Source organism: Cetorhinus maximus, chromosome 7 (assembly GCF_964194155.1).
Source record: "Cetorhinus maximus chromosome 7, sCetMax3.hap1.1, whole genome shotgun sequence".
NCBI lineage: Eukaryota > Metazoa > Chordata > Chondrichthyes > Lamniformes > Cetorhinidae > Cetorhinus > Cetorhinus maximus.
Genome location: NC_135885.1, coordinates 106,266,577 through 106,410,755, shown reverse-complemented (window position 1 = coordinate 106,410,755; position 144,179 = coordinate 106,266,577). Strand labels below are relative to the sequence as shown.

Here is a 144,179-nt window from a genome sequence, read left to right as displayed (position 1 = left end):
GTTGGTGTTTGTCGCATTTGAGTAGTCTGGGGGCAACCTGCAGGGGAGGCAGCTAGACACATACTCAGAACTCCAACACATGTCTTATTGATGGTGATGAGATGGTGGAAGGGGAGCCTCAAGGTGTCGTGGCCAAGAGCCATCTGCTGGCCTTGGCGCTGCACCTAGTTGCGCCTCCTTGCCATGGGCGCTAAGTGATGGACGCCGAATGTGTCCAAGGTGGCCATTGGGGGAGGGGGTTGGGACCAGCCGTACTATCTTCTGGGGACTGATCACCAGTAGTGTGGACAGGAGCCACTGGAGGCCTCAGATGGGCCACTGTGGTTGGGGTGCGGCGTGCGCGTGCAGAGTACGTGAACGATCAGCCCCAATAAATCCTCTTCTCTGTTCTGCAGGCAAAAACAGAACACAATCTAAGAGAGTGCCAGAGGACTGGTGGTGGGCACGCCCTGCTCCAGCGCCTCACCACCTTCGAGGAGCAGGCCATGGAGCTGGGGAGGAGGCAGGCGGCCAGGTTGTCAGGTGTCGGCGAGGCGGGGGTGGAGCGGCCAGGTATTTGAGGTCCACAGTCCCATCCACTCTGTCTGCCCACCATCCAAACCACTGATGGTTGCTGCAATCGTTAATACTGTAACACTGCTCATTCACAGACTGATACAGTCAGATGTGTGGGTCATACACAAAGGTCCCTCGGCCCCTTGAGGATGTGAGTCTCTAGCACCTTCCAAACCCGCCTTATCCCATTTGTGACCACTATCTCCATGGCCTAACATGCCATGGCATCGCTGCTGCACAGCCAAAGACGTTTTGCATCTTAGGAAGGTTTGTACCTCCACCACCCTTTCAGCTAATGCTCTGTCATTATTCTGTCCAAAAGGTCCTCAGCACCTCACCTGTCAACCTCATGGCACTCAACTTAAATAAATGCCATCACGTCAGTCATCTCTGCACCAAGGGGAAATGTTGCCTTCTGCCCACCCGTTCTATGCCCCTCATAACAGTATGAAGGTCAATAATGTGGCCTGTCAATCTCCTGTGCTCCATGGCAAATGTCGCAAGTGTTTGCAATGTTTCCCCATCACTTCAACTCTCCAGGTCAGCATGCATCCAGGTCAGGAACCTCTGCACTCTCCCCAATCCAATGCCATCCCTCCATGAAGCACAGGTCACAACTGAACGCAGAAGTGTAGATGTGGCCTCGACAGCGTTTTCTGCACTTGCAACATGACCTCCCTTTTCCTACATTCTATTCCTCGTCTAATGAAGGCAAGTCTGGCTTCCACCTTGTTAACCATCTTTTGTTCCTGTTCTGCTACCTTAATGGGTCTGCCCAGCAAGGTCCCTGTAATCGTTGTGACTTCCCACGGTCCTACCATTACTCATGTATTCCCGTACCTTGCTTGTCTTGCCCAAGTGCTTAACCAAACATTTATTCACATAACCTTCCATGTGGCATTTCTTAGGCCATCTGACCAGCCTGTCTGTATGCACGTGTATTGTTTGGGGCTCCCCTTGACGATTTACCACCCCACCAATGTTCGTCTCCTTAGGTTCTTGAAGGTTGAGCACATTACGAGGCTGGGGGGGAAAGGGATGAAAGGTGTTACTGACTGAACGCTAACTGATGCACTGTCCTTGTTGTTAATTTCAGCATCACCACTGCATAGCCGCGCCCAACAAGTCCAGAGCCCCCCCTCCACACCTGAGGGCCAAGACGTGCAACTTGCAGCACATCATTTCAGCCAGCCAGGCACCAGCGCAGCAACAAACACTTCGGTGGGGAATGTAATGTTGGATAGTGTCCCGGGGCACAGTGAAGAGGGCACTTCACAATTGCTGGAGGAGATGGCATGGACAGAGAGTGCCGAATGCGCCAGCAGCCGGATGGCTGCAGGGGCCAGGCACATGCTGAGTCCGGCAGTGATGATGTGCCTCTGGAGATGTCAGCCATGCAGCAGATGCAAGACAAGCGGCCAGGTGCATGGGAGCAAATGGCAGGGTTGCATGAGGGTGTGCTTCAGTTGGTCTCTGTGGTGGAGCATTCCAGGCAGAGTGTCAGTGAAGGCATGAACCTCAGGACAGAGCTTCAGGCTTCCTCCATTGAGAGATTGGCAACTCTCATCGAGAGGGGCTTCAATCGGATTGAGACTCTTCTGATTGGGTTACGCTCTGATCTGCAAGCCCTCACAGCGCGAATGGCCACAGGTGGTCATTCCCAATGTGGGAGATGTTCTGGGCACCAAGTGTCGCCGCTCGGTGCCCATCCATCTGCGGTGAGCAGGGTGGTCCAATGTGACCTCAGGTTGGCGCAGCAGCTGCCTGCCGTCGCTGCGAGCTCCTCTCAGTGCGCTCCGGATAAGGGCAGCAGCTCCTCCACCCCTCTGCCAGTAACCATTGTATCCGTTGAGGCTGCGACAACTGGGGAGGTGACAGTTCTGGAACTGGCCACTCCCTCCCAGGTGGGGCCAGCACAGGGTCCACGGGCCAGAGGACGACCGCCAAGGTCATTGAGGCCAACAGGACAGCAGAGTCAGCAGGCTGTCTCACAAGCCACTTCGAGCGATGGGGCAGCACCTAGACGTAGCACCCACAAATGAAAGCATAAGGCACGTTAGGCACTCCATGGGTTTGTCACTGGTGGTTTTGCGTTGGCCCTAGATTAGGGGAAAAATAGTTATGTACGTCAGAGCGATGTTTGTGTTTTATGTTGGACTGAATAAAGTCCACTTTTCTGACCATGGCTGAGGGTGTTTCCTTTGTGCTACATTTGTATGTTTCACAGACACCTCATGAATGTTTGAGTGGACATTGATGTTTCTGTACTAAGCCCTTAGTTGCAGCTGATGAGGTGGAAGATGTCGCGTCTAAGTGCCACATGTGGAAGCGCCAGGCAATGCTGGTTCTGTTGATCCATGTGTGTGCAGCTAGCTGAAGGTTCTTTGGATTAAATTGTCCTATTCTCCTGGGTGTCCCTGCCTCCTTGGTGTAGTAGCAGGTCGGCGTTCAGCCCCTCATCATCGCCCTGTGCTTCCTCATCCTCTGAGCCACTGTTGGATTCATCATGTGCAGCCTCATCCAGTGCGTCAAGGTCTTCATCATCAACTGCATCCCCCCTTTCCAGCGCAAGATTGTGCAGAGAGCAGAATGCTACAACTATTAGGGAGATGCAATCTGGGGGGTACTGGAGTGCGCCCCCTGAGCACTCCAGGCAAGGGAAGCACATCTTAAGAAGACTGATGGCTCTCTCCACCACAGCCCTTGTGGTGCCGTGGCTCCTATTGTACCGCTGCTCAGCTTTTGTTCTTGGATGGCGGAGAGGCGTTATGAGCCACCTTCTGAGGGGATAGCCCTTGTCACCCAGCAGCCAACTATCCAGCCGAGCCAGAGCACTGAAGAGCCCCAGCACCTGGGAGTGTCTGAGGATGTAGGCGTCGTGGGAGCTGCCTGGGTACCTCGCACAGACTTGCAGAATCAGCATCCTGTGATCACACACTATCTGCACGTTCATGGAGTGGAAGCCCTTCCTGTTGATGAAGGCACCGGGCTCACCTGCTGGCACCTTGATGGCCACGTGTGTGCAGTCGATTGCACCCTGGATGCAGGGGAAGCCAGCAATGGCTGCAAAGCCTCTGGCTTGCTGTGTCTGGCTTGCCTGGTCGCAGCAGAAGTGTATGAAGGTCAATGCCCGTCTGAACAGAGCGTCTGTAACCTGCTTGACACAGTGTGGACAGCTGATTGGGAGACACCACAAAGATCACCCACCGAGCCCTGGAAGGAGCCAGAGGCATAGAAGTGGAGGGCAACTGTGAGCTTCAGAGCCGCTGGCATGGGGTGTGCACCCTCACAGTTAGGAGAGATCTCAGGGCCAATCATCTGACAGATATAGTTGACTGTTTCCCTTGACAGATGGAGCCTCCTTCAGCACTGCACCTCAGTCATATTGAGGTAGCTGCTTCACCGCCTGTATACCCTGGCAGCAGGATAGTGGCGTCTTCTGCAGCCCCTTCCACCTTGGACAACCTCTTGGCCCTGCACCCCTTGTGCCTGCGCCTGGCCTCCCAAAGGTGGCTCTCCTGGAGGCTGATTGTCCACTCCTGGCCTCCTCCTTATTCTATCCCTCCCTTCCTCCTCAGAGGAGCTGGCTCCAGTGGAGATGTCAGAACCCATGCCCAGGCTAAATGGAGGCCTCCGGAAAGCTGCAGGCCTGATAAAGATTATTGTCTGCAGACTGCTGAGCTGAAGCTTCAAAGTACAGAGAAAGCTATTGGAAATCGATCTGAACTGGTAACAATCATACAGGCAAGTTTCAAACACTTTCTGCATTAAATACTTCAGAAAAAACATGAACAACCCCTCTGAGCCCACATATCCCGCCAGTACATGAGTTTTGTTAAAAAATCACTTACCCGCCTGCCCGTTGGGCCCGTGCACCGAGCCAAAGTTCGCACGGGCTCCTCAAAATCATTGTCAATTGCCGACTTAAGGGCCTTATCAAGGCCTTTAATTAATGGCGGGCACGCGTCGCGCATAGCGTGCCCACCAACCTAAATATTGCGATGCCGCGCGCTGACGTCGGGATGCTCGCGCGACATTTTAAGCGCTGATGTGTGGGCTCCGCCACCCACACGTCAGCCAGAAAATTCTGCCCAATGAAATTTTTCCAGCCCAGCAGCAAACGCCCTTCTAGGTTCTCTCTCTCTCTCTCTCTCTCTCTCCTCTTGAGGTTGAGGCTCAGGCAGCGCTGACGGGAAAACATGTTCATGAACGCAGTCACGTACATGAGCACAGTATGTGTGCGGCCGTCGGTTTACATTATATGTCACCACACTGCACCAGTGTGGCTGCTGTGGATGCAATCATCATGGTTCATGAATGTACTATGGCCAGGGACTGTCCGCCGAGAGCTCCTGTATGAATTACAGGATCACAGAGTTATCATTTTAAAATCTCCCAGATTGCTTTCAGTAACTTCCAGGAAATTGATGATGAATTCAGTCGTCTTCCAGCCATTCCAGTAGGAATGACACCACTGCCTGCTTAGTTTGCATACTTCCAGTGCATGTTCCTAACACCTACGTTAATGTCCTCACCAAAATGGCATCTGGTGCAATCCGTATTACAAGTGTGCATGCATGGAGTGAATGACATTTTGGACTCAAAACATCACCTGTGATGTTGAAAATACAAGCATGGCAGAGCCAAATTTTGCTGCTTATGTCTTTTGGGAAAAGGAAGAATGTTATTATTGTTGACGAAAAGGTTTCTGAATCAATTATTTTGCATTGTGTATGCTCCATGCATTCTTCCTTAGCAGTTAATGCATTATTTCCAGAGATATAATTCAGAGTTAGTTCAAGGCAGCAAAGGGATTTTAGGATTAAAAAGTGGTGTATATTTAATAGTTTTCATTTGCCGGACCATATGCAATGCTTGGGATTTAAGAGTGGTTAGATTCATCCTACATTGCATTTAATTTAAACAAATATTGTTAATGTGCATCCCAAGATGAACTTCCATTGAAATTTTGTAATCTAGACTCACAGCAATGCACATCTCCTCCATATAAGGTAAAGAATGACTCTTTAAATTTTAGTTAAAGCAAATTATAAGAATCTCCAAAAGAATTGATGCAATTTGATCACTTTGTTTTGGTATCATGTTCAATTTTAATGGTGTCTATACTCACAAATAGTGCCAGTGACAAATCCCCTCACCTGTTCAGATAATCAATCAACTTTCTTAAGAGTGCCTGAAACTTAAGTCCACTGTTTGATCTGGGTTTCCCATTTTGAAAACATAATACCAAGCAAGGCCATTTCTGATGTTTCACCGTACCTTCAGAAATAGAACCAGGAACACAAAATAGAAATCATTTTACAAAGGCTGCAAATATTCAGGTTTTATTGACATATGATGTGATTTTTAACGATTCATTTGTTTTTTTTTAAGTTCACTAATAGATACAGTCACTTCCTGGTGATTTAAACAATTGCAGACTTAAATAAAAATCATACTATAGTATTGCTGACTTCTTTGTCTTTTTGGAAATATTTAGATCTATGGACAGGAGAAAGTGATTACAAAGCAGTATATCTAACAGAGGGGGTTAAATAGCATAAATGATGGAGACAAAGGATGAGTGTATTCTAAATGTCATCAGATACATAACAGCATTGGAACTGTTGTCTATTCCATGCTATTAGTTATAATTTATGCAGACCTTTGTCTTGATACCATTGTTTGGCTGTGGTCATGCATCTGGGAGCTGTGTGAAGTAAAAGGCTGGGAGGTGCTTCATGACTGCAGTACTGCTGGGTAATAAATCTGGATTTATTGCTGGGTAATAAGCACCAGGAATAAAATGAAGACAGAAAAAAACGTCAGATCCCAGTTTTGAAAGTTAGGGCGGTCTTTGTAATTATTTTTGAGCTAATATATTTTTTTCAGTCTTCTGTATGTCCTGTCGCAAACTGATGGAGGTGGAGTGCAGCACTACAGAAGGATATTGAAAGTGACACAAGTTTTGATTCAGAGTGAAATGATCTGACATTAATAGATTATCCAGCACATAATAAAATAACATAATATAGTTGGAGCCAATTAATAAAGAGAAAAAAAATTGGAAAAGAAGAGCAGACCATTGTTTATTCATTTGTGGGGTGTGGGCATCACTGGCTGAGTCAGCATTTATTGCTCATCCCTAATTGCCCTTGAGAAGGTGGTGGTGAGCTGCCTTCTTGAACTGCTGCAGTGAGGTGTCAGCTGTGGCTCAGTTCATAGCACCCTCGCCTTTGAATCAGAGGGTTGTGGGTTCATGTCCCACTCCCGGAAAACCAAGAACTGTGATTGTACTCGAAAGAGTTGCAATCTGTGACTGTTGATAACTCAAAAGAGTTTGAACTGCTGCAGTCTATGTGGTGTAGGTACACCCACAGTGCTGTTAGGGAGGGAGTTCCAGAACCTGAACCTCACTTGTTGGTGGGTTTGTAAAATGTATATCCAAGCTCAGATACTCAACACCATTATTGTTCTTTGCAGCAAAATAATTGAGTCTCTGTTCTGCACCGATCCAAGTTGGTGTGGCACCTGTGTTGCAGTTAATGATAACTAAATTCAACAGAACCTGAAAACTTGCATGGTGATTATGACACTTGATTAACCTGCATCCATTGATTACAATGCAGGCAGCACACCAACTTCATTCTGTCAGCTCGTTTCAATGATTTCAGCATCCAGCCAGTGCTGGTCACACAGTTGGTTGGCTGGATACCTGAGCAGGGGGTCGATATTGTGACTGGCTAACACAATTAAAACTAGCCTGAACTGCTTAAAGTGGAATGAGGGCAAAATAATCCGGATGCTGGAAATTTGAAATAAAAACAGAAAATGCTGAAATACTCAGCAAATTGAGTCATGATCCTGATGTCAGCCTCGATCAATTCCATAGCACCTGCCTCCAGGAGCCCCATTTAATTAGCGCTGGCAACCGGGTTCCAACTTTGGGAGGCCCTGGCTCAGTGTGGTCCGTGGATAGGGCCTGCTGATCAGCTTTGTTGTGTGGCTGCTGAGGGGCCAGCAGCAGGAGCGTCAGCAGCACCATGGAGATAGCTTCAGTGGGAGTGGAGTGCAACAAGAACTTCATTAGCAGAGACATCAGTCTCCATGAGGTGGCTGCAATGACATGCCTTCTGCTGGGGAAACCTGAGCACTGCAAATTGATGTTGGCAACTTAATAAAAGGCCTCACATGATTTGTGGCTCAGACCTCCCAGTGTGACGCCACCTCTGCTCAATTTACAGGCACCTTACACAGTGGAGTGCGCTTTTGGAAAAATTGCAATCTACTTTCACAATTGGCTAATTGCCCCATTAATTAGCTATCTGCTACTGTCACGTGCATAGCAGCGCTGCTGGGATACCACTTCACGGAAATGTGCATGGAGCTGGGAGCATGTGGAGATGGTCCATGTGTGTCATTCGCATTTTCCTTGTCATATCTCATCACCCACTTCCGAATCGCCCTGTGGGGCTGGGAAACTTCAGCCCATTAATTCTGGTTCTCTCTCCATGGATGCTGTCTGCCCTGCATGTTTTTTATTCTTTCACAGGATGTGGGTGTCACTGTCTAGGCCAGCGTTTAGTACCCATCCCTAATTGCCCTTGAGAAGGTGGTGGTGAGCTACCTTCTTGAACCACTTTAGTTTATCTGGTGTAGGTACATCCACAATGTTGTTAGGAAGGAGTTCCAGGATTTTGACACAGCAACAATGATGGGTCAAAAATTCCAACATTTTCTGATCTATCTTTATAAAGAGGGGGTACATTGTGGCTAAAGCAGGTGCTGGCAGTCTTGCAGGAAGTGAGCCTGACCAGTGAAACATTGAATAATGGCATGACATGTCAGAGAGTCAGTCCCAAGATTTTCAGAGGCTGCAATGGAGGCTTGGTGGAGGGGGTAGAAAGGGGAAGAGATGTTCTGTGCCACAGAAGGCCAAGAGGACCTCCAGGCACATGGGGCTGGATTTTGCCTTCATTGGGTGGGCACGGCAGGTGGGCCCAGGAACAGCTGCAAAACTGACTTCCACCCACGTTCGGGGCCCAACCGTGATTTCAAGCTGGCGGGCTATTTAAGGCCTGCCCAGCGTGAAACGCGGCTCGTCACTGACCGGGAAAGGCCGAGCAGGGGCGGGGGCCTGTTTGCCGCCGGGTCCAATGGTGAGCCGGTGGCCCATATAAAGAAGGCCCAGGCAGCACCAGAAAGGCTGCCAGGGAAGGACGCCTGATTGCCGTTCTGATGATGCACTCGAGTGCGGCAGCAAATGCCAGGCAGGAGGGTAAGTCAGGTGGGCACTGGGCACCCCGCTTTTCGGATGAGTGCCTCGCAGTCCTGTTGGAAGCGGCTTCCAGGAGGGACATCCTTATCCACAGAGATGGAAGGAGAAGGCCACCGCACCTCACCATGAGGTCATGGGAGGAGGTAGCAGTCCGGGTGAGCAGCCACGACCTGGTGCAGCACAACTGGGTGCTGTGCCAGAAGCGCTTCAATGACCTGCTGTGCTCAGGACGGGTGAGTACCGAGTTGGCATGGGTCAGTGTGCAGAAGTGTTAAGGTCTGGACATCGCCCTGTGGACCTCAGGGGTGCTAAAGCCTGAGTGCCAACAGTCAGGGACACCGGATCTGGCTAAGGGGGTGAGCCCTGGCTGCTTCAACTGAGTGCCTTGCGGCTTGAGGGCCATGACTCGGATGTGCTCTGTGAGGTGTTCCTCAGGTGGGGTTGGTCAGGCTGCAATGACGCTGCAGGTAGAGAGTGGACTAATCAATGCTCCTCTGTCCTTTCAGGAGAAGACAAGCCATAACCAAGCCAAGAGGGCACGTATAGGTGGAAGCCCACCCTACCTACTGATGCTCTCCCAGTTGGAGCAAGATACCCTGGAGCTGGAGAACTGACACGTTCACCATGCAACTGGGCATGGAAAGGCGGCAGTGCCACATTAGGTAAGAGTGCAGTGCATAGTGGTGAGACTTTCAGATTGTGCAACATTTCTAGTGCAGTCTCCTCATTGAGGTGAGCCATGAACCTGGCATCTCCATTGATGATTGGAAGGCAATGGCACCATGATGCAGACCTCCATTGTCTCACCAGAGTGCCTGGCATGCGCAGTGACTGTCTGATGACTTAAACTAATGACATGTCCTTCTTCTCCCTTTTAGGTTTGCCAGCAGGTGTCTTATCTGCAGACCCCAAAGGTCCACGCCTGATGCCAGAGGACCACTGGGTGTCACTGTCATCTGCACCACACCCGGTCTCTGAAGCAGGCATCAGCGCAGATACCAGCACCTCGGTGGGCATTAGATCGGTGGCTAGTATCTCGATTCACATTGGTGAGGGCACTTCACACTCACTTGAGGTGCAAGCTGAGGCAGAGAGTGCCCAGGGTGCCGGCAGTCAGGGGACTGCTGGAGGCCAGGACGATGCTCAGTCGAAGGCTGATGATGAGCCTCTGGAGTCATCCATTAGGCAGCAGATACTGGATGTCCAGCGAGATGTGCAGGAGGATCTGGCGGAGATTCATAAGGGTCTGGTGCCACGGTCTCCATGATAGCAGAGTCCATGCGGAGCGTGAGCACTGCGTTGACCATCATAGGCGAGTACACTGCCTCCTCCATTGAAAGAGTGGCGACTCTCATGGAGAGGCAGCTCTAGGGAAAGAATAAGGGGTTCCTGGGATTGAGCTCAGAGCTGCAAGCCTCCACATAGGCAGATACCTCAGGTGGTCAGTGTCAGTGTGGGAGATGGATGAGGCACCTAGTATCCCAGCTAGGTGCCCACCCATCAATGCTGTGCAGGAAGGTCTACAGCAACCTAACATTTGCATACCAGCTGCATGTCCTCTCTGCGGGCTCCTCTCAGGGCACTCTGGATGATGGCAGCTTCTCCTCCACCCTTCTCCTACTGAGCGTGGCATCTGATGAGGCTGTGGCGACTGGGTGGATGCCAGCCATGGCACTGGCCGCTCCCTCCCAGGCAGAGACAGCACAGGCTCCACTGGCCAGAAGTCAACCGCCAAGGTCATCAAGGCCAACAAGACAGCAGAGTGAGCAGGCTGTCTCCAATGCTGGTGCCAGCGAGGGGGGAGCACCTAGACGCAGCACTTGCAAGCATAAGTTAAAGGCACATTAGCACAAGAGGGACAGATCACGGGTGATCTTATGTTCATTTATGTTTAATTAATGTATACTGCTCTGGGAGTTAATACCAGAGATGTTGATGTAAATAGTCTGTAATTGTCAAAATGAAATAAATTTTGTATTTGTCGTCATGGCCTGAGTGTGCTTCACCTTTTTATTTTATTGGTGCAGGGTACGCCAGTATGTAATGCTGGACGTATGTGGCTCTGATCTTTATTGCACAGGAACTGAGTGCTCTTTGTGTTCTGGCAAATGGAGGTCATGGTCTCCCTTGAGAGGCAGAGTCTCCTTTGACAGTGCACCTCAGACATATTGAGGTAGCTGCATCACTGCCTGTAAACCCTGGCAGCAGAATAGTGATGTCTTCTATGGAACCTTCCACCTTGGACTACCTTTTGGCCCTGCACTCCTTGTGCCTGCACCTCTCCTCCCACAGGTCTCTCCCTTAGAAGCTGCATAGGGACACGTGGCCTCCTCTCCCTTCTGCCCCTCTCTTCCTCCTCAGAGGAGGTGCCCCCAGCAGAGCCCACAATCCCCATTACCAGCGTAAAGGAAGGCTGTCTGATACCTAGAAGGGTCCACATGGTCTGAATCCTCTGGGTCTGGCAGACAGCAATGAATCCTAAAATGAGGCCTGGAAATGCTAAGAAATAAGCCCCAAACAGAGATGAAGCTGCCAAGTACCAATAAGCAACCAGCTGCAAACTATCTCCAAAGCTGCTCACTGCTCACACTGGCGATGCTACTGACCCTTTTTATCCTGCCCTTGGATGAGGTTTGAGCTGCCTGCCGACAAGCAGAAAATCCTATGAACAACTGAAGATCACAGACAGTTGGATTGCCAAGAGCCTTAAGTGGGCTGTTAACTAATGGCGGGGGCCGCTCGGGCACCTGCATGCGCTCGCCGAGCAAAATATTGCGCGAGTGCGCAAAGATGTCAGGATACTCACCTGACGTCTTTGTGCTCTATTTTACTCCCGTTTGGGTCAGGCACACGTCCGCCCATGGGACGAAAATTTCAGCCCATGGTAAGAGACCAGTGGGAGTTGATAACCATAGAGTGCAAGGACAGGGGTCAAACCCTCAGGACCTGGATGCAGTGCTGCAAGAAGTTCAATAACCTCACATGGACTGCCAAGGTCAGTGAATGCATTTTCAAGTGCCGTATCCTACCAACTCAACAGTAGCCTTAGGCAGAGCTCAATTTCCACACCTCCTTCACTCACCGACAAACAATTTCTATCAATCAGGCCTAGTTCCTAACATTCATATGTTTCACCTCACCCTCACATACCCTCATCTCACAGGTTGCACACACTGCCAACTATTGAACCATGGCAGCCACATCAGCCAATACGATTGCACGACACTCATTCTCTCTCCTTTGCAGGACTAGATTACATATAATCAGGTGCAGCAGAAGGTAAAAGAAGGGAAACTGATGTGCCTGCATGTCCTAATCCCTGTGGAGGAGAAAGTGCTGGCCATCATTGGAATGACCCTGACTGAGGCCATGGCCAGCAGTGAGGCTGAAATCATTGAGATGATGGCATTCTCATACCTCAATCAGGAGTCATACATGACATTCTGAAGCTTCAGAGCACGCTTAAACACACTGTGGGTTCATACCTTCATCTCACAGTATGTGCACTCAGTCATGACAACCACGTCAGCCAAACAGATGGTATAACACTCATTGATGCACTTTCTTTTCTCTTGCAGAACAAGGTCATGCACAATTGGAGGCAACAGGTTCTAATTGGAGGAGGACAGGCATACCTGCATGACCCATATGGAGGAGTCAAGGCTGTCCATTAGTAGGATGGCCATTGCTGAGGCCAGCAGCGCAGCTTAAACCACCAAAGAATCCTTCTCCTCTCATCACCTCCCTTCACACCCCACAGTGTCTACAAATTTACACATTGCACATGGTGTGAACATACACCTCTTACTTTGCCTCCTACCCCGCATCACTTAATCTCGTGCCTTTCTCAGACACCCAAGAAGTGCAGTTTGGCCAGGTGGTGGAGGAACAGTAAAATGACAGTGATAATGACGACACACTCTCCATTGGTTTCACATTCAGTCACCAGCTCAGGTATTGACCCCTTGGCCCAGATTTTTGTCATGACAGAGAGCCTCTCTGTCATGGTAAAAATCCCAGAAATGGCTGTAAATTCTAAGTCCGGCCCCTGAACACAGTATTTATTTTTGCAGGGGCAGGACTGGAGTCAGTCTGGGATTTGCACATGCATTGTTTATGGAGGCAGCTAGCCATTTAAATCATCAGCTCCCTCCACTGAAGTGGGATTTTGATAGGTGAGGAGTTGGAAACCCAAAGTGTGCATTTTGAACCAGGTAAGAGGAGGCCTGAACTTGGTGGATTTGTTTGGTGCTCCTTTGGAGAGGTAAGGTTCTAGGATGCCTTTGTGAGAGGTAAGGCACACTGTGTGAGAGGTAATGCACCTTTGGAATTGTTAAGAGTAAACATCATTGTGCGTAAAAAGCACATAAACTCATTGAAACTGTCAAGCTTTCAAAGAGCTGTCAATCTGTCAAGGAACTGTCAAAGCTTTCAAAGCTGTCCCAGCTGTCAGGGAGCTGTCAAAGCTGTCAAAGAACTGGCAAAGGAAACTAGGTGAGTTGGCATGGAGGGAGTAAGGGCAAAGGATGTTGGGTAGGGGGCATGGGCTGTCAGAAGTTGGCACTAAGTTGGCATAGGGGCTAAAAGGGGCCATGGGGGTGTGAGAGGTATACCAGGTATGAAGGGCCATGTGGTGTTTAGAGGATCATGGATTGGCATAGGGGTATGAGGGGCTATGGGGGGTGGGTAGAGGGGCATGCTTTGGCATAAGAGGTAGTGGGGCTGTAACAGGTGGGTCGTGGAGCATGGGTTGGGATTGGGGGGGTTTGAGAGGCCATGTGGTGTGGGTGAGATGAAACGGCATAGCTTGGTATGGATAGGGCATGGGGAGCTTGTTGGGGTGGTGAGAGGTGGTGAAGGGTGAGGGCTGATAGGCTGTTTTTGTTTTAACCTTTTTTTAAATGACGTAAACAAAGTGCCAAAGCACAGAAACAGGCCTTCTGCCCAGCTCACCTCCACTTCTGGCGGCCTCTGGACTCGTTCTGGGGGCAGCGGGCCTAACTTTCAATCCAGCCCGGTTCCCAGGACAAAAATCCCGACTGTGGGCGGCCATTTTTAAAGGTGGTGTTTACAGAGCTGGGAATTCACCTGTCTCCGTGCACCAATCTGGGGAATGAAAACCTGAGCCTCTGTGTGCAATTTAGAAGATAAAGGCTGGAATCTGCACCTAGTGAGATACTGGGCTTGAGTGGCCTGCATCAGGACAAGAGGCAAAATTGAAGAGCAAAATTTAACATGAGTTCAACAGCAGAGGAGTCAGGTTACCGCTTTTATTGTGCAGCCAACAGAAGGCAGCTGATGATATGCACCCAGAAATGGGAAGTTTGGCAGAAAGCCTGAGTGCCAACTCAGAGTAAACCTATTCTGAGAGATTTTTTCCCCCAGAACATGATGACATCGTCAGTTGACCTTTGACCTGTCATTTCCAAAAACATGCACAATAAAGACATCATTTTTTGTTTTAGTATAAGACTCTGACTAAGTCTCTCGACAGAAAGCTTTCTAAGTTTGGCTTTTAGGCCTTTTTAACCAATGACATTTTTGTAGCCCAGGTCCCTGCAGCAAAGCAAGAAACTGGAAGCAGAAACATTTCCTCTTACCTCAAGTGAGTCTTGGCCTCTCTTGAGGCTTTCTTTTCAGCCGGGGTCCAGGAACCCACTTCTCGGCTCGACTGCACTGGTGGAATCTGTGCACTGTGGTATGAATTTTCTAGAAAATTCCAGGGCATGGACCGGTGGTTCCCAGCAAGGAGTTGTTGAAAGTTCAGGCAGTTCAATTGCCCAACCCTATCGCTTGCCCCTTTACCTTCTGGCTGGGCTGGCTCCTTCATTTATTCTTTTCTCTGAGCCTCGAGTGAGTCACTCGAGGACTCAATTTAAAGCTTGGCTGCTCCGCTCACTCTCAGACAGGCTCAGCACCAGTCGCTGTGGGAAAAAATAGGCATGGCAGCAAACTGTGACATCTACGAGCGCAGTACACATGCACATCATCATGCTGGCTGTACCTGTGCATGAGTGCTGCCATTCAGTTAAATGGATTCTGGGCTGCCGGGAATTCATTGATTAATGGACAATCCGAATCCTACCATTTTAAAATCTGCTTTTAATAGCTGTCGGGAGATTGAGGGTGATTCCACTTGTTTCCCTGCCATTCCAAGAGGATTGGCAACTCTATCCATAACAAGTAGTATGGAGGAGTCTAGCACTACATTGGCACAGGACTTTGGCAGATGTTGGAGCCCATCGTTTCCAATATGGAAATGATGGCCAACTTCATTCACACACTTGTGGACCCAACCATGGTGAGAGTCTGATAACTGATGTCACATCTTCCATTGTAGCAGATACCACACAGCATCAGAGTGCTGCAATGGAAGTGAAGACTGTTGCTGTCATATCTATGGATTGCAGTGTGTAAAGAAATTTGCAGGTTGTCACAGCAGTTCAGCATTCTGCAATCCAACAGATAATTCGGATGCTGAGACACTGCCTAAGGAGAGTGGCAGTGTCTGCATGGGGCATGAACTTACTGTCCTCTCCCAAGATGACAGCTTTCATCTTCCCATCCCTGACACTCCACAGTGCCCTTAATTCATAATGCTTCTTTTGTAGTGGGTTTTATTTCAGCATTGTGATGCTGTGATGTTTACAGAGAGAAAGCAAGGTGTGGGAACTGGGTCACTGGAATCACAGTCGATTGAGATTATCATGGACAGATTGGACTGCAAGCTATTGTCTAGGCTGCATCATTGTTTTCTATACTTAATTTGTGATGGACAGTGCAGCCAGTGTAATTCACAATGGACGGTGCATACAGTGCAATTCACAATGGACAGTATAGCCAATGTAATTCAGGATGGATAGTGCAGCCAGTGAAATTCATGATAGCCAGTGCAGCCAATGTAATTCGCAATGGATAGTGCAGCCAGTGTAATTCATGATGGGTAGTGCAGCCAGTGAAATTCATGATGGATAGTGCAGCCAGTGTAGTTCATGATGGATAGTGCAGCCAGTGTAGTTCATGATGGATAGTGCAGCCAGTGTAATTCATGATGGATAGTGCAGCCAGTGTAATTCATGATGGATAGTGCAGCCAGTGTAATTCATGATGGATAGTGCAGCCAGTGTAGTTCATGATGGAAAGTGCAGCCAGTGTAATTCATGATGGATAGTGCAGCCAGTGTAGTTCATGATAAACAGTCAGTCAGCATAATTCAGTAATATTACTTTAGTTCACACTAGATCCTGTGCTCAGTGTAGTTTGTGTTTACAATCACACTAAAATGTTTCCTCAAATTTCAAAATGAATTTAATTCATACTCATTCAGTTCAATGGTAAAACACAACTGAGTAGGATGAATTGCGAGCTCTTCAAGTAGCTAAAAGGGGTAGTTAACAGACTACCTAATAGTGAAAGAGAGGCTAGGGAAGAAATGTGCAAACAAATTAGGAAAATGAGTAAAAAACATGAAATTATAATGGAGGATTTCAAGTACCTAAAAATTAATTCCCCTGAAGTGGCAGATAAGGGGGATAATGGAATGGAATTCTTCCAATGTCTATAGGATTCATTTCTAACCCAGTATGTAAGAAGCCCAGCAAAGGAGGATTCACTACTGGTTCAAAATTATGAGGGGAATAGATAGAGTGGACAGGATAAAATTGTTTCCCTTGATGGAGAATTCTAGAACCAGCAGACATAGATTCAAGATAAGTGGCAGAAGGTGTAGGGTGGACATGAGGAAGAACTTTTTTACGCAGAGGGTAGTGGGTGTCTGGAATTCGCTGCCCAAGTTGGTGGTAGAGGCAGAAACTTTAAACTCTTTTAAAAAGCACCTGGATCTGCACCTAAAGTGCTGTAAGCTGCAGAGCTATGGGCCGGGTGCAGGATGGTGGGATTAGAAAGGGCACCTGGGTGTCCTCAGGCTGGCATGGACAAAATGGGCTGAATGGCCTCCTTCTGTGCTGTAATTTTTCTATGGTTCTATGGTTCTAAGTCCAGAGTAGATAAGAAAACTAAATGTTGGGGAATATCTAGGCAATAGTGACCACAATGGAATATGCTTTAAATTAATAAATGAGAAGGATATAAGCATAGCAAGGAACAATAGGGTTGTGAAAAGACAACTTTGAGGGGTTGTGAATTGAACTTGGAAAAATTGAATGGACAACTATTTTGGCAAATGCTGATGTGGAACAATATTTAAAATGATGTTCAACTGAATCCAGGAAAAATATATCCCACTAAAAACAAGAACTAAATACTATTGAGATACCATGAGTGACTAGAGAAATAGGGGAAAATTGTGGGGAAGGAAAGAAGGAATGCGTGGAGAGCATGACACTTGGACAGCACTCATAGTTCTGGGGAAGGAGTGGCATAGTGATACTGTCACTGACCAGAGACCCAGGATAGTGCTCTGGGAACCTGGGTTTGAATCCCACCACTGCAGATGGTGCAATTTTAATTCAATAAAAATCTGAAATTAAAAGTCTGATGATGACCGTGATGACCTATTGTTGTAAAAACCCATCTGGTTCACTAATGTTCTTTAGGGAAGGGAATCTGCCGTCCTTACCTGGTCTGACCTACATGTGACCTCCAGACCCAGAACAATGTGGTTGACTTTTAAATGCCCTCTGAACAAGGGAATTAGGGATGGGCAATAAATGCTGGCCTAGCCAGTGACACCCACATCCATGAATGAATAAAAAAAACAGGACATAGAGATGCTGGAGAGGTTGCCAGAAAGATTAACATGGATGATACCAGAAATTCAAGATTATACCTATTAGGAAAGGATGAATAGGTTGTGCCTCCTTTCCCTTTAAAAGCAGAGGCTAATGTGTGAACTAATAGTGGACTTTAAAATTAAAATTTAAATCTAAACATTAACATAATGGAGTAAAGTCAGAGGGAGAAAAATCTGTGTGCCAGGCAGACTACACCATATTACTTTGCAGACAGTTCCATGGGCTGCTACCTGTGTAGTCAGGTGGTGTTCTTCAATGATGTCAAGGAGGAAACTTTTGTAGTTCCCCCCATCCACCAAGGAAACTGATGTGAGTGCACAGAGAATATTTTACTACTTGTAGGGAAGAGTAAAACTAGAGGCCATCAATATGAGATAGTCACGTACAAATCGAATAGCGCATTTGGAAGACACCTCTTTACCCAGAGAGGTGTAAGAAAGTGGAATTTGAACCACGGGGAATGGCTGAGTCAAATTAGATACATGCATTTAATAGGAGGCTAGATAGCAGTTCTTATGTTAACGTATGAGGAAGAGGGAAATAGAGGATTATGCTGATAGATTTAAATGAGGAAGGATGGGATGAAATTTAAGGTGAGCATAAATGACTGATAGGGCTGAATGACCTGCGCTATGTATTCTACATGTTCAAGGCTAGTTGAGGGCACGATGAAAATGGTATATTATCATAGAGGAATAGAGAAGCATTGTAATACCTGTGAGATTAGGTAATTATCCTTCAAGTTGAACATTATAAGCAGCATTAAGGCTTTTGGTGCAGAATTTTTAGGTTGGCGTGCGGCTGCGCGCCCAACCCAATCCATCGTAAAATCACGCAACATTTCAGTCGGCAGGCCCGCACAAAAGTCAGAAGCATGCCCGCCGACAATTAAGAGGCCTATAAAGGTCATTAAAGTTGTAATTGTCTCTGATTTTTTGTGGTCCGTCCACCTTGTGGTTGGTGGACGAGCGAAGTTGCCAGGCGGACTTTCATTTTTCATGAAACCTCATGCAAGGCCGGGATGAGGTTTCCGTTATTAAATTTTTAAAAATTAAAATCTATGGACAGCATTTTTATCATATATATGTTCAGCTGACTGATTGTGATGCTTGGACATTTTTTTCCTGATTTTACGAACTTTATTTAACTGTTTTCAAGTCTTCAGCTTCCTGAGGCAGCTCTCTGCCTTCAGGGGGCTTTCATTCAGCATTTTGCCGGCTTATGTCAGCGCCTGCCCACCCCCTACCCACCCCCCCACCCCACCCCCACCCAAGCAGTGCTGAGCATTTCAGCCATTAATTGGCCAGCCAGCATGAAATCGCGGTTGGGGGCCGATTGGGGGCAGCGGTCCGTTCCCCAGCCAATCCTGGGCCTGCCGATTGTGCCCGCCGCAGACTGAAAGATCCTGCCCTTGGATTTGTGCCACAATACCACAACTTCACAACAGATGACTCAGAATGCTTGGTGCAAATGAAAAAATAAGCCACTAGTTTAAATGTATAGTTTTTGTTGTGCATGAATTTTATTTTTGTCTTATCTTTCTTACATGCAAATCCTCATTTTCAGAGGTCAGGATAGCAGTTCTTATGTTAACGTAAGCTCTCTTCACTAACTTAAGCTCTGGCTTTTTTAGATTCAGTTCTCATATCTATCACTGTTAAAACAATCATGGCACTGATTGACAATTTTGCACAGGCATTTCAGTTGGAAGCAAATATATAAGGGAATATTCAAAAGCAAAGTGCAAAAAGTTACAAAGAAATGTGCATTTTTCTCATGGGTAACCCTGGTGCATATGTGGTGATTTTAATTGTCAACAGCAAACAGTTGAGTGGTGGACAGTCATTTTACAGTTGAAAGGAAATGGAAGACATGACTGCAGGTGGTTAAACAGCTGCTGTCAAGTCTCAGTGGATACATTTTACAATAGAATTTTAACCCCAAGTTAAGGAGCACAGTCACTATATGGAAAAATCAAACTGCATAGGTTAGTGGCATTTGCCATTTGTGATGCATCGCAATATAAGGATCTCGTTTAGTATGATCGGCTAATGAGTAAGAATGTTAATAGTTTTTAATCTAGATAAAATATTGCACCTATTATTTACCTGAAATGTGTAACGTTGTGGCCCTATTTAATACTTAGCTTAGTTTTTAAACCAAAAGCCTTAAGCTTACATACTAGCAGATATTTTCAGTATTATAAAAACACAAGGGAGTAGATGTCCTCCTTCAGTGTCAGTGTCAGTTTGTAAAAGCTTCATTCAGTGGAACCCTTATCACACAATCAGCCACAAGCTGCTGACAATTTTCCACCTGTTCATTTTATTAAATGAAGGATTGTGCCACCTGATTTTTCAAAAAAAGATATTTATCAGTTATGACCAATAGTTTAATTTAAACCAATTTAGGTGACAAATTTGTGCTGTGGTTACCGGGCAGCCATTTCTGGTCCTCATTCAGATGCTCGAATGACAAAGATGGAACTTTGCAGTTATCATCTTAGATTGCTTGGTCTAAACTTATGCTGGGCATCGAAATGTCTATTTACTAAAGACAAGCTACAACTTTGGTTGCTATATAAACTTTGGGTGTCTTTAACCCATTGTGCAACGCATTTAATGTTGCTGAGTTCGAACTAATATGGAGGGTGAGGAATGGCAAATGGCGGGAGGAAGAAGTGACCTTCCTGGAGGGAATGCCACCGGCTAGCTTCCCTAGTCACCAGGAGCAAAAGAAAACCAAAAGCAGAGCTGTGGGAAGTCTTGAACAGTAGAGTAAAAAGAAAAAATAGTAAATTGAGAATTTAAAGAAGTCATGTATGCATGCTGATGACAGATCATAAAAATGTTGGAATAAGAAATATCAGTTAAAAAATTAAAATGGAAATAATATTGTTTCATGACTGATCTATTTTTCAGTCTGATTTCAATGAACATTTAGATTTTTTTCTTTTGATGTATTACCAACCCTTTGTCAAGTCCATCAAGTTAGGGGACCGTGTCACTGTTGGATAAGGGTGAACGTGAATAGGCACGTAGAAGAGGAAAATAATTCACAGGAATGTTTTCAGTGAGAGATACTCATTCAACCTTTGAATCCAGAATTATTTTGGGCTGCATGTCACAGCGATTGACACATTCCATCCAGACACGTTGACAAGATCCGCTACTAGATTTGCATTATAGTACCCTGTCTGCACAGCTGATAATTTGCATGGTAGGTTTAAAAGGGCTGTCTGTCCTTCAGACTGCCTGGCCAAGGTTGTCAGCTTAATACTAAAAGGTTGAGAGCTGAAAAGCTCATCACACATATGAATGCACTCCAACGCTAGTCTCCACTGAGACTGGAGCCTACGGCTATAGACTGAGAAAGAGACATTCACAAATAAGACATATGCTCACTTCAAACCTTTGGTATCTACCATTAGGTGCCTCTGTTTGTAGTCCACAAATATATATGTGTACCTTCAACAAATTAAATGTTATTGTGCGGTAATATTTTTATAAAGGGTGAAGGCTTTGAACTAGATTGTTGGATTCCGTGCGATTGCAGTTCTTCCTTTCTCTAGTCACAAACTTTCAGCTTTTGAATTTTTCTATTTTTTGCTTGTCCACCCTTTACTCTAACTCATGTTCTTTGTTGTCTTCTTGTACTTTTTATTATTTGTTTATTTCCTATTCTTGTTTTGATTTACTCCCTTTTAATAACTTACGTCTGATCAATCTTGGGAGGGGTATCGATGAACTGCAGACTCGTGTTTGACATGGGGGTCCCCTCACTCTCTCCCACCTTCTTGCATAGGGTTGGGACCTGGTTTCAGTTCTAGCGAAGGAGTTACCGATACCCGTTGAACAAATCCAGCCTGCAGTGCTTGCTTGTCCCTACAACCACCCCCATCCCCCCCAACTTCTCCCCCCCCCACCTTAAACCAGCTTATATTTCACCCCTCTCCTAATTTTACTCAGTTCTGTTGAAGGGTCATGAGGACTCGAAACGTCAACTTTATTCTTCTCCGCCGATGCTGCCAGACCTGCTGAGTTCTTCCAGGTAATTCTGTTTTTGTTCTGCAGTATCAAGGTTGTATTGTTTCAACCCAGAACCCTGTGCTTCAGCTCCTGTATTCATGTGGTTGAATGCCCCACCTAGTGGCCTAGTGAATATTGATATAACACAATCCGTTAATGAATTAGAGTAAATCCTGACTAGAAACTTACTTTGCAAGTCAATTAAAACTCGTATTAATGTCATTTTTTTTCTTACAAGGCATCAAGCATGTACTTTTCTGGGGATGCTCCTCCTTGAAAGCACAATAATAATTACTGTAAAATGTAAACATTTTTGTACTTCTGTAAATGTGAATGACAAAATGTAAACACAATTGCCTGTCATTCAAGATAGGTGCATATTGTGCCGCTATTGGTTTGCTATGTGCATATTTTGCCACTACCAATCTGCTAATGATGCATTTCCTGTTTGAGCACAGTGTAGGGATTAATTAGATATCCACTAAAAAAAAGTCCACAAATCGTTATGTGTGGTTAACCTGCACCCATTGATTGTAATGCAGGCAGCACACTAACTTTATGCTGCCTGCTCATTTGTATGATTTCTGTGTCCAGCCAATGCTGATCGCAATATTTATCTGCTGCATGTATGAGCAGGGGACCAACATTGTGAGTGCCTAGCACCAATTAAAGTTAGTCTGCAATGTTTAAAGCTAGCCTGCATCTCTTAAAGGGGACATACATTGTGTCTGGAATAGGTGCTGGAAATCTGACCTGGGAAAAAGTGAGGAATGGAAAAGCAGAAGAGTAGGATCAAAGATTTTGGAACACTGCACTGGAGGGCTTGGTGAAAGAGATGGAAAGAAGGGGATATGTCCTGTATTCACAGAGAGGAAAGAGGCCTTCCAGAAACATGGTTAAAAGGCAGTGCAACCAAATAGCCGTAGAAGTCAATGCCGGGAGTCAAGTCCTGGATCCAGAGTTGCAAAAAATTCAGTGACGTCACGAGTGACCACGGTCAGTGAAATGTGTCTTCAAATGTCAAATCCCACCAATTGCGCTAGTAGCCTATTCACCACAAATCATCACACCCTTATTAATCACCTACCAACAACCTCATCCTCATATACCCTCATCTCACAGGTTGCACATACTGCAGACTTTGCAACCACATCACAGACACATCAGCCAAAAAGACTGCATGACGGTCATTCCCTGTCCTTTGCAGGAGAAGATGACATACAACCAGATGCAGCAGGAGCTGAAGGAAGGCAAACTGACGTGCCTCCAGGTCCTAATCCCCATGGAGGAGAAAGCATTATGGGGATGACCATGACCAAGGCCATAGCCAGCAGTGAGGCTGAAAACATCAGAGATTATGGTATACTTGTACCTAATCTTCCTTACCTCATGGGACCACCATGAAACTTGCTACCGTGACTGCTCTGACTGTTACCATCACTTATGCGGATTACAGTTCATGAAGGAGCTTGCAGGGTGTCGCAATGGTCCACCTGTCCCCTGAGAAATTACCAGGATTGTTAAAACGCCAATCCCTGGGAGTGGAGGTGACTCCATGGAGCACAAACCTGCTGTCCTGTCTCAGGATGACAACATTCACCCTCCCACTCCTGCCATTCCACAGCAGTTGTCTTTCTGCCAGCCAGCCCAGACTACTGCTGTCCATGCCAAGATGGTGCAGTCTGTAGCTCAGAGCTGCTCGGGCCGTCCTCCGAGGCCATCTGCAGTCTCCCCCACTGAAAATCAGCAGCCTTCCACCAGCCATGCTGCGGCCACTGGGGTAGTACAGTGAGGGCAAACTGGAACAGCAAAATGCACATGGAAGACAGGCACTAAGGAAATGCACAAGAATGTTTGGTCGACTTTTGAATTGAACATGGCATGATTTCATTTAAATTTGGTTTTGAATGTTTATATTGTGGTGTTTTTTTATTTTTGCATTGTGACCAAGTGAATACTGTGATGGTCAGTGACTGGGAAGGTAAAATGTAATACTGTTGCCTTGGATGGCTCATAAGGGGGGCTTTCCCCACACTTGCCCCCCCGAGCTCACTGTGAGGCTGCCAGGTTTCACTCAATGGTCTACCCACATGGCGGCGGGCTCTCATGACATGAACAAGATGTCCACAGAGGTGGGAAGTGGCCTTTAATTGGTTCAGTTGGCCTCTCGGTGGGCATCTGAGCTTCCACCTTTCCGTGGTAGCAAATGGCACAGTGGCAGACAGACATCGGGCTCTCTCACCCCAGACACCTTCCCCCACCATTTGGCCAGCCCTCCCGCCTCCCAGCCTGTTAGAAAAGGGCCTGGAAAATTCCAGCCTGAATGTCCTCTGAAGTACCCTAGGAAACAATGTGTTGTAAATACAATTCTTAGAAAGGAGTTCCTGCTCCCACCTTCTCATTGTTATTCAGGATGTGCATTAAATGTGGCACTCACATCCTGAGAATAAGTTCTAAAAATAGTTTTACCAAAGCACATGCTCACTTATGTCATTGATAATTCTGTGCCCATTCCTCCTTAGGACCCTTGCATACATACTAGTTTGGTTAGTTTTACTGTAATTTCAAAGCACTGCCAGATTTTGACTGACTGTGAGGCAACTGGAAAAATATTGGTCTAGACGTCGCTGGAGTGATCATCTTGTGGTGTGTCCTGTTCAACAGATATCTTCCTTTACCCTTCAGCCCAAAATTTGCATGGCAGGTAGGTTGCTGGAAGTGTGAGCTAAAAACCATGTGCTGAGGGCAGTTGGGACAATTGGGACCATGGTGAACAAGAGAACGTCTTCTCCTTAACCAATATGATTTTAAGTGTTGAGAAAGAAACAGGATCACTGGAGAAGGAAATAGGGTGAATTAGAGCCAAAACAGATACGGAAAGAAGTAAAGAGTTTGGACTAAGAAAGTTCAAATAAAGACGGAGAGAAGAAAGAGAGAATGGAAAAGTAAGAGAAAAATTTAAAAGCTAAAAAACTTTCATTTGTTGTCACCACAGCCTTAGTGGGGCCAGTAGCATTGTCTTGCTTTTTTCTGGCTTTCTTCAAGCTTCCCTCAGTGCACGCCTCAATGTTATCCACTCAATTTTCCTTTTTCCTTTTCTGTTTTTACCCTCAATTTCTCCTTGAATTGTTATCGGGAAAAGGCAATGGGATTACTGTTTCCAATGTGCGTATTTGGCCATCTTTCTCTCTCTAACTGTACTTAGCAAACCTTTTGATTCCTGAACTTCAACTTCAACAATTTACTACCTGTAGGATTAAGTTACCAAAGTTGCAATTGTTCCCTTTCTGAGCCTGACAAGTTGAGTGACATTGCAGGAACATAAATCCTCTCAATAAAATGGTACTTAATTGTCTCAATTTAAGAGTGCAAGAAAGTAAGCAATGATAATAAAGGTTTATAGTCTAGCAGACCTATTCTTTCCCAGAATGTGTAAAATTCATTCCTGTCATAAGACCATAAGACCATAAGACATAGGAGCAGAAATTAGGCCATTCGGCCCATTAAGTCTGCTCCGCCATTCAATCATGGCTGATAAGTTTCTCAACCCCATTCTCCCGCCTTCTGCCTGTAACCTTTGATCCTCTTACCAATCAAGAACCTATCTATCTCGGTCTTAAATACACTCAATGACCTGGCATCCACAGCCTTCTGTGGCAATGAATTCCATTGATTCACCACTCTCTGGCTGAAGAAGTTTCTCTGGACTGTAGAACATATATTCAGTCTCTGAGGGAGACATTAGGCCTACCGTACATATTTCTTAGTTTCTGGTTTCAAAGTAACAAAGGGCAAAGACCTTTTGCACGTCATCCTCACCAATGATAATGGTTAAGTTGGAAAGATCTAACTGAAAGAAAGGGAGCTGGAGAATAGACTTTACCCTCAGCAACAAAAAAACACATGGTGCAGCATTTTTCGCTCGGTGTGCGAGCGCGTGCCTGACACGCTCGAGCGTAAAATAGCACATAATGACATAGGGCGAGCGTCCTGACATCATCACACACTCACGTGATATTTCAGTTGATGGGCGCACACGGGTACTAGCACCGCACCCGCCATTAATTAAGAGACCAGTTAAGGCCATTAAAAAATCAATTGACAGTGATTTTTCGTTGCCCGTGCAATTCCGTGCTTGTCGCATGTGCAGAATGGGCAGGCAGCCAGCCGACAATTTCAAAAACCTCATTCACGGCCGGGATAAAAAGGGTCAGCAGCATTGCCAGTGTGAGTAGTGAGGAGTTTGGTAGACAGTTTACTGCTGGTGGCTTATTGGTACTTGGCAGCTTCACCTCTGTTCAGGGCTTAATTGTTAGCATTTCCAAGCTTCAGTTCAGGACTCCTTGGAGTCTCCAAGGACCCCGGAGAATTCAGACCCTGTGGACCCTTCCAGGTATCAGACAGCCTTCCATTACCCTGGTAATGGGGATTGTGGCCTCCGCTGGGGGCACCTCCTCTGAGGAGGAAGAGAAGGGCAGAAGGGAGAGGAGGCCAGGTGTCCCAACACAGCTTCCAGGGGAGCAACCTGTGGGAGGAGAGGTGCAGGCACAAGGGGCGCAGGGCCAGCTGGCAATCCAAGGCGGAAGGGGCCGCAGAAGACGCCACTATCCTGCTGCCAGGGTTTACAGGCGGCGATGCAGCTACCTCAATATGTCTGAGGTGCAATGCCGAAGAAGGCTCCGCCTCTCAAGGGAGGCAGTGACCCCTATCTGTCAGATGATTGGGCCTGAGACCAGCTCCAACTGTGTGGGTGGACACACCATGCCAGTGACTCTGAAGGTCACAATGGCCCTCAACTTCTATGCATCCAGCTCTTTCCAGAAGTTAGTGGGAGATCTGTGTGGCATCTCCCAACCAGCTGTCCACAGTTGCATCAAGCTGGTGACAGAAGCTCTGTTCAGGTGGGTATTGACTTTCATTAATTTCTGTATGAACGAGGCCAGCCAGGCTGAGCGAGCCGGAGGCTTTGCAACAATTGCTGAGTTCCCCTGCATCCAGGGTACAATTGACTGCACACATGTGATCATCAAGGCACCAGCGGGTCAGCCGGGTGCCTTTGTCAACAGGAAGGGATTCCATTCCATGATGTGCAGATAGTGTGCGACCATAGGATGCATATTTAGCGAGTCTGTGCAAGGTACCTGGCAGTTCCCATGATGCTTACATCCTCCGACACTCCCAGGTGCCAAGTCTCTTCAGTGCTCCAGCCCAACTGGATAGATGGCTGCTGGGTGACAAGGGCTATCCCTTGAAAAAAAAGCTTATGACACCTCTCCACTACCCAAGGACAGAGGCAGTGCAGCGGTATAACAGGAGCCATGCCTCCACAAGGCCGGAGATAGAGAGAACCATAGGTTTTCTGAAGATTTGCTCCCGATGCCTGGACCATTCAGGGTGACCACTACAATACCCTCCAGAGCGGGTATCACTGACAGTGGTTGCATGCTGCGCTCTCCACAATCTGGCACTGGCAAGGGGGAGATCCAATGGGAGGAAGGGCATATTGACGCAGCTGCACAGGCCACAGTTGATGAATCCAGTAGTGAGTCAGGAGAGGAGCACGATGAGGAGAATGCTGAGGGTGTAGAGACAGACCTCTATAACCTCCAGCGGGGCAAGGACATTAAGGACGCCTTGATCCAACGCTCCTTCAGCTAGGCTGCCAAATAAGCACCACCACCTCATACCAGGACTGCCGCCTCCATCCCAGATGTCTGAAATGACCTTTTCCTTTACCCCAAAGTCCACTCAGTGCCTGTGCAATAAGGTTTCAAGCCACCCGCATCCAGCATTACATACTGGCGTAACCTGCACCACATTAAATAAAAAAGGTGAAGCGTACTCATTAAAGAAAGACAAAAGAAAGTTTATCTCATGTTGACAGTGAAAACAAATTAACAGGAAGTACTTTGGTCTTCAACCCCAGACAGGTTAAAATAAACAAAATATTGCACAACAGAAGATCACCCGTGACCAATCCCCCTCGTGCCTTAAGCTTATGTTTGCGAGTGCTACATTTTGGTGCTCACCCCTCGCTGGCACCGGCATCCTGCTAACTTTAAGAGAAATGTTTTCTCTCAGAGGGTTGTGCGACTTTGGAACTCTCTGCCTCAGAAGGTGGTGGAAGTGGGTCATTGAATATTTTTAAGGAAGAGGTAGATAGATTCTTGTTAGGCAAGGGGATCAAAGGCTATTGGGGTTAGATGGCAATGTGGAAATCGAAACACAAGAAGATCAGCCATGATCTTATTGAATGGCGGAGCAGGTTCGAGGGGCAGAATGGTCCACTTCTGTTCCTATTTCTTAAGTTCTTATGACTCTGCTGTCTTGTTCGCCTTGATCACCTTGGCGGTCGTCCTCTGGCCAGTGGAGCCTGTGCTGGCCCCGCCTGGGAGGGAGTGCCCAGTCTACTACACAAGAATGTTTCCACCATCCAAAACTCTCACCTCTGTGCACTGCACTCTCACCTTCGTCTGACACCCCAGCCTCTCCGCGGCCAGTTGACTGAGGTGTGTGGCGCCTCTCCAGCTCCAAGCCGTCCTGCTCGTATCTGGTTAGGATTAGGAGGTTAGCGGGGCCTCCGTCGGTCTGTGACCTTTCAATGTGTTTATGGGCCATCTTCTCCTGATAGCACATAGGAGCATTGATGAGTCCACTTTCTACCTGCAGTGCCATTGCAGACTGGCCAATCCCGCCTGAAGATTGCAGGGCACACCCAAGTCATGGCCCTTGAGCCGCAAGGCACTCAGTCCAAGTAGTCAGGGCTCACCCACCTGGCCATCTATCCAGTCGCAGCAGCCTTATCAGATGCCATGGTCACTGGCAGAGGGGCAGAGGAACTGCTGCCATCATCCAGAGCACCTTGAGAGGAGCCCAAAGAGACAACAGGCAGCTTGTGCACCAACATGAGGTTGCTCTTGACCTCCCTGCTCACCATTGATGGACGGGCACCTAGCTGGGATACTGGGTGCTTCATCCATCTCTCACACGGACATGAACCGCCTGAGGTCAGTGCCTGCTTGAGGGCTTGCAGGTTGGAGCGCAATCCCAGGAACCCCTGATTCACTTCCTGGAGCTGCCTCTCCTTGAGAGTCACCACTCTCTCAATGGAGGAGACATTGCGCTCGACCATAAGGCTCACGCTCCGCACGGACTCCTCCATAACGCATACCCTCATGGATCTCCGCCAGATCCCCCCGCACATCTCACTGGACATCCAGCATCTGTTGCCTAATGGACGACTCCAGAGGCTCATCGTCTGCCTTTGACTGAGCATCGTCCTGGTCCCCAGCAGCCCTACAACTGCCGGCGCCCAGGGCACTCTCTTCCTCTGCCTGTACTTCAAGCGAGTGTGAATTGCCCTCACCACTATGTACCGACATTCTAGCCAAAGATCTAACGCCCACCGAGGTGCTGGTATCTTCTCTGGTGCCTGGTTCAGAGAGTGGGTGTGACGCAGATGTATGTGGAGCCTAGCGGTCCTCTGGCACCAGGGGTGGCTCTTCAAGTTTCTGCAATTGGTTGGCAAACCTAAAGAAGAACAATGACATAATTAGTTTAAGTCATCACACTGTCACTGTGCATGCCAGGAGACCATGGAGATCTGCTTCATGGTGCCATCGTCTTTCAATGATCAATGGGGAATCCAGTTTTGAGGTTCCCATCAATGATGAGACTACACAAGAATGTTTGCACCATCCAAAACTCTCACCTCTGTGCACTGCACTCTCACCTTCATCTGACACCCCGGCCTCTCCGCGGCCAGTTGACTGAGGTGCGTGGCGCCTCTCCAGCTCCAAGCCGTCCTGCTCGTATCTGGTTAGGATTAGGAGGTTAGCGGGGCCTCCGCTGGTCTGTGACCTTTCAATGTGTTTATGGGCCATCTTCTCCTGATAGCACATAGGAGCATTGATGAGTCCACTTTCTACCTGCAGTGCCATTGCAGACTGGCCAATCCCGCCTGAGGATTGCAGGGCACACCCAAGTCATGGCCCTTGAGCCGCAAGGCACTCAGTCCAAGTAGTCAGGGCTCACCCACCTGGCCAGCTCCAGCGTCATTGAGTTGGCACTCAGACTCTAACACCCCGAGCTCCACAGGGTGATGGCCAGCCCTTAATACTTCAACACACTGACCCATGCCAACACAGTACTCACCCTTACTGAGCGCAGCAGGTCATTTAACCTCTTGCGGCACTGGACCCAGGTGTGCTGCACCACATCATGGCTGCTGACCAGCACTGCCACCGCCTCCCAAGCTCTTTTTGTAAGGTGCTGTGGCTTCCCCCTTCCAGCCCTGGGGACAAGGGTGTCCCTCCTGGCAGCCACCTCCTTCAAGAGGACTGTGAGGCACACAGAAAATTAGCTGGGGGGGAGGTGGGGGGGGGGCAGTGGGGATGGAGGTGAGTGCCCACCTGACCTGCCCTCCCACTTGACATCTGCAGTTGCATTTAAATCTATAATTTTTAATCTCCTGATGACAACACCGAAGATGTCTCCATTGCCAGCAGCCTTCCAGGGCCTGCCTGTGACAGTTTTAAACTGGCCACCGGGTCGCCATTGGACACAGCAGCTGACAGTCCCCCGCCCCCGCCCGCCCCTTCATGACCACTGGGGAGTCGCCGTTCACGCTCAGTGGGCCTTAATTGGCCCACAAGTGCAAAATCGCTGTCGGGGGCCGATCACGGGTGGCAGCCTGTTTCACAGCCGTTCCCGGGCCCACCGACCATGCCCACACACCGAACTCAAAATCCCGCCACTGACAGGACTGGGAAATTCCGCCCATTGTTTCCAAAGGCTGATCCACTACTGATGATAAGCTGCCTGGCCTCTAATTACTGGGAACATCCTTAGTCACTTCCTTGTGAAGGAGTGCTACATTTGCCACCCTCAATTAATTCCCTGGCAACTGCCTACATCTAGAAAATATTGGAAGATTATGGGAAGCCGTCCTGCCATCTCCAACCCCATGTCCCTTCGCAACTTGGGATGCAAGCTATCTGGACCATGTGATTTAATAAGCATAGCCAGGCTTACCATTACCTCCTCCCTCTCAATTTTTCACCCCATCTACTACCTCTACTAACTCACTTCTACTGATATTCTGCCAACATTTACTTCCTTAGTAAACACCAATACAACATACTCAATAAATATTCTAGTCTTGCCCTGTGCATCTAAGCATCCCTAATATGTCCCTAATAGAACCCACTCTACCTCATACCACCTGCTTACTATTTACATGCTGATAGAGGATTTTTGGGCTACCTTTTATGTTAACCACTATTCTATTGTCATATTCTCTCTTTGCCAGTCTTATTTTCCTCTTTATTTCCTCTCTCAAATTAATGTACTTGGCTTGGTTCTCACTTGAAGAATTCACCTGACATTCAGCATACAACTTCTTATTTCATTCCATCATCATCCAAGGAGCACTGGCTTTGGCTTCCTTGCCTTTCCCTCTTGTTGGGATGTACCTAGCCTGTAGCTGAGTCATCTCTTCTTTAAAGATTGTTCCATTGTTTCCTTTACAGTTTTCCTGTCAGCCTTTGGTTCCATTTTATCCTGGCCAGACCCCCTCTCATCCCATTGAAGTTAGCCCTCTTTCAATTTAAAAGTTCCACTTTAGGTTGCTCCTTGCTCTTCTTCATTACTAATTTAAATCCTATGATACAATGATCCCCAACCTTATCCTTGGCTAGGACGTTGTGGCCCCGCAGCAGCGTGTCTCTCCCTGGCAGATGTGGCGAGCCATTTAAATCTCCATTCAGTTCGGTGGGACCATAATATCCAGTCAGGCGCGAGGAGCCATAAAATCCTGGCCCTTGTATTATCCCAAAGAAACTTGGTTTACTTGGCCCAACTCATTCCCAGTACCAGATCCAACAATGCCTCCTTCCTTGTTGTACTATGAATATACTGGTTAAGGAAGTTCTCCTGAACAGGTTGCAGAAATTCCCCCCATCCAGCAACCCCCCACCCCCTGCCCCAACCCAACATCTCCTTTTCACTTACTCTAAAATTACCCTAACTAATATTTGGGTAACTAAAGTCTCAATATCACCACTTTATAGTTCTTGCACAAATCTGTCTTTCACTATTTGGAGGCCTTTAGAATACCCCAAGTAATATGACCCTATCCTTTTTACAAAGATACAAAGAAAAGTACAGCACAGGAACAGGCCCTTCGGCCCTCCAAGCCTGTGCCGATCCTATTGCCTATCAAACTAAAACATTTTGCACTTCCGGGGTCCGTATCCCTCTATTCCCAACCTATTCATGTATTTGTCAAGCTGCCTCTTAAACACCACTATCGTACCTGCTTCCACCACCTCCCCTGGCAGCAAATTCCAGACACTCACTACCCTCTGCATAAAAAACTTGCCCCACACATCTCCTCTAAAGTTTTCTCCTCTCACCTTAAATCTATGTCCCCTAGTAATTGACTCTACCACCCTGGGAAAAAGCTTCTGACTATCTACTCTGTCCATGCCACTCATAATTTTGTAAACTTCTATCAAGTCGGCCCTCAATCTCCGTCGCTCTAGTGAGAACAATCCGAGCTGCTCCAACCTCTCCTCATAGCTAATAACCTCCAGACCAGGCAGCATCCTGGTAAACCTCCTCTTAACCCTCTCCAATGCCTCCATATCCTTCTGGTAATGTGGCAACCAGAATTGCACGCAATATTCCAAGTGTGGCCTAACCAAGGTTCTATACAGCTGCAGCATGACTTCCCAGCTTTTGTACTCAATACCCCTGCCAATGAAGGCAAGCATGCCATATGCCTTCCTGACTACCTTATCCACCTGTGTTGCCACTTTCACTGACCTGTGGACCTGTACACCCAGATCCCTCTGCCCGTCGATGCATTTAAGGGTTCTGCCATTTACTGTATAATTCCTACCTGTATTAGACCTTCCAAAATGCATTACCTAGCATTTGTCCGGATTAAACTCCATCTGCCATTTCTCCACCTAAATCTCCAACCGATCTATATCCTGTTGTATCCTTTGACAATCCTCTTGACAATTTTGCTTCTCAGTTCTAACCAAATGGGTTCTGCCCTTTCTGCTCAAGGGTATCCTTTATTTCCAATACTACAATGTCTTCTCTTATCAGTACTTCAGCACTGCATTCCCTTTGTCCTCACTATCTTTCCTGAAGGGGGCTGGTTAGCTCAGTTGGCTAGATGGCTAGCATACGGTTCAGAATTGTACTGATAGAGTGGGTTTGATTCCAGTTTTGGCTGAAATAGACCTGCTTCTTGCCTCTGTGCCCTGCCCCTGGCAGTGGAAGGTGATAGTACACCACCACTGACAAAAAATACCAAGGAAAGCAGCTCAGGGTGAAGCATCAGCAGACAATAAGCCAAGGACCTGCCTTCGGCAGAGCACTCATGGAATTGAACCTTTTTCTGAACACTGATCAATTCTAGGAAAAAAATGTCCCAATTTTAGGTATTTGTATGGATTACGCTGGCACTTTGGTAATCTGAATTATAATACAAAATAAATAGAACAGATGCTAATGTATCACTTTTCTGCAATTTGGAAAGTAAAATTCCCAATTTATTCACGAAGTGTGACAAATGCTTTATTCATGTTGAATTTTTAATTTAGATTTTTCATTGCTGGAAACAGTATATGGGCAGTTAAAACCCAAAGTCAAACAGAGTATTTCTGAAAACAACGGTGATGAGCTCAACATCCATAACGTTGGCTGCAGTGAGCTTCATAAAATCTGAATTGGTTGGAATGCAATTGCTCATTGGGTCAAATGACTGCAGGTCAAGGGGCCATTGTCATACATTTGGTACACATTTAGTACTGATAAGAGAAATGTAGCAGTTTCCATGTGACTTCAGAGGGACTTGGATAGTATTTTTATGAGAAGCCTGTTTACCAGAATGTTTTCAGCTTTCCAGCCAGCAGCAAGGTCCTGTGTTTTAATTTTATATTGACAAGCACAGAAGCTGAGATAATGTTGAGGCTGTGGTACATTTCAGTGCCAGAAGTGAGCATCTTTAGCAAGATCAATATATAAGGTGAGTGGTGCCTTTCCTATGTTAATATCAAGGACAATAGTGAAGTGCATGATTCACTGTTTTATAGTATGTAATATTCATGCCTCTGTTCTATTTTTTAAAAAATCTATTGGTTTAAAGCCTGAGCCTTGGTCTATATATTTAAACTGCCTATTGAAGAGAGGAGAATTGCAAGGTAGAACCTGATGCATTCTATAGTCGATGTGCAGATTAAGGCCTGAATTTTATCCTCGGGGTGCTCCCGAAGTTGGTGCGGCTGGAAGCAGATGTAAAACCCGCTCCCGGCCAAGCTCGTGCTGTGGAACGCGACTGCCAGTTTGTTTTTCCATGCGCAGGGGTGGGTATGTGTTGGGCGCCGGGTTGGGACTCGGCAGGATGTTCATAAATGGAAGAGGCAGCTCCCTGAAGGCTGCCAGAAGTTGTGGGGGAGACCGAGGAAGCTGTTTTGAAGCTATCCAAGAGTCCTGGTGTGCAGTCGTGGTCTCAGCACCTGGTGGTCATGGAAGATGGGAGGCCAAGTCGGGTGGGCACTCTGCACCCCTATTCTCAGATGAGTGCCTGGGAGTGCTGGTCAAGGAGATCAGTGCCTGGTGACATATCTTAATGCCCAGGGACGGCAAGAGACGGCCACGGCCGCCCCACCTGACCAAGAAGGCCTGGATAGAGGTCACCGCCCAGGTCAGTGGGCATGACATGGTGCGCTGCATGTGGCTTCAGTGCCGCAAAAGGTGCAATGATCTGCTGCAGTCAGCAAGGATAAGTGCAGGGGTGGCATGGACCTGTGTGGAGAACTTTAGTCAGGTACCTATTTCTCAGAACGTTCAGGAATCCAAGAGTGTGTATGCCAACTGGCACTGAAGCATGTCCTGCCAAGGCTGGGATGTCAGGATGACTGGCCTCAGTGCATTGCAGGGTGAGATGTGGCACCGTGACCCGGGTGGGGGGTAGAGTCAGGAAAGGGCCTTCAGGGAGACGGAGCAATAATGAGCCTTTCTATTTTTCCCTGTCAGGAGAAGAGCAATCATAATGCTGTGGAGCACCAGGGAATGGGTGGAGGAGTGGCAAATCTGTGCACCCTCATGAAGCACAAGAGTGATACACTGGAGCTGGAATGCCACCGGCCAGCTCGCTCCTCTGGTCGTGATGAGGTGGGGGTCTCAGATGAAGGTAAGAGTGCACGCGACAGATGCGTGTGCAGTGGGTACTGGAAACATAACAGGCCCCTCTCATCAGAAACTGAACTGTCGTAGCCGGAGAGCCCATTGAAGCTCCAGTGCAGATCCAGGCAGTCTCCACAGCCTGGCTAGCATGCATAGTGATAATGATGATTGAATGTACTGATCTTTTGCCTTCCTCCCACAGATGCGCCATCTGCAGGAGCCACCGGCAACCCCAAGGGCCCCCCCCATTGAGCTCTGACGAAGACATCTCATCTGCACCAGCGTCACACCATCTCTCTGAACCATGCACCAGCGCAGATACTCACACGTCAGTGGGCATTAGTTCTTCGGCTCCGTGGGTAAAGCACAGAGGTGAGGGCACATCACACTCGCATGAGGAGCTGGCAGAGGCAGAGTGGTCCCAGGGAGCTGGCAGTGGGAGCACAGCTGGAGAACAGGACCATGCTGCATCTGAGGCAGATGGCTAGCCTCTGGAGTCATCCATCAAACGCCAGATGCTGGGCATTCAGAGTGATGCGCAGGGAGATCTGGCGGAGATCCATCAGGGTCTGCATGCAGTGGTCTCTGTCATGGAGGAGTTCATGCGGAGCATGTGTTCTGTGTTGACCCTTAACACCGAACGCCCAGCCTCCCCCATTGAGAGAGTGGTGACTCTCACAAAGAGGCTACTTTAGGAGCAGACTCAGGAGTTCCTGGGGTTGCACTCGGGCCTGCAAGCCCTCACACAGGCAGTGAGCTCAGAAGATCAGTACCAGTATGAGATGAATGAGGCACCTAGTCCCTCTGCTGGGTGCCTGTCTATCAATGGTGAGCAGGGAGGTGCAAACGCGCCTCACACTGGCAAATGAGCTGCCCGTCGTCTCTGTGGACTTCTCTGGGGCACCAGCCCCTCCACCCCTCTGCCTGTATCCGCTGCCTCTGATGATGCCGCAATGACTGAGGAGTGCCCAGCCATGAGACTGGATGCACCCTCCCAGGCAGAGACTGCTCAGGCTCCGGCGGCCAGAGGACGACTGCCAAGGTCATCAGGGCCACCAGGACAGCAGAGTGAGCAGACTGCCGCCAACGCCACTGTCAGTGAGAGGGAGGGGGGGAGGGAGCGGGGGCACACCAAGGTGCAGCACTCGCAGACATAAGTTGAAGGCCCCTTGAGCACAACTGGGGCTTGTCACGGGTGACATTATTTGCATTATTTATTTTGATGTTTGTGTTAGGGAAGGACACTTCATTTGTGCTTTGTATGTTCATGTGAAGTAACATAAGTGTTTATTTGATTTAAGTGGGCTGTGTTGGCTGGATGCTTTGAACAGGTGCCAGATGCAGCACAGGCTTGTAAACGTATGGCATTGTGTGGTGCTGGTGTACTGGGGTGGGTTCTCATTTACTGATTGTCAGCAAAGGAGACAGGATTGGCTTGACGAGGCATCGATGCCTTGGATGCCTAGCTGATGGTTTGCTGGATCAAAGCATCCCTGGTGTCCCTGCCTCTATGAAGGGGGAGGTGATGGTGTAGTGGTATTGTCACTGGGCTAGTAATCCAGAGATGTACAGTAATGGTCTGGGGACCAGGGTTTGAATCCTGCCATGTCAGATGTTGGAATTTGAATTCAATAAAAATCTGGAATTAAAAGTCTAATGATGACCATGAAACCATTGTTGATTGTTGTAAAAACCCACCTGGTTCCCCAATGCCCTTAGGGAAGGAAAATCTGTCATCCTTACCTGGTCAAGCCTACATGTGACTCGAAACCCACAGCAATGTGGTTGATTCTTAGGGATGGATAGGGAGCAGCTGTTCCCCTTAGTTGAAGGGTCAGTCACAAGGGGGCATAAGTTCAAGGTGAGGGGCAGGAGGTTTAGGGGGGATGTGAGGAAAAACTTTTTTACCCAAAGGGTGGTGACGGTCTGGAATGTGCTGCCTGGGAGGGTGGTGGAGGCGGGTTACCTCACATCCTTTAAAAAGTACCTGGATGAGCACTTGGCACGTCATAACATTCAAGGCTATGGGCCAAGTGCTGGTAAATGGGATTAGGTAGGTAGGTCAGGTGTTTCTCACGTGTCGGTGCAGACTTGATTGGCTGAAGGGCCTCTTCTGCACTGTGTGATTCTGTGATGGGAAATAAATGCTCGCCTAGCCAGCGAGGCCCACAACCCATGAATAAAAAAAATGAAGGTTCCTGTCCTCTGCCTCAAGGTCCTCACCCTGTCCCTTCCCAGGCTCTTCCTCCGAGCCATCACTTGAGTCATCCTCCCTGGCTTGTGGAGCTGCCTCGCTTTCCTTAGCCTCCAAAGCCAGGTTGTATGTGACAACTATGAGGGAGACACGCTCTGGAGGAAACTGCAATGATCCCCTTGCATCTGAAGGGATGCAGGCATCCAGGCATCTGAAGCACACCTTCAGCACTACCGCCCTTGTGGAGGTGTGACTCCTGTTGCATCTCTACTCAGCCTCAGTTCTTAGGTGACGGAGTGGGGTCATCAGCCACCTCCCTTGTCACCCAGGAACCATTCATCCACTTGTGCAGGAGCCACAAACAGCCTTTGCACCTGTGAGTGCCGCAAGATATAAAAATCGTGTGAGCTCCCAGGTAACAGGCACATATTGTCCTGTGATCACAGATGACCTGAACATTCATTGGAACCCCTTTCTGTTTACAAAAGCTTCCTGATGGCAACGTAAGTGCAGTCTATTACACCCTGGATGTGGGGGAACCCAGCCATCGCAGCGAAGCCTCGTGCTCTTTCTGCCTGGCTCACCTCGTCAATCCAGAAGTGGATGAACGTGCGGACAAATCTAAAGGTAGCATCAGTCATGAGCTTAATGCAGCTGTGTGCAGCTGATTGAGAAACGCCACACAGATCCCCCACTGAACCCTGAAAAGAACCGGAGGAATAAACGTCAAGGGCCACTGTGACCTTCAAAGCCACCGGCATAGGATGTCCACCCACGCAGTTGGAGGCAATTTCTGGACCTATCATGTGAAATATTGCCGTCACTGTGACCCCGGAGAGGCAGAGCCTCCTGCGGCACTGGACCTTGGACATCAGGAGGTAGTTGGAGTGTTGCCTGAACAGTCCGGACTTGGGAATGGCGTCTTTGGCATGCCCTCCCACCTTGGCCTCCCTGCTGACCCTGCACCAACTGAGCCCGTGCCTCTCCTCTTAAAGGCCTGTCCCTGGGAAGCTGCCCCTGCCCACCTGGCCTCCTCTCCCTCCTGCCCCTCTCTTCCTCTTCAGAGGAGGTTCCACCAGCGGAATACACTATCCCCAATAGGTGGGATGCAGAGGAGCAGTGCCTTGAAAATGAAGGAGCACTGTGCTGCGATACTCAGGGGAGCCTTGCAGGGAAGATGAGGACCTGAGATGCTGAAAGGCAGGCTTGAAAATCAAACGAGATGCAAAGAAACTCTGTACTCACTCAGCAAAGGACTGGCAATAACCTAGAAAGTGCCGCTGCTCCAGGGATCTTTTATCCTGCCCGTGGATGAAGAAATGATTAAAACATGATTTCCGCCCACTTGTTTTGCCCGTACAACGAGCTAAAAATCGCACAGGTAGCATAAAATTGCTGTCTCTTGGCTTGTTAATGGCCTTAATTGGACTTTTAAATACTGGTGGGCAGGGATCCAATTCATGCACGCGCCCACCAACTGCGAAATTGAGCACGTGCGTGATGACGCTGGGAAGCGCGCCCAACATTATTTGACGGTATTTTACGTTCGGCTGAGTCGAGCGCACGCCTGACCCCTGAACATAAAACTCTAGCCTAAGAGTTCTCTGGTGTTATTCTTGGGTCTTGTTATCATTTACCTTGGTATTTGACAGATCTGGATCATAGAGAATAAATGGTCCACTTATAGAAATTGCTGGTAATGTAGACCAGAGAAAATACTTAACACAAGAACCCAAAAATGTGACAAATACAATGATAATCCTGACCCAGTCAAGTCCACCTATGACACCTCTTCGTTTTCCTTGTCCTTTATATCAGAATTGATTGAGTGAGGTAAAATAATCCCTTCATCTAAAACATCCAAAGGATTTTATGCAGGCTTGGATCTGACAGATTAAATGAACAGATGTTTAGGGATTTTGTAATTCAAATATTTTGAGTTTTATCTCACAAAGTGAAGTATCAGTCATCCATAATTAGTGAAACACATTTAATACCTAAATCACAAACACCAAGCAATGAAGTATATCCATTGTTTAATAAAATATTTACATTATATAGCGCAAATGCAAATTACTAACCATAGAACCATAGAAAAGTTACAGCACAGAAGGAGGCCACTCGGCCCATCTTGTCCATGCCAGCCCGAGGACACCCAGGTGCCCTTTCAAATCCCACCATCCTGCACCCGGCCCATAGCCCTGCAGCTTACAGCACTTAAGGTGCAGATCCAGGTATTTTTTAAAAGAGTTTAGAGCTTCTGCCTCTACCACCAACTTGGGCAACGAATTCCAGACACCCACTACCCTCTGCGTAAAAAAGTTCTTCCTCATGTCCCCCCTACACCTTCTGCCACTTATCTTGAATCTATGTCCCCTGGTTCTAGAATTCTCCACCAAGGGAAACAATTTTATCCTGTCCACTCTATCTATTCCCCTCATAATTTTGTACACCTCAATCAAGTCACCTCTCAGCCTTCTTTGTTCCAGGGAAAAAAACCCCAACCTATCCAATCTCTCCTTGTAGCTACACTTTTCTAACTCTGGCAACATTCTTGTAAACCTCCTCTGCACTCTCTCCAGAGCTATTACGTCCTTCATGTAATGTGGTGACCAGAACTGCACACAATACTCCAGTTGTGGCCTCACCAGTGTTTTATACAATTCCAACATTATATCCTTACTTTTATATTCTATACCTCTGCCAGTGAAGGAGAGCATTCCATATGCCTTCTTTACAACCTTGTCTACTTGAACTGCTGCCTTCAGGGACCTGTGTACTTGTACACCAAGATCTCTCACTTCATCTACCCCTCTTAGTATATTCCCATTTATTGTGTAATCCCTGTAACTATTTGACCTCCCTAAATGTATGACCTCACACTTCTCTATGTTAAAATCCATCTGCCACTTTACCGCCTACTCCACCAACCCATCTATATCATTTTGGAGATTATGACTATCCTTCACACTATCCACTACTCGGCCAATCTTTGTGTCATCTACAAATTTCCCAATTGTGCCCCCCACGTTCACGTCCAAATCTTTAATATATAACACAAACAGCAAGGGTCCCAACACAGAGCCCTGTGGAACACCACTTGAGACAACTTTCCATTTGCAAGGGCATCCATCGAACATTACCCTCTGTTTCCTGTTGCAAAGCAAACCTTTTATCCAGTTTGACACATTACCCTGAATCCCATGGGCTTTTACTTTCCTGACCAATCTGCCACGTGGGACCTTGTCAAATGCCTTGCTAAAATCCATGTACACAACATCCACTGCACTTCATCAACCCTTCTTGTCACTTCCTCGAAGAATTCAGTCAAATTTGTGAGACAAGACCTTCCTTTAACAAATCCATGCTGACCATTCCTGACAATTCCATGCCTTTCCCCATGACAGTTAATCCTATCTCTCAGGTTTGATTCTACTAATTTGCTCACCACCGATGTAAGACTAACTGGCCTATAATTGTTTGGCATTTCCTTTGATCTCTTTTTAAACAGTGGAACTACGTTTGCATTTCTCCAGTCCTCCAGTACCTCCCCTGTATCTAGTGAAGATTGTAAAATCATCCTTAGAGCATCTGCTATCTCCTCCCTGACTTCCTTCAGCAGCCTCGGAAACAATCCATCTGGCCCTGGTGACTTATCGACTTTCAAGGATTTCAACTCTTCGAGTACTTCCTCTCTCTTTATGACTATCCCATCCAATATCTGAAGGCAGAGCTGCACTGGGGGAGAATCAGATTGCATGAGAGGGGAATTGAGGCACAGTGCAGGTGGGTTAGAAGAATGCTGAAAGCTTGAAATGTGGTTCTAAATGAAATGGGGGTGTACAGTGGCTTGAGCGATGTTTGTGGTGTTGTGGCTCAGGTATTAGTGAGAAAATTGGTTGCAATTTAGGGATTCGAAAGGCAAGAAAAAGTTACTGCTTGTCCATTTTAGCATGGCAAGTCTTAGAACAGGATTTTCTGGCCCTGCCTGCAGAGGGCATCATAGTGAGCAGGAGCGGAAAATATCACGAGATCGAAAAAATCAGTTTACCACTGTTGTAAAAGCAGTCTGGAATTGTGTGCTCCAGCCATCAATGGCGGACCGCGCTTCCCGCCACAGCCATAGGGAACGTAATTTTAATCCATTTGCCTCTCATTATAAGGGCTACTCGTTGGAATCATGCCCCCACACCGGATCAAGAGGGCACGTTGACGTCCAATTAGACCAATGTGTTTCAGGATATATAAGCAATTGTGTACCTGGCGACCTGCACTTTGCTTGTGACTTCGAGATTCGTTTGCCTACCTTGCATTGCGCAGCACTCGTGACAACTCAGACTCAGCGCCAGGCTTTGCAGGCAGCACCACAGTGCTTTCAGAGGGGTGTCAGAGACAAGTCTCTAACTACCAGACCAGTGCTAAGGTGGGGGTGGCTTTTAATGCACTGCAGGGTAAGGACTCCACTGGGGATTAGGGGAAACTGGCCTGAGGTGAGGGAAGGGACTGCAGAGTAAGAGGCCCACTGGGAGTGAGAGTGGGGAAGATTGCACTCAGTCACATGACTTGGGGGTGGAGGATGGTGGAGAAGCATCCTTAGCACCAGGATGGCGAGAGAGTCGGTAACAGAATGATATAAGTGACTTTGGGCCAGAAGGGGAGAATGGCTGAGTGAAGAAGCGCTTCAATGCTGAGCTTGCAAAGACTGTCCTTGTCCCAGTCCAGGCAGGGGGAGAGCATATCAGTCCAGTCTTAGTTGTGCCCAGCATGTTGTGCGCAGGGCATTGTCGTAACATCAGGCGTGTTGGTCCGGGGGGTTTCTGGCATCATAATGGGCTGCAGATGTCACACTCAGTCAGGGCAGGCATTGCAGCCTTTAGATGGGGGAAAGGTATCACGGAGCATTCAAGGGTGTTGGAAGACGGGGTATATGTCAGACTGTGCAAATGGCATCAAGATGGGAAGGGGGTGAGGTCCACATAGGCACATCTATTTCACTATGTTCCGAGGGTAACAAAGGGACATCCATCACAATCACAATGGGATCAAGGAGTATAAGGTGGGGATTGAGAGGTTCTTGGATGCAACGAAACATGAACATTATGCTCCTCCGGGACGATGGGAAGGATTTCCATACTCACACAGGGAGGGTCCACGCTGGTCTCGTAGTGAGAACTCAGCACCACCATCTTCCAATCTGCAGCAATAGCGAAGTGCAAAATTAAAATGAGGAGATACTCTGCTGGTGATGGCTCTGAGGGCCGATTGGAGGGCAGGTGCATGCACTGTGGTGGCAGGGAGGGGTGGCAATTAAAGGGGCACCCAACTGAACTGTGCATTCCTAAATGAGGAGAGATGTACAGCTGAGACATGTTAGGAGTCATTTAAAGACAATGCAGGGAATCACGAAAGTGAAGCTATGATGTGCTTTCATGTGAGACTAATCTAGCAAAGTGGCGCCAATTGATCTCCTTGTTCACAGTATGCAGATTCCCCAGAGCAATAATGAAATCTAGAGCAATTGGGTTACTGGACAAGCTTCAGGTGCACATTATAAATGTGGTGCTGGCAACTTCACAGAAGAGAAGCCTCAGACCACCCTCAAATAATCTCAGTTCCTGACTAAACATTTTCCCTCATGTTTATTCCAAAGAGTGTGGTGTTAGAGTGCAGTAAATAAGGATCCAAATGCCTGGGCTGAAAGCAGCACATCCAAGCGCCTGGCCAAAGCAATCTCATAGCAGACGGCCATGTAAACGGTTGAGGGGTGCACCTTGAAACGAACCCTGCGCTGGCCTGGATTTTTGGGGGTCTAGTTTATGACACTGGAACAAAGCCCTTGAACCCACATTTGCTGATGAGTCTTTGACAGAAATGGGACCTTCAGGCTGATGCTAACTCTTGCCTGTTTCTCACTGATGCTGCAGAGAGGAGACCATCAGGAAGATGAAGCCTGGATTTATTGCTGCCTGCATAATCGCAAACAGGCAGGAGAAAATTGCAATGGAGGCACCAGACTCGCCAATTGGAGGAGCTAAACCCTCAAGACCAAGGGGAAGCAGGGTCCCCTTTGGACGCAGAGGCTGAGGCTCATGGAGACGTCATGCATTGGTGCTTCGCAAGACCGAGGGTCTACAGAACTTGCATGTCTTATCTGCAGATGAGTGAGAGACGGTGTCGCAAATGGCTCCGCATGTCCAGGGAACTGGTGACTCACATTTGCTACATTCTCCAAGAATTGATGCCACGGGGACTGGGAGGGCATCCATTGCCACTGGCTGTGTAAGTAACCGCCATACTGAACTTCTACACAAGTGTCTCCTTCCAGGGCTCCACTGTGGATCTCTGCGGGATCTCTCAAATGTCCACACACAAATGCATCCAGGAGGTGACAGATGCCCTTTTTGCCAAGGCCCACAATTACTTCAGCTTTGACAGAGATCAAGCAAACAAGGACACCAGAGCACTGGGCTTTGCAGCAATTGCTGAATTCCCACAGGTGCAGGGTGCCATCGACTGCACTCAGGTGGCTATAAAAGCTGCTTGGCAACAGGCACTCTGATACATAAACAGGAAACGTTTCCATTTGTTTCCACTCGGTCTGCGACCACAAGAAACGGATCATGTACTTTTGTGCCAGGTACCCAGGAAGCGACCACAACTCACACTTCTCGAGTAGATCACAGATCCTGGACATCTTGCAGGGACCACATAGGATCCGGAGCTGGCTCCTTGATGAGTAGGGGCACCCGCAAAAAACCTGGCTGATGATGCCTGTGCGGAGGTAACAGAATCCTGCAGAGAGATGGTACAATGGTGCTCATGCCATTACCTGAACAGTGATGGAGCACACCATTGGCATCTTAAAGATACAATTCCGATACAAAAACAGAATTACCTGGAAAAACTCAGCAGGTCTGGCAGCATCGGCGGAGAAGAAATCAGTTAACGTTTCGAGCCTTCATGGCCCTTCGGCAGAACTGAAGCATAGTTAGAAGAAGGGAGAAATATAAACTGGTTTAAGGTGGAGGGGGGTGGGGGGGGGGGGGAGAGACGTTGAGGGTGTGGTGATTGTGGAGATGAGCAGATAATCAAAAGATGTCACAGACAAAAGGGTCAAAGAGGTGTTGAAGGTGGTGATATTTGTCTAAGAAAAGTGCTAATTAAGAATGGAAGACAGGATATTCAAAGTACAGCTCTAGTGGGGGTGGGATGGAAAGACTAACAGGGTTTTAGTTTTAGATTTAAAAATAATGGAAATAGGTGGGGAAAGAAGAATCTATATAAATTATTGAAAAAAAAGCGGGGGGTGGTGGGGGGGTGCGGAGAAACGTGGTGGGGATGGGGGGAGGGGGAGTTTAACATCTAAAGTTGTTGAATTCAAAATTCAGCCCGGAAGGCTGTAAAGTGCCTAGTCGGAAGATGAGGTGCTGTTCCTCCAGTTTGCGTTGGGCTTCACTGGAACAATGCAGCAAGCCAAGGACAGACATGTGGGCAAGAGAACAGGGTGGAGTGTTAAAATGGCAAGCGACAGGGAGGTTTGGGTCTTTCTTGCGGACAGACCGCAGGTGTTCCGCAAAACGGTCGCCCAGTTTGCGTTTGGTCTCTCCAATGTAGAGGAGACTGCATTGGGAGCAATGAATGCAGTAGACTAAGTTAGGGGAAATGCAAGTGAAATGCTGCTTCACTTGAAAGGAGTGTTTGGGCCCTTGGACGGTGAGGAGAGAGGAAGTGAAGGGGCAGGTGTTGCATCTTCTGCGTGGGCATGGGGAGGTGCCATAAGTGGGGGTTGAGGAGTAGGGGGTGATGGAGGAGTGGACCAGGGTGTCCCGGAGGGAACGATCCCTACGGAATGCCATCAGGGGGGGTGAAGGGAAGATGTGTTTGGTGGTGGCATCATGCTGGAGTTGGCGGAAATGGCGGAGGATGATCCTTTGAATGCGGAGGCTGGTGGGGTGATAAGTGAGGACAAGGGGGACCCTATCATGTTTCTGGGAAGGAGGAGAAGGCGTGAGGGAGGATGCGCGGGATATGGGCCGGACACGGTTGAGGGCACTGTCAACGACCGTGGATGGAAAACCTCGGTTAAGGAAGAAGGAGGACATGTCAGAGGAGCTGTTTTTGAAGGTAGCGTCATCAGAACAGATGCGACGGAGGTGAAGGAACGGAGAGAATGGGATGGAGTCTTTACAAGAAGTGAGGTGTGAGGAGCTGTAGTCGAGGTAGCTGTGGGAGTTGGTAGGCTTGTAATGGATATTGGTGGACAGTCTATCATCAGAAATTGAGACAGAGAGGTCAAGGAAGGGAAGAGAAGTGCCTACCGACTCCCACAGCTACCTCGACTACAGCTCCTCACACCCCGCTTCTTGTAAAGACTCCATCCCATTCTCTCAGTTCCTTCGCCTCCGTCGCATCTGTTCTGATGACGCTACCTTCAAAATCAGCTCCTCTGACATGTCCTCCTTCTTCCTTAACCGAGGTTTTCCATCCACGGTCGTTGACAGGGCCCTCAACCGTGTCCGGCCCATATCCCGCGCATCCTCCCTCACGCCTTCTCCTCCTTCCCAGAAACATGATAGGGTCCCCCTTGTCCTCACTTATCACCCCACCAGCCTCCGCATTCAAAGGATCATCCTCCGCCATTTCCGCCAACTCCAGCATGATGCCACCACCAAACACATCTTCCCTTCACCCCCCCTGACGGCATTCCGTAGGGATCGTTCCCTCCGGGACACCCTGGTCCACTCCTCCATCACCCCCTACTCCTCAACCCCCACTTATGGCACCTCCCCATGCCCACGCAGAAGATGCAACACCTGCCCCTTCACTTCCTCTCTCCTCACCGTCCAAGGGCCCAAACACTCCTTTCAAGTGAAGCAGCATTTCACTTGCATTTCCCCTAACTTAGTCTACTGCATTCGTTGCTCCCAATGCGGTCTCCTCTACATTGGAGAGACCAAACGCAAACTGGGCGACCATTTTGCGGAACACCTGCGGTCTGTCCGCAAGAAAGACCCAAACCTCCCTGTCGCTTGCCATTTTAACACTCCACCCTGTTCTCTTGCCCACATGTCTGTCCTTGGCTTGCTGCATTGTTCCAGTGAAGCCCAACGCAAACTGGAGGAACAGCACCTCATCTTCCGACTAGGCACTTTACAGCCTTCCGGGCTGAATTTTGAATTCAACAACTTTAGATCTTAAACTCCCCCTCCCCCCATCCCCACCACGTTTCTCCCCCCCACCCCGCTTTTTTTTCAATAATTTATATAGATTCTTCTTTCCCCACCTATTTCCATTATTTTTAAATCTAAAACTAAAACCCTGTTAGTCTTTCCATCCCACCCCCACTAGAGCTGTACTTTGAATATCCTGTCTTCCATTCTTAATTAGCACTTTTCTTAGACAAATATCACCACCTTCAACACCTCTTTGACCCTTTTGTCTGTGACATCTTTTGATTATCTGCTCATCTCCACAATCACCACACCCTCAACGTCTCTCTCTCTCCCACCACCCCCCCCCTCCACCTTAAACCAGTTTATATTTCTCCCTTCTTCTAACTATGCTTCAGTTCTGCCGAAGGGCCATGAAGGCTCGAAACGTTAACTGATTTCTTCTCCACCGATGCTGCCAGACCTGCTGAGTTTTTCCAGGTAATTCTGTTTTTGTTTTGGATTTCCAGCATCCGCAGTAGCTTTTAGCTTTTTGTTTTTACAATTCCGATGCCTGGACAGATCTGGCGGAGCGCTCCAGTACAGTCTCCAGACAGTCTCACAGGTCACTGTGGCTTGCTGCACGCTGCACAACCTGGTCTTGCAAAGCTGGGAGGATTTGCCAGATGCCGACATGGAGGAGCTGCACATCTCCTCAGATGAGGGGGAATTGAAGGGGATGAGGGCGTTGAGTTTGAGGAAGCCAAGGCTACAGGGGAAGAGGCCATAGCACGGGTCAGACAAGGCAGGCATGTACGTGAGGCTCTCATAGCTACCAGATTCCACTAGGAGGATGACAAATTGCAGTGAATACCCTCTTGGACAAGTATCCCGACCTTGGGCCAAAATTAACACCAGCATTGCTATTCCTCTCATTTCAACCGTGCACTTCAATATGAGAGCGAATAGTTACACATCAGGCTCACATTGCTCTGATCCTTTGAAGGATGATGAAGCCCCGGGAGCATGTGTCCTTGCTGAGATGAAGTGATACCTCGAGGAGGGAGTCCCGGCATCAGACATCAGAAAATGCTGCCTCTTCAAGCATATCTCCAGCATCCCAGTCACAACAGCAGTCTACAAGTGCCAACAGCTGTTCCACTATCCTCAGTGGGCTCAGAGCTGTATGCCTTCAGTCTGACAAAGCTCCTCTAGGAGATCCATTTCCAGCAATAGGACAACTCATTCTGTGTAACCTCTATGGTGAAACTGAGAGTTGACACTTGGACCAAGACAGCCGAGGATGTTCCGCAGGTGTGCATCAAATCAGAGGTGACTCAATCCTCGGTGTCACCTTCTCTATTACATTAACATCCGGCACTCTCAGTTAAGGATGTTGGCCTGCTTTTATCCTCACCTCACTATGCATGTGGATCACCTGAAAATGATGACATTAAATCACTTGTGTGCCAGACATTAAAATGCCTCCTCTTTAAGGCACAAATTGTGCCAAGGGCCAGCCCTGTTCCTTGAGAACTCCAAAATTCTCAGACATCATGAGACCTTCAAGGTGACGAATCATTTCTAATAACGAGCAGACTTCAGCTTCAGTACACCCTCACTGCTATCCCATTGCTCCCCTCCACATTGTCTAAAGCTATGATGTGTGCTTCCAGAGCATGCTCAAAGGCTGTGTTCTTTATTTAAATTTATTCACGGATGTAGGCATTGCTGGCTGGGCCAGCATTTATTGTGCATCCCTAAGCTGACTTCTTGAATCGCTGCAGTCCATTTGGGGTAGGTACACTCACAGTTAGGAGTTAGGACAGGAGTTCGAGGATTTTGACCCAGCGACAGTGAAGGAACAGAGATATATTTCCAATTCAAGATGGTGGGTGACTTGGAGGGGAACTTCCAGGTGGTGGCGTTACCATCTATCTGCTGCCCTTGTCCTTCTAGATGGTAGTGGTCATGGGTTTGGAAGGTGCTGCCTAAGGATCCTTGATGTATTCCTGCAGTGCATCTTGCAGATGGTACACACTGCTGAAATTGTGCATCGGTGGTGCAGGGAGCGAATGTTTGTTGATGTGGTGCCAATCAAGTGGGCTGCTTTGGCCTGCATGGTGTCAAGCTTCTTGAGTGTTGTTGGAGATGCACTCATCCAGGCAAGTGGGGATTATTCCGTCAAACTCTTGATTTGTGCCTTGTAAACGGTGACCAGGCTTTGGGGAGCCAGGAGCGAGTTACTCATCACGGAATTCCATGCCTCTGACCTGCTATTATAGCCACAGTATTTATATGGCTAGTCCAGTTCAGTTTCTGGTCAATGGTAACCCCCAGGATGTTGATAGTGGGGGATTCAGTGATGGTAATGCCATTGAACATCAAGGGGCAATGGTTGGATTCTCTCTTGTTGGAGATGGTCATTGCCTGGCACTTGTGTGGTGTGAATGTTACTTGCCACTTGTCAGCACAAGCCTGAATATTGTCCAGGTCTTGCTGCATTTGGACATGTAATGCTTCAGTATCTGAGCAGTCGTGAATGGTGCTGAATATTGTGCAATCATCAGCGAGCATCCTCACTTCTGACGTTATGATGGAAGGAGGTCATTGATGAAGCAGCTGAAGATGGTTGGGCTGAGGACACTACCCTAAGGAATTCCTGCAGTGATGTTCTGGAGCTGATGTGATTGACCTCCAACAACCACAACCATCTTCGTTTGTCTATGTTTGACTCCAACCAGTGGAGAGTTTTCCCCCAGATTCCTGTTGATTCCAGTTTTGCTAGGGCTCCTTGATGCCACACTTGGTCAAATGTGGCCTTGGTGTCAAGGGCAGGCATTCTCACCTCACCTTGGGAGTTCAGCTCTTTTGTCCATGTTTGAATCAAAGCTGTAATGAGGTCAGAGGCTGAGTGGCCCTGGCGGAGCCCAAACTGGGCGTAAATGAGCAGCTTATCGCTAACCAAGAACCGCTTGATAGCACTGTTGATGACCCCTTCCATTACATTGCTGAATGATCAAGAGTAGACTGATGGGGCAGTAATTGGCTGGGTTGGATTCATCCTACTTTTTCTGTACAGGACATACCTGAACAATTTTTTTCACATGGCCAGGTAGATGCCAGTGTTGTAGCTGTACTGGAACTGCTTGGCTCAGGGCGCAGCAAGTTCAGGAGCATAAGTCTTCAGTACTACACCCTGCTCTCATGCCCACATGTCCATCCTTGGCCTGCTGCAATGTTCCAGTGAAGCTCAACGCAAACTGGAGGAACAGCACCTCATCTTCCGACTAGGCACTTTACAGCCTTCCGGGCTGAACATTGGGTTCAACAACTTTAGATCATGAACTCCTTCCCCCATCCCCACCCCCTTTCCGATCCCCCCTTTTCCAATAATTTATATATATTTTTCTTTTCCCACCTATTTCCATTATTATTCAATGTATTTCCATCCATTGTTTTATCTCTACCTTTTAGCCTATTTCGATCCCTTCCCCCCACCCCACCCCTACTAGGGTTATCTGTACCTTGCTCGTCCTGCTTTCTACCCTTAATGTCACCATTAGCACATCTCTTAGCTAATATCACCACCGTCAACACCTCTTTGTCTTTTTGTCTATGACATCCTTTGGCAATCTCCACCTATCACTGGCCCTCTATCCAGCTCTACCTGTCCCACTCCCCCTTAAACCAGCTTATATTTCACCTATTTTCCATTTTTCCTTAGTTCTGATGATGAGTCATTCGGACTTGAAACGTTAACTGTATTCCTCTCCGCAGGTGGATAGAGCATCTCCCTCATCCTGCTAACCTTCTCCATCAAAACCTCCAAAGCAGTATGCAAAACCCAAGGGTCCTTGCAGCTTCTGAAGTGCTGCCATTCGGCAGAATCGTCGCTGACAGTTGCCTGCAGCCAAAGTGTTCCTCACTATTAAGTGTTACAGGCTACCCTTTAAAATCATTGGCAATGTGCAATATTGATGTCCCTAATTAGAAAAGCTGCCAATGAAGAGCATAACTAGTGCTAGTAGCCTGCTTATTTTATTTCAAATAAGGATGAACAAGAATTTTAGGTGATTTATTACCATAGGGTAGGTGTCTAGAGTTCGCTGACCGGATTGGTGGTTGAGGCAGAAACCATTGGCTCATTTAAAAGGTACCTGGACCTGCACCTAAAGTGCTGTAACCTGCAATGCTACAGACTGGATGCTGGAAGGTGGGATTAGAATGGGTATCTAGTTTTTTTCAGCACAGACACGATGGGTTGAATGGCTTCTTTCTGTGCCGTAAATATGGTTCTATGTGAAGGAGCGCACTCTCCGAAGCATGGACCCAATTCTGGAAAGGAAACACACTTAGAACAATTTCTATTTCACTGTCTTTGAAGAGGAGGGAAAGTAAGAGAGAAAAAGAGGCGAGAATGGAGGAAAGAAAAGAGGACAAAAATGGAGATGAGAGAGGGAGGAGAGGAGGAAATAGAAAAGAAATAAAGAGGACATTCTGAAAGGAAACAACAGCTTATTTCTGCTTATTTCTTTTCATGCAGTTGGTTCTGGGCTGAGGCAAAGAAAACACACATCAATCTCCCTTACTTTCTGCCCAAAATCACAAGCAGCCTGTATGACATGGGTAAGATGATCCAGGTAGTTTCTCTAGTTTTAAGTTCTGAAGGGAAACAATTGTCAAAAGGTTCTACATCTCACAGTGATCATCATTACAGTTTTGGGGATAGGTGGAGACTTAGAGAGCCAACTTTGACTCAGTCACAGCAAGCTTGCAAACTACTAGACAGCAACTAATTCATGATATTGGTTTTAAGCCCAACAAAACCAATAGTCCTTTTGGGGACATGCCTACACACTGGAGTAGACCTTGACTTTTGGCAGTGATGGAAAACGAATGATATTAAGTCAACAACCAGTTTTATATCTCCCCTGATTTTTCTTTCCATTCTCAGGGGCATCCATGAGACAATTGCCAGTACAGGGTGACCAAATGCCAATGCCCCTCTTGATCAGCATCCAAGACTAGGCATGGACCTCATTTCACTGCACCTCAACCATGGTGTTTGAGTGGTCATGACACACCAGAAGCCACCGTCACATTGTATGTATTTCCCAGCCTGCAGCCACCAAACCCCATGAGAAAACACTAAACATTGGGTCAGTGCAAGTTTAGGAATCATGGCCATTCCCATGTACATGTGGTTTACAATCAGAAATTGGTGATAACATACCACCCTCACTTTTAACTTATATACAATAGGTATAACAACAATGGTACAACACTATTCTTTGAAAAGTTCGGAAATCAGTGAGTTGATGAAAGCTCAGCTGCACTTGGAATTGCCAACTTTGTTGTACTGCAAAGTACAAATAAACAACAGACGGAAAAGTCAATGGATTTTTGAACGGCTTGCCGCATTTTACGGCCCCACCCCCACCACTACAGGGCTGTAAAATTCCACCCAACATATCGGCCACTTATCTTAGGGCTCTGTGAACAGAACAGCAACACAGCCTCTGATATCTTTGTAGGGACCGAGAAGCAACATATTGAGAACCATCGTTAATTTGACTGTCAAAAGAGGGTGATGCTAACTGAGGGCGAACTTTATAGCTCATCGTTTTGAAGAAGGCACTGGTCAGTAACTGCATCCCAAAACAGCCTTCCCTCTTACCCAAGGATTGTTAGCTGTCTCTTGATTTGTGCATAATGCCCTAGGATAATTGATTCAGATGATCATAAGAATTCTGTGCATCCTTAACTCCTGCTCCACCCGCCCTTCTGTGGCAAGACACCCTCCTTGGTTGAGTGGTAGCACTCTGTTGCATTGGTGGGGGTGTCTCTTTTGATGGAGAATTTAATCTGTGGTCCCATCTGCTCCCTGAGGTGAATGTAAAAGATCCCTTGTCACTTTTCAGAGAAGATCAGGGGAGTACTCTTGGTGAGCTGGCTAAAATTTGTGCATCAATTAACAACCAAAAAGAGATTAGCTGACCATTTATCTCATTGCTGTTTGTGGGAGCTTGTTGTGCACAAATTGGCCATGTTTCCCAACAATGTCCTCGCTTCAAAGGTATGTAATTGACTGTGAAGCATTTTGGACCAGCTTGAGGCCATAAAAGGCAAAGTGAGTTCTTCCTTTAAATGAAGCACAGCACATTACCCATCACTATTATACTTAACAGAAACATGACTCCAAATCATGTGGAACAAACAGGCAGTTAGGGGGAATTAACTGCAGCAAACTATAAAAACGTGCCAATTGAAATTAAAAGGGAAAGGAAATGTTCCATGCAGCACATATGAGTCCCCAGTCACAGAGATTGCAATGTCTGAGTATTGGAGCATAAACACTTCAATTCTGTCCATGTATACAGTAAGTGCAAGATAACCATATAAGAGTCATTATTTTATTTATTTGTTCCCAGGATGTAGGTGCCGCTGGCTAGGCCAGCACTACATCTATATATCATATGTATATTGCCCATCCTTAATTGCCTTTGAGACAGTGATGGTGAGTCACCTTCTTGAACCTCTGTAGTCCGTGCATTGTAGGAGCACCCACAGTGCTGTTGGGATGAGCGTTCCAGGATTTTGACCCAACAACAGTGAAGGAAAGGCAATATAGTTCCAAGTCAGATTGGTGTGTGGCTTGGAGGGGAACTTTCAGGTGGTGGCTTTCCCCTGCATCTGCTGCCTTCATTCTTTAATGTGGTAGAAGTCATGATGCTGTCAAGGGAGTCTTGGTGAGTTGCTGCAGTGCATCTTGTAGATGATATGCACTGCTGCTACTGTGTGTCAGTAGTGGAGGAAGTAAATGTTTAAGGTGGTGGATGGGGTGCCAATCAAGTGGGCTGCTTTGTCCTGGATGGACCGTTGTTGGAGCTGCACTCATCCAGGCAAGTGGCGAGTATTCCGTCACACTCCTGACTTGTGATTTGTAGATGGTGGATAGGCTTTGAGGAGTCAGGAGGTGAGTTACTTACCACAGAATTCCAGCCAGAGAATGACCTGCTCTTGTAGCCACAGTATTTATATGGCTAGTCCAGCTCAGTTTCTGGTCAATGGTAACCCCTAATGGGTGTTAAAATAATGGCAGACTGAACCTTAGTGGTAATAAATTCTTTGCGCACAGGTCAGAAAACATGAAATACAGCTTATAGAGCAGATGGTCACGCATTCCTGTTTAAGATTCTTTTAAACCCAAATTCCTTAAATATTTCCAGCTAAAAACATTTGTCATTCCCTATCTGGAGACAAAGCAGCTGATGTATTGTAAGCAAACAGTGACAGCTGCTGCAGTGAACTAATCGGATGAATTAGATCACCTGGCAGGATTTTTTGTTTTGTGCTGGGACCTGGGCATTGGGGTCAAATGTTGGGAGCAGTCACATGACATAGATTTTGCTTGGATTGGCCAATTAGTTGCTGAATGGCATGCTAGTTGTCATGTTAAGGATGGTGGGTGGTCTCTCGAAGCTGGAGGGCCAAAAGGACACCACCCCCCCCCCCCCCCCCCCCCCCCCCCCCCCCCCCATCCCCATCATGAAAGGGGCTGCAGCCTGCTGTTGCAGGTAATAAGGATAGAGAGACAGCACCTTCACCTTGAGTTACCCACTTAGCATTTTCAAAAGCTTTGAACTAAAAATGGCCAGAGCTCCCGGACCACCATTGTGAGGGAAAACGCCTCCACAGGGTGATCTGTTGACCCAGCTGTAGCAAGATAGCTGAGGGTGCGGGGGGGGCGATTGGTGTTGGGGGGATTGGTGTTGGGGTGATGTGCGGGGGGGGGGGGATTGGTGTTGGGGTGATGTGCGGCGGCGGGGGGGATTGGTGTTGGGGTGATGTGCGGCGGAGGGGGGGGGATTGGTGTTGGGGTGATGTGCGGCGGAGGGGGTGGGGGGATGTGCGACGAGGGGGGGGGGATTGGTGTTGGGGGGATGTGCGGCGGGGAGGGAGATTGGTGTTGGGGGGATGTGCGGCGGGTGGGGTTGGGGAAGGGGTAGGGGTAGGGGGAGGGGGAGGGGAAGTGGGAGGGGAAGGGAGAGGGGGAGGGGAAGTGGGAGGGGGAGGGGAGCCTCAGAGCCATCCTGGAGCAGTGGACCCTGATCTGCCATCAGAGGCTGGCTCCTGGCAGCTGCTGTGATCTTGTCGCTGCAGAGGGCCTGCAGCCAACTTGAAAAGTCCAGTCAACGACTTTAGTTTTCCTTTTGCCTTAAGAAGCTAATGGTGTTTGCAGGTGGGTAGCCATTCTGCCTCTGGTCTGACTTCTGCAAATATGGCTCAAGGTTATCATGGTGCTGACAAACCGACTGGCAGCACAAAATTACAAATCCACCCACCTCAGATTCCACCCCCATATCTATAACATTCTTGGTCTCTTGGCCACAAATATTTTCTTTAGTGGTGTAATTACTGGTTCAGAAGTGTGAGGCTGCAGTTGCTTGATTTGCATCCATTTTTAATAGCAGTCAACTATAATGAAGAACATCTTAATTCAATGTTCAAAGAGGTTCATCCCAAGATGTTCCCATGATCTTGATGGAAAGGAAGATGACATCAACTGTCCCCTTGTCCTGATGATGAATAGCACAAGAAATTCTGTTTGATAGCATCTCTTCCAATGGTTTTGAGACTTGGCCACCAAACAGAATATCTTGCTTTTGCTCGACATTTTGTTATGTCCAAATGTCCTTGGCGCAATCGTTGTAGTTTATCAAGTCTCAAACTATTGCAATGACCAATCTCTCATCACGGGTGAGTAAATCATCAACTACACTGAGACATCCTCTTTGTTCATAGCACTGTCTGAGAATGGGATTGTGTGACATGTTTCCTGGCCATCCTTTAACACAGTACTCTCTGACCTGAGCACATACTACATCAGATTTCTGAGCATCTCTGATTTCATTCAGTCACTGAGCTGTTGCTGGTAGAGTTGTGATTGTTGTCAATGCAAAGGTTTTTACCTCTTCAACAAGGGCTCCATCACCTTGTTCAGGTCTTGCCACTGGGATATGGGACACAGCATCTGCTGTGTTCTGCTATTTTCCTGAAACATACTCTGTCTTTGCATAAAACCTCATCATCCTCAGCCTGAATCATTGTATTCGTGGAGGCATTTTTGTTAAATCTTTAGAATTTAAGAGTGTCACTAAGGGTTTGTGGTCTGTTTCTATCTTGAAGTAGAGACCAAGAACATAATCTGCAAACTTTCCACAAACCCATGTAACAGCTAGTGTTTTTTTGGATATCTCTGTTCAGTCTCTGCCAGTAAACGGGATGTGTAGCAAACTGGTCCATGCTTTCCATCAATATCTGAAAGGGTACAGCTCTCAGTCCTGTAGAACATGCATCTGCAGCAACGATAATGATATCAGCATCTCTTTGATTTTCTCAAAAGACCTCCTGTCGTAACAGCTGACATAGTGGCTCATTGATGAACAGCTAAATTGGGCAGGAATTTTTCAACTTGGTTTATCATACCCATGAATCTCTGGAGCTCAGTCACATTGTGAGGAGCTGGAAACTCCTTGATTGCTCTTGTCTTCTGTCGATCAACTCTGACACCAGAAACATCCACAATATGCCCAAGGAACTTGACAGTCGGCTGTGAGAATTTGAGTTTGTTGTTTAGTGTAAGTCTTGCTTCCTGTAGACATTGTAGTACAGATCGCATTCTACTGTCATGTTCTGTCTGAGTGGATCCATGGATCAGGACTTCATACATATGACACACAGCTCCATACAGTCTTGCTACGATACTTATCATTGTCCGCTGGAAGATTTCTGATGCTGATGTGATGCCAAAGGGTAGTATGCTGTAGCAAAACCTCCCAAATGGAGTATGAAGGTTGTGAGCAACTTAGACTCTTTATCAAGTGTTATTTGCCAAAAATCATTATTTGCATCTAGCTTCAGGAAGATTTAACTCTTTTGCAATTTAGCCGAGCCCTTGTCCAGATGACACGGGGTGAATTTCATGTTCAACTGCTTTGTTCAGCTGGGTAAGATTCGTTAGGTTTTGGCACTGGGACCATCCCTGAGTACCAGCTTGTTGGTTTTGTCACAGGTGAAATAACTCCTTGCTTCAACATAGTCAATTTCTTTCTTTACCTTTGTTAAGAGTGGATGAGGAACTTTTTCTGGGTGTAAACAGGCACACTGGCTTCGTTTCAGGACAAGGAGCCATGTGGTATGCTATCTTTAGCTTTCCTAGGCCTATAAACAGCTGTGGAAATTCAGCTCTGAAGTTTTTGAGCTGATCTTCTCGGCTTCCCAGTTCCTCTACTCTGCAAATCAGATGTAAGTCAGTAGAGGCTTTACTGCTTAAGAGTGAACAATCCTGGTTTAGGATCATTTCTAAGGTTTCAGTGAATTTTCTCTCCATAAAAAAGGGTTGCATTTGGTTATCTTATAGCCTTGAGTTTTGTATTTCCTGCTCCATTGCATTTTTTGCATGCTGGCTGGTGAGAACTTTTCTCCAACCACGGTTCAGCATCAGAAAGAACCAAAACTGCTGCACCTGTGTCTAACTTAAAGTGCATCTTCTTTCCCTCTACTAGGATATCAGCAGTCCAGTAGCTTCCACTTGGTTCCTGGATTTCTGCAAGGAAAGGTATCTCAATATCATTGTTATCTTCCATTTAATGGATCTTGCCACCTTTCATAGGCTTTTTGTTTTGCCTATTATGTACAAGCTTCTTGGCGCAACACAGCCTGAAAGTGACATTACTTTCTCCAAAAATAGCATTCGGCCTCTTTGGAGGGAACAATCTCCGCGCCTGTGTTTCTTCCACCATCCCAACTACAGTTAGCATCGATGGTTCATGGATGTTCTTCCTGCCTCTGCTGCTTTTGTACGGCTACCTTTCTGCTTTTAAATTTACCATACTCCACTGAGCCAGTCATTTTTGGCACATGGTTCTCTCTGCAATACTGAATCACCAATTGATTTTGGTCCCTGACCTCAGCTTGTCTGCTCGGTTGAATTGCATTTGTTAAGGTAAAATCACCTCTCAACTGCAATTAGTCAGACTTCATCCAATTCTGTCCCTTATTAGTTCATCTTTTATGCCACCATATTCACAGTTCCCTGTTAAGTCTGTACAGATCATTGATAAATGTACAATACTTTTCCCTTGTTTTTGGATATGCTTTTTAAACTTAGCCTACTTGATAATGGTATTCTTTTGCAAATTGAAGTAGGCCTTTATTACTTCATCAATCCTGTGCCTGACTAGGATATCAATTGCACAGCCACCCATTGCATACAATAGCAAACTGACCTGCTTACTGAGATATCTGGGAAATCTTCAGTGCCAGTTCAGCCATGCTGCTGAGTGGTTGAGACCTGCAACCTGCTTGAAGCTTTCCAATAATGGCAGAAACTTTTCCATACTTGTTCTTTTACGTGCTGATCTTCGTTCTTAGTCTCGTAGTGCTAATACAGGATATTTACAGAGTCTGTTGAGGTAAGGAAAATGTTAACTTTATTGGAACATCTCTTACTGTGGCTTCCTTGCCATGATGTCTACAAAAGTGAGCAAGATCATGAGACATTGCATCACTTCCTGTGATCTTGTATACTGTGTCTCATTAGAATATCACGCAGTTAGAATTAACTCTTAGACGTACCAGACAGGTTTCAACAAGAAACAGATAAAACTTTCTTAGAGAGTTTTTCAGGTGCTACATGCTTGAACAGGATCCTCAACAGGAAGCCCCAACCCCACAGATTACCCGCACTTAGGGCTCATTGGTTGTAGCCTCCAAGAATATCATGTGACCCCCGATAGACAATACAAAAGGCTATACCTTCAGTTACTACATTTCCTCCCCCTCTCGTTTTTTACAGTTTATATTTACAGAAAACATTTGACTATCCAACAACATATACATATGTACAACTCAGGTGATTAAAGATTAAGTCTCTGAGGTGCTTTCCTTATTTGGTTGGAGCGGTGTAGCTCTACCACTTGAGGTTCTTCCACAGGATCAGGAACTGCACCAGATACATCATTAGAAAATGGCAGTTCAGGGTTAGGCAACTCTACAGAGATATTGGGCATGTCTATTCTAGGTCAATCTGTTACCTCAAGGATTGATGGTTCGACGTTGATCACAGGTGGAATAGTAGGTTGTTGGAATGTCTCTCAATTCCAAAGATGGTCCACATGTTTTCAAACAATTCTGTCTTCCACTTCCACCTGGAAGGATAAGGGACAGTTTTGGAGACAATGGTTCCAGGAATCCAACAAGGTCCACTTCCAAAATTTCGCACAAATACTGTGTCTCCTACAGTGAATCTGCAAGCTTTTCTAAGAACACCGTGATTCAATTTTTTGATTACTCTGATTCCTCTCTGTCTTCCCCTCCAAGTTTGGAAACACCAGACTTAACCTTGTACATAGGCGGCGTTTCATCAATAATTCAGGTGGTGTTGAACCCGTAGTGGAATGAGGCACTGTATGATAACTGAGAAGAAAGTGGGAAAGTTGAGTTTCTAGAGAATCTTCTGATAACCTCTTCGTTCCAGATTTGAAAGTTTGCACAGCTCTCTCAGCTAAACCATTTGATGAGGGATGGTATGGGGCTGTTTTAATATGTCTGATTCTATTTAAATTCATGAATCTCTGAAACTCTGTACTGGTAAAGACATCAGAAACAATGATTTCTGGTAGACCATGTATGCTAAAACTATGACATAGCTTCTCGATAGTTGCACTCTATGTTGGTGATCTGACTTCATACACATCCATCCATTTAGAATGCACATCTATGATTAATAAAAACATGGTACCTAAGAATGGTCCTATGTAATCAATATGTAGTCTAACCCAGGGTCAACCAGGCCACTCCCACGGATGCAGTGAAGCTGAAACAGACAGCTTCTGTTGTTACTGACAATGGAGACAGTGCTTGACCACGCTTTCAATGTCATTGTCTATGCCTGGCTACCAGATATAGCTTCCTGCAAACATTTTTATCTTTGATACACCTGAATGCACACTGTGAAGCTCTGTCAAGAGTTGTTCTCTTCCTTGCGAATGGATGACAACTCTTGATCCCCACAGCAAACTTCCATCTTGACAACTTAACTCTGTTTTTCGGGCATGGAATGGTCCCATCTCTTCAGAAACTTGTAAATTTGACCACCCTTGCAATACAAGGCTTTTGACAAAATTGAATCTCTGTTCGTCCAATTTCTAATTTGATTCGCACACACAGGCAAAGAATCCAAGAAATTCAGTACAAGCACAACTTTTTGTGGCACTGGAGCATGTACAATGCTGTCTGATAACGGGAGACAACTGAGTGTATCTGCATTTGCAATGCGTAAGTCAAATGCAGATAATATCAAAGCCCAACGTTCTATTCTTGTTGATGCTATTGGTGGAATTGGTCTGACACAATGGTGAAATGTTGTCCATGCAGATACTGGTGGAATTTCTTCACTCCGAATATCACTGATAAACCCTCCTTTTATAGCCGGGAATAACCCTTCTCGGCTGTAGAGAGGGTTCTCGAAATTTAGCCAATGGGCCTTTCTAATCCATCTCCCATTCTATGTGATAACACAGCAACTGCACCATAAGGAGAGTCCCTGGCGATTGTAATTTTCCTGAGTTCCTCCCTTCCTTCCATTTCCTGATTTGCAGCTATTTCCGGGATGTTATTTGTGTCCTCTATAGTGGTGGAGGTGTAACCTGGGCAGGACCGGGACCGATGTCCCAGGGGAATATTTGCTAGAGTGGTTGGGGAGGGTTTAAACTAAAATGGCAGGGGGATGGGAACCTATGCAAGGAGTCAGAGGAGAGGGAATCAAGGACAAGAACAAAAGACAGAAAGGGGAATAAGAAAAGTGATAGGCAGAGAAATCAAAGGCAAGAATCAAACAGGGCCTCGGTGAAAAATAGTGGGAACGGGCCAAGTAATGTTAAAAAGACAAGCCTTAAGGCTTTGTGTCTTAACGCGAGGAGCATTCGCAATAAATTGGATGAATTAACTGCGCAAATAGATGTAAACAGGTATGATATAGTCGGGATTACGGAGACATGGCTGCAGGGTGACCTGGGCTGGGAACTGAACATCTAGGGGTATTCAATATTTAGGAAGGACAGACAAAAAGGAAAAGGTGGTGGAGTTGCATTGCTGGTTAAAGAGGAAATTAACGTAATAGTGAAGAAAGATATTAGCTCCGACGATGTGGAATCTGTATGTAGTGATAGGTTCGTTTTTTACAGCGGTGACAATACACAGGGAATAGATGTCAATATTGGCAGCTTCAGGTTCTGCTGTACTTTTGAATTCAATCATGTTGGTTTGCTGCTTTATGGGCTGTTTCCACTTTGCCCTGCACTGCCTTACTACATGACCTTTCATATGGCAGTAATGGCATTCTGTGTCCGGTATGTGGTCACCCCCACATCTATAACAAAGTAACCTTGGAATTGCTGCCAAAGTATTTCTGTTAGGCCTTTTCGTGTTTCTAACAGTGGACATTGCGTCTTGCTTCACTACTGTGTCTCTGGTTTTCACGCCACACCCGGCGGTAGATTCCTGCCCCACATGAAGAACAGCGTCATGTTTTATGTGTTGTAAAGCCTGCAACTAGCCATTTTCCATGGCTAGTGCTATTTCTGTAGTGCGCTTCAAATTGATGTCAACCTCTGCAAGTAAATGGCACTGAATCATGTCAGCGTGAACTCCACAAACTAATCGGTCCTTCAGCATATCATTTAGTGTGTCTCTGAAATCGTAGTGTTCTGTCAGCTGCTTCAACTTCACTATGTAGGTTGTGATGGACTCTCCCGGTGCCCTAACTCTGGAATTAAATTTGAACCGCTGCATTATTACAGATGGCTTCGGCTGGAAATGCATTTTCTTGAGGCCCACTAATTCACTAAAGAATTTAGAATTGGGCACATTCAGGGCCGTCAGATTGAGGATGAGATTGTATGTCTTACTACCATATACATTCAAAATTATTGTTTTCTGCTTTTCTTCTGTAGTAATTTCATGCACTACGAAATAAAAACCAAGGCACTTTACATACTGGCTCCAGTCTTCCATAGTCACATTGTAAGGATCAATTCTGCTGAAGAATGGCATGCCTGGTGAGTCGTCTTTTCTTTTTTCTTAAGGACTGATGTACTCACATTAACAAGACAAGGTGCAGCGTCAGAGCTATTTTACCCTTGTCGCCAAATGTAAATGACTTGATATACAAAACAGGTTTCAACAAGAAATACATAAACTTTATTACAGAGAGCTTTTCAGGTGCTACAAGCTTGAACAGGATCCTCAACAGGAAACCCTGCCCCCTGGATTACCCGCATTTAGGACTCTTTGGTTGGGGCCTCCAAGAACATCACGTGGCCCCTGATAGACAGTAGGCGAGGCTATACCTTCAGTTACTACCTTATACTACAATATCAGGGCCAAAATTCTGCCCATAGTGAAAAGACAAATAATCCTTTTAGTCAAATGTTAACAATTGCTGGAATACAGTTCAATGGTGATTGGGTACACCTCCAAATCTCACCCAGTAACATTCTTCATACAGTGGATTTTGGCAGGTTAATCAGCAGAGAGCACATATAGCTCAATACCCACTTACCTGATTTCCACCCAAGGACATTTCTTAATATGGACCACAACAGAAACCCAAATCGCTGCACTTCCTGGATCTGCAAACTGCTTTGGCTGGAAATCATACTTACAGCCTTATGAGTGACTCTGTACCTCAGCAAGCTTTCTCATGGATAATACCTTGGAGCCTTAGGGGACATATATCAATCTTTAAGTCCATGGTCCCAGTAATCTGCAGATATCTCAATACTTCCACCCTCCCCCTTTCACTCATTCAAAACCTATTATATTTATAACTTCTATAACTTCCAACGAAAGGTCACGGGTCTAAAACATGAAATCTGTTTCTCCCTCCACAGATGCTGCCAGACCCATTGAGTATTTCCAGCACTTTGATTTTATTTCATATTTCCAGCATCCAAAATATTTTGCTTTTGAATTCCTGTCTCCGTTGCAGTTACTACTGTTGTGTAGAGAGTCAGATTACATATTCAAGATTAATAGTCTTTTGGTAGTAAAGAACTTGAGTATGGTGAAAAAGAGACATGTCTAAGCTTTCCATCATACACTCATCAGCACACTTGCAAGAATGCCAATATAAGGGAGAAAAAATAACAGTTTATACTGTTGCTCAAATTTTTGAGATGCCATGCCCTTGCAGGGTAATCAGAGGTAGACTGGGCACTTTTCAGGGCCGAAAGTGATGGTTTTAGGCCCATTCATGAGTTTGCTTGATCTGCAGCGTGGAATGATTTGATCAGGGTAGCCATTAACCTGCAGGATGCCTTTGATGCGCCCTATTTCAGAATCAAGCTTACATGATGAGCAAATGGCTCAGTCTCTATGCACAAGGTTGCCAATAAGACAAATCTTATAGCGTGTGGAACTGTAAAAATCCCAATGTGTATACTGACCAGTGAAGGTAGGCTTACATAGACCATGGGTAGAGAACCCCCAGCAGATTTCTCAACTAGTCTGTCAAGGAAGGGGAGTTCATTTGACTGCTCCATTTCATAGGTGAATTTGAGCACTGGATGGAGCCCATTAAGACATGTAAGGAAATTATTACATGCAGCTACGGATTTAAATATAGCAAATGTATTATCCACATATCAGAAATATGTTCAGTTTCTCATGGAACGGAACAAAGATGTATGTGAGAGCTGGGCCAAGAGGGGATCCCTTGTCAACATCTATTTGGGTGTACATGGTTTTGTTAAAATTGAATTCAACTATGCTTAGTTGCTGAGTTCATAAGTTCAATGGATACTGATTCACACAATGGTGGCCGGTCTAGATCGCTATGATATAGTGCTGCAACGCATATATCTATGGCTTCCTTATGTGGAACATTGGTGAATAGGCTAGCAATGTCAAATGAGCACATAGACACAGCATTGCTATCAATATGCAAGTCCTGTATGGCCTTGCAAATGTGAAGGAGTCCTTCACCATGTATGTGGAAAACTTGGTCAAAACTGGTTGTAACAATTTGCTCAACCATTTGGCCAATTCATGTTGTGCAGAACCAGTCACAGATAAGATAGCGCGTAGAGGGTCATAACTTTTGTGTGTCTTGGGCTGCCATACATATGCAGATGTAGCAAACCATGAGGACAAACCCTGCCATATATATCACACAGTAGCTTATTGCTCTTGCACAAGTCCAGCAAGCATTTTTTTTTAACTTACTTTCAAGTAAGGCTGTCCGGTCATGTTGAGCAGCATGTCCAATGGATATGACCTTGGACATGTCATTAAAAATGGCGTGCATTTTGTTGATATAGTCACACTTGTTAAGGATAACTAGTCCCGTCCCTTTGTCAAGTTTACTGGGTTGGTCTTAAGGCCTCGCAACACTGTAACACAACACGCGTTGCATGTGAAAGTCTGACAGGTTATTTGGAATCTAGGTTAAATTCTATATTTGTGCTAAATATGACAGGGTAAAATGTGCAAATCAAGACTGAGTATGACAATGGCAAAGCATTCTATTCCTCAGTACTGGCATCCCTCACTACAAACAGCATACAAATTCAGCCTTTAACCTGAATATCTTTATATACCAAGCACTAACATTTAAAGATGCTGCAAGGTTGTAAGGCTGATTTTTCAAGTTTGACTGTGATGGAAAAGCCTTTAATGTAAGTGTATGTCTTTAACACAATAGGCTGTCTGCCCATGATCTCTGGTGATGCTTCCAGTTCAGGAACACATTGGGGAATTAATGTGATGTACTGGCATCTGACATGGATGCTGGAGTGCTTCTATCCTTTTCTCACTGGGGAAAACAGCCAGTTTTAGTTCTAAAATGTCAGCAAACATTACAAATCACTCTGAATAAAATCAGGGATGTGCAGATAAATAATATCACAACACACAGTGAAATTTTTACCATCAATATTTATTGATTAACATTTTTCAGGCAATGCTTAATGTATGGCCCCTACTCTGGATAAATCTTGGCACAGTTAGAACTCATTGAGCTGTGGTTACATTGTGCTTTGTTGCAAGCAGAGAGGCATTCCCATGCTGTCAGGGCAGATTGATTGGCAATGATATGACTTCTGGGCCTTTACTATCTGCTCCGAATTAATCACAAGATTAGAGTTATTTGAAGTCATTTTTATCCATCAATTCTTTGGAATCATTTGTACGTGGGTTGCTGTTGAAGGTAAACGCTTGTCTGTCGCAGGTAATCCATGTAGCTCCTGATATGCTCCCTACAAAGGACCACAGTAGAAATGCAGGCTTAGACAGACAACAATCACAGGGTTATGTTAGCACAGTCCTTCTGAAGATGAACATTTTTTTCCAAAAGAGCTGCAACATTACAATGGCAATTTCCAGAAATACAGAAACTAACGTCACAATATTTGTGAAATTGCGTACTTTCTTAGGGTGTAGGAAACCAATGCGCAGGGCACAGCTACTAACCCCACATGTCCCAACAAACCTGAAATGTATTACAATGAAACAAATCTCTTACAACAGGCGGTAATTTTTCTAAAACAAACATGTTACTTACAGGGCAAATTTTTCACTACTGGAGTGCATTTCAGAAATTCAAGGGCATGATTTCCTGACCATGCAGTGTGCACCTAGTATTCCAATGGGTAAGGCTGCTGCTGGAAGCCTGAAAGTCATACAATTATTCTTAATAATCCCTGAGCAAAGATTTTATTCCTTGGGAGAAATAGAACTTTCAGACTGAATCCATGTTCAAGTAATTGCATGTGGGAGGAGGACAGAGGATATTTACTTACAAAATTAATGTCAATTGTTAAAAGAATGCACCAAAGAATTTCAAGATTATGCAAGCTGCAGAAATGATGCTCTAGGGACATTTTGGCAAGCCAGATACTTTGGAGAAAATGCTAATCTTCACAATCCTTCAACCTAACTTTTAATGGAGGAATTCTACTTTCGAAAGAAAATACCACACACTCACAATCCTACACCCACTCCTAGACACTGTACACTGACATTGCAGAAAAACTTGCATACTCCAATGATCCTGTGAGCCAAGCTGCCAAGATGATAACTTCTGTTAGGGGCATTTAAGTCTGACAGATTTAAAGGTAGGAGCAGACTAGATGAAGTCCACCAATTCTGCTGATAGGGGTTGTCAGTCAGGCTTTGTCCATGTCAAGATGCCCTTTGTAATGAAAACAACCCAGAGATAAGATGATTCTGTGCAAACTTGCAAATATAAACATCACTTGTGGAAAAACACAATCTACTAGATTGAGGCAAGATGATACTCTGATTGGAAACAAATAGAATCATAGAAAATTTACAGCAGATGGGGCAGCCATTTGGCTCATCATGTCTCTGCTGGCCAAAAGGGTTATATGGCCTAATCCCATTTTTCAGCTCTAGGTCTGTCACCTTGCAGATTATGGCACATCAATTGTGCAACAAAATGAAATGAGGGTTTCTGCCTCTACCATCCTTTCAGGCAGAGAGTTCTAGACCCCCACCTCTCTGGGTGAAAAGATTTTTCCCTCAACTTCCCTCTAATCCTTCGGTCAATTATTTTAAATCTATGCCTCCCATCCCACCCCAGTACTGACCTCTCTGCTAAGGAAAACAGATCCCTTCTATCCACTCTATCTGGGCCATTCATAAATCTCAATTATTTCTCAACCTGAAAATTCCCACACATGCTGTGCACAAATTGCTACCTTTAAGTTACTGTGAATGTGACTGCACAAAATAATTTAACAGTTGTGCATTGCAAGAAATAATTGAAGAGCATGTCGGTTGTGTCATATGCCACTAGGAACAAGAGATTTCAACTACCTAATTAACATTTTGTACCAGGGCCAGGCTGTAAATGCTTAGAAGATGTCAAGGATAATTCCCCGATTTCACATTCAGTGAGTGAGGAGCTGTGCTTCACAAGAGTTTATGGAATTCACTGTGGGACCCATTACATAATTTAGTTAAATAATCTGCATGGGATTTATAAGGTTAGTGCTTGCTCATAGCTCAGCCTCCTGAAATTCCCATTTGGAATTGGAAATTGAAATGTCAAGCTTGCTCAGGCCGACCAGCCTCATTCCATGGACCATACGAATCGCTGGCACGAGGCTGTTCTCCAAGCACAACATTGGGGTATCTGCCTTTCTGGATGCAAATTGTAACCAGCATCAAACATTTCTTTGTGTTTGTTCTGCATTTCCATTGACTGCAGCTTAACAGGCTATTCTTTTTTTGTAAAATACAACATTTGGATAAAATAACCAATTCAGTACTCACTGTACAACAGATGGATCCGATGCAAAGCCAATTGAACTCAAACCAATATAGTATTGTGCTGTGTCTCTCAAGGAGGTCCAATATTCACTTGCCTAAATTGTAGTAAACATGTTCAGTCAAAAAATGGACAATCAAGAAAAAATGGACAAAGTGAATGTATAATGCTTTCTGGTTTTAAAGGGGGAAAAAAGTCATACAGTGTATAATTTTTTAATAACTATTTTACATTTTTTTTCACATTTACAGGAACACACATCAGCTTAATTGTGAATATTAGAAAGAGGAGAGAGCCATGAAAAAACCAGGGCAGAGAATAAACTGGTGGGAGGGAGTGAGAGAGAGAGAGAGCAGTGACCTAGGACAAAACCCGCCTGAGGGTGAACGGGCAGGAGAACATTAGCAGTGAACCAGGATCAAACCAGACTGAGTGTGAACCTGCAGGAGAACGAGAGCAGTGAACCAGGATCAAACCAGCCCGAATGTGAACCTTCAGGAGAGAGTGAACAGTGAACCAGGATCAAACCAGACTGAGAATGAACCTGCAGGAGAATGAAAGCAGTGACCCAGGATAAAACTAGCCCAAGTGTGAACCATCAGGAGGGAGAGAACAGTGACCCAGGAAACCAGGCTGAGTGTGAACCTGCAGAAAAACGAGAGCAACAGAGTTGCGAGCTGGAGCTGCAAAATCAACAAAAAAAAATCAAAGCGTGATATCAAAGACAGCAGTTATGTGATTGATCGGGGAGTATTGCAGTTTTATTTTTGCTCTTTTAAACTAGAGATGTGTGTCCTTCTCAGAGCTAATAATCCAAAACTTACTATTACTTTATTAAATGAATAAGCTAGATAAACAAATTAATCTATACAACTAAAATAACTTATTGAACAATAGTTTTAACTAAATAAATAACCAGTTATTCAATAATAAGTTTAGTTAGACATGGCAGTACATGTGATGTGCTGCAGTAGCAGCATGTAGGAGATTCTGGGTAGCATTGCGATCCAGGATAACTATATATGTGGTGTCTGCAGCTCGGGAACATCAGCTCTGAGTGCTTGGGCTAGAGACCAAACTGCAGACATTGTGGGGCATCAGGGAGGGGGAGAGTTATCTGGACACTTTATCCCAGGAGGCAGTTCACAGTCCTTACATTCAGCAGTACTTTAGAGTAGGACAATGGTCAAGGGCAGAGTTTGTGACTGTGTGTCAGGCAGGTATGGTGATCTAGGATGTAGTGATGGAGAAGCCTCAGCCTTTGCCTTTATCCTTCGGGTACGAAAGTACTTGCTGTGTTTGGAAGAGAACAAGGGCCACAGGATAGATGGGAAAATTGACCATAACACCAAGGTACAGGGTGCCATTCAAGGTGAGGTGAGAGTGACTGCCCTTGACATCAAGGCAGCATGTGACTGAGTATGGCATCAAGGAGCCTTAGCAAAACTGAAATCAATGGGAATCGGGGAAAACGCTCCACTGGTTGGAGTCATACCTTACACAAAGGAAGACGGTTGTGGTTATTGAAGGTCAATCATCTCAGTCGCAGGACACATTGCAGGCCTTCCTCAGGGTAATGACCTAGGCCCAACCATCTTCAGCTGCTTCATCAGTGACCTTCCCACCATCATGAAGACAGAAGTGGGGATGTTCACTGATGATTGCACAATGGTCAGCACCATTCGTGACTCCTCAGATACAGAAGCAGTCCGTGCCTATGTGCTGCAAGACCTGGACAACATTCAAGCTTGGGCTGATAAGCGGCAAGTAAAATACATACCAAACAAGTGCCAGGCAATCACTATCTCCAACAAGAGAATCTAAACATCTCACCTTGAAATTCAATGGCATTATCACCACTGATTCCCCATTATCAACATCCTGGGGGGTTACCATTGATCAGAAACGGAACAGGACCAGCCATAAAAAAACTGTAGTAGGTCAGAGGCTGCAAATTCTGCAGAGAGTAACTCACCTCCTGACTCCCCAGCATCTACATGGCACAAGTCAGCAGTGTGATGGCATACTCTCCACTTGCCTGGATGAGTGCAGCTCCAACAGCACTCTGGAAGTTTGACATCAACCAGGACGAAGCAGCCCGCTTAATTGGCACCCCACCTATCACTTTAAACATTCACTCCCTCAACCACTGGCAGCGCATACCACCCACAAGATGCACTGCAGCAACTTACCAGGGCTCCTTCAAAAGCATCTTCCAAAACCACGACCTCCACCACCAAGAAGGTCAAAGGCAGCAGACATGTGGGAACACCACCAAATGCAAGTTGCCCTCCAAGCCACACACCATCCTCACCATTCTTTCACTGTCGCTGGGTCACAAGCCTTGAACTCCCTCCTTAAAAGCACTGTGGGTGTACCTTCACCACATGACTGCAGCAGTTCAAGGAGGCGGATCACCACCACCTTCTCAAGGATAATTAGGGGTGGGCAATAAATGCTGGCCCAGCCAGTGATGCCCACATCCCATGAAAGAAGTTTTAAAAATTGGCATATATCACACAGATTGAACAAATTAAATACTTAGCTTGAAGGTGGTTCAAGAGAGGGAACTGGAGACAGTTGGACCTGAGGGCTGAAGCCCAGAGGCATTAATTAGGTGTTCAGGTGAGTTTTTAGTTTTTTCCCATCTAAACTGAGGCAGTAGTTTAACAGGTACTGGGGAGATTTAAGTATTGTGCTAAATTTATAGTATAACTAGTTAAACTCCATAATATAACTATGGATAATCATTGAGTGATATTCTAAACTTGAAACCTAATTAGTTAAATACAGACAAAATAAAGATGGCAGGGCAGGTGATGTGTGGACGCTGGTGGACACCATGGCATCCGCAACTGCACAGTTTCGACGAACTGTGGCTCAGAGTTGATGAGCTGGAGTCCGAGCATTGGGCACTGCAATGCATCAGGGAGGGGGAATGTTACCTGGACAATTTGTACCAGGAGGCAGTCACACAGCTTAGATTAGGTACTCAGATTTGGTCTATGGTCAGGGACAGGAGGGTGTGACTGTTAAAGAGGCAGGTATGGAGATCCAGAAGGTAGCAATTAAGGAACCTCTGCCCTTGCAAACGTCCAAAAGATTTGATGTTCTTGACACTCGTGGACAAGAGCAGGAACTGTAGGGAGGATGAGAAAACTGACCATAGCACCATGCTGCAGTGGGCCATTCAAGTGGGGGGAACAAAAAGGAATACATTTGTAGTAGAGACCAATATAGTTGAGATTAGACACAGTTCTCTTTAGCCTAGAGCATGAGTCCAGAAGGCTGTGTTGCTGTCCTGGTAGGGTTAAGGATATCTCCTCAGGGCTCGAAAGGAACTTGGGGCTAGGAGGGGAAGAATCCCATTGTCATGGTCGACGTGGATACCAATGAACAATACGAACATAAGGCTCCTTAGACAGCACCTTCCAAATCCACAACCACTACCATCTAGAAGGACAAGGGCAGCAGATACATGAGAACACCACCACCTGAAAGTTCCTCTCCAAGCAACTCACCATCCCGACTTGGAAGTATATTGCCGTTTCTTCACTGTTGCTGGGTCAAAATCCTGGAACTCCCTCCCTAACAGCACTGTAGGTGAACCTACACCTCAGGGACTGCAGAGGTTCAGAAAGGCAGCTCACCACCACCTTCTCAAGGGCAATTATGGATGGGCAATAAATGCTGGCCTAGCCAGCAACACCCACATCCCATAAATGAATTAAAAAAGTAGGCCATTTGGCCCTTCGAGCCTCCTCCACCATTCAATAAGATCATGGGTGATCTGATTGTGGCCTCAACTCCACATTCCTCCTACTCCCGTAACCTTTGACTCTCTTGTTAGTCAAGAATATATCGACCTCTGTTTTTTAAATATTCATTGACCCTGCCTCCACCACTATCGGGGGATGAGAGTTCCAAAGACTCACAACCCCCTGAGAGAAAACATTTTCTCTCATCTCTGTCTTATATGGGAGACCCCTTATTTTGAAACTCTATCCCCTAGTTCAAGACTCTCCCACAAGGGGAAACATCCTTTCAGCATCCACCCTGTCAAGTTTCAATAAGATCACCTCTCAATCTTCTAAACTCCAATGGATACAAGCCCAGCCTGTCCAATTTTTCCTCCTAAGATAACCCCCTCATTCCAGGTATCAGTCGAGTGAAGCTTCTCTGAATTGCTTCTAATGCATTTATATCCTTTCTTAAATAAAGCGACCAAAGCTATACACAGTACTCTAGATGTGGTCTCACCAATGCCTGTACAACTGTAGCAAAGTATCCCTACTTTTATATTCCATTCCCCTTGCAATAAACAACAACATTCCATTTGCCTTCTTAATGACTTGCTGTACCTGTGTACTAACTTTTCCTGATTCATGCACCAGGACACCCAGAGTTCTGCAATCTCTCTATTTAAATAACATGCTGCTTTTCTATTCTTCCTGCTCAAGTGGGCATGTTCACATTCTCACACATTATACTCCACCCACCAAAATTTTCCACAATCACTCAACTGATCTATATTCCTTTGTAGATCCTTGTGTCCTCACAGCTTATTTTCCTACCCTATCTTTGTGTTATCGGCAAATTGATCAACTATACATTCAGTCCCTTCGCCCAACTCATTGATAGAAATTGTAACTAGTTGAAGCCCCAGCACTGATCCCTGTGGCGCTCTATTCTTGCCAACCCAAAAGCAACCCATTTATGCCTACCCTCTATTTCCTGTTAACTAACCAATCCTCTATCCATGCTAATATGTTACCTCATGCAATGAGCTCTTTATTTGCATAATAACTTTTGATGCAGCACTTGTCAAATGCCTTCTGGAAATCTAAGTACAGCACATCCACAGGTTACCATTTATCCATGTTGCTTGTTACTTCCTCAAACAACTCCAATAAATTAGTGAAGCATGGGGAAGAATTTTCTCCACGTCGGTGGGGTGCTGTGTGGGAGCGGGAGCGGGCGGGTGCGCAGCTGATCGCCGCCCACGATCGGCTGTGCGCTGCTATTTTATGTGGGCGGGCCAATTAAGGCCCACCCAGCATGACATGCACCCGGAAGCGCTGAGCACTCCCTGTGCGGGCAGGGAGAAGGGGCAGGTTTAGGGCCTGTGCTCTTTCATGCATGCACGCAAAAGGGCGCAGAAATCTCCCTGAGGCACGGATTTCCCCCGGGGAGTTTAATTTCATTCTTAAAAATTTAAGTAAAGAAAAAATTTTTTTCAGATATGTCCCCTCATGTGACATGTCCCAGCTCATGTGACACTGTCAATGAATTTTAATGAAAAAATGTATTTGATTTATAAATCCTTCATAAAACCTCATCCTGCCCATGGATGAGGTTTCATAATAAATGCGAAGGCCGCTTGGGATCTTCGCCTGCCCGCCAACCTTAAGGTTGGATGGGCAGCCCTGTTAATCCTTTTAATTAGTTTTTAAATGGCCTTATTCGGCCTTTGACAATTCGGTGGGCGCGCAGCCGACTCTGGTGCACGCCCGCCGAACTGAAGATCAGAATGACGCGCGGTGACGTCGGGACGCATGCCCGATGTCACCATGCGTCATTTTACGAGTCGGCAAGCAGGGCCCACCCCCGCACGCCGACTCAAAGATTCTGGCCATGATTTCACTTTCACAAAACCATGTTGATTCTGCCTGATTGCATTGAGATTTTCTGTGCTCTGCTATAACCTCCCTAATAATAGATTCCAGCAATTTCCCAACAACAGATGCTAAGCTAACTGGCCTGTAGCTTCCTGCTTTCCGTCTCCTTCCTTTGTTGAATAGAAGAGTCAAATTCACTATCTTTCAATCTGACGGGACCTTTCCTGAATCTAGGGAAATTTGGAAAATTAAAACCAATGCATCTACTATCTCAGCAGCCACTTCTTTTAAGACCCTAGGATGAAGTCCATCTGAACCTGGGGACTTGTCCGCTTTTAGTCCTAATAATTTCCTAAATACCCTTCCCCTGATGATTGTAATTCTAAGTACCCCCTCCAATAACATAGGTAGGATTAAGAAAGAGGTTCTGCTGAGAGAGTATGAACAGATCAGGGCTAAATTAAAAAGAATCACAAAGGTCATAATATCTGGATTATTACCTGACTTATGAGCAAATTTGCATTGTACAAATAAGATTAGTGGGCTGTATGAGTAGCTCAAAGATTAGTATGGGAGAAATGGGTTTCACTAAATGGGACATTGGCACCAGTACTGGAGAAAGGGGGAGCTTGTACTATTGAGATGGCCTTCACAAGAACCATACTGGGACCTGTGTATCACCAGGGCTGTGTTGATGGCTATAAACTAAATAGCTGGGGTGGGGGGGCGCGGGTGCGAGAGGGGGTGTGGGGAGGGAGGGTTCGCATGAAGGGAAATTTGGAAAGTTAAAGAGAAAACACAAGGCAATCGTGTAGGGTAGTGATAACCAGAGTATAACAGAAAAGGACAGAGCATAAAAATATAAGAGTGCACCAGCAAATAAGGTCAGAGTAGGGAAAAATGGTTAAAAATACAGAATTAAAGGCGCTTTATCTGAATGCACAGAGCATCTGTAACAAGATGGATGAACTGATTGCATGAACAAAAATAAATGAGTATGATGTGGTTGCCGTTAGAGAGACATGGGCCAGGATTTCCTGGGCCTGCGGGCATCGGGTATGTTTGGCGGCTTGAGCGGACAATATGGCGTGATCAGTTTCACAATGGCGTGAAACCAGTTTGTGATCGTCCGCTCAGCCAGCCGATGGAGGACTGCGTTTCCTGCCATCGAACTTTGGGAGCCTCATTGTAATACACGAGCATGTCATTATTAGGCCAGCCAGCCAGAATTGTCCTCCCACCCACTGGATTGTCCACCCACGTCAGTGGGAAAACACGCCAATGTATTTCACAACAGCACGTAAACAATGTGCACCTGGCGGGCTGCGCTTCACTCGAGTCTTCAAGCTTTGCTTGCTTACCTTGCTTTAGTCAGCACTCACAGTCATCAGCGCCAGGCTTCACAGACGCACCAGATCATTTTTAGGGGGCTCACGGCAGGTCTCTACCTGCCAGACTAGCCATATGTGGGTGGCTTTTCAATGGCTGCAGGGCTAGGGCTTGTTTGGTGAAGGGGGAGAAGTGGCCCCAGGCAAGGGAAGAGGCTGCAGGGTGAGAGCTGTACTGGGGAAGGAGGGTAACCCAGGGTGTGTGTGGGGGCACCTGTTGATTTGTGCAAGTGGCCTCAAGATGGTGAGGGCTGAGGAGACAGTCTCCAGAGGAGGTAAGACCAGATGGACATGAGAGAATGGGTGGTGATATCCTTTGAGCTGGCAGTGAGTGAGATGCCAGTGAATTTGTGATGGGCTTGAGTGTGTGAATTTAGAGTGATGAGATGGTTGCCATATCCTGGCTGCACAGATGAGATCACTCATCCTCTTTCTGCATTGGATGGCCAACCTCTTCTGAGCAGCATTGGCACTGACCCGCTGCCACCACCTCCCAAGCCTGGCTGGTCACGCTGCTGCCCGTCCTGCAGCCAAAGCAGGCATAGGAGACATCGCAGCAAGCCTCCATGGCATCCAAAAGGTGTTCCAGTGACGTGTCACTAACCCTAGGGGCTGCAATATTTTTGCATTTTGTGGATATCTTCCCTGCAGTAGTCATGGGCTAGAAGCAGAGTGATGTGTGAGCGCAACTGGACCTTAATTATGGTGTCTGGTGTGGTGATGCAGCGAGGTGTTGGCATGGTGGGCGAATGAGAGCCCACCCACCATGGAAACGGCGTGTTTCCTGGGACAATACAGCGTGAAAACCCACCATTGCGGTTGGCAGGTGAAACAACGTTTTACCCGCCTGCTACCGCACTTAGTGCAAATCTGGGACGGTTCTGCCATGGTTACAAAGTGCCAACAGCTTGCACCCAAACATTCAAGCATACTTGACATCTTGGAAGGACAGGAGAAAAGGAAAAGGAGGTGAGGTAGCTCTATTAATAAAGAATAAGATCAGCACAGTAGTGAGACAACTTGGTTGGAGAATTAAAATACCAAATTGGTTTGGGTGGAGATCATAAATAGCAAATGAAAGAAGTCATTGGTGGGTATGGTTTATAGGCTTCAGTAGCTACACTGTGGGACAGAGTATAAATCAAGAAATAATGGGGGCTTGTAATAAAGGTGCTGAATTAATCTTGGAAGATTTTAATCTTCATATAGATTGGACTAATCAAGTTGCCAAAAATAACCTTGAGGATGAATTCATAGTGTGTATTTGGGATAATTTCTTAGAACAATGTATCATGGAACCAAACAGGGAACAGGCTATTTTAGACATGGTAATGTGTGATTAGATAGGATTAATTAATGACCTGATATTAAAGGATCCTCTAGGTAATAGTGATCATAATATCATGAAATTTCACATTCAGTTTGAGGGTGAAAAATTCTGGTGTGAAACTAGTGTCCTTAAACTTAAATAGAGACAACTGCACAGGCATGAATACAAAGTTGGCTAAAGTGGAAAGCGAAAATAAGTTAAAAGGTAAGACGATAGAGAAGCAATGATGGATATATAAGGAGATATTTCATAACTTTCAGTAAAGATATATTCCATTGAGAAAGAAGGACTTTTAAGAGAAGGGTGCACCAACCATGGCGAACTAAGGAAGTTATTTCAAATTGAAAGAAAAGATGTACAAAGTTTAGTAGTAGGCCAGAAGGTTGGGAAACTTTAGAAGCTAGTGAAGGATGATTAAAAAACTAAAGAGGGAGAAATTGGAGTATGAGAAAAAAACTAACAAGATATGTAAAAAAAAAAATAATAAAACCATCTACAAGTATCTAAAAAGGAGAAGAGTAATGACAGTGAATGTTGGTCCCTTAGAAGGTGAGACTGGGGAATTAATAATGGGAAACAAGGAGATGGCAGAGACTTTGAACAAATATTTTGTATCTGTCTTCACAGTAGAAAACATAAAACGCATCCCAAGAATTGTAGGAAAGCAGGGGACAAAGTGGAGGAAGGAACTTAAAACAATCATGATCACTAGAGGAAACTAATGGCATTAAAGGCTGACAAGTCCCCTGGACTTGATCACATGCATCCTAAGGTGTTAAAGAAAGTGATTGCAGAGAAAGTGGATTTATTGTTTGTAATGTTCCAAAATTACCTAGTTTCGGAAAGGTCCGAGGAAATTGGAAAACTGCAAATGTAACACCACTCTTCAAGGGAGGAGGGAGAAGGAAGCAGGAAATTATAGACCAGTTAATCTAACATTTGTCATTGGGGAAATGCTAGGATCCATTATTAAGGAGGTAGTAGCAAGACATTTAGAAAATCACAATACAATCAGGCAGAGTCAATGTAGTTTTCTGAAAGGGCAATTGTGGTTGACAAATCTTAGATGACTTAACTTGCAGGTGGATAACGGGGAACTGGTAGATGTCATCTATTTGGATTTACAAAAGGCATTTGATAAGGTGCCACAGAAAAGGTTACTGAACAAGATAAAGGCTCATGGTGTTGGGGGTGATATATTAGCATGGACTGAGGATTGACTAGAAAGAGAGAGTAGGGATACATGGGTCAATTTAAAGAAGATAGAGCACAGAATGGAGTTCTTTGAGGAAGTAACAATGGTACAGAGGGGTCAGGGTGTCCTTGTACACAAATCAGAAAATGTTAGCATGCAGTCACTGCAAGTAATTAGGATAGTAAATGGAATGTAGGCCTTTATTGCAAGGGGGATGGGGTATAAAATTATAAATTTTTAAAAATATAAAATTATAAAAGTATAAAAGTCTTGCTACAACTGTACAGAGCATTGGTGAAACTGCAGCTGGAGTACTGTGTACAGTTTTGGTCTCCTTACTTAAGAAGGGATATAACTGCATTGGAAGCAATTCAGAGAAAGTTCACAGGCTGAAGTCTAGGATGGAGGGGTTGTCTTATGAGGAAATGTTGAGCAGGCAACGGAGCAGAGGTAGTGGGGTTGGTGGGGGATGGGAAGCAGGCAGAAAACTGGAGTTGTGGCCACAATCACATCAGCCATGAGTTTGTTGAATAGTAGTGAGAGTTCGAGGGGCCGAATTGCCTACTCCTGCTCCTATTTCTTCTGATCTTATGATTAAATAGTTGGTGAAGAATAAGCCTGGCATGATAATGCGATTGGACACAGAGAACTTAAAGGCAGTTGACACTGTGTGAATTGCTCAGTATGGATCCCACCAACATTTACCTGCAGAGGAAACCAAGTCTTGGGACGTCAGCAACTTGAAGTTGATTTGGGACCACAAGGTCTTGCTGCCCCTATATGTTGCTCATTGGGATGGAGTTCTAGAGAAGGAGCAAGCACTGCTGAAAATCACCAGTTCCAGCTGGTGAAACCAAAATTTAAGAATGTAGTCAAAGTGATGGTGAAATTGTCTGGTTCAGTACCTGAGGGGCAATCATCAGTGAACATTCCCACTTCTGCACTTATGATGGAGGGAAGGTGATTAATGAAGCAACTGAAGATGGTTGGGCCTAGACACCAGCCTTATGAGCTCTGGCAACTAACTCCTGAGGCTGAGTTGATTGGCCTGCAACAACCACAACTGCCTTCCTTTATGTTAGGTATCACTCCAACCGGTGGAGAGTTTTCCCACTGTTTCATATTGACTTCAATGTCACTTGGGCTCCTTGATGCCGCAATCAGTCAAATGCAGTCTTGATATCAAGGGCAGTCACTCTCACCTCACCTCTGGAATTCAGCTCTTTTGTCCGTATTTGGTTCAAGGTTATAACGAGGTCTGGAGCTTAAAGTCCCTGGCGGAACCCAAACTGAGTAGGTCATTGCTGTGAAAGTGTCACTTTATAGCACTGTTGTCAACACTGCATCATTTTGCTGATGATCAGGAGTAGGCTGATGGGGTGGTAATTGGATTTGTCTTGCTTTTTGTGGACAGGACATCTCTGGGCAATTTTTCATGTTGTAGGGTAGATGCCAGTCAGTGAGGGAACTGTACTGGAATAGCTTAGCTAGGTATGGAGCTAGTTTTGGAGCACAAGTCTTCAGTCCTACATGGAGGTGTTTAAAGCAGGCAATGCGGGGTTTTGCCCTCTGGCTGCTGAAATGGTGAGAGCTCTTTTAGGGAAGGCCTGCAGAAATAAGTGATAAGTGGCACTCAGACACTTAAATGGACGGCAGCAGACCTTCCCCGCGGTCAAGTGAGGAAGTCCTGCCTACCAAGAGCTGCCAACCAATCAAAAGCCGGCAGCTCTAATGGCCAGCAGTGCCACCAAGGCAGTGGCTGCTGCCAGTACAACACCCAACCAAGGTTTAGTATCGTTGCTGGATCCCAGACCACAGGTGAGAGGGTGTTGCAGGGGAGAGATGTCATCAGCAAGGGCTGGGGGTGGCTCTCAGTGCGGCCCCCTTTGCTGATGCTCCGTCTCTCGATCAGGCATCGAGTGCCTTTGAATGAGGTATTCTCCCCATGGATGGCCTTCCCACCACTGACTTAATCGTGGTGGAGACGGGAAGGCAGTGGGGTCCGCATTCGGCATCCTCCTGCCATATTAAATGCCCCCGCCTCCAAACTTACTACGGGAAAGGACATTAAATTCTGCCCACAGCCAGGACATTGTCAGGGCCCATAGCCTTTGCTGTATCTAATGTAGTCAGCTGTTACTTGATATCACATGGAGTGAATCAAATTGTCTGAGGACTGGCACCTGTGATGCTGGGGTCCTCAGGAGGAAGCTGAGGTGGATGATACACCAGTTATTGTTCAGAAATTCTTGATTACGCTATATACTGTACATTATTATTAACACATTAAAACATTAAGCAAACTTAAATAGGTACATAAGCTTTTTTAAAAGATAAGTTGAACAGTGAATAGATTTGTAATTAAGATAGTCAATCCATGATTTAATTGTGGGCTTCATGCTTGTATTGTGATGACTTTCCAACCACTGTAGATGTCGGCATATAAGTCAACCAATGAAGCCTTGAAAAGTCCCTCCAAAACTGTGAAGGAGTCAACTTATGCACTGAATGTAAAAGTGAACTACCAGCGTGGGTGTGGGTGGTTATATTCGGTACGGGGGCTTTGCTCTATGTGGGCGTGTCTTAAATATCCACACATCTTCGCAATACAGTCTGCATCACCTGCCTGATCCCTTGCACCCAGTTATAAGGTACCAGTAAGAAAAGCATCCATTTGTGGGGTGAAAAATTGAGGTTGACCACTACGAGTATCGCACGTCCTGTCTGAAAAAGGGGAAACAACATAAACTCCAAGTACGTGTAAAAACATGATTTTTAGAGCTGAAAAGATGGGGTTGGCTTATACGCGGGTCGACTTATATGCCATGATCTACAGTATGTCACCAGCCAGTATCAGAAAATTGCCCCTTATTTTCATGCTTTAATTCACATAGTTGTAAAATTTAGGAGATATAACAACTTTTTGCATTTTCCAAGGTGCAGTGTCATGTTGCTTAGAGGTATTTCTTGAAGTCGCAAGTTAAGTTACAACAGAGAAGTCTGTGTCAGACTTGATTCGGAGACCATCTGTTTGTGAAGTAGAACTCCTTGCAATTTCATGGCGTTGGGCCAATTTGGACTAATTTGTCATAAACTACCATACCACATTTCAGCCATACCACATTGAGGAATATCACACACTGATTGTCACCTTACCGTAAGAATGCCCAGCTAACCTACTAATTACTTGTGAAGGTATGATTCCTGCTATTTGTTATTATAAAATAGCTTTTCCTTCATAGTTGCTTATTTAGGAGTTATGAGCATTAGAAATAGGAAATCAAAAAAGAACTCGTGTTTGTAAAAATTAGTAATACATTAACTACTACACAAGGATTGCTCAAGTGACATACAGAAAATTAATAGAGTAGAATATAAAAAGAGTTTTTCCAGCATTTTCTGTTTTTGTTTCTGAAAATTAATAGTATCTGCTTAATTACAGTGACCTCAATTAAAAAGCTGAGTAGCCATTCCAGCGACTGAAAACAACTCAACAGTGCTGTACCACCACTTGTCTTTCACAGTTACTCATGAATAGTAAAAGTCTTTTCACAAATTAATGATCAGTTTTCACCATGGTCCATCTGATTCATACCAAATATTCATACAGCTAGGTATAGTGCCAACTGAGGTCAGTGGTAGCCACCTGTTTCATCCGGGGCTCTGATGCTGTGGAAACTTAGAAAATTCCAGCCCCTGCCGGAATAGCTTTTCACATTAAAGCTCTTGAGAAGTAAAATCATTTTGCACAGTAGCACAAAATTGTCATGGAGAATCAACAGCCCATTTTACACCCCACCAAATTTTCTTTATCACTGACATTATTACAGCCGATTAGCTATCGTTTATAATGCACTGTCACTCAGGGCCTATTTCACCCCAAGGGCTCCATGCTGTGCGCAGCCAAAAACCTCTTTGGAGAAAATAAACACTAATTTAAGCCAACTGAAATAAAACTCTAACAGAGCAGCGACTGTTGAAGAAAATGATATGCTCTTTACGTCTGTCGGGCGAGATACTTCAATGTAATTGAGTTTCTTTTTACAAATCCCAAGATATGATAGAGGAATTCAAAATTCTGGGCAGAATGCTATGTCCCGTGGGCGGGTGTACGCCTGGCCTAATCAGGCATAAAATCACGCGAGAAAACATTGGGCGAGCATCCCGACATCATCACGCACTCGCGCGATATTTTGCTCAGTGGGCGGGTGCGCACAAAAGTCTGAAGCGCGCCCACCGACAATTAAGAAGGCAATTAACCCATTAACGGTGCAAATCAACACTGATTTTTTGTTGCCCATCCAACCTTACGGTTGGCGGACGGGCGAATCAGCCTTTGCATTTTTCATCAAACCTCATTCAAGGACGGGATGAAATTTCTGTGATTAAATAAAATAAAAATAAATTTCTGTGGACAGCACTTTTATCAGCTATACTTTCAGGTAATTGATTATGATGCATGGACACTTTTTTTCAGCTTTTAAAGCCTTTATTTCAGCTTTTTCAGATCTCCAGCTCCCTGAGGCAGCTGTCTGCCTTCACAGAAGCTTTCTCGCATTGCTCATCCATGCCCGCAGAAAAGTCATCGCCTGCCCTCTTCCCGCCTCGGCAGTGCTGAGCATTTCAGTGCATGTTTCATGCTGGCTAATTGGCCAGCCAGCGTGAAATCGCGTTCAGGGCCAATCGCGGTCGGCAGTCTGTTTCCCGACCGCTCCCGGGCCCGCCAATCAGGCTCGCCCACCAAAGGTAAAATTCAGGCCTATGTATACTTTTGATAGAGTAAATAGAAAGAAATTGCTTTCAGTGGCAGAATGGTTGTTAACCAAAGTACACAGAAAATTTAACGAGAAAGAACAGAGGACTGGGATTAATTGGATTGCTCTACCAAAGATCTAGGAAAGGCATGATGAGCTAAATGGCCTGCTTCTGTGCTATAACATTCCACAATCTATCAATTTTTTGAAATAACTGTCCTCATCCTCGGCAGTTGTTTTAATTTGGTTGTGTTTCCCAAGCCTTGCAGTATTTCAACAACAATCTATAATAATATGTACAATTATTTAACACCTTTAAAAATCTCATTTAAAAAAGCATTTCACATGAATGTTGTCAAGCAAGATTTGTCACTGAGCTATTAGGACTGATAACCAAAAACTTGGTCAAAGTGGTAGGTTTTAAGGAGTGTCTTAAAAGAGAGTTCAAACATGGCGTGATGGGGAGTGAGAGGGAGACCCAGTGAAAGTTCAAAAGTGTCGCTAGCAGGAACAACTGGGAGACCCAGCGAGAGTTCAAACGTGGAGTGAGGAGGATCGAGAGGGAGACCCCCAGCGAGAGTCCAAAAGCGGACAAGGGGGATCGAGAGGGAGAGACCCAGCGAGTGTTCAAAAACTGGTGAAGGGGATCGAGAGGGTGCGACATGGTGAGAGTCCAAAAGTGTAGTGACAGCGAGAGACCTAGTGAGAGTTCAAAAGCGGCGCAAGGGGTAGAGACCTGGTGTGAGGGAGAGACAGGGTGAAGGGGAGAGACCAGTGAAGGGGAGAGACCCAGCAAAAGGGAGAGAAATAATAAATTAATTAGCTCATAATAAAGTTGGCAGGGTAGGTGATGTGTGGCAACTGCAGAACTGGAGCTTGTGGACGACAGTATGATCCAGGACAAAGATGTCTGCAGTAAGTGGATGCAGCTCGAAGAGCTTCAGCTCTAAGTCGTTGAACTAGAGATTGATTTGCAGATATTGCGATGCAGCAGGGAGTGGGAAAGTTACCTGGACACTTTGTACCAGGAGGCAGGACCCTTTAGGTTAGGGTCTTCTAATTTGGTCTGTGGTCAGGGACAGGAGGGTGTGCGAGCGAGTGAGGCAGTTATGAGGGTCGAGAAGGTAGAAATGGAGGAGCCTCAGCAGTTGCAATTGTCCAGCAGGTTTGAGGTGCTTTTAGCCTGTATGGATGAAAGCAGGGACTGCAGGGTGGATGAGTGCAATAACCATGATAACTGTGGTACAGGAAGCCATTCAAGTTAATATGAATGTAGTGGTAGTAGGGGAATGGACACAGTTCTCTGCGGTCAAGAGCAAGAGTCCAGAAGACTGTGTTGCCTGCCCAGTGCTAGGGTTCAGGACTACTGCTCAAGGCTGGAGTGCAACTTCTCATGGAAGAGGAGGATTCAGTGGTCATTGTCCATGTGGTTATCAGTGACATAGGTAAGACAAGGAAAGAGGTTCTACTTAGGGATTATGAGTAGCTCAGGGCTAAATTAAAAAGCAGAACCTCAAAGTCACTATTCTATAGATCATTAACCGAGCTACAAACAAATAGGCAAAGGATAAGTAAGATTAGAGTTAAATGTGTGGCACAAAGATTGGTGTGGGAGAAATAGGTTTTGATTCATGGGCACTGGCACCAGTACTGCGGAAAGTGGGTGCTGTATCGTTGGGATGGTCTTCACCTGAACCCTGCTGGGATCAGTGCTTTGGCAAGTTGTATAACTAGGGCAGCAGAGAGGGCTTTAAACTAAATAGTAGGATTGAGGGATCAAGTGTGGGAAGTCATGATAAATTAAAGAGTGAAGTCAAGGCAACAGACCAAGGTACCAATAAGGGAAATGATAATCAGAGGGCAGTAAGAAGGGACCGAGCGTACACACTTAAGTAAGGGTGCACGGTCTGTGACTTTGGCCTTAGTGAAACAGAGACCAAGTGAGTATAATTGGGTATTTGGTTAAAAATGGGAATTTAACTGATAAATCTTTTTCAAGTTCAATTTTAGAGTAAGAGTCAGATTCTGACCTAGAACTAACAACCAGAACTAACAGCCTTTAAGCAAGTTAAATAGCTTCGTTAAACAGACAGCTGACTGATAGTGGCAGTTGCCTGTCAATCACCTGAAAGCCTTTGCCTGAATAGGTGTTGATTACTGTAGCAGGAAGCTAATCTAGGGAGTGACTCATCACAGCTCTATATAAGAAAGGGGCTTTTTAAAGTGCATGATCAGTAAGGATGTATGGTCATTGAGGGAGACTTTGGCCTGAGTGAGACAGAGAGCAAGTGAGTATAATTGGGAATTTGGTTCAAAGTGGGAATTTGGTGCATAGGGGGAAAGAGGTGCTTTGGGTAAGGTTTACTGCAAGAAGTAGTATGCGCTGAGTGGGGAGTTTGGTGAAGAGCAGGGAGGAGGTGCTTTTATTTTCAGCTCTTTTTCAGCCTCCACCATTTAATTTCCACTTTGGTGCAGCAGAAGGAGCAGGTAAATCAGTAACTGGTATTATTAGAAACTAAGTTTTATCAGTATTGTAAGTACTGTACTGTTTTATTAATATTGTAAAGTTTTGGCAGTGCCAAAACCTATTGGGAGGTATAGGCTTTATTAATAAATTAATAATTTATAAATTAATTAGCAATTATTATTTAATTAAGACATATCGAAGATGGCAGGGCAGGAGATGTGCTACGATTGCAGGATGTGGGAGGTTCTGGAAGCCGGTGTGATCCAGGGCAAACACATCTGCAGTAATGTTTGCGATGCAGGAACTTCAACTCAGAGTTATTGAGCTAGGGGCCGAGCTGCAGGCATTGTGGCACATCAGGGAGGGGGAAAGTTACCTGAACGCTTTATTCCAGGAGGCGGTCACACCCCTTAGGATAGGGTCTTCTGATTTGGTCAGTGGTCAGGGACAGGACAGTGTGACTGCAATTGAGGCAGTTAAGGGGACCCAGAGGGTAGGAGTGCATGAGCCTTGGGTTTTTCAATTGTCCAACACGTTTGAGGTTTTTTCAGCTTGTTTGGTTGAGAGCAGGGGCTGCAGGGCAGATGAGCTAACTGACTAAGGCACCAAGGTACAGGTAGTCATTCAGTGGAGGGAGTAACAGGGAATGCAATGGCAGTTGGGGACAGTATAGTCTGAGGGATTGACACCACTCTCTGCGGCAAAGAGTGATTCCACATGGCTGTGTTGCCTGCCTGATGCCAGGGTTTGGGACATCTACTTGGGGCTGGAGAGGAACTTGCAGTGGGAGGGGGAGGGCCCATGTAGGGTACCAATGAAAGAAGGAGGTTCTGCATAGTCAGTATGAGGACCTTGGCACCAAATTAAGAAGCAGAACCTCAAAGGTCATAATCTCTGGATTATTACCTGAGCCACTTGCAAATTGACAAAAGACAAATCAGATTAAAGAGATGAATGCATGGCTCAAAGACTGGTGTGGGAGAAGTGGGTTCTGGTTTGTGGGCCACTGGTACCAGTACTGGGAAAGTGGGGTCTGTACCATTGGGACGGCCTGCACCAGAACTGTACTAGGACTGGTGTTCTTGCGAGATGCATAACAAGGGAAAGAGAAGGTTTCAAACTGAGTAGTGGGGACAGGGGATCAAATTTGGGAAGATGTGGTAAATCAAAGAGTAGAGATAAGGCAAAGGAGAAAGGTGTTATTACAGGTAATGAAAAACAGACCATGACAGGGCGGGATGGAGAGTACAAATCTAACAGTAAATTAACAGATGAGGCTAAAGGTTATAAAAAGAATAAAAGGATAAAACTAATGTCTCTGTATCTGAATGCATGAAGCATTTGAAACAAAACAGATAAACTGAGAGCAAACATAGAAATAAATAAGCACCAACAAAAATAAAAGTTGCTGGAAAAACTCAGCAGGTCTGACAGTATCTGTGGGGAGAAAGACAGAGTTAACGTTTTGAGTCCGTATGACTCTTCTGCTCTGAAGAAGTCATATGCACTGAAAACATTAACTCTGTCTTTCTCCCCACAGATGCTGAGAGGCCTGCTGAGTTTTTCCAGCATTTTTTGTTTTTGTTCCAGATTTCCAGCATCTGCAGTATTTTGCTTTTGTAATAAATTAGCACGATTTGATAGCCATTACAGAGACATGGCTGCAGGAAGACATGGATTGAGACATGAATATTAAAGAGTTTTAGACATTTAGGAAGGACAGTAAGTGAGGAAAAGGTGGAGGGGTGGCTTGGTTAGTTAATGATGGTATAAGCACAGTAGAGAGAGATGGCCTAAGTTCAGGAAACCAGGATGTGGAAACAGTTTGGGTAGAGATGAGAAATGCTAAAGGCAAGAAGTCACTTGTGGGAGTAGTGTACAGACCTCCTAATAGTAACCACATGGTAGGGTGAAGCATAAAGGAAGAAATAATGGGAGCTTGTCAGAAAGGCACAGAAATAATCATGGGAGATTTTAATGGGCAAAGGTAGCCTAGATGAGGAGATTATAGAATGTTTTTGCAATAGTTTCTCAGAACGGTATGTTCTGGAGCCAACCAGAGGGCAGGTTATACTAGACCTGCTACCGTGCATCAAAATGGGATTGATTAATGATCTAATAGTAAAGGTGCCCCTAGGTAGCAGCAACCACAATATGATTGACTTTTACATTCAGTTTGAGGGAGAGAGGAGTGGGTCCGAGACCATGTTTTCAAACGTAATTAAGGGCATGAAAGCAGAGCTGGCTAAAATGAATTGGTAAATTAGGTTAAGGAATATGTCAATAGAGATGCAGTGGCAAACATTTGAGGGAATATTTCAGAATACACAGAATTGATACATTCCAACGAGTAAGAAAAAATCCAAGGACAGACACCCATCTGTGGTTAACTAGAAAGCTTAAAGATAGTATCAGCAAAGGATGGCTTAAAGATTAATGAGGGGGAAAAACGAGTACGAGAGAAAGCTAGCCAGAAATATAGAACCAGATAGTAAGAGTTTCTATAAATATTTTAAAAATAAATGACTTAACAAAGTGAGCATTGGTCCTATAGAAGGTGGGTCTGGAGAATTGATAACGGAAAACAAGGAGATGCCAAATGAATGATGGCGCGGTGGGACCTGTACAAGGCAGACGGGTTGCACCTGAACAGGAATGGGACCAACATCCTTGCTGGGAGGTTTGCTAGTGCTGTTGGGGAGGGTTTAAACAAAATTGGCAGGGGGATGGGATCCTGAGAGGAGGTTCAGCAGGGGGAGATGCATGGCCACAATTAGAAGAGAGAGCAGGTGAGTCTGGAAGGCATAGAAATTGTAGGCTAGTTAAGGCACAAGGGAGTTTGGCAAGGTTGGATGGTATTTATTTTAATGCAAGGAGTTTGATGAATAAGGCAGATGAGATGAGGGCACAAATTAACGCATGGAAGTATGATGTCATTGCTGTCACAAAGACATGGTTGAGAATGGCAGGATTGGCAGCTCAATATTTAAGGATATAGGGTCTTCAGGCGAGAAAGGGACGGAGATAAAAGAGGAGGGGATATCACAATATTGATCAAGGAATCAATTACAGCAGTAAGAAAGGATGACATCTTAGAAGGCTCCTCAAATGAAACCATATGGGTAGAACTGAACAACAAAAAAGGAGCAATCACATTGAGTGTGTACTATAGGCCCCCAAACAGTCAGAGAAATAGGAGAGCAGATATGTAGGCAAATTTCAGAGAAATGTAAAAATAATAGGGTGGTAATAGTGGGGGATTTCAACTTCCCCAACATTAACTGGGTTAGTCATAGTGTGATAGGTTTAGAGAAGCAGAATTATTAAAATGCATCCAGGAGAGCTTTTTAAGCCAGTACGTAGAAGGTCCTACAAGACAGGGGGCGGTCCTGGACTTAATTTTAGGGAATGAAGCTGGGTAAGTGGTAGAGGTATGAGTGGGGGGGAGCATTTTGCAGATAGTGATCATAACTCCATTAGATTCAAGGTTGTTATGGAAAAGGACAAGGATGGGCCAGAAGTCAGAGTTCTAAATTGGGGCAACGCCAATTTTAAAAAGGTCTGAAATGATTTGGCCAGAGTGGACTGGAAGCAGCTACTTTTAGGTAAATCTGCGTCAGAGCAGTGGGACTCATTCAAGAAGGAAATAGGGAGAGTACAGGGCCAACATATTTCAGTAAAGTCAATGGATGGGACCAACAAATCCAGGGAACCCTGGATGCTGAGGGATATACAGGATTGGATAAAGAGAAAAAGGAAAGCTTATGGCAGATACTGAGGGCTCAAAACAGCAGAAGCTCGAGAGGAGCATAGAATGTGTAGGGGGAACTTAAGAAGGAAATTAGGAGAGCAAAGAGGGGGCATGAAAAAAGATTGGCAGGTAAAATAAAGGAAAATCTGAAGTTATTTTACAAGTACATTAAGAGTAAGAGGATGACTAGGGAAAGAGTAGGGCCCATTAAGGACCATTGTGGTGATTTATGTGTGGAGCTGGAAGGTGTAGGTAGGGTTCTAAATCAATACTTTGTGTTGGTGTTCACAAGCAAGAGGGATGACGTGGGTATGGAAATCAGGCAGAAGGACTGTGATATAATTAAAGAAATTAGAATAGAAAGGGAGAAGGTTCTAAGTGGTCTGGCAGGCTTAAAAGTAGATAAATCTCCAGGCCCGGATGAAATGTATCCCAGGCTGTTGAGTGAGACAAGGAAGGAGATAGCAGGGGCGCTGGCAATAATTTTCAATACCTCTCTGGCCACAGGAGAGGTGCCAGAGGACTGGAGGACAGCCAATGTGGTACCGTTATTTAAGAAGGGAGGAAGAGATAAACCAGGGAACTACAGGTCAGTCAGTCTAACTTCAGTGGTGGGGAAACTATTGGAAGTAATTCTGAGGGACAGAATTAATCTACACTTGGAGAGGCAGGGATTAATCAAGGACAGTCAGCATGGTTTTGTTAAGGGGAGGTCATGTCTGACCAATTTGATTGAATTTTTTGAAGAAGTGACCAGGTGTGTAGATGAGGGCAATACATTTGATGTAGTCTTCTTGGACTTCAGCAAGGCTTCTGATAAGGTCCAGCATGGGAGACTGATAATGAAGGTAAGAGCCCATGGGTTCCAAGGCAATTCGGCATTTGGATCCAAAATTGGCTGAGTGGCCGGAAGCAGAGGGTGATGGTCGAGGGGTATTTTTGTGACTGGATGCCTGTGTCCAGTTGAGTTCCACAGGGATTGGTGTTGGGTCCCTTGCTGTTTATGGTATTTATAAACAATTTAGACTTGAATGTAGGAGGGTTGATCAGTACGTTCGCGGATGACACAAAAATTGTTAGCATGGTAAATAGTGAGGAGGATAGCCTTAGATCACAGGAGGATTTAGACAGTCTGGTCAGATGGGCTAATCAGTGGCAAATGGAATTTAAAACAAAAACAAAAATACCTGGAAAAACTCAGCAGGTCTGGCCGCATCTGTGGAGAGGAGCACAGTTAACGTTTCGAGTCCGCATGACTCTTCAACAGAACTAAGGAAAAATAGAAAAGGGGTGAAATATAAACTGGTTTTGGGGGGGGGGTTGGGACAAGAAGAGCTGGATAGAGGGCCAGTGGTAGGTGGAGATAACCAAAAGATGTCACAGACAAAAGGACAAAGGTGTTGAAGGTGGTGATATTATCTTAAGGAATGTGCTAATTAAGGGTAGAAAGCAGGACGAGCAAGGTACAGATAGCCCTAGTGGGGGTGGGGTGGGGTGAAGGAATCGAAAAAGGCTAAAAGGTAGAGATAAAACAATGGATGGAAATACGTTTAAAAATAATGGAAATAGGTGGGGAGTGCAAATGGAATTTAATCCGGGTAAGTGTGAGGTGATGCAGTTGGGCAGGACAAACAAGGCACGGGAATACACCACGAATGGTAGGGACCTGGGAAGTGCCTGTCCACCAGTCCCTTAAGGTAGCAGGATAGGTAGATAAGGTGGTTAAGAAGGCATATGGGATACTTGCCTTTATTAGCCGAGTCATAGAACATAAGAGCAGGTAGATTGTGCTGGAACTGTATAAAATGCTGGTTAGGCCACAGTTAGAGTATTGCGTGCAGTTCTAGAATCCGCATTATAGGAAGGATGTGATTGCACTAGAGAGAGTGCAGAGGAGGTTTACCAGGTTGTTGCCTGGGCTGGAGAGTTTTAGTTATGAGGAGAGATTGGATAAACTGGGGTTATTTTCCCTGGAGCAGAGGAGATTGAGGGGGGACATGATTGAAGTGTATAAAATTGAGGGGCATAGATAGGGTAGACAGGAAGGAACTTTTCCCCTGGGTGGAGGGGTCAATAACCAGGGGGCATAGATTTAAGGTAAGGGGTAGGAGGTTTAGAGGGGGTGTGAGGAAGAATTTTTTCACCCAGAGGGTGGTGGGAATCTGGAACTCACTGCCTGAAAATATGGTAGAGGCAGAAACCCTCATAACATTTAAGTGCACTTGCGATTCCATGGCACACAAAACTATGGGCCTAGTGCTGGAAAATGGGATTAGAATAGTTATGTATTTGTTTGACCGGCGCAGACTCGATGGGCTGAAGGGCCTTTTTCTGTGCTGTAGACCTCTATGACTATAAATTGAACAGGTATTTTGCATCAGTCTTCACTATAGAGGAAACAAGTAACATCCGAGAAGCAGCTATAATATCAGGGAACGTAAGGGAGGGAGGAGCTCAGGAAAATTACAATCACCAGAAAAGTGGTATTGAATAAATTGTTGGAGCTGCGGGCTGACAAGTGCTCAGGTCCTGATGGACTTCATCCTAGGGTTTTAAAAAAATGTGGCTAGTGAAATAGTTGATGCATTGGTTTTAATTTTCAAAACTCCTTAGATTCAGGGAGGTCCCATTAGCTTGGAAGATAGCAAATGTAACTTCATTATTCAAAAAGGGAGGGAGACAGAAAGTGGGAAATGACAGGCCAGTTAGCTTAGCATAGGGAAAATGTTAGAAGCGATTATTTTAAAAAAAAGTTATAGCAGGGCACTTGGATAAGTTCAAGGTAATAAGGCAGATTCAAATGGTTTTGTGAAAGGGAAATCAAGTTTAACCAACTTATTGGAGTTCTCTGAGGAAGAAACATGTGCTGTCGATAAAGGGGAACCAGTGGATGTACTATACTTAGAGTTCTCAAAGGCATTTGATAAAGTGCCACATCAGAGGTTACTGCGTAAAATAAAAACTCATGGTATAGGGGTAACATATTGGCATTGATAGTAGATTGGCTGGCTAACAGGAAGCAGAGTAGGCATAAATGAGTCTTTTTCAGGTTGGCAAGATGTAATGAGTGGTATGCCACAGGGATCAGCACTTGGACCTCAACTGTTTACAATTTATATAAATAACTCGGATGAACGGATGGATGGGAATGTTGCCAAATTTGCTGATGACATAAAGGTAGGTGGGAAAGTAAGTTGTGAAGAGGACATATGGAGGCTGAAAAAAGATATAGATAGGTTAAGTGAGTGGGCAAAGATCTGGCAAATGGAGTATAATGTGGGAAAATGTGAAATTGCCTATTTTGGCAGGATGAATAAAAGAGAATCATATTATCTAAATTGTGAGAGATTGCAAAGCTCTGAGATGCAGAGGAATCTGTTTTTTTAGTGGATGAATCGCAAAAGGCTAGTGTGCAGGTACAGCAAGTAATTAGGAAAGCTAATAGAATGTTATCATTTATTGAGGGGAACTGAATAAAAAAGTCAGGAGGTTATGCTTCAGTTATACAGAGCACTAGTGTTACCACATCTGGAGTACTGTGTACAGTATTGGTCACCTTATTTGAGGAAGGATATAAAGGCGTTGGAAGCAGTTCAGAGAAGATTTACCAGGCTAATACCTGGAATGGGCAAGTTGCCTTATGAGGAAAGGTTGGACAGGTTAGGCTTGTATCTGCTGGAGTTTAGACGAGTAAGAGGCGACTTGATTGAAACATATAAGATCCTGAGGGGTCTTGACAAGGCAGATGCAGAGGGGATGTTTCCTCTGGTGGGAGAATCTCAAACTAGGGGTCACTGTTTAAAAATAAGGGGTTGCCCATTTAAAACAGATATGAGGTGAATTTTTTCCTTTCAGAGGGTTGTGTGTCTTTGGAACTCTCTTCCTGAAAAGATGGGGGAAGCAGAGTCTTTCAATATTTTTGAAGCAGAGGTGGATAGATTGTTGGTAAGCGAGGGGGTGATAAGTTATTGGGGCTGGGCAGGATGCAGATTTGAGGTTACTACCAGATCAGCCATGATCTTATTGAATGGCAGAGCAGGCTCGAGGGGCCGAATGGCTTACTTCTGCTCCTTGTTTGAATGACTGAGCCAACAGAAAAGGCTAGAAGATGTAAAAACAGTAAAAGGACAACTAAAAGCTCTGTATTTAAATGCACACAGCATTCATAACAAAATGGATTAACTGTGTGCTTATATAAAAATAAATATGCATGATCTGATAGCCATTACAGACACATGGCTGCAAGATGACAATGACTGGGATCTAGATATTCAATGGTACGTGACATTTCAAAAGGACTAGAAGGGAAAAGGTAGAGAGGTAGCTCTGTTAATTAAGTTAATTAGTTCATTAAAGAGTGATAGCCTTAGATTTAAAGATTAAAATGTAGAATCAGTTTGGGCAGAGGTAAGAAATAGTAAAGGTGGGAAGTCATTTGTAGGAGCAGCTCATACCTGGAGTATTGTGTGTAGTTTTGATCTCCTTACCTATGAAAGGATATACTTGCCAAAGAGGGAGTGCAGGGAAGGTTCACCAGACTGAGTCCTGGGATGGTAGGATTGTTGTATGAGGAGAGATTGGGCTGACTAGGCCTATATTCACTGGAGTTTAGGAGAATGAGAGGAGATTTCATTAAAACATATAAACTTCTGACAGGGATGGACAGACTGGATACAGCAAAGATATTCCCTCTGCCTTGGGGGTGGGGGGTCTTGAACAAGGGGTCACAGTCTCAGGATATACGGTAGATCATTTAGGACTGAGATGAGGAGAAACTTCTTCACACAGAGTGGTGAACCTATGGAATTCCAATGGAAGGCTGTGGGGGTAGGTCAGAAGATTGGGCAGAATATAAAACAGCAAACAATGACGAAAAGAATAATGAGGGAAAATTTTGTATGAGAGAAAGCTAGCTAGAAATATAAAAACAGATGCTAAAAGTTTCTACAGGTATTTAAAAAGGAAAAGAGTAAATGAGGCGAGTGATGGTCCTCTAGGGAGTGAGAATAAGGAATTAATAATAAAAAAAAAATAAGGAAATGGCTAATGAATTGAACACCTATTTTGTATCTGTTTTCTTTGTAGAAGATACAAATAACACCCTTGAAATAATTATGAATCAAGAGGTAAAAGGGAGGGAAGAACTTCAATTTCTATCAACATGGAAAGGGTACTGAGAGCTTTAAATTTAAAAGCTACAAGTTCCAGATCTTGATGGACTTCATCCTTGGTTCTTAAATGGAGTGTCTATTGTGATGGTAGATGCATTAGTTTTAAATTTCTAAAATTCCCTCAATTCTGGCAAGGTCCCATCAGATTGGAAAATAGTGAATATAAGTCCTCTACTCAAGAAAGGAGGGAAACAGAAAGCAGGAAACTACAGGCCAGCCAGCTTAACATCTGTCATAGGGAAAATGCTGGAATGTATTATCAACTAGGTTATAGTTGGGCACTTAGAAAATCTCAACACAATCAGGCAGAGCCAACATAGTTTTGTGAAAGGGAAATTATGTTTGACTAATTTATTAGAGTTCTTTGAGGAAGTAACATGCAAGGTGGATGAAGGAGAAACCATGGATGTGGCATACTTGGATTTCCAGAAGATATTTAACAAGGTACCACATCAAAGGTTATTACACAAAATAAGAGCTCATGGTATAGAGGGCAACATGGTTAGAAGATTGGTCACCTAACAGAGTAGGGATAATTAGGCTATTTTTGGGTTGGCGAAATGCAATGAGTGGAATGCCACAGGGATCAGTGCTGGGGCCTCAACTATTTAAAACTATATCAATGATTTGGATGAAGGGACTGAGTGTATGGTTACCAAAGGCTGACCCAAAGATAGGGATATATACAGATTAAGTGAGTGGACAAAAATTTGGCAAACGAAATATAATGTGGGAAGATGTGAACTTGTTCACTTTGGCAGGAAGAGTTGAAAAGCAGCATATTATCTAAGTGAAAGAGGTTGCAGTACCCTGTGCTAAAGAAGGATCTGGGTGATCTGGTACATGAATCACAAAGTTAGCATACAGATACAGCAAGTGATTAGGAAAGCAAATGGAATGTTCTTGTTTATTGCAAGGGGAATGGAATATAAAAGTAAAGAAGTATTCCTACAGTTTTACAGGGCATTGGTGGGAATACATTGAGAGCATTGTGTACAGTTTTGGTCCCCTTATTTAAGAAAGGACATAATTGTATAAGAAGCCATTCGAAGGCGGCTTACTTGGCTTATTGCTGGGATGAGGGGATTATCTTATAAGGAAAGGTTGGACAGGTTGAGCCTATATCCACTGGAGTTTAGACGAATTAGAGGTGATCTTATTGAAACATATAAGATCCTGGGAGAGTTTGACAGATGGATTGCTAAGAGGATGTTTCTCCTTGTGAATATTTAAGAATAAGGGGTCTCCCATTTAAGGTGGAGATGAGGGGAATTTTTTTTTCTCTCAGAGGGTCATGAGTTTCTGGAGCTCTTCCCCAAAAAGCGGGGTCATTGAATACTTTTACAGCAAAGGTAGACAGATGCTTGACTAACACAGGAGTCAAATGCACTTGCAATGCCATGGCATACAAGGCTATGGGCCTAGTGCTGGAAAATGGGATGAGAACAGTTTGGTACTTGCTTGGCCGGTGCAGACTCGATGGGCCGAAGGGCCTTTTTCTGTGCTGTAGACCTCTATAATTCTATGGCCCAAAGGATATCGGGGTAGGCCATGACCTTATTGAATGTGGAGAAGGCTTGAGGCTCCGAATGACCTACTCCTGCTCCTAGTTCACATGTTTGTATGGCATATTTGAGAAGTAATGGAGGGGAATTCAGGATATAGCAAGGTATGAAGGGGGCATGGGGGATATGAGGGGGTATGGAAAGAGCATTGGAGGGAACATGGGGGATACGATGGGCATGGTGGACATAAGGAAGCATGGGTGTAGTATGGGGAAAATTAGGATGCATGGGAAGGCATGTGGGGGTGGGGTGAGAGGTGAATGTTTTAGGGCCTGACATTCATCATTAAAACTGGGTCAACATCCCAGTAAATGGAAGTGGGCATTCTAACCTGCCAGCTTGGCCACCCACCCACCTCTTTGGCTGCCTCAGGCCTACTTCCAGACGCAGTGAACATGATTCCATTGCACCCCAGCCTCCCAGAAATGAAAATACAGCGGAAGGGGGTCTTTTTAAAAGGGGAGTGGTCTACCAGGTCTGGAAGCTGCAACCCTGGCATCTACACTGCAATGTGGAAAATTGCCCAGATATCCTATACACAAAAACCAGGACAAATCCAACCCAACAATTACCATCCCATCATTCTGCTTTCAACCATCAGTAAAGTGACGGAAGGGGTCATGAACAGTGCTATCAAGCAGCATTTGCTTAGCAATAACCTGCTCACTGATGCTCAGTTTGGGTTCAAACATGGACAAAAGAGTTGAGCTCCAAAGGTGAAGTGAGAGTGACTGCCCTTGACATCAAGGCAGTATTTGACAAAGAGTGTGGCACCAGGAACCCTAGCAAAACTGGGGTCAATGGGAATCAGGGGGAAAGCTCTCTGCTGGTTGGAGTCATACCTAACACAAAGGAAGGCTATGGTTGTTGGAGATCGATCATCTCAGTCCCAAGACTGCAGGGCCTCAGGGTAGTGTCCTAGGCCGAACCATCTTCAGCTGCTTCATCAACGATGTTCAAGAAAGGAGGGAGAGAAAAAAATAGGGAACTGCAGGTCACTTAGCCTGACATCAGTTGCCAGGAAAATGTTGGAATCAATTATTTAAAAAGTGGTAACAGGGCTCTTAGAAAATCATAATATGATTCGACAGGGTTAAAGAAAAATGACAAATTTATTGGAGTTTTTTGAAAATGTAACTAGCAGGATAGATAAAGGATTAATCATTCTTCTAATTTTCCGGTCGTTAAACTTCAATGGGAAATTAGGAGCGCTGTGAACAGAACACCCTGACCTCCACATTTACTCATGGCTGTCATCATGTGAAACTTGCATCAAAAGTGGAGTAGTTGAAAATTTACCCATTGAAATCTTTAAAGAATGTGTTTGGTATTCTATAAGTGTTATTGTTTATGTACAATGCTTTTCTAGCTACTTTTATTCTACTGGGACATTTTGTGGAAGGTAAAATGTTCTTGTAGATATTTGTGATCTCTTCTTTGAGTTATTCAAATTTCTTGTTGATGACATGGTTCCCTGAAAATATTTTTCGACCTTTAAAAATCGTACTCATTATCTCCCCTCCCCCTAAGAATTTTTAGGGGAGCGTTAAATTTATTTACAGGGTCCCTTGACTGATGTCACTATCATTGAAAATGCCTCATCCAACCCAACTATATTGCTTGGCTCAGTAAGTAGCAATTTCACCCCTGCATCAACGAAGTGTGGGTTCAGGCCCCAATAGAAGGTTTAAGCCCATCAGGTAATATACTTGCACATATCAAACATGCAGATTTCAGGTGAGGCCTGTCCATTCGGGTGGCTGAGATAGATGTAAATGAACTGTGGCACTTTTATGAAGAGGAGAAGGGACTTCTAGAGTCATTGCCAGCATTTTTCCATCAACAAACATTACCAAAAACAGATAATCTAGCCATTTAGCCACTTGCAACTTGTGGGACCTTGCTGTGTGCTGGTTGGTTGCCAATTTTGCCTATTTAATAATAGTATCATACCCAGTACCGGCATGTCATTTCCTGAACTTCAAACTAATTTCATATTTGAAAAGCAAAAAGTCTGGAAAAGATGGGCCCCCAAGGTCAACTGACTTTTTCCACTCCCCTATTTCAAAAGGGAACCAAAGAACATTCTAGACTGATGTGATTTGATGCCCTTCCCTGAAACTAATCAAAGGGGTATTGTCTGATTTGAATGGGTCATTTTAAAACAAAGACACTGACTGTCTCAAACCCTCAGAGGTGCTAACCCATAGGAAATGGAATCAATATAAACACCACACCTTTTTTGAAAAAAACCTCTTTGTCTGTTTAAAAGATCAGCTAAGAGCAGTTTGCTGATCGGATCTAACCGGGCCATCAGAACTATCAGTTCAGTCGGTCTGAACCAGCTTCAGAAAGAAGCTGCAAAACATCAGGCAGCTGAAGTACATAACCTGTTTCAGACTAAAGTTCACCTGACAACCAAACTCCTAGGTATTTGACTACAAGAATCCTCCCAACCTGCTGTGAACTCCTCAGAGATCATGAACCAGAGATCAAGTTAAGTGTAATCTGTAAGAGTGCACTACCTTTATCTTTATCCAACCGTGGTGTGTGCGGGTGCATGTGTGTGAGCAAGTGTGAGACGTTGCAATAAATTCGGGTAAGTGTGTAAGAATAAATAACTTTTTAAACTCACAAAATCTTTCTGCTGAATTATTAAATTGGGATACACACTCAAAGCATAAAAGACATACCTCTTTCCATACAAAATATATTGACCATGGGAAATAACACAGTGCATACATTCTGTCCGTGGCAACAATGATTGCACTTTATAAATGAATCCTAAGATGTCATCACTCATTACAGAATCCTGGGCTGGAATTTTACGTGCCATGATCGGATGTGCAGCTGACCTGAACTAGTGCGAAATAGCACAAAAAAACATTGAGTGGGTGTCCTGCCATCATCGCGATGTTGCACCATATCATAGTTGGCGGGTGCGCGCAGGAACCAGAAGCATGTCTGCCGACAATCAAAATTGCAATTAAGCCAATTAAAGCCCCTTTCGACCAAGATTTTTATTGGCCCATGCGCTTTTATGCTTGGCACATGGGCCAATCAGCTAGGCGGCCTTCATACTTTTGCATCATTCTCGATCCAGGGTGGGATATAGTGCCCAGAAGATGTTTAAGGTAAGGAGTTATGAGTAATGCTGTCAGTTGTTATGTAGTTGCATTAGAGATAGTTTGTGGCTTTTTTTGTGTGCAAATATCCTTTGAACAATATTGCAGCTCCTTGAGGCAGCTCCACAGCAGTTGTCAACTTTCAGGGAGCTCATTATAAATTGCCCACCCGCACCCTCACTTGTTTCGGCAACCACCCTCTTCCCACCCGATCCCTGACAGTGCTGAGCCTTTCTCAAAGCATGTTTCACACTGGCCACCAGTTAATTGGCTAGCCAGAGTAAAATCGCATGTCAGTCGCGATCGTGGCCGAAAGAGGATATCGTGTCCACTTCCAGGCCCACCGATCGTGCATGCACAATGAGTACAAAATTCAGGCCCTGGTTTCTCTCCTCCCTATCCGTTTGTTTCTCGCAACACATTCAATGATCATCAAAATATATTCTAAAAAGTACATAAAATGGCTTGAAAAACTATTTTGAATGCCAGGTAAAGGAGAGTAAGAGACGTAAACAGGATACAGCATTACTTCACACATGCAAGCAAGCAACTGAAAGCATTAAGTGTGTTTCAGTCCTTTGCTTTCCTGTTCTGCTGCCACTATGCCAGATTTGCCTTCCTCTTGGTTAAGGATACAACATCCCTCTATGCCTCTCTTGGCAACTTCTGAAAGGCCCATCAAGGCACTTGTCGCTGTTTTATTTTAGAGCACCAACTCCAGCTGCCCCAACCTAATATCTCTCTGATTATCATGCCCAGGGAGGAGAATAGGGGGCTAATCATGCCAAACTCCTACTGATTACTACGTAACGCCCTCTCTCAGCTGATGAATCAGTGCTCCTCCATGTTGAACACCACTTGGAGAAAGCACTGAGGGAGACAAGGGTGCAGAATGTACTCTGGGTAGGGGTCTTCAATGTCCATCGCCTAGAGTGGCTTGGTAGCACAACTACTGACCGAGCTGGCCAAGTCCTAAAGGACATAGCTGCTAGACTGGGAACCAACAAGAGGGAAAAACATACTTGACCTCATCCTCACCAACCTGCCAGCCGCAAATGCATCTGTCCATGACAGTATTGGTAGGAGTGACCACAGTACAGTCTTTGTGGAGATGAAGTCCTGCCTTCACATTGAGGATACCCACCATCGTGTTGTGTGGCACTACCACTGTTAAATGGGATGGATTTCAAACAGATCTAGCAACTCAAGGCTGAGCATCCATGAGGCGCTGTGGGCCATCAGCAGCAGCAGAATTGTACTCAAACACAATCTGTAACCTCATGGTCCAGCATATCCCCCACTCTACCAGCGCCATCAAGCCAGGGGATCAACCCTGATTCAACGAAGAGTGCAAAATGCATGTCAGGAGCATACTGAAAAATGAGGTGTCAACCTGGTGAGGTTACAACACAGGGCCACTTGCATGCCAAACAGCATAAGCAGCAAGTGACAGACAGGGCTAAGCAATCCCATAACCAACGGATCAGATCTAAGCTCTGCAGTCCTGCCGCACCCAGTCGTGAATGGTGGTGGACAATTAGATAACTCACTGGAGGAGGAGGCTCCACAAATATCCCCATCCTCAATGATGGAGGAGCCCAGCACATCAGTGCAAAATATAAGGCTGAAATATTTGCTACAATCTTCAGCCAGAAATTCCGAGTGGATGATCCATCTCTGCCTCCTCCGGAGGTTCCCAGCATCACAGATACAGTCTTCAGCCAATTCAGTTCACTCCACATGATATCAAGAAGTGGCTGAAGGCATTGGATACTGAAGATTATGGGCCCTGACAATATTCCAGCAATGGTACTGAAGACTTGTGCTCCAGAATTGCTGTGCCCCTAGCCAAGCTGTTCCAGTGCAGCTACAACACTGGCATCTACCCAGCAATGTGGAAAATTGCCCAGGTATACCCTGCACACAAAAAGCAAGTCCAACCCAGCCAATTACCGCCCCCTCAGTCTACTCTCCATCATCAGAAAAGTAATGGAAAGAGTCATCAACAGAGCTATCAAGTGGCACTTGCTTAGCAATAACCTGCTCACTGACACCCAGTTTGGGTTCCGCCAGGGCCACTCCGCTCCTGACCTCATTAGAGCCTTGGTTCAAACATAGACAAAAGAGCTGAACTCCCGAGGTAAAGTGAGAGTCATCAAACTTTGACATCAAAGCCGCATTTGATATTGTGTGGCATCAAGGAGCCCTAGCAAAACTGGAGTCAATGGGAACCAGGGGGAAAGCTCTCCACTGGATGGAGTCATACCTAGCACAAAGGAAGATGGTTGTGGTTGTTGGAGGTCAGTCATCTCAGCTCCAGGACATCACTGCAGGAGTTCCTCAGGGTAGTGTCCTCGGCCCAACCATCTTCAGCTGCTTCATCAATGACCTTCCTTCTATCATAAAGTCAGAAGTGGGGATGTTCGCTGATGATTGCACAATGTCCAGCACCTTTCGTGACTCCTCAGATACTGAAGCAGTCCATGTCCAAAAACAGCAAGACCTGGACAATATCCAGGCTTGGACTGACAAGTGGCAAATAACGTTCATGCCACACAGGTTTCAGGCAATGACCATCTCCAACAAGAGAGGATCTAACCATTGCCCCTTTATGTTCAGTGGCATTACCATTACTGAATCCCCCACTATCAACATCCTTGGGGTTACTATTGACCAGAAACTGAACTGGACAAGCCATATAAATACTGTGGCTACAAGAGCAGGCCAGAGGCTAGGAATCATGCGATGAGTAATCCACCTCCTGTCTCCCCAAAACCTGTCCGCCATCTACAAGGCACAAGTCAGGAGAGTCATGGAATACTCCCCACTTGCCTGGGTGAGTGCATTTCCCACAACACTCAAGAAGCTTGACAACATCCAGGACAAAGCAGCCCTCTTGATTTGCACCACATCCACAAACATTCACTTCCTCCACCACTGACGCGCAGCAGCAGCAGTGTGTACCACCTACAAGATGCACTGCAGGAATTCACCAAAGGCTCCTTCAACAGCACTTTCCAAACCCACAACCACTACCATCTAGAAGGACAAGAGCAGCAGATAAATGGGTTCCCCTCCAAGTCACCCACCATCTTCACTTGGAAATATATCGTTGTTCCTTCACTATCGCTGGGTCAAAATCCTGGAACTCCCTTCCTAACAGCACTGTGGGTGTACCTACACCACATGGACTGCAGCAGTTCAAGAAGGCAGCTCACCACCACCTTAAGGGCAATTAGGGGTGGACAATAAATGCTGGTCCAGCCAGCGAAGCCCACATCCCATGAATTAAAAAAAAACTCTCTCCCATCCCATTCACTCCACCTGGGGCTGACCACGTGTGGACTTTACTATTGGATTGGATATCACTGTCTCCCTTTGCAGCAGTTTGCAGAATGTCTATTCACTTGTGAGAAAGACCCTTGCCATCCATCAGCTTAAGGCTGATGATTACTTCTCAGCCAGGTTTCCACCTAAACCTGGATGTAGGTGCAATGACATTTCTCCTTCTGGCTGTAAGTTTCACCACTTGCCACACGACCCTTTCTCCTCCCGCTCCCCAAACTGGCACAGTGATAGCATAGTTCTTATCACCAAATTACACAGCTTACTTAGGAACATAGGAACGTGAATAGGTCATTTAGCCTCTCAAGCCTCTCCCTCTGGTACCTTCTCCTCCTTTGGGCATCTACCTTGTTCCACACTACTCACTTCTCATTTAATGTCCTCATTCTCTACTGCCTACCTAAGTATATGCCACATTTCTCACTGAGAAATCTTTACTGCTGTCCTCCCTTAACCTCTGCACCAAGCAACTTCTCATCCTCAGTGATTTCAACCTTCATCTCAATTCATCATGCACTCTTTCCTCTCTTTTACTGCCTTCCTCTCCTCACTAAATCTCTCCTTCAATGTAAACTCATCAACATTATCAAGACCAACCCTATATTAAATATATTTTAGTTGTATTTGACTGTACTGTATACAGATGATGGCATTGACTGGGAATTAATTGGAAATTCATTTGAGCCCCCTATAAATAAACACGGACTAAAACTGGCTGTTGGGTTAGGGTGTGTGTACTTGTAATGTGTAATTCTATAAAGTTGTTATTATTGTTAGACCCTATCCCTTGCTTGAGAAGATGATTGTCCTCCATGAGTCCGAAGATGGCTGATGAGGACAATTCGAGATCTGCAGACATTTGTCGTCATGTGGGATGTCTGGTTATATTTCATCAGTTTTATCACCGCATGTTCTTTCCCTCTTTTTATTTTGACGTTATTGGGTCTCAAAATGCTGGGATCCTTCCCACTGACACTGCTGCCACCTAATTCGATCCAAGGTGGTGGTCTCCTAGGAATTGATGTCAATGTTTTATTTCTTCATATTGGTTTTCAGCACATCCTTGAAGCGCTTCTTCTGTCCCCCTCTGCTGCATCTGCCATGACTGAACTAGGAGAAGACAATCTGCTTTGAGAGCCTGGTATCTGACATCCGAACTATATAGTCAACACAACAAAGTTGATGGTGGATGATCATAGCCTCGGTGCTTGTGGTGCCTGCTTGTGAGAGGACACTGATGTTGGTGCGCCAGTCCTCCTGCTTAATATGGAGGAGTAACTGCAGGCAGCATTGATGGTATGACTCCAGTTGTTTTGAGATGCCTCCTATATGTTGCCCATGTTTCAGCCCCACACAGTAAAGAAGGGATCACGACCGCATGGTAGACAGGAGCTTGTTTTCACTTTTGATGTCATGATCTTCAAACACTCGCTTCCTCAGTTGGCCAGAGGCTGCCAAGCAGATTTCAGGCAATGTTGGATGTCTTCATCAATTTCAGCCTTCTGTGAAATATAACATCCAGGTTAATGGGAGTGTTCCACATTTTCCAGGCACCCATCATGAATCCCACTCAATGGAGCTGGGGCATGTGCATTTGGAACTTGCTGATGGAGGACTTTGGTCTTCTGAACATTAAGCGCAAGTCCCAACTCCTTGTATGGCTCAATAAATATGCTGATGATTGTCTGGAGATCCATTTCTGACACAGAATTTACTGCAGCACTATCAGCGTAATGGAGCTCAATGACAGGTCAGGGTGGTCTTAGTATTTGATTGGAGTCTTCGGAGATTAAATAGTTCACCGTCCATTCGATAAATAAGCTGCACTCCAGCAGGGAGCTTGTCTCTAGTCAGATTGAACATGGTAGCACAGAAGATCGAAAAAAGTTGACTCCTGTCTCAACCTCAAAAGGGTCTGTAACGGATCTGTTAAGGATGACCTCTTGAAATCATCATGAAGCAGGCGAAGGATGGTATCCATACTTCATCAGAATCTTCCAGAGTGCCTCATGATTTACAGAGCTGAATGTCTTTGTCAAGTCAAAGAACGCTATGTAGAGAGATTGATGTTGTTTGTGATGTTTTTCTTGTAGTTGCCGAGATGTAAAGATCATGTTGGCCATGTCTCTTGATAGTCTAAACCCACATTGAGATTCGGGGAGTAGCTCATCAGCAAGTGTAATATGTCGGTTCAGAAGGGTTCTTGTAATGATATTTCCTACAATGAAAGCAGGGAGATGCCTCCGTAATTTCCACAGTTGGATTTGTCCCCTTTCTTGAAGATTGTTACAGTCATGGTGTCGTTAACATCATTCAGGACTTCCTCTTCATTCCAGATCTGTGGGATAAGGGCATGGAGCTGGAATGTTAGTTTGTCTCTTCTGTGCTTAAAGATTTCAGCAGGATTCCATCACCTCCTGCTGCTTTGTTATTGTTCATTTTGTGTGATGGCTTTCATCACCTTCAAGCTCATCTTGAAATGGGTATTGTGGGACGGAGTTGAAAACACTCTTGTCAACAATTGATTCTTGATTGAAAAGGTCTTCAAAATGCTTCCTCCAATATGCATTGACAGCTTCCCTTTCCTTGATCAGATCTCCCCCATCCTTAGGCCTCTGAGGACCTGGTCCTTGAGTACTTAGGCCATAGCCATAGATACCATTCATGTCAGAGAGATGTTGAATTTCCTTTGTCTTGTCTGCCCACCACACGTTCTTCATATCTCGGGTGCACGTTTGTACCTCGGCCTTCATTTGTTGGTAAAACAGTTTCTTTTGCTTTGAGTTTGGGACATTCCATCAGGTGCAGAAAGTCTTGTGTTTGCGATCAGTTTGTTGATATCCTGGTCATTTTTAACAAACCAATCCTGATGTTTCCTGACAGAAATTCCAAGTGTCTCTTTGCAGGGATTGATGATATTGGACATCTCAAATACTCTGGAGACTCTTCTATTCTTGTTTGAAATTTGAAACTTTTTCCCTAAGGCATTGTTGGAATCAATCTCTTTTGACTGGATCCTTCAGAGCTTCGACGTTGATCATTCGTGGACGTCTCTTCTGTTGCACCGATCGTTTGGAGCCAGTTTGATGGACATCATTTAATAAGTTGGTGATTGGTCCAGCAGTCATCAGCCTTGTCATTGCTCTGGTGGTGTGGACATCTTTGCGATTCTGGGCACGGACGATGACGTAATCGAGTTTCCTTCAGCAGCACCTCCCAAACCTGTGACCTCTACCACCTAGAAGGATAAAGGCAACAGATGCATGGGAGCAGTTCCCCTCCAAGCCAAATACCATACTGATTTGGAAATATATCACCATTTTTTCACTGTCACTGGGTCAAAATCCTGGAACTCACTTCCTAACAGCACTGTGGGTGTTCCTACAGCATGTGGACTGCAGTGGTTCAAGAAGGCAGCACACCACCACCTTCTTAAGGGCAATTAGGATTAGGCAATAAATGCTGGCCTAGCCAGCGACACCCACACCCCATGAATGAATATAAAAGAAAAGGTGCCAATGCTTGGGCCATGGATGTTGCCAAAACATTTTGTTCTTGTTCTCCTGGTGGAACAGAGCATTGGTGATAAGCCCATGTTCTGTCCATTTGGTATGGAGAAGAATGCCATTGGAGTTGACATTTCCAATTCTTTCCTGCCAACCTGGTTCACTAATGTCCTTCAGGGAAGGAAATCTGCCACCCTTACCTGGTCTGGCCTACATGTGACTCCAGACCCACAGCAATGTGTGTAGTTGACTCTTAAATGCCCTCTGAACAAGGGGAATTAGGGATGGGCAATAAATGCTGTCCCACATCCCATGAATTAATTTTTTGTAAAAAGTTTCATTCCAGCGACTGGAATCTCTTCCAGTTCTGGGGTTGAAGTCTGAGAAATAAGCCTACCCTGCTTTAGAGCTCCACAGACAGCTTGGACAGGTTTGGCAAAGAAATCTGTCTTGGTTTCATTGTTGATGCCCTGAATTGGCCATGTGCACTGATTGCAGTGGTGAATTGGCTCCTTACCAATTTGAGACAAAGTCATGAGGCGTTCATTTCTTCCAAGGGGGAGCTCATGAAGACAGTTCACAAGTTCATTCTTGATGGCAAATCCAACTCCATGAACTCTGCGTTCTTCTTCTGATTTCCCTTCCCAGAACAAAGTGCAGCCCCCTAGGAGCTTCCTGAGCTGCCCCTCTCCAGCTTTCCAGGTCTCATTCAGAGTGGCAATGTCGATGCCATATTGCCAGAATTCATGGGCGACAATGCATCTGTCTGGATGTGGTCTATCCAGTCAGAAGGGGTGAGGAAGACTCTGTTTAGGGCACATTTTCTAGCCCCCTCCCCAATAAAGGGTGAGCAGAGTGGTTCCTGAAGTTCAGTTGCAGTTACAGCTGCTGAAAGTCACCCCTGCTTTGTCCGAGTGCTAGACAACCATCTTGTAACTGTTGCCTCTGTGCCAGATCATGATTAAAAGCTTCCAGACAAAGCAATCCTGCCCCCATCACCATTTGCCGCTCGCCAAAGGGCTTGGGAGATGTGCTTGGAAAGAAAGAAACCTGTGGGTGACATCTTTTAGCATGGGGAAACCACTGCACACCAGCTTCCACACGTGTCTTGACAGAACAAAACCTTGATCCAATGGCAAGGAAACCAAGACAATTTGAGGTTTCATTCTACTGCAGCCTTTGTCTGCTAGAACAGCTGCTGAGATATTCCAGACGGCACATCTTCCTCCACCTTTACTGCTGTTGATGACTTGTTTGCCAGGTCCCCATCTGCTGTTAGAGTCATATCTCTCAAGACTGAAGTTTTCTTTTACAAAATGGAAAGCATGATCTGGTCATCTGGATGCTAACCTGGGATCTTTTTTAAAAGTAGGTCGTAAGTTCACCTTGGAACTGTACGCAAGCAGGCCTCTTCCAAGAAATCTCCTGACCTATATGGTGCCTGAGAAAGAGTTGTTTGTTTGAACTGAAAAGCTCTTTACTTAATGAAAAGCTGGGAGCCAAAACAGGCAGTCACATGGGAGCGAGGGAAAAAACTTAAGTTGTGAACCTGCTTGTTTTGAAGGCAGTTCTTGTTGGGGAACAAGCTGAGAAAGGAAGGCTACTTTGGCTGGCTCCCTCTCTCTACCTTGTCTAAAATTGAGTGTGGCTATCAATCTGTAGCCAGCAAACCCTCGTGGGTGTCGAGACCCTGTGGACTTTATCTTTTATTTTATAACGCCTATCCTCTAAAGCTCATCTCTGCAGAGAGTCTCTATCTGTATGTGTGTGTGTGTGCATGTGAGTGTGTGTGTATATGTGCGTTGGGGGAGTTCCTTAGGAAGAGATAGATAGTTATACTTCCCAAGTACAATTGTATGCTGACCATTACTTGCAAAGAAGTTTTGTTTTAAAATAAATTAATCATTCTGATTTTTTGAAAGAAACCTGGTCAGTCTCTTTTCTTCTGGGTACTAGAGGTGCAGATACACAATTGGCCATTTTACACTTAAATTAATGGTATGGCCTGCGGAGTAGTGGGGCTTGATAATTCACGCACTCCTCCCACCCCAGTCGTAATATCGCTGTGCATTTCTAGGGTTGCTAACCATAAGGAGTCCCACCATACTTCACAACACAAAAACAAAAATAAAAATACCTGGAAATACTCAGCAGGTCTGATAGCATCTGCGGAGAGGAATACAGTTAACATTTCGAGGCTGAATGACTCTTCATCAGAACTAAGGAAAAATAGAAGAGAGGTGAAATATAAGCTGGTTTAAGGGGGGGCGGGGGGACAGGAAGAGCTGGATAGAGGGCCAGTGATAGGTGGAGATAACCAAAAGATGTCATAGACAAAAGGACAAAGAGGTGTTGACGGCGGTGATATTAGCTAAGAAATGTGCTAATAGGTGACATTAAGAGTAGAAAGCAGGACGAGCAAGGTACAGATAGCCCTAGTGGGGGTGGGGGGAAGGGATCGGAATAGGCTAAAAGGTAGAGATAAAACAATGGATGGAAATACATTGAAAAATAATGGGAATAGGTGGGAAAAGAAAAATCTATTTAAATTATTGGAAAAAAGGGGGATCGGAAAGGGGGTGGGGATGGAGGAGAGAGTTCATAATCTAAAGTTGTTGAACTCAAAATTCAGTCCAGAAGGCTGTCAATTGCCTAGTCGGAAGATGAGGTGCTGTTCCTCCAGTTTGCGCTGAGCTTCACCGGAACATTGCAGCAGGCCAAGGACGGACATATGGGCGTGAGAGCAGGGTGGACTGTTGAAATGGCAAGCGACAGGGAGGTCTGGGTCATGCTTGTGGACAGACCGAAGGTGTTCCGCAAAGTGGTCACCCAGTCTGTGTTTGGTCTCTCCAATGTAGAGGAAACGCATTGGGGGCAGCGAATGCAGTAGACTAAATTGATGGAAGTGCAAGTGAAATGCTGCTTCACTTGAAAGGAGTGTTTGAGCCCTTGGACGGTGAGGAGGGGGGATGTAAAGGGGCAGTTGTAGCACCTTCCCATGCAACCACAGAAGGTGCAATGGGAGGGGGTTGAGATGTAGGGGGTGATGGAGGAGTGGACCAGGGTGTCCCGGAGGGAACGATCCCTGGGGAATGCTGCCGGGGAGGTGAAGGGAAGATGTGTTTGGTGGTGGCATCATGCTGGAGTTGGCGGAAATGGCGGAGGATGATCTTTTGAATGCAGAGGCTGGTGGGGTGATAAGTGAGGACAAGGGGGACCCTATCATGTTTCTGGGAGAGAGAGGAAGGTGTGAGGGCGGATGCGCGGGAGATGGGCCGGACACGGTTGAGGGCCCTGTCAACCAACGTGGGTGGAAAACCTCGGTTAAGGAAGAAGGAAGACATGTCAGAGGAACTGTTTTTGAAAGTGGAATCATCAGAACAGATTGGACGGAGGCGAAGGAACTGAGAGAATGGGATGGAGTCCTTACAGGAAGCGGGGTGTGAGGAGCTGTAGTCAAGGTAGCTGTGGGAGTTGGTAGGCTTGTAATGAATATTGGTGGACAGTCTATCACCAGAAATTGAGATTGAAAGGTCAAGGAAGGGAAGGGAAGTGTCAGAGGTGAACCATGTGAAAATGATGGAGGGGTGGAAATTGGAAGCAAAATTAATAAATTTTTCCAGGTCCAGACGAGAGCATGAAGCAGCACCAAAGCAGTCATTGATGTACCGGAGAAAGATTTGTGGGAGGGGGCCGGATTAGGACTGGAACAAGGAATGTTCCACGTACTCCATAAAGAAACTGGCATAACTGGGGCCCATGCGGGTACCCATAGCCACACCTTTTATTTGGAGGAAGTGAGAGGAGTTTAAGTAGAAATTGTTCAATGAGAGAAGAAGTTCAGCCAGATGGAGCAGAGTAGTGGTGGATGGGGGTTGTTCGGGCCTCTGTTCAAGGAAGAAGTGGAGAGCCCTCAGACCATCCTGGTGGGGAATGGAAATGTAGAGTGATTGGATGTCCATGGTGAAGAGGAGGCGGTTGGGGCCAGGGAACTGGAAATTGTTGATATGATGTAGGGTGTCAGAGGAATTGCGGATGTAAGTGGGAAGGGACTGGGCAAGGGGAGAGAGAATGGAGTCAAGATAGCAAGAAATTAGTTCCGTGGGGCAGGAACAGGCTGACACGATGGGTCTGCCGGGACAATCCTGTTTGTGGATTTTGGGTAGGAGGTAGAAGCGGGCCGTCCGAGGTTGGGAGACTATGAGGTTGGAAGCTGTGGAAGGAAGATCTCCAGAGGAGATGAGGTCAGTAACAGTCCTGGAAACAATGGCTTGATGTTCAGTGGTGGGGACATAGTGCAGGGGGAGGAGGAGGTAGGAGGAAGTGTCTGCAAGTTGACGTTCAACCCACCAGACTTCACCCTATTTTGATTGACCCTTTCTTACTCATTGCTCAGGTTCTGTGGTGAGGATGAGGGGGTAATTTTGGAAAAAAGCCTATGCAAAGATCAGTTCCAGTTCCATCCTTCACCAACTTTCTGAAATAGAACACACTTGACCTTGCCACCTCACATGGCATCACTACTTCTATCGCATCAATCACAGGTAAAGACAACTCCGATCACTTCCTCGTATCCCTCTCCACCCACAGCCCCTTCGCCCACTATCAAATCCTCTATGACTCTCTCCTCTATGAACATATATAAGAACATGCGAACAGGAGGAGGAGTAGGACATTCGCATCCTTGAACCTGCTCCGCCATTCACTAAGATCATGGCTGATCTGATTGTGGCCTCAACACCACTATTCTGCCTACCCTCAATATCCTTTCATTCCCTTGTTAGTTAAGAATTTATCTACCTCTGCCTTAAAAATATTCAATGACGCTACCTCTACCACTCTCTGGGGAACAGAGTTCGACAGAGTCATGACCCTCAGAGAAAAAAATTCTCCTCATCACCGTCTTAAATTGGAGACCCCTTATTTTTAAACTCTGTCCTCTAGTTTCCATCTCTCCCACAAGGGGAAACATCTTTTCAGCATCCCCTCTGTCAAGCCCCCTCAGGATCTTGTATGTTTCAATAAGATCACATTTCATTATTCTAAACTCCAATGGATACATGTCCAACCTGTCCAATCTTTCCTTATAAGGTACCCCCCCAGGAATAAGTCGAGTGAGCCTTCTCTGAACTGCTTCTAATGCACTTATGTCCTTTCTTAAATATGGGAACCAAAACTATACACAGCACTCTAGGTGTGGCCCTGTAGCAAAACTTCTCTACTTTTACATTCCATTCCCTTTGCAATAAACAACAACATTCCATTTGCCTTCCTAATCACTTACTGTACCTACATACTAGCTTTTTGTGATTCATGTGCCAGGACACCCAGATCTCTCTGTACTGCAGGATTCTGCAATCTCTCTCCTTTTAGATAACATGCTGCTTTTCTATTCTTTCTGCTAAAGTGGACAAGTTCACATTTTCCCACATAATACTCCATCTGCCAAATTTTTGCCTAGTCACTTAACCATCTATACCCCTTTGCAGGCTCCTTATGTCCTCTTCACAACTTACTTTCTGACCTTTCTTTGTATCATCAGCAAATTGATTAACTATACATTCAGTCCCTTCATCCAAATCATTTGATATAGTTGTAAATAGTTGAGGCCCCAGCACTGATTCCTGTGGCACTCCACTCGTTACATCTTGCCAACCCAAAAATGACCTAATTATGTCTACTCTATGTTTCCTGTTAGCTAACCAATCCTTTACCCATGTTACCCTGTTTACCATGAGCTCTTATTTCATGTAGTAATCTTTAATGTGGCACCTTGTCAAATGCCTTCTGGAAATCTAAGTACCACACATCTACAGTTTCTCCTTTCTTCAGTTGCTTGTTGCTTCCACGAAGAACTCCAATAAATTAGTCAAACACCGATTTCCCTATCACAAAACTGTGTTGACTCTGCCTGATTGCACTGAGGTTTTCAAAGTGCCTAGCTACAACCTCCTTAATAATAGATTCCAGCATCTTCCCTATGACAGATGTTAAGTTAACTGGCCTGTAATTTCCTGCTTTCTGTTTCCCTCCTTTACATTCACTATTTTCCAATCTGATGGGATCTTTCCAGAATCTAGGGAATGCAAAATACAGTCATGTTATGATCACTGCTACCTAGGGCTCCTTTACTAGGATGTCATTAATTAATTCTGTTTTGTTGACATTACCAGATCTAGAATGTGTTGTTCTAAGAAACCATCCAGTAAACATTCTATGAACTCATCTTCCAGGATAGCTTTGCTAATCTGATTAGTCCAATCTATATGTAGGTTAAACTCACTCATGATGATCGCCATACCTTTGTCATAAGCCCCCATTATTTCTTCCTATACACCCCATCCTACAGTGTCATTACTGAAAAGGTGCTTATGAACTACTCCCACAAGTGACTTTCTACCTTTAATATTTCTTATCTCTACGCAAACCAATTTTACATCTTGACCTTAAGAACCAAGGTCATCCCTCTCTAACTTACTAATGCCATCCTTAATAAACAGAGCTATCCTCTGCCTTTTCCCAGCATCCTGTCCTTTGATGTGTAATGAGGCAGATTTGATAAGGGAGCTTAAGGTGAAGGAACCCTTAGGAGGAAGTGACCATATTATGATAGAATTTACCCTACAATTTGAGAGGAAAAAGCTGGAATCAGATATAACGGTATTACAGTTGAATAAAGACAACGTCAGAGGCATGAGGGAGGAGCTGGCCAGAATTGACTGGGAGATGAGCCTAGCAGGAAAGACAGTGGAACAGCAATGGCAGGAGTTTCTGGGAGTAATTTGGGAGACACAGCAAAAATTCATTCCTAGGAAGAAGAAGCATACTAAAGGGAGGACAAGGCAACCATGGCTGACAAGGGAAGTCAGGGACAGCATGAAAGCTAAAGAGAAAGCATACAATGCGGCGAAGAGCAATGGGAAACCAGGGGATTGGGAAGTCAACAAAGACCAACAGAGGACAACTAAAAAGGAAATAAGGAGGGAGAAGATTAAATATGAGGGTAAACTAGCCAGTAATATAAAAGAAGATTGCAAGAGTTTTTTTTAGATATATAAAGGGTAAGAGAGAGGCAAAATTGGGCCGCTGGAAAATGACACTGGAGAAGTAGTAGTGGGGAACAAAGAAATGGCGGAGGAACTGAATAGGTACTTTGCGTCAGTCTTCACAGTGGAAGACACGAGTAACATCCCCAAAGTTCAAGAGAGTCGGGGGGCAGAGGTGAGTATGGTGGCCATTACCAAGGAGAAGGCGCTAGGAAAACTGAAAGGTCTGAAAGTGGATAAATCACCTGGACCAGATGGATTACACCCCAGAGTTCTGAAGGAGATAGCTGAAGAGATAGTGAAGGCGTTAGTGGTGATCTTTCAGGAATCACTGGAGTCAGGGAGGGTCCCAGAGGACTGGAAAATCGCTAATGTAACCCCCTTGTTTAAGAAGGGAGTGAGGCAAAAGACGGGAAATTACAGGCCGATTAGCCTGACCTCGGTCGTTGGTAAGGTTTTAGAGTCCATTATTAAGGATGAGATTTCAGAATACTTGGAAGTGCCTGGTAAAATAGGGCAAAGTCAGCATGGTTTCATCAAGGGGGTTTCATCATGCCTGACAAATCTGTTAGAATTCTTTGAGGAGGTAACGAGTAAGTTAGACAAAGGAGAGCCAATGGATGTTATCTACTTGGACTTCCAGAAGGCCTTTGACAAGGTGCCGCACAAGACGCTGCTCAGTAAGATAAGAGCCCATGGTGTTAGAGGCAAGGTACTAGCATGGATAGAAGATTGGCTGTCTGGCAGGCAGAGAGTGGGGATAAGGGGGTCCTTCTCAGGATGGCGGCCAGTGACTAGTGGAGTTCCGCAGGGGTCAGTGTTGGGACAACTTTTCACTTTATACATTAATGATCTAGATGAAGGAACTGAGGGCATCCTGGCTAAGTTTGCAGATGATACAAAGATAGGTGGAGGGACAGGTTGTATTGAGGAGGCAGGGAGGCTGCAGAAGGATTTGGGCAGGTTAGGAGAATGGGCAAAGAAGTGGCAGATGGAATACAACGTGGGGAAGTGTGAGGTCATGCACTTTGGTAGGAAAAATAGAGGCATAGACTATTTTCTAAATGGGGAGAGAATTCAGAAATCTGGAGTGCAAAGGGACTTGGGAGTCCTAGTCCAGGATTCTCTTAAGGTTAATTTGCAGGTTGAGTCGGTAGTTAGGAAGGCAAATGCAATGTTGGCATTTATTTCAAGAGGACTAGAATATAAAAGCAGGGATGTGCTGCTGAGGCTTTATAAGGCTCTGGTCAGACCTCATTTAGAATATTGTGAGCAATTTTGGGCCCCGTATCTCAGGAGGGTCCTGGCCCAGGAGAGGGTCCAGAGGAGGTTCACGAGAACGATCCCAGGAATGAAAGGTTTAACATATGAGGAACGTTTGAGGACTCTGGGTCTATACTCGATGGAGTTTAGAAGGATGAGGGGGGATCTGATTGAAATTTACAGAATACTGAAAGGCCTGGATAGAATGGACGTGGGGAAGATGTTTCCATTAGTAGGAGAGACTAGGACCCGAAGGCACGCCCTCAGAGTAAAGGGAAGACATTTTAGAACAGAGATGAAGAGAAACTTCTTTAGCCAAAGAGTGGTGAATCTATGGAATTCATTGCCACAGAAGGCTGTGGAGGCCAGGTCATTGAGTGTATTTAAGACCGAGATAGATAGGTTCTTGGTTGGTAAGGGGATCAAAGGTTATGGGGAGAAGGCGGGAGAATGGGGTTGAGAAACTTATCAGCCATGATTGAATGGCGGAGCAGACTCGATGGGCTGAATGGCCTAATTTCTGCTCCTACATCTTATGGTCTTCCAAAATGTAATGTACCCTTGAATATTCAGGTCCCAGCCATTCTCATCTTGCCGTCATGTCTCTGTTTCTATTTGAGCTCTAAATTAACCTGTTTTGCTATGAATGCATTTGGATACAGAGCCTTTAGTTCTGTTCTTTTAATATTTTCACAACCTCTTCCTTTTTCTGTTGGCTCGGTCTTAAGTTTGTAAACTCTGTCCTTTCTTGCCACCCTGATTATCATTTCCCTTATTGCTACCTTGCTCTCTTGCCTGGTCTTCACTCTTTAATTTATCATGTCTTCCTACACTTGATTCCTCACCTCCACTATTTAGTTTAAAACCCTCTCTACTGCCTTAGTTGTACGACTTGTCAGAACCCTGGTCCCAGCAAGGTTCAGGTGAAGACTGTCCCAATGATACAGCCTGCACTTTCCCCAGTAATGGTGCCAGTGCCCCACTAATTGAAACCCATTTCTCCCACACCAATCTTTGGGCCACACATTTAACTCTCTAATCTAATCTGCCCTATGCCAATTTGCTTGTGGCTCAGGTAATAATCCAGAGATTATTACCTTTTGAGGTTCTGCTTTTTAATTTAGCCCCTAGCTGCTTGAACTCCTTAAGCAGAACTTCTTTTCTATCCTGTCTATGTCATTGGTACCAACATTGACCGAGACAACTGGATCCCGCCCCCCCCCGTCACACTGCAGGTTGCTCTCCAGCCTAAAGCAGATGTCCTGAATCCTGGCACCAGGCAAGCAACACTGCCTTCTGGACTCATGCTCTCGGTGTGCCACTATATTTCTATTAACTCCCCCCCATTTGAATGGCTTCCTGTACTATGTGCAATGGTTAGTTTGCTCATCCACACTGCAAGCTTGCTTTCATCCATACAGCTTGCAAGCACCTCGAACCTGTTGGACAATTGCAACTTCTGAGGCTTCTCCACTTATACATTCTCGATCTGTTTACCTGCCTCACTCGCGGTCATACCCTCCTGTCCTCAACACTGACCAAATCAAAAGACCCTATCCTAAAGGGCGTGGCAACTTCTTGGAATAAAGTGCCCAGGTAACTTCCCCCTCCCTGATGTGTCACAGAGTCTGCAGCTTGGCCTCCAGCTCAATGATTCTGAGCCAAAGCTCCTCGAGCTACAGGCACTTACTTTAGAAGTGTTTCCCTTGGAACACACTGGCATCCACAAGAGCCTACATTCTGCAGTTGCAACACATCACCTGCTCTGCTATCTTTATGAATTAACACAACAATGTTGTTGAAACAATGAAACCCACTGCAAACAATTACAATAGCTTTCTGCCCCAAAATAAATCTAAAATAGGTTGCAATGCACAGGAACATGGATACTGTTAGACAAAAAAAGGTCCATCTAGTGCATCTTCTTCATCCTGGTAATCATATGATAAAGCTAATGATTTTGTTTTTTTTCATTCATCCATGGGATGGACTTCGCTGGCTGGGCCAGCATTTACTACCAATCCCTAGTTTCCCTTGAGAAGGTGGTGGCAAGCTGCCTTCTTGAACCACTGCGGTCCATGTGGTGTAGGTACACCCACACTAATTATGGTTGTCAATCTCCAGCAATATATCTGCAGCAGACTGAAACATGATGTTAGCAAAAATCCCCAATCGAGGAACAATAGTCATATGTTCCTTCCACACACGTTACGATTACCACATGTTGTGTCTCTAATTATTCATATGGAAATGACCCCCATGGATTGATGTTCAAAACTTAAAATGACTGCAGTGACTGACCTAAAGAGTCTCCAGGGGGCAATCAAAACAGAAAATTCCTCTCCAGGTGTACAAAACTCCCTGTTCAATTTTCCTTGGTGTGCTAGAGGTAAGCCGACCACACCGTAGGATTAATTCTCTAAATTACCCAAGTTATCTGTAATTTTAAATTCAACCGAAGGAAAATCATCCCCAAATCTGAAGAACATGCAAGTGCATTATCTCATCCAACCAGATCAGAGTTTGATCACAATTCAAGCCTTACCTGTTCTGCCTGAGTGACTCCCCACACATTATTTGCACTGTTTGGGTCCCAGTATCCTTGCATTGTATCAGTTTGCCTTTTGTTTCGAATGAAATGGTTGGCTTCTTCATCAGCCAAAAATGGTGCAGTTGCAACCCCTGTCAGAAAGACAATATTACTGACATCAATTCTACAACAAAAAAACACCGATGGAAGACTTGAAAAGCTTTGATAGGAACCTGATCTTCACCATGAAATAGACTTTGATTCTCAGTTTGTGCTGAGATACTGGTCTCAGCTCGGCCCCAGTTAGACACATGACAAGTGGACACAATGGTTGGGAATGAAAAATATCAGTTGGGATTTCCAACCATGTGTGGGTACAGATAGTGGCTGAGAACATGAAGGGACTCAGCTGTGATATCCTCCACTGTCAAATAACTTGCTGATCTGCTCTATCTTAACTTTCACACAAAGAATAATCACTTAGACAAGGTAGCGGAATACACAGTGCTAGGAAAAGTATAGCGACAAGAAGTGACTTCAGGAATAAGAGGGAAGAGAAGGGAATGGTGCAAAATGAGTGTGCTCATCTCTGTCCTAATTGTCTGATCTTCACTGCTGCCAATGAGACTCTGCACAGGAGCAGATTTTGGGACATATACAGTTATATTTACTTGAACCATTTTTTTTAAAGCAACTACCGGAGTGCTTTTTCAAGCTAAGATATGACAACCAGAGATTTAATACAACACCGTGCTGCTAAAGGCAGGAAGGCCTTCTATCCATTACAGTATCCTTCACTAGACTGAACCATACAAGCTGGTTGGTCCCCTAAAACATATCTTATTGCTTGTCTTGCACTGACATGGCATCCCTGAGCCCACTCGCCTTGGTATTCTCATAAGCAGGTTGGAATCACTCGGTTGTACAACAATATGATTAACTTGCAATTATGTTGTTGGACTGAGTACAATTAGCAGAGAAGGTTGACCTTTTAGGCCTTGCATACATTGCATTAATGTTAGGCAAGCTAATCTCCTCCTTGCAGTTCTGGTATGTTACCTTTCAAGTGTGTTTTCTACAAGACTTTCTGCAGAAGGCTAGAGGCAGCATCTTCTGTGCCAAGAGAGCACTTGAACCAGCATACAAATGTGTGGAAGATCCTCCAAGTAATTGATCCTTCCAAAGCTCAGTAACCAGTAATTATCCATCTCATTTCCTGAAGTTACAGCGAGGTTAAGATTCTAGAGGCCCTGGCTCCTCTTCAGTATTTGGCCCAACTCGCCATTCTTCATGTGCCAGCCTGTGCTAAGAGAATCAACAAGCTATGGGATAGGAAATAATAGCCGAGTCCAAAGTTGTGCCCAGCCAACATCCACAGACTCACTTCCCATCAGGAGTCTCTGGATAATGATCAAGAGCAGCGACACTGGCTAAGACATTTCCTCTCAGTTAGTCTGGCCACAACCCAATTCAAGTGATTGCTGAAGTTTTATTCATACCATCAATGTGGTCTTAGTTCTACTTTTATTTGAATGCTGTGCCAGGATACTTAAAACAATTTATAAGTAAATAAAACAAATCCATAAAATAAAAATAAACATCTACAACAAAGGCAGCAGTATTTTTTTTAAGTATACTAAATCTCCAAATATATAACATACCAACTACCAAAGTAAATTTGTATGCACTAACAGTGTTGGCTATGTAAATTAAAATGAGTAAAATAGTGACACACACCAACTAGAGGCATTTCATAATTTTCGATGACATGTTTGTACTACAAGTGATGTCCTATACGCTACATACACTGCACACTTGTCTCTCAATGATGATTGTACCCGAGAGTGGTGCATCCATTGTACTTTCCCTGACTAGTGCTACTAACAACAGATAATTTATCTTAGATGGCAGCACTTTTCTGTGAGTTAGAAGGTTGAGGGTTTGAGCCCCAACCCATCACTCAATTATATAATCTCAGCTAACACTTCAGTGCAGTACTGAGGGAGTGCCGTATTTTCAAGTGCTGTCTTTCTCGTAAGATTTAACTGAGCTGACTTCTTTCAGATGGATGAAAATTTTTTTGAAGATCAGGAAGTTGCCCTGGTGTCCTGGTCAACAATCATCCCTTTACCAATGTCACCAAAAACAGATTAACCAGCTATTTATCTCTTTGTTATTTGTGGGATCTGCCTGCAGCATTTGGCCACAAACAACAGTGATAATATGGGGTCTCCATTAACCTCTGACCCCTGCAGTTCGTCAGGAGGGAATGGTGTGTGGAGCATTAAAATTGGATGAGTCAATTTATCAGCATGAAGCCTCTGCATTCCCACCAAGTAGCATTTTATCTTTGTCGACTTTCAAGGCAAATGAGACTCCTGTCACAAACTGATGAGGGCCTAATTTAATCGTGAATGCCATGGCTCGCTGACATGACCAACACTACGCTATTTTCACTGGAAATCAGGAGGAGTGTACCATCATGGTAAACTTCCCCAGAGAAGACTATTGGGAGGCAGCAGAGTGTCCTCATGAGGCAAGCTTTTTTTTTAACTTTTGGAATATTTCTTGGGAGCCAGAAGCATGAATTCTCCTTCAGACCCCACAAAGAATCCTTGAGCATCACTTGCTATGATTGTTCCTATCCTTCCCTTGAATGACATTAGCTCTGAGAGCCCCCACACCCCCCTATACCCCCATTCACCTTATGTCAAGGACTATTCCCTTTGGTCCCCAGTGGCATCTGGTTCCCATCACAAATCCCATTCCCACCTGCCAACCCTGGCATCATAGCTTCAGCCAGGAGACAGATGTACAATGTTAAAATCTGGTCTGGCTGTTAAAACCATCTGGGTTTTGCTACATTCTCTTTCCCCAGGTGTGCTGCCCTATTTAAGCCACCAACAAGTCATTCCTTCTAAACTAGACCCCTTATAATTCAAAACTAATTCATTAGTTGTGAAATGCTTAGGGACATCCTGATGAAGTAGAAGGTCCTATATAATAGCTCTTTCTTTCTTAGTGGCCATTGTTCCTTTATTCCTGCCATTCAAGAAAAAGGAGACGGTCATTATCATAAAGAAATTTGCCACAATAGACATCAGACTTCTAAAATATGTGTGCATTTGAATAATGGTGTAGCTGCCTGTTTTCTCACAAGTATACCAATCACAAAACAAAAACAAAAATACTTGGAAAAACTCAGCAGGTCTGACAGCATCTGCGGAGAGGAACACAGTTAACGTTTCGAGTCCGTATGACTCTTCAACAGAACTAAGGAAAAATAGAAAAGAGGTGATTTAAGGGGGGTGAGACAGGTAGAGCTGGATAGGACTCAAAACGTTAACTGTATTCCTCTCCGCAGATGCTGTCAGAACTGCTGAGTTTTTCCAGGTATTTTTGTTTTTGTTTTGGATTTCCAGCATCCGCAGTTTTTTGCTTATACCAATCACAATGTGCCCTTGTTAGAATGCATGTTAGAATAATAAACAGCCAGCACAGCCTGATTGCCTACACCCAAGTTGCCACCAAATGTACCTACAGACCCTGACACATGCTAATGACTATAGAAAGTTGTCTGCATAGAGCCCATTTTAGCACAGTTACTTGTAGTGCCATGCCATCTTCTGAAAGGACATCTCTTGCAGTGTAAGAATAATACACCTGGTGAGAGTAATGGTCAGTTGTGGCCTGAAGTCCATCTCTTTACAGCCAGTGCAGACCTATTAGACTTTTCTTTTGTTTATGGGATATAGCATCATTGGCAAGGCCAACACTGGTTGCCCATCCTTAATTCCCCTTGAGGAGGTGGTGATGAGCCATAGTAGGCCTTACTGAAATTTTTTTTGAAGATTTCTGTGAAGCCAGAAGGATCAAAATGCTCCCCGGGGCAACACAAATCACTTCTGGCTACTACCAGCCCATTCTTAAAAATTCCCCTCCACATCCCAATGTCCATACCTCCCATCTTTAAACAGGCCTTAACTACCAACACACTGCATGGTGTGGTGTCTGATTTTACTGTGGAACAGATGGGAGAGCTTCAGTGGAGAGCCTGTTTGACACCTGCAACTCACCAAAAAATTGTGATTGAGACCTAATAATGATCAGGCCTCCCAGATGCCAAATTCATAGGTCCTGTGGACCTGTTATTGATGTCACGTGTGTTTGGGGCCCAAACCTAAAGTCTTCCCTCATTATTCTAGCGGGATTAAGAAAAAATAGTTGTTGGGATGTGGGTGTGGTTGGTATGACTGATATTTACTGCCGATACCTGGATGTCCATTAGAAGGTGGCAATGGGCTTTCTTCTGGTACTGCTTAGAATACAAGGCAAAGATTTGGGGGGAGGGGGGCCGTGCGGGCAGAGATGGTGACGTAGTGGTAATATCATTTGACCAGTAATCCAGTGGCCCAGGCTAATACTCTGGGGACAGGGGTTTAAATCCCACCATAGCAGCTGATTGAATTCGAAGCCAATTGATCAAATCTGGAATTGAAAGCTAGTCTCAGTAATGGTGACCATGAAACTATCATCAATTATTGTAAAACACATTTGATTCACTAATGCCATTTAGGGAAGGAAATCTGCCATCCTTGTCTGGCCTACATGTGACTTCAGACCCACAGCAATGCAGTTGACTCTTGATTGCCCTCTGAAATGCCTGAAAGCCACTCAGTTCATGGGCAAATCAGGATGGGCAATAAATGCTGACTTAGCCAGCAACACCTACAGCCTGTGAATGAATAAACAGAAAAAAGCCATCCTGCAGTGATACAAAGTCCTGGTTAGATCACACCTGGAGTACTGTTAGCAGTTCTGGGCACATTTTTGGGAGGATATACTGGCCTTACAGGGTGTGTGACTTAGATTTATTAGAATTGTAAATAGATTCCAAGAGTTAAATTACAAGGAGAGATTAGACAAACTAAGAATGTATTCCTTGAAATTTATTACACTTATTATGAACGGTATATAGAATAGATGTGAGTAATTTAAATGCAGGACCCTAAACAGCATGATTTGGATCTGGGCATTTAGCACCATCTAAATCATTTACAGGAGGTTGGTTTCTTAATGGGATGTAGGACCTACAGGGCTTACACAAGTTAAAAGTGTATTAAATAATCTTAGGGCAGAATTTTCTGCCTGCTGGGCGGGCGGGCCCAACCCAATCTCCGGCGAGCGGGGAGCTGATCCCCGCCGCCATTTTCCATGGGCGGGCCAATTAAGGCTCACCCAGCGTGACGTCTGGTGGGAAGCGCTATGCGTTTCCTGTGCGGTCGGGGGGATTCCCCAAAAGCAAGAGTGCACTCATTCGCGCATGCGCACAAAAGAGTGCACATCTCCCTGAGGCTAAGTGCTGCCTCAGGGAGATCACTTACACTTTTAAAAATATTAAAAATAGAAAATAAAAATTCCCTAACATGTCCCCCTCATGTGACAATGTCACATGAGATGGGACATGTTCATAATTTACACTAAAACTTTATTAAAATGTTTTAAAACCTGCATGAAACCTCATCCCGCTGCTGGATGAGGTTTCATGTTTTTTCTATTGCCCGCCGGAGCTCCTGGCCTGCCCGCCAGCCTTAAGGTTGGACGGGCAGGTCCTTTAATTGTTTAAATGATCCTGTCAATGGACTCAATTGGCCATTGACAGGTTGGTGGGCCCGCAGATGATTTGGCTGTGCCCCCGCCTTCCTGAAAATTTAAATGGGGTGGGGTGACGTCAGGGGTTCCCCCCAACGTTATCCGCGTCAGTTTACATGTCGGCGAGCGGGCCCCGCCCCCTGCTCGCCGACGACAACATTCAGCCCTTATTGTTCATGCTTGTATCAAACTTTGTCCAATTATTTCCCCCTTACTCAGGAAAGATTTTTTAAATATAAATTAGCAATCTAGATACAACAACAGGAAGGATCAACATTTTTAATCACTTACTTCAAAATAATATTACTGCACATACTTGCGGTTTTGTATTACAGAAATGGTCAGTGATAACTCAATGTCAACTCAGCTAACCAGGATAGTATCTTAATAACATGAAAATAAATTTAAATTGGCATGAAAGAATGCTTTTTATTACATTACTCAATTAATTCTAAAACCTGGTTCAGGAAGATAAGGTGAGAGGTCTGGTCAATATTCTTCATAGTCATATGGTAGTGCAGAACTTGAGTATTGCTGAAAGAAGAGACATGTCGAAGCTTCTCGTCTTGCACTCATCAGGATGTTTCACAAGAATATAAATTTAAGGGGAAAACAACAATTTACACTGTATGAGAAGATTGGTTGGCAAGTGGACTCTGACTGGTAGAGGCATCACCATGGAGAATGTACCAGTGATGGTGATTGACAGTTAACTGCCAAGCATTGCTTGAAATTTAAACCAGGCAGCTTGACCTTGACCTTGAGGAATAAGTCAGCAAATGGTTGTCACTTATTTTGTTTAGCTGAAACAGGCGCAATGTGTATACATGTTCTTTCTGTCTGCAAAGAACAGGGTCCTGTGTATTAATATATGTATCTTCCAGTACACGTAACTGCGAGCCTGACTGACAATATTCATTTGGTTGTCAGCGTCATTCTTTGCACAGAGGATTATTTAGCCAATCACTGAATCACATATAATGCGATTCCACTGTGTGCCACTAACAGGATGATGCCGTCAAGCCAAAAAGACATCCTGCCTATCACACAAATGAGTAATGTGGTATATGAATTTCAGTGCCAGTGTGATGCTTGGTATGTAGGCCATATGATCTGCCAGTCTTTGGAACATATCAAACAGCATGTCCCAACTGCTGTTCGCAACGGGCAAGGTACAGACCATACCCAACCAACCTGTGCTTGCAAAACTCAAAACACAGTGTCCGTTTTGTTTAAATTAGGTTGAGGCAATAACTGTGGGATTAAGTAAAGCCAAAGTTTTTGAATTTAATGTTTAGATGAATCAAATCGAATTTGGGAAATTCCAAAAATCCGGAAGAAAAGTACTTTGACAAAAAGGTTTGACTATATGAGCATCAGGTCATAGACACTATAATGGTCTTCTGATAAAAAGGACAATCCTTTTGAACAAAATTGGCAAAACTAAACCTCATAGTTTACAGGGTCAGTTCTGCTGTGTATGTAATTCAGTTTCCTGGGAGGCAAGATCCAAAGTATCCTAAATGCTATCACATTAATTGGCTAAAATTTGTAAATAATAAATACTACACTTTGCCAACATGTGTATTTCCCTGAATATACATTGTTCTAGGTTAATGGGAGCTACATAGCAATCGTGTGTGCCAGGTATAGAAGCTCTCTCTTGGATCAGGTACAGATGGGATTAACAGACACTGAGAACAATCATGTACCAAATTTGGCTGAAAAGAGAGTCTTGTTGCTGAAGCGTTTCATCTTGCACTCATCAGGACAAATGCAAGAACAAATTTCAAATGATTGCAACAATTTATACTACAGGAGAAAAGGGTACTGACTGGCTGCCAAGTTTACTCTGATTGGCATGGGTGTTGCCATGGAAAAAGCAATGGAGAACTATCAGCTTCCTAACCGCCTGGTTAATTCGAAAAGGCGTAAGGTTTGGACATATTCCTTTTGTTTTCAGAGAATAAGCCCCTGTGTATGAACATATGTCGCCTCTAGCATGCCTGAAAGAGTCACGTTTTGAGCTTGATTGATTATCTTAAATTGGTTGTTAGTGTAGTTATTAGCATGCTCAGGATTGTTCAACAAATGCCACCCAATTACAGAGTCACATCTAACAAAAGACACTGTGTTTTGGGTTTTGCAAGCATGGGCTGCTTGAGTACATTCAATGGTCATGGCAATGAAGGCGACCACCACCTTGAACTTTTATATGCCTGGGTCATTTCACAGATCAGCTACAGACATCTATTGAGTTTTGCAGTCAGCTGCCCACGAATGTATTAGCCAGGTCACGGATGCCTTGTATCTGAGAGCGATCCAGTACATCAAGTTTGAAAAGATGTGGCCAGTCAAGCCCAGAGGGCTGCAGGCTTTCCTTGATGGCCAGCTTTCCTCAGCACCAGCACCAATTTGGCTATCAAGGCTCCAATGGACCAGCCAGATGTATTTATTTATCATAAGAAATTCCAGTCATTCAATGTGCAGCTAGTATGTGACCACTGTAAGAGGGTCTGCCTGTTTGTGCTTAAGTTTCCAGCTCTTCAGATCTCTGCACAACCTCAGTGGTTGGCTTCTGGGTGACAAGGGGTACAACTGAAGACCTGGCTGCTGACACAATGCAACAATCCACTGCAGCAGCACACAAGAGGTTCAAGAGGTGCTTTTTGCCTGCCTGCCTGGCTGTCTGTCTATCAGGGCCACAAGTTCAGGTACCTTGGCTACTCAGGGGCCACCCTTCAATACCGTCCAGCAAGAATGTCATGCAATATGATGGCGTGCTGTGCCCTACATTACCTGGCATAAAACAGTGAGTACACTTCAAGAACAAGTAACTCACTTGATATAAAATTGCTCTGGGGCATTTGATGCATGTGTTAAGGCACTAAACAAATGAATACCAAATCTTTCTCAAGAAATTACATGTTGTTTGCACTGCTGTTGGCTACTTGAAGATCTGGAGGCCAGGGGTGTAATCTTACCACTTCCAAGAATTTTCCAGTATCAGGACCAAAAGCAGGTCACAAGTTCAATGGTGTTGGCTGGTCACACGACATCACAATAGCTATGTTGTCCACATTTGGTTAATTAGCCACCTCCCCCTTCATCTTCTAATTAAGGACAGTGGGTGGGTTCTCGAGGCAGGATGACCAGTCAGGTGATCTGAAAATGTGGACAACCAGCAGCCTCACTAGGCGAGGTAGGAGCTGTTGAAGCACATAAGCTCAAAATGGAGGTGCTCTCTGAAGATTTATGAAAATTTCAAAATGAAGAATGGCCATAGTTGGCAGGTCATCATGGAGGCAGGGAAACCCTGCCACAGGATTGCCTATAGCCATGGCCGTGGCCCTCTGATGCCCATGTCTTTGGATGGGGGGGATTTAGAAGAGGTATCAATGGCCCTCCACTGTGGCCTGCCAGCATATCACCCTCAAGTTTCAACCTCAGTGGGGAGGCGTGTCTGGTATTGGGAAGATCCCAGCAGCATCATCTTGCCTTTAATAAGTCCATAATTGGTTACCCGCTGCTGTTGGGCGGGGCAGCTACTGCCACATTAAACTCGGTTCCAGAAAGAGAGTGCTTAGAGCCAGGAATGTGTTGGGGAGGTGACCTGATGTACTACCTTCAAATTTTGCAACCAGTTCCACCTCCACATCCGTCTCCGTGGGGCTGGGAAGATTTTGCCCCAGAACTTGCCCAAATTACCAGTACAATTGTTCATTATAATTAGAGTCCAAATCAAATTACCCTATTATAAAAGCAAAATAATGGGGATGCTGGAGCTCTGAAATAAAAACAAAAAGTGCTGGAAAAACTCAGCAGATCTGGCAGCCTCTGTGGAGGGAGAAACAGAGTTAATGTTTCCAGTCCAATATGACTTCTTCAGAACCGAAAAGCTTTCTGTTTTTATTTCAAATAATTCTATGCTAACAAATTTGTCCAAACTTTTGCTTTCCAGCTATTCATACATTCAGCATACCAGACTGGCATTCAAAAAATGGATAAATTAAATTTTAACTGTACAGCATTTCATAAATATCCATACAAATGAATTCAAATTTGTTCAATATCAACGAATGTAGTGTGTTTTCCACATCACCATGACATTGAGCATTTTATTAAAGAAAAAGACGTCAGTTTGCAAACAATATCACACAATCCGAAGAGATGGAGGATGAAACGTATTTTTACAGTATGGCGGAATGTAACTTTCACATAGCGTTTAAGTACAAAGTGTCCTTGCCTGAAATGTACGAAGTTCGCGGTTTTAACATATCCTGGAGTTCGCCGGTGGTAGTACTTTGAATAAGTTTCCTGTATACTCATAGTTAACATTTCAACTAGTGGGTGGCTTAAGTGTAGTTTAATGTAAGATAGTTGGGACTATCAAGCACAAGAGTAAGAAAGGCCAATAATGTTTCATTCTTACCATAAATGAGCAGAGCACCGAGAGTAAGCTGGATGGTCACAATCGACATTCTGTGAGAAAACACAAAACACATTTCATCATCTACCTGCTGCAAAACAAAAACAGAACTGAACAGATATAATAAAGCGTTTATAAAAACAAAAAACTGCGGATGCTGGAAATCCAAAACAAAAACAGAATTACCTGGAAAAACTCAGCAGGTCCGGCAGCATCGGCGGAGAAGAAGAGTTGACGTTTCGAGTCCTCATGTTCTGTTGAAGGGCCATGAGGACTCGAAACATCGACTCTTTTCTTCTCCGCCGATGCTGCCAGACGTGCTGAGTTTTTCCAGGTAATTCTGTTTTTGTTTATATTAAAGCGTTTAGTTATTTTATCATAGGCTCGGTACATGCGAAAGCTGCTTCATCTCATATTGAGGTGCGGTAGAAAGTTACTCACTTACATTGCCTGTCTGGTCGAGCACAGACAGAAGAGTCTGTCTGATCCGCACTCCGGAGACTCCAGCCCATTCCAGGCTCGGCTGCGAATGGTCCGTTGCCTTGACACTGACTCCAACTCCGCCCATTCCTAAACAACCAACATTGATGTTGCTCTTACCTCCTGACTGTCGCTCAAAGGTTCTCCAGGAGTCCAAGGCACCTCTGGCACATGGCCGATTGGAAATTCTCTTTGGTTTTCAACTGAGGGGAAAAGAAAGTCAAAGCCTTTTTTTTAGAAAATGTTGCTGCTTTCTTGCCAGTCAAAATGGCTTTAGTAGGACAGCAGGTGACTATCTCCCATTTAAGATGGAGATGAGGAGGAATTTCTTCTCTCAGAGGCTGCTTAATCTTTGGAAGTCTCTACCCCAGAAAGTAGTTGAGGCTTCATCATTGCATATATTCAAAGCTAAGTTAAACATTTTTTATCTTTATGGGTTGTGGGCATGCAGGAAAGTGGAGTTCAGGGTACAGTCAGATCAGATATCTTATTGAATGGCGGAGCAGGCTTGATGGGGCCAAAGGGCCAACTCCTACTTCTTATGTTCTCTTATGTTCCTAAATAGTGAATATTTATCTTAAAGTATAGATGCAGCCAGACAGTACCTTCTTTATACTGCTTGGTATCCTGATTCAAATTCACTGTCCAAGAGAAAACTTGGAAACAGGTTTTTGCAACACCTGCCGCCCAGCATTACAATTTAAAAGAAAATTACATTTTAAACTTCTGTACAGTAGGCAGGAGAGCCCACACTTTCAAATGCATTAGAAAAAACTCTGGATATGTGCATATAATGTCCATAGTGTACAAAGATCGACAAAGTTATACCTCCGGTAGTACCAAAATCAAGCCATGTCAGTCAGCACCCCCAAAAATCTAATTTCTCTCCCCATCAGCCCTGTTAACATCTGACCCCAATTGTGTACTGTTAGTTTAGCGTTGGAGCAAAATGGAAGTGGTTGTTATATAAATGGACTCTAAGGTGGTGGCCGGGTTGTGGGGGTCGGTATCGATCAATCGCCCAATGACTCCAGAGAGCAGATTCCCAGCAACTGTCAGTAATTTTCCAGGGTTCCCTTGGAAGTGAATGCCATTACAAACCTTTCAGAAAGTGAAATGCTAGTTTATAAAAATCACGGGGCACCTGGCAAAGAAACTTACAACATAAATTTGGAGACTGGAAGCTTCTAAGACATTTCAAAGAAATTCTCACCAAAGCCATGGATTATTTAACTAAATTTGTGGCTATCAGGTGAAAATATTGCACAGTGAGCATTAAAACCTGCAATTTCCTGATACAGCTGCAGTAACAGTCTCACCATTGTTGTTACTTTCCATGTTGATGGCTTTGAAATATCCAATATGGATATTATTTATTTCTTGTTTTAAAATCTACTACACTTAAATATAGACTTCACTTTAGTAAGTTTTATTCTTGATCTTCCATTGACAAAATTAGTAGATAAAAGGAAAGGTTATTTTTTCCTCAATATTTTTCACTGATAGTTGCACAAATTTTTCAAACTATTTTTTCCATTTGTTATTGTGGAACTACATATCTGGACCAAGAACAAATAGGATTTCCTTTTGTCCAAGTCCACTTATTGGCTTCAGCAACAGAACTAGTTTCAGAATTATGCCCAATCATGGCAGTGAGGCATATGCTGGGCTAGGCTGATGTTCAAATAGTAGGCAGAAGTGACAACAGGGGCACTATTGGCTCAATGCCATAACCATTCCTCATTTGAATGGGTGTCCGGTCTAAGACTCCACATGTGGATCCGAAACCTTAGTAATCCAGCCCTCAAAGCCCAGGCAACTCAGTCCTTTTCAAGATTATAGTTCTTATTTTGCCTTCTGGTTCTCAATCCTTCCACCAATGGGAATAGTTTCTCCCTATCTACTCTGTCCAGACCCCTCATGGTTTTGAATAACTATATGAAATCTCCTTTCGACCATTTATTCTCCATGGAGAACACTTCCAACTTCTCCAATTTATCTGCGTAACTGAGGTTCCTCTTCCCTGGAACTAGTCTCGTAAATTTTTTCTGCAATCTCGCTAATGCCTTCCTAAAGCATGGTGCCCAGAACTGGGCGCAATACTCCAGTTGTGGCTGAACTGGTGCTTTACACAGGTTTATCAAACTTCCTTGCTTTTGTACTCTATGCCCCTATTGATAAAGCCTAGGATACCACATGCTTTATTAACCACTCTCTCAATCTGTCCTGTCAACTTCAATGATTTCCTGGCCTCAGCTTTTCATTATATTTATCAATGACTTAGATAAAGGAATAGAGAATTGTAAATACAAGTTTGCAGATGACACTAAGTCAGGTGGCATAATAAATAATGTAGATGGGCATTGGGTTCAATATACGGAAGTATGAGATCATGCACTTCAGATGGATCAGAGTATTTTCTAAATGGTGAGATGTTAAGAACTATGGAGAAGCAGAGAGATTTAGGGATCCATGTACAGAAATCACAAAATCTGGTAGGCAGATATAAGTCCACATATACAACTGGGAATCAGAAAAAAAACAAAAATGCCTTGTAATGAATTTTGGTGGACAGTCTATCACCAGAAATTGAGACTGAGAGGTCAAGGAAGAGAAGGGAAGTGTCCATGATGAACCACGTGAAAATGATGGAGGGGTGGAAATTGGAAGCAAAATTAATAAATTTTTCCAGATCCAGACGAGAGCATGAAGCAGCACCGAAGCAGTCATCGATGTACTGGAGAAAGAGTTGTGGGAGGGGGCCTGAGTAGGACTGGAACAAGGAATGTTCCACATACCTCATAAAGAGACAGGCATAACTGGGGCCCATGCGAGTACCCATAGCCACATCTTTTATTTGGAGGAAGTGAAAGGAGTTTAAGGAGAAATTGTTCAGTGAGAGAACAAGTTCAGCCAGATGGAGGAGAGTATTGGTGGATGGGGATTGTTCGGGCCTCCTCTGTTCGAGAAAGAAGCGGAGAGCCCTCAGACCATCCTGGTGGGGGATGGAGGTGTAGAGGACATCCATGGTGGAGAGGAGGCGGTTGGCGCCAGGGAACTGGAAATTGTTGATATGATGTAGGGCGTGAGAGGAATTGCGGATGTAGGTGGGAAGAGACTGGACAAGGGGAGAGAGAATGGAGTCAAGATAGCAAGAAATGAGTTCCATGGGGCAGGAACAGGCTGACACGATCGGTCTGCCGGGACAGTCCTGTTTGTGGATTTTGGGTAGGAGGTAGAAGTGGGCAGTCCGAGGTTGGGCGACTATGAGGTTGGAAGCTGTGGAGGGAAAATCTCCAGAGGAGATGAGGTCAGTAACAGTCCTGGAAACAATGGCTTGATGTTCAGTGGTGGGGTCATGGTCCAGGGGGAGGTAGGAGGAAGTGTCTGCGAGTTGACGCTCAGCCTCTGCGAGGTAGAGGTCAGTGTGCCAGACAACAACAGCACCACCCTTGTCAGCTGGTCAGAAAATATCTGGGGAAGACTGGAAAAGCATCGATTTGACTTTCTGAACATCTGAGGCAACAAGGATTCTTTAAAAATGCTAATGGAATGTTAGCTTTCATTTCAAGAGGGCTGGAGATAAAGGGCTGAAAGTTATAATACAGATTTATGGCTGGCAATCATCTGGAATATTGCAGTCTGTTCTGGTCATCATATCTCAGGAAGGATATGGTGGCTTTGCAGAAGGTGCAACACAGATTCACCAAAATGATAGCGGGACTGGAAGGGCTAAATTATGAGGGCAGGTTGCATATACTAGGCCTATATTGCTTGGAGTATAGCAGAATAAGAGCTGATCTAATTGAAGTGTTTAAGTTGTTTAAAGGGAAGGTAGAGAGAAATTATTTCCTCTGATGTGGAAGCCCGGAACAAGATGACGTAATCTTAAAATTAGAACCAGGTTATTCCGGGGTGATGCCATGATTATTATTTCTCATAAAAGATAGTGAAATTCTAGAACACTGGATGGAATCATCCCAGATTTGCACTCACGATGTTTTACCTGACGGCCGTGATATGGCGTGAAAACCCGCCACACTATTTATGCATTCCTGGGAAATATGCCCTTTCCATGGCAGGTGGGCTCGGATTCGCCTGTCACACTATCACCTCGCCGCTTCATCACACCAGGCACCACATTTAAAGTACAGACGTGCTCAGTGCTTCCAGGCCAGGACTGCAGCAAAGCAGACATAACCTCAAAAGTCAAGATGACTGCAGCCCTTGAGCGCCTTTCGGACGCCGTGGAGGCCCACTGTGATGTCCTCTATCCTCACTCTGGCCGCAGGAAGGGCAGCAACGTTACCACTATGGTTTGGTCGGCAATGCCAATCAGTGCCAATGCTGCACAGAAGAGGTTGGCCATCCAATGCAGATGAAGGATGAATGATCTCATCCGTGCAGCCAGGGTATGGGAACCATCTCATCACTCTAACCTCACACGCTCAAGTCCAGTACATATTCACTAGCATCTCACTCACTGCCAGCTCAAGGGACATCACCTCTATTCTCACACACGCCCTCGCATGTCCATCTGGCCTCACCTCCTCTGGAGACTGCCTCCTTACCCCTCATCATCTTGAGGCCACACAGCCACACAGCCCCTGGGATACCCTCCTTCCCCAGTACAGCCCTTGTCCTGCAGCCTCTTCCCTTGCCTGAGGCCACTTTTCTCCCTTAGCCAAGCAGGTCCTAGCCCTGCAGCCATTGAAAAGCCACCCACATATGGCTGAGCTGGTGGGTAGAGACTTGCCGTGAGCCCTCCTAAAATTCTGTGGTGCTGTCTGTGAAGCCTGGTGCTGATGACTGTGAGTGCTGACCAAAGCAAGGTAGGCAAACAAACCTTGAAGTCCCAAGCGAAGTGCAGCCCGTCACATGTCACTTATATGCTGCTGTGAAACACGTCAGCGTGTTTTCCCACCGATGTGGATGGATGATCCAGCGGAGGTCGGGGGGAGAGTGTGGAACAATTCCGGCAGGTTGGCCTAATAATGATATGTTGATGTATTACAATCAGGTTCCCGAAGTCCGATGGCAGGATACGCCAGTGGGCTGAGCGGACGATTGTGAATTGGCTTCACGCCATCCTGAAACCTATCATACCATATTGTCCACTCTCATCACAGATTGACACCCGATGCTGACGGGCACAGAAAATCCCAGCCATTCTCTCCCCAAAAAGTTGTTGAGGCTAGACCAAAAAAAAAAAATAAGATCAAGTGATTTTTGTTAGGTAAAGGGGTTAAGATATATGAACCATAGATGGGTAAATAGAGTTAATACACAAAACAGCCACAGCCATGATTTAGCTGAATGGTGGAACAGGCTCAAGTGGCTCAATGACCTGCTCCAGGTCTTATGTTCTTCTGTTCCCATGAAATGTCCTTGCAGCTAGTGGTCCACCATTTGACAATGCAACCAGATAGCTGACTGAGGAATAAATTTAAAAATGTAAAACAGTCCTTCTGCTCTTTTTATTGAGAATCGTCTGGTCCTATATTTTTTTCCATCTGTTTAAAACAAGGGCTGGGATTTTCCATGCCCACCGATGTTGGGCGTATTCGGTGGCATGAGCAGACAATACAGCGAGATCGGTTTCACGACAGCATGAAACTGGTTTGCGATTGTCTGCTCAACCCACCAATGGCAGGCCTCATTTCCCGCCATCAGACATCAGGAACCTTATTGTGGTACATCAGCATATCTTTATAAGGCCAGACTCATCCGCCCGGCTGGATCATCTGCCCACGTCGGCGTGTTTTCCTGCCGACGTGTTTCACAACAGCACATATGCGACATGGGCCTGGTGAGCTGCACTTCACTCGGGACTTCAAGGATTGTTTGCCTACCTTGTTTCGGTTAATACTCGCAACCATCAGCGCCAAGCTTCTCAGACAGCACCATATCACTGTTATGGGTAGGTCTTTATCTAGCAGATCAGCCAAAGGTGGAAGGTTTTACAATGGCTGCAGGGCAAGGTCTTGCTTGGGAAAGGGGGGGAAGTAACCTCAAGCAAAGGAAGAGACTGCAGGATGAGAGCTGTACTGGAGAAGGAGGGTATCCCAGGGTATGTGTAAGTGGCCTCGCGACAGTGAGGGCAGAGGAGATGAAACCAGATGGACATGTGAGGGTATGTGTATGAGAATGGGTGGTGATGTCCCTTGAGCTGGCAGTGAGTGAGATGCCAGTGAACGTGTGATGGGCTTGAGTGTGTGAGTTTAGAGTGATGAGATGGTTGCCATATCATGGCTGCATGGATGAGATCATTCATCCTCTATCTGCATTGGTGGCCAACCTCTTCTGTGTAGCATTGGCACTGACCACTGCTGCCATCGCCTGCCATGCTGGATTGGTAATACTGCTGCTCATCCTGCGGCTCGAGTGGGGGTACAGGACACCACGGCATCTAAATGGCACTCCAGTGACGTGTCATTAAACCTGGGTTAGTTATTTCAACTTGCACCATGATATTCTGGATATGGTTAGTTATTTCAGCTTGCACCCATGATATTCTGGATATGATTAGCTATTTCAACTTGCACCATGATATTCCGGATATGGTTAGCTATTTCAACTTGCACTATGATATTCTGGATATGGTTAGTTATTTCAACTTGCAGCATGATATCCTGGATATGGTTAGTTATTTCAGCTTGCACCATGATATTCTGGATATGGTTAGCTATTTCAACTTGCACCATGATATTCTGGATATGGTTAGCTATTTCAACTTGCACTATGATATTCTGGATGTGGTTAGTTATTTCAACTTGCACCACGATATTCTGGATATGGTTAGTTATTTCAACTTGCAGCATGATATTCTGGATATGGTTAGTTATTTCAGCTTGCACCATGATATTCTGGATATGGTTAGTTATTTCAACTTGCACCATGATATTCTGGATATGGTTAGTTATTTCAGCTTGCACCATGATATTCTGGATATGGTTAGTTATTTCAACTTGCAGCATGATATTCTGGATATGGTTAGTTATTTCAACTTGCACCATGATATTCTGGATAAGGTTAGTTATTTCAGCTTGCACCATGATATTCTGGATATGGTTAGTTATTTCAACTTGCACCATGATATTCTGGATATGGTTAGTTATTTCAACTTGCACCATGATATTCTGGATATGGTTAGTTATTTCAACTTGCAGCATGATATTCTGGATATGGTTAGTTATTTCAGCTTGCACCATGATATTCTGGATGTGGTTAGTTATTTCAGCTTGCACCATGATATTCTGGATGTGGTTAGTTATTTGAGCTTCCCCATGATATTCTGGATAAGGTTAGCGTGATGTGAATAAGACATGAAAATAAATCAAAACTGTGTACATCAAAATTTAATTTTGTTTCTAATTTAAAATGGACTTTTGCTGAACCAAAAGAGTCACCTGACTCACAAGATTGGCCATCTGTTCTAGAAGCTTCCAACAGAGATTACAGAACAAATGAGTTCCACTCTCATCCTTGTGGAATCTCACACTCCATTGTAAGGCCACCTTATAATCAATAAAATAGATGACTAACAGATAAACTGAATAAGCTGGGCCAATAACAAAGAGAAAGACATTGAAAATCATTATACCTGAAGAGGTGTTAACAGCAACCAGGTCACTCCTAAGGAGAACAACATTCTGTCATAACTCATTAATTTTGAGATTCACAAATCCAAAAGGTTGATAGATGTCAGAATGAATCTGCTTCTTGCGTATTTTATAGAAAGGATCCTATTGTCTCAAAAGTTTCTTGAGAGTTCATGTAGCTCTTTTCAGCCTTTCCCATATATTTCCTGACTGCTGGTTGGCCTGATACTGGTCTTCCATTTAAATATTGCATACAAATCTCCAGCTTGTTCAGCCTGGAGCTTGAGCAGCAGACAACTTGTTTGTGGCATCTCCATCTCCTCAGAGATATTGTGTTTTTATAATGATATAAAGACACCAATCATTCATAAGGGATGGTACAAATGCGTGATGGGTTCATTTATTGAGACTAAGCACATGGGAACATTTATACAGAGGCATAAAGCTTGAAGACATCAGGGCTGCAGAGCTGAGTGTGTGTGTGCTCTGCTGAAAGCAAAAGTGAAACTAAATCTGGATCACATGACACACTCCCATTCTAGTGATGTAATCCCGTAAAGGCACTTTACAACAAGAGAGACAGGTGTGGGTCCTGTACTAGGTCTGAGCTCATGCTTGCCTTGTGTCCATTCAGACCCAATTAATCCCAGGACCAATGCAAGTATTTGTAGACATGAAAATGTAGTGCACAAGAGCCCATCTTACTTAGGCAAGGAAAATATGTTCTTTAATTATGTTTTAACTAGGCATTGAGAATACACTGGGCTTTTCCAAGTTGTTCCACAACCTGCCTTTGTCTTGTCACGTACAGGCGATGACTTTATTTATGTAATCTATAACAGATGGTGGCTTGCCGGCCAGCTGGCATGTTAGTCTATATTATCACAGCTTCTCTGTGTATGACTTTGATTAACATGGTGTATTGCTTCTGTCCACCTGGCCAAAGAGAAACAGAGGCCAATATCTTGTCAGTGCAACGATGAGTAATTATTTAATATTTTCCTAAACTGATTAATTGATTTGGGTTCTGTAGAGGTGTTAACATTCGTTATACATAAGGCAACAACTGAGAGTAATTTATGTCCAGCAGCCAGCAGTGCACACCAGGAAGGATATTTTAATAAAAAGAGAAAAGGCTGAAAATACTCAGCAGGTCAGACAGTTGCAGTGGAGAGAGAGTTCACATTTCAGGTCAATGATCTATCATCAGAACATTTTAACGCCAGGTGACTGCACAAGACAAAAATAGATTCTCTCAATTGATACGGTATTACATCAAGATATTTTGGATTGTTACTGACTCATCATGAGTATTTTAGTCAACTGATGATGTGAATGATGGCAGCAAGCTGGCCTGGGGATCAAGAGTTCAATGGAAGTAGCTCCTGAGAGCATTCAACTGTCATTATATCAAGACAGCTCAGCAGCAGGACGGTTTTTGCATGAAATCACAATGTATCTTTATTGGAAAAACTTGCTCAGAAAAAACAATCACATCTTTTGCCAAGTTAACACTCGCCCATACAAATTGGCCACTGGAGTTCACCAGTTGGCGTTGAACACAAAGAATTATCCCTCTGCTCAGAAAAGAACAATCAAAAAGCTTCTATCTACTGATGCCTGAAATATAGGCATATGTTTCTTTTCCAGCTACTTTTCTTTACTAAATACATTGCCAGGTGTTTTTAATGTATAATTATGAGTTTACACTGCCTGCTCGCGTTACCTGTTGTGAGTTATCAACACAGGGTGCAAGAAACTGGGCTCTGTAGTGCCCTTTTTTTGGGATCCAAGTCAGTCAGCATGCGAAGTTGCTTGATGTTAGCACCATCATTTTGGAGTTCCAGCTGACACGTTCTCTTAAATTCACTACATCTGAACATGCATAAAGCAGCAGGCAGCCCCTCGCATCAGTGCTATTTAAAGAGGTCATGAGCTAGGTGCAGATTAGTTGCTTGTTGATTTATTCTGGTTGTTGGAATGATTCTACAACCATTTGTTGCTTTCCATACTTGTTAAAAGTTTCAAAAATCTACATGGGCAGGTACTAAAATACTTTCTACAGACTTCAAGGCTTCTGCACAAACCAGTTGCTCCCAGACATGGATGCACTAGTAGACTCTTCTTTTGGAATCAAGCATGACAGAGAATGAGCAAAGGCCATACAAAGCACATAATTAAAACCATGTTGCCCCAAGAAATTTGATAGAGCAAACTGTTGGCTAGAAGGAGCAATGATTCTGCTGCCTGGACCTCTCAGGAGGAGCCCTGCAGTATCCAGCTGAGTGGATCTGAAGATTCATGATTGTCTATTGCATGCTAAACAATTTTGTCATCGTGAGGTGACAGCTCTTGCCATCAGTTTTCAGGTGAGAAGCTGAGCAGCAGAAGCATGATGACCAGGAGGAGGAGAAGGAGGAGGAGGTGAAAGAGGAGGAAGAGGAAGAGAGGCGGCAATGTGGACAGTCGCTTTCTGCTTGGAGTGCATGTGAAGAACAAGTAACCACAATCCTAATTCCTCATTTACCAACAGCCCCAAACTCCTTATGTGTCATCTGTCAATGACCATCACATTGTCCTTTTCACCACAATGCAAAAATTGAAGTCAGGACAAAATAAAATAAAACAAAATAAAATACAAACTTAAACATACTTGCGCATTTACTTAGTACCTGTCTTCTGTGTGTATTTGCCTGCCCCAGTGTTTCTAGGCAACGCTACCAGGGTGACTGCAGCATGACTGCTAATGTTCAATGGAAGTGACTGCAGGTGGCCTTGCAGGGTGACATCAAGTAGCTCTAGTCCTAGAAGGGCTGGCTTCAGACTACATCAACTCTGCATGGGTGGCAGCAGTCTGGGCTGGCTGCCTGAGCGGCATCAACATGGGAACTGCAGAGTGTCAAGGGTGTGGGGATGAATATTGTTATGAGAGAGGTTTGTTCTTGAAGGAATCACTGCCACTCTCCCAAGACAGTAACTCGGCAATTGGTTACAGAACAAAATGTTGCACAACTGCAACACCCTGCAAACCTCTCTGAACAGTCGTATCTACGGCCATGATGGCAGCAACCTGAGCTTCCACTGCAGCACTCAGGTTTTCCATGAAAGTTGCTTGTTATGCAATGGAAGCTAAGCCATCAGTCATCAGAGGCTGTATCATGGGTGAGGCCACAAATGTGCTAATGGATTTGCTGGAAAGGATGGGCTCTGCATTCTGCCTTAAGCCCAATGCCAAATTGATTCTGGACTACTTGACATTGAACTTTGCAATGCCCCAAACATTTTGTTGTTCATCAAGCCTTCTTCTGTAGCCTAACCCATTAAAGTCCTCATCTGAGTCCTCTGCAGCAGAACTTGTGTGCAACCAGTTGTATAAAACTGCTGCAAAAAAGCCTAATACAAATAAAATAGAACACACTACCTGGCATCAACCTAAGCACCAGGCAACCAACTCAGTTGACCATGCAATGTCCTCCTCACTAACATCTGGGTATTTGTGCATAATTTAGGAGAGCTGACCCACAGACTAGTCAAGAAACATCCTGGCATAGTCATACTCACTGAAACATACCTTACAGCCAATGTCCCAGATTCTTCCATCACTATTCCTGGGTATGTCACATCCCATCAGCAGGACAGACTCACTAGAGGTGGCAGAAAAGTAGTTTACAGTTAAGAGGGAGAGACCCTGAGAATCCTTAAGATTGACTCCAAACCCGATAAAGTCTCATGCCATGAGGTCAAATGTGGGCTACTGATAACCACCTGCTCCGCTTCCTGATCAGTATTCCTCCAAGTTGAACACCACTTAGAAGAGCACTGAAAATACCAAGGGCACAGAATTCCCTCATGGGTAGGGGAATTCAATGTCCATCACCAAGAGTGCCTCATCAACACCACTACTGACTGACCTGTCCTGAAGGGTATTGCTGTCAGACTGGCCTCTGGAAAGTGGTAAGAGAACCAATGGGAGGGAAAGTGTGGGAGAATAAAATACATCTGCAGGATAACAAAGGGCTAAGTGGTTAAACCATAGTGGAATACTACAACGAAGGCTTCCTTCCACCAGTAGCAGACAAACTTGCGCTGTCAGCTATTGTGAAGGAAGAAAAACAAGTATCATAAACAAACTACCAAGAGTCCTTAAAACAAAGTTAGGAGGTCTGTTATCAACACATGAGACAGGGCCTAGTCATGCTATCTGTTGTCTGTCTAGATGACTAGTCGCCAGATGGGTTACTCAAGGTTTTGTGTAACTACTCAAGGGTTTTGCGTAATTATAAACTAAGACAGAACAATTGTATGCATGCCAAAGATAAAATTTCAATGTTATTAATTACGCACGCTTTTACTATAACTATGTGTGTACTCTGATGCTTCCTCAGAGTGCCGGCTAGCTCCGTTGTATGCTGCTGGGCTCTCTGTGATATCACGATTCAATAAAGACTTCCAAGACAAACCTCCTGGGTCTGAGTGTTCACTTCGTTTTCCGCGACAGAAAGATTCCTTAATCTCATCTTCACCAATCTACCTGTTGCAGATGCATCTGTCCATGATATTATTGGCAGGAGAGACCACTGCACAATCCTTGTGGAGACAAAGTTCTGTCCTCATATTGCGGATACCCTCCATTGTGTTGTATGGCACTCCCACCTTGCTAAATGGGATAGATTCAGAACAGATCTATTAGCTCAAAATTGAACATCCATGAGGCACTGTGGTCCATTAGCAGCAGCAGAATTGCCAACACAATCTGTAAAAACCTGGTCTGGCATATCCCTCCCTCTGTCATTACTATCAGGCCACGGGACCAAGTGCGGTTCAATGAAGAGTGTAAGAGAGAGTGACAGAAACAGCACCAGGCATACCTAAAAATGTGATGCCAAGCTGGTGAAGCTACATCACAGGGCTATGTGCATGTTGAACAGTGGAAGCAGTATGCTATGGACAGAGCTAGGCGATTCCACGCTAATGGATCAGATCAAAGCTTTGCAGTCCTGCCACATCCAGTCATGAATGATGGTGGACAGTTAAATAACACATGAGGAGGCTCCACAATCATCCTCATCCTCAATGAGGCTATCAGTGCAAAATACAAGGTTGAAGCATTTGCAACCATCTTCAGCCAGAAATGCTGAATGGATAATCCACCTTGGCTTCCTCAGCATCATAGATACCATTCTTCAGCCAATTTGTTTCACTCCATGTGATATCAATAAGCAGCTGAGCACATTGGATTCAGCAAAGGCTATGGGTCCTGACAGCATCATGGTAATAGTACTGAAAGCCAAGCTGCTCCATCACAGCTACTGGCACCTACCTAACAATGTGGAAAATTGCCTGGGTATGCCTTATCCAAAAAAGACAGGAAAAATCCAATCTGGCCAATTACTATCCCATCAGTCTCCTCAATTATCATCAAAGTGATAGAAAGTGTTGTAGGCAGTGCTATTAAGCGGCACTTACACAGCAATAACCTGCCCACTGAGTCCGCAACACATAGACGCGTAAAGGAGGTCACAGATGCCCTATACAGCAAGGCACATCACTATGTAAGTTTTCTGTGGACGAAGATATCCAGGCTGCGAGATTCAATAGCTTCGCAGCTATCTCAGATTTCCCAAGAGTGCAGGGTGCAATCGACTTCAGCCATGTGGCTTTAAGGAGCCCATGGCAGCAGCTCCTAATGTTTATCAACCGTAAAGGCTACCATTCGCTCAATGTTCAACTGATGTGTGATCATCAGAAGCACATAATGCATCTTTGTGCCAGGTACCCTGGGAGTTGCTGTGACTCATATATCTTGAGTCGCTCCCAAGTGCCTCAGATTTTCAAAGGGCCTGAATGTCTGCAGGATGGCTGTTTGGGAATGAGAGGTACCCACTGAAATGCAGGCTGATGAAACTGGTGCATCGCCCTCAAAGTTGTTTGCAGGAGAGGTTCAATGCAGCTCACAGCTCCATACAGACCCTAATAGAGCAGACCATTGGCACTCTAAAGATGTGCTTCAGATGTCTGAACTGCTCAGATGGCACACTACAGTACACTCCCAATAGGGTATCCTGCATCATTGCCGAGTGTTGCACTCTTCACAACCTGGTGCTGTAAAGAGGTGATCCCTTGCCAGGGAGGATGAGAGCTGATCGGAGCATGAAGATCAGGAGGCCCAGAAGCCTCAAGAGGGTGATGAGGGTCAGTTTGAATGTGACGATGCAATAGAGGAACAAGACAAAGGAGAGGTGCCAGTGATACTTTAGTTGCTACCAGATTCCAGAAGTGAAGGCAACAGGGAATGGCCACATTTCCCCTGAATGCCTTTTTGTTTCATCGAAAGGGATGTTCAACCAGTCACATCGAAAGCGAGTTCAGCTTTCACATTTACACCTTCTAGCCTCATGATTGACCAGGCCCTGATCTCTAAGAATGTCAGTGGTGCTCTCTGCATGTGCTCGCTCTGGGAAGTGAGAGTCCACTCAACAACAAGAATCTGAAAAGTTACTTGAAGCAGTCATCAACACATAAATAAGAAGCTACAGAGGCCAGTGAGTCAAGGACATGGTTGGGGATCTCCTCCTCCGTCCATATCATATCCTTTGGCACTACCACTGAGGAGACACAACTGCCGCTAATCCCTCAAGGCTGCTGAGCTGTTCTCATACAATGGTGTGTCGTGAGGAAAATGGTTTATAAGCGCATTAAGCACAGATACTCAATAAAGATTTTAACACATCTCCATGACATCACACAAGAGTGCAAAAACTTTCTTCAGTGAGGTTGACATCACATGAATGGGAATCTCACAGAGGGAGACTATCACTGAGTGGGAGGGTGGCTAAACCTCAAAATAAGAGGATTCAAACGTACAGAATCACAATGCCTTCAGCTGACCAAACCATTCACATAGACAACTGTATTTACAAAAGTGCATTATCCTCACATTGGTTGTACACCCGTGACTCAGAAGTGATTTCAATATTTCTTAATTTTCCTTACTCTACGACTGCGTCTGGGTGCAGCCCCAACATTCGGAGCAGAGGTGGAGGTGGCGTGCTGAGTACAACGTTCTGGTGTCTGTAATGACCTGAGGCCTTGAGGGCCGAAGCTTGATAAGGGCATTCTGCTCTGCTCCTCGGCCTGAGCTGCTGGAGTGGATGGGGTCACAGGCAGAACAGACTGTGAGTGGCTGCACATCCTTGGAGTGTCCTGAGAGGAGGCCCCCGGGTGTCTGGTGCTCATCCTCCCTGTGGGTGCCTGAGGGCCCTGCCCTGATTCGTTGAGGAGAAGGTGCACCTGGAGGGAGGTCAAAGTGCCTCATCCCCCTCTCGCCTACATATTGATGGTGTCCAACAGTGTGTGTGGCCATGGAGCCTGGGGCTGAGCGCAAAAACGGCAAAACCTGCTGGACCAAGGTATCCATGGTGATCGTCAACCTTCCCATGGTGACCTTGTGGTGCTTGCATGTCGGAGACATGACACGAGATAGAATGTGGATGAACTCCTCCATCCTTCGCTCTAATCTGCTGAGTGACTGTCGAAGCGCTGCCTGATATTCTGCTGCCTGTTACTGTGTCTCCAGCATTGAGTTGGCGGTCGCTTTCAGAGGGTCATCATCTGACTTGGACTGAGCGGGTAGCAGGTCGGCAGCAACCCTCCAAGTTCCAGAGAACTGGGCTGTCCCTGCCTCCAACTGGTGTGGGGATGTGTCAATGAGGTGTTCTCCAAAAAGTGAGTCCGAGCCTAATCTAGAACTAAGCCTCACCGAGGTGTGTGTCTCTGTACTGGTGGAGGGTGAGGGTGAGTGCTGTGACGGTTCTTCCTCAGCTTCCTCTTTGAACGTGGTCTGGGGTCTAGGACTTGTGGTAGGCTGCCTTGTGGGCCTCGATCTGCTGCTGCCTATAAGAAAGAGAAGAGAGTTTTAATTGATGAGGTTTTTGGCTAACAAGGTTGCATGTCACTCATTGTTGTTGTCAGGATGTGATGAACTGATGAAGGTGTGATCCACATTAGGCTACTGAGACAATCTGATCTCCCTCTCCACAGGAGCAATCCTTGTCCTTCCCAGCAATCTCAGCAGCATCCTCCCCAAATTCCCTGAGTGTCACAATGTCAGCTTTCGCTCCCCCAGTCTGTGCTCTTTCCAGCCTGCTCTGGGCCAGCTTGCCCCGATGAAGGCAACAGGAAGGCATGCAATGAGAAGTGACGGTGCTTAGGTTGGGCAAGATGCAAGCCCCCTGTATGTGGTGAGCCCTACCCGGAAGGGCTGAGGATCGAGTGCAGCACGACAGATGGGATGGCAGTGGTATGACAGTTTCCAAGACACAATCAGTGATGATATGTGTCCCCCAGTAATGGTTACGTGAGATCCCCGAAGAGAGTAGCCCTTGGATTACATGATGCCACGATAAGAGTCTGATATTGTAGGGAGCTGAAGGATGACGTACCCTGGTGGAGTGGATGAGATGGCATTTTGGGTGCAGCAGCCAGTTGCTCTGACATCCTTAGAGATGGCCTCCCAGGCCAGAAAGGTGAGGCTTGTATGTTTTCTCGCGCCATGCCTGGGATAGAGCACATCCCTATGCACCCACACTCCTTGAATCAAAGCCTGGAGGTCATTGTGGCTGAAGTGGGGTGCTGCCTTCTTCTTTTGGCTTGCGGCTTCTTCTTCCGGGTGGAAGACATGTCTGTGCGTGTCCTGGAGACAGGTGGGCTGAAGGGAGTGAGATGTGTGTGCTCGCCTGGTGTTTAAATATGGCGCCCAGACCTTCGAACCCATCGGGTAATGGCGAGGCAGACGAATCAGCTCATGAAACGCCAGATGATTTGTTGAGATACTCACCTGTGTATAGTTAATGAGCTTCCAAGCACAGAATCGAGCTTGATTTCCCACATTCCAAACAGCGGGATACACACTGTGAAACCACTTGTCACGGCACTTAGATTTACAAACAGAACACTCCGCCCTTTGTCTAAGCATGGACAAAAGAGCTGAATTCCAGATTGAGGTGAGAGTGACTGCCCTTGATATCAAGCTAGAATTTAACTGAGTATGGCCTGAAGGATCCCTTGTAAAATTGAAGTCAATGGGAATCAGAGGCAAGGTCCCCACTCAGGTTAATGAACTAGCATAATGGAAGATTATTGTGTTTGTTGGAGGCCAATCTTCTCAGCCCCAGGATATTGCTACAGGAGTTCTTCAGGGTAGTGTTCGAGGTCCAACTATCTTCAGCTGCTTCATCATTGACATTCCATAAACCATAAGCATTCAAAACTCCTCAGACACTGAAGCAGTCTGTGCCTATATATATCAAGATGTTCAGGCTTGTGTTGGCAAGTGGTAAGTAACATTAGTATCACATAAGTGCCAGGTAATAACCTTTGCCAACAAGAGTGAATCTAACCATCTCCCCATGACATTTAATGGCATCATCATCTCTGAATCTCCCACCATCACATCCTGGAGTCACCATTGACTAGAAACTTAACTGGACCAGCTACTTAATACTATGGCTACAAGAGCAAGTCAGAGGCTGGGGATTCTACATTGAGTAATGCGCCTCCTGACTCCACATAAACTGTCCTTTGGCCTTGGAGGGTGACCTAAACCAACTACAGGCCTCACCATCTTTCCTTGACATTCAAAGGTGTTACCATTGCTGAATTCCTCGCAATCAACATCCTGTGGGGTTACTATTTGACCAGAAAATTGATGCCATCCATATTAGTGTCCTTGTGCTCAAAAGAAGCAACTTAATTTTTAGAGTCTCAGAGGGGTGCAATTCGTAGAAACTCGCAATCATGATTAATTCGATTTGGGGGCATGGCCAGTTTTGTGAGTTGAGGTCTGCATCCAGTGCAATGCTTTCTAAACTAGTGCTAAAAATCGTGGATGCTAAATTTGCATTGAACATAATTTGTGCTTAAAATTCTGCTTCCTTTAATCTGGTTTTGGCCAATTTCAGGCAAATTGCACCAATCAAAACAGCATAACCATGGAGAAACTCCAAGTTTAAAATCAAGACCCTCCTCAAAGGGCCTCAAAACAAATGCAATCAGTGGAACCTCACCATGCTATTTAATTTGATAGGGCCATTTTTGTGACAGGGACAGTTTTTAAAAAAATCAACATAAATGATCATGGAAATTCAATTTGTGCTTGGCATAACTTGCCTTTGAAGTTCCTTGATCTTTACACTGGTTTGGTCAAATTTGGGTGAATTGTGCAAACTCTTTCCCTCCTTTCTGTACTAAATTCTGAAATGAAAAAATTAAAACTGCACTATTTGCATGTCAGTCAAAGAGCAGGTCGCAATAATGCTTGAGAAGAGTACAGGCTAAGGATTTCACTCTCCTAATATTGGCGAGATTATAATTTAGATTGAAGAGATGAAAGGAGAGTGTGCTCACCCAGTGCTTTCCTTTATCCTCCTGTCAGTGGACTTTTAAAGCGATCTCTCATAGAATAATTCTGCCAATTTTGCTTGTGTAACATGTTTTGCTTTATGTGGGAACATCAGGATCAAGAAAAGATATTTCAGGGAATGAACTCTTTTGTGTATCAGGCCACACAAACGCACACACACACACACACACACACACTGTGCACAATCAGATTCCAAGCCACCTATATAACCTGTACAGGAACAGCTCAGCATAAATATTCCATAACAAAAACAGAATTACCTGGAAAAACTCAGCAGGTCTGGCAGCATCGGCGGAGAAGAAAAGAGTTGACGTTTCGAGTCCTCATGACCCTTCAGGAGGACTCGAAACGTCAACTCTTTTCTTCTCCGCCGATGCTGCCAGACCTGCTGAGTTTTTCCAGGTAATTCTGTTTTTGTTTTGGATTTCCAGCATCCGCAGTAGTTTTTTTTATAAATATTCCATGCTTTCCAAAGGTAATAAAACATGACTGCTAAGTATCCGTACACACCCTGGGTTAAATATTGGTCTGCACCTTCGGTCAGGCTAAATTAGGACTGAGACATTGATCTTCTGCTTGGACTTTTGGGTTTTTGATGTCTTGGTAACAGGTGGATGTTCATCACTGATCAAACGTGTATGATCTGTTCAGCAGGCATCAGTCCCCCTTGAGTAATACAGACATCATTTGGATCTTTGACTAAAACAATGACATAATCCAGGAGGTGCCAATGCTTCAATCTAGGATTCCTCCATGTGGTTTTGCCTTTGTCCTCCTGGTAGAAAAGGGTGCTTGTTATAATGATGCCATGCTGATTACACATTGTCAGCAGGAGGATGCCATTTGCATTGGCTTTTCTCACCCCGTTTTTCCCAATCGTTCCATTCCAGACATCAAAGCCACAGCCAACCCTGGCATTAAAGTCCCCAAAAGGATGATCTTTTCTTCTTTTGGGATGGTGGTGAGGATGTCATCAAAGTCAGGGTACAACTTTTCTTTAACATTTTCATTGGTGTCAAGGGTC

The 144,179-nt window shown here is 45.1% G+C and overlaps 1 protein-coding gene across 1 annotated transcript; it reads right to left on the bottom strand.

The window, feature by feature from the left end:
* Nucleotides 1-64,148: 64,148 nt before the first annotated feature.
* Nucleotides 64,149-125,139, bottom strand: LOC144682968 (uncharacterized protein C3orf85-like). The gene is made up of 5 exons (XM_078545900.1): nucleotides 125,100-125,139; nucleotides 124,658-124,707; nucleotides 114,589-114,725; nucleotides 66,525-66,616; nucleotides 64,149-64,483 (listed from the first exon to the last, which is right to left on the bottom strand). The coding sequence occupies exons 2-5, from the start codon at nucleotides 124,704-124,706 to the stop codon at nucleotides 64,408-64,410; spliced, it is 354 nt and encodes a 117-aa protein (XP_078402026.1). The 5' UTR covers nucleotide 124,707; nucleotides 125,100-125,139; the 3' UTR covers nucleotides 64,149-64,407.
* Between the last annotated feature and the right edge of the window lie 19,040 nt (nucleotides 125,140-144,179).

Bases quoted from the DNA above. Each gene is read 5' to 3' on its own strand.
- LOC144682968 (XM_078545900.1), bottom strand. From the start codon at position 124,706: ATGTCGATTGTGACCATCCAGCTTACTCTCGGTGCTCTGCTCATTTAT. The intron at 114,726-124,657 runs GTAAGAATGAAA...TCTTTCTGACAG, and splicing joins CGGTGCTCTGCTCATTTATG to GGGTTGCAACTGCACCATTT. The intron at 66,617-114,588 runs GTAAGGCTTGAA...ACTACAATTTAG, and splicing joins GAGTCACTCAGGCAGAACAG to GCAAGTGAATATTGGACCTC.